The following is a 133,858-nucleotide window of genomic DNA, read 5'->3' as shown; positions in this document are numbered from 1 at the left end:
GGGGGAGTTGGTTGGCCTGAAGATGGCCACACCAATGATTGTAGTTTCTGATGTCTCTGTCCTGACTGGATCCAGATGAAAAACCAAGATATCAGGAGTTCAGGGAGGTCAGTTCATCGTGTCTCACGATGCAATTCACCAAGGCTGGATATTCTGTAATATATAAATCTCAAAACAAAATTTTAGTATCATCAAGATAACCTGCTGCAGATAGCCCTGGGGCTAATTGTATTTGATGTTAATTCTGTTCTCCTGTACTTCTTCTCACCTTTTTTTTTTTGGTTTTTCGAGACAGGGTTTCTCTGTGTAGCCCTGGCTGTCCTGGCACTCACTTGTAGACCAGGCTGGCCTCGAACTCAGAAATCCGCCTGCCTCTGCCTCCCGAGTGCTGGGATTAAAGGCATGCGCCACCACGCCCGGCTTCTCACCTTTTTTATAAATAAAGGCTAGAGCCAGTGATTGGGCGGAGAAAGAAGGGAAGGTGAAGCTGAAGGTGTTGGGAGAGAGAGAGAGAGAGAGAGAGAGAGAGAGAGGACAATGGATGAGGAGGAAGAAGGAAAGTAGAGCAGAAGCTCCTGTCTTGGAGAAGTTATAAGGTTCACAAAATTAAGCACACCATAAGTAAAAGCTTTCTAAGCATGATATTGAAATTTACAGGAGAGGAATGAAAGAGAGTGAGTGTACACTGTTTACCCAGCTACTCATTTTTCAGGGTTGGATTTTTTATGTATATTTTACCAACCAAAGTCTTCCCCATCTACTGATTGTCTTTTGCTGCTGTTGATGCATTTTTCTTTTTACTTTGAAAGAACACCCTGTGCATTCTCTGCATTTATGAGATGTTGTATGGTAAAGTTAAATTCTGCCTTATTTTAGGAATTTAGGAGTCTGTTCCATTTTAGATCCTGTTACTAACTTACCACACTGAACAAAAAGCTAATTTATCTGCATGGTTGCTGTCTCAGAAAGCAAACCAGGATTAAGGCTTTCTGGGAATCAGAAGGTTGGTAGATTCTACATAAACAACACTCTTTAGAATGGAGCTCTAGGACATGGAGTCATGGAAGAGTCTCAGCTTGGAGCAAGAAAAATTGACTCAGGTCCATGTAAGTTTGAAACAAAGAGAAGCCAAAGGCTACACAGTAAGCAATGGCAGCTCTCAGCTCCTCCATTTCTTCCCCTGTGAATGGCCTGGATCCCCGACACCTATCTGGGAAAGACCCCATCCAATTGCTGAGAAACTATTTTCATCAGTACTGAAACTTAATGCCCTGATCATTACCTCTAGTATTTCCCAAGCACTAATTACATTCTATGAATCTTGAGAAATGTGAGAGTTTTGTCTAAAAGTTTATTTTTCACTCTATTATCTTTCATGTTGCTGAAATGAATTGCATGATTGATCAACTCATGCTTTGAATCATTTCTCTCACTAGATACTTTTGAAGCAGATAAGACAAGAAGTTCAATTCTTTACAAGGGATTTCTTCAAAGGAAAAATGAGCAAAACAAAGAACACATTCAAAACAAAACTGAAGCTTAGAGCAAGATGAAATTTGGGAGACACAGCTTATAGACAGTTATCTAGCATCTACTTCACTTTGCAGAGAAAATACAATTGGCACCAGAGACCCAGGGAAAATTGGTTAATGCTCTGAAGCTTAGTATCTTTACAAGTAAACTTTAAAAATGCAAAACCATTTTTGTCAGTTGGATATGTGGTGTACAGAAATGCACACCTTGCTATCACCACCTAGCAATGTCCATGGGGTAATTCCCCAAATCTATGCACATGAAGATCACATGGCAAAGTACAGTTAAAAGCTAGACATGGGGCTGGATTGACTCAGCAGCAGACTTTATGAAAGTAGATGATCCTGGGTTGTCCAGGCAGGTCTAATCACAAGAATCTTTAAAACTAGATTGGGGCAGAAGAGAAAGTCAGAATGATATAAAGTAAGGACGGTGAAAGTTGGAGAAAAGTATCATAAGCCTTAAGAAGCTACACAGAAAAGGCATAAATAATAAATAAATAAATAAAATTCCCCTCCTAGAGCCCCTAAAAGTAACACAGCCCTAAACAGTGACACCCATTGCACAAGATTTCTGACCTAAAGAGCATGATAAGTTTATATTATTTCTACCACTAAGTGTATGAAATTTTCTACAGAACTGTAGAAAATATATGAGTACATAGTCAATGCATAAAATTCATAATTATTCAAGCATTTTCAAAATAATACTAAATTCAGATATTATCTTCTGATAATAAATATATGAAACTATAAAATGTGGTCGTTACGTTTGATTATTGTGTTCATTATTATATGTGATTGTTATTTTCTATTTATCCATTATTAAATAAATAACTATATATCATTTTCAGACAACAAATAGGAGTTTATCCTATTCTAAACTACAATAATAAGATATAAGTGATTTACTAATGCAAAGACTAAGATCATTGACCCTTATAAAATAAACATATTTCATCATACAGAGATCAGATATTAGGCAATTAATGGACTTTGCCTAGCACAGAGCTTTTCTTCCCAGCATGCAAACTAGTCACTCAGAGGACCTTCCTTGTAAAAGCACAAGTGGTTTAGGAAAGTATTTAAGGCATCATTCACTAAAGTAGCTAAAATATAAATTGTTTAGTCAGTCCTTTAAGAAAATAGAAATTGAGGAGCATGGAAACTCTCATCATGTGGCAGCCTCGAGGGTTTTGTGGTTTGTTTATTTGCTTGTTTGTTTGTTGTACTTGGCACATTGCATTTTCCTGAAAAGTTATTAATAGTTATTATTTTTTATCATAGACAAGCTAATGATGAATGGGACATTCCCAGAAACATTTGCATCTCTGTTTTAAGAAAGATGTCATTAGAAAGTTATATTGCCCAAATATTTAAAAATTAAAATACAGAAGAAACCACTACACTGGGTAATGGGTACTATTCTTGGCAGCCACACAAAGAATGTTGATGTGGTTTTTTTTTTATTATGTAACATGTATAAACTATACATTGCTCATAGCTCCTTCAACACTACTGAGTTCTGTGGATAGGAAAATAAATAACGCTTGGACCATGACAAGCTGGGACCAGCCCTCAATAGCTCATTAGAACAGACTGTTAATTTTTTTTTCTTTTACCATACTGGCAGCTTGAAATCTGCCAACACTGTAAGTCATGTTTGACTAGTTTGCTTTTCTCAGATAATCAGCCACTCAGTATTTGATAGTCCACACTGACCCTGACCAAAAGCCACTCACAGCTCAGAAATTGAAACCAGTGTCATCTTTACAAGCTAATCTTCATTGTTAGATTGACTAGATTTGGGACCATCTAGAGAACACACCTCTAGGTGCATTTATAAAAGTATATGACTGAGGCGAGAAGCTCATTGAATATGGGTGACATGGTCTCATGGCTGCGAGTCCCAGAGTGGGTGAAAAGGAAACAGGAGAAAGTGAGCTGAATCTACACCTTGTCTATTTCCTGATGTGAAACGTAGCATGGTTGGCTTCCTCATACTCCTGCTACTGTGAGTCTTTCCCTCCAAGCTGGGCTGCACCCTAACCTGACCCAAAGGAAACCCTCTGGTAAGTTTCTTCCTGTCAGTATTTGGTCAGTTCAACAGCAAGGAAAGCAACTAACTCCATTTGAGTCATGCATAGTGTGGAAGTTTTATGTATTTGTAACTTTTCATAGAGATAGCTAAAATTTTCCTGTTGTACCAGAATCAACCCAGCAATGTTCCCAAAGATAAAAGTAAAATTGTATTCCTTTTGCTTCACACAATACAGCGTGTGAAGTAATAACATGAAGACATAAACTTTAGTAAGAGTTACAGATCAAGTTTGTGTCCCTTCTTCCATTGGCACCATGAGGCTAGATAATAATAAAAAGTTAAACCTTTAGGAATTATGTCTCAGGTAAAAAAGATTTCATGACTGGGAAGTGCCCTTATTAAAGAGAACCAGAAATAACCCTGCCACCATTGCCCTTCTAGTAGGAGAATAGCTAACTGTTAAACTGGTGATAGAATCTGGCAATACCTGCAACCTGCTGGTCTTGCCACTTTGGACTCTCCAGATTGAGAAAACCCTGTTGTTCATTTCCAACAATCCAGATTAAGGGAGTAGCAGCCTGTACTGATGTACCATGAGAATAACTAGAATCAGACATTGTATTTAGCAACAACAAAGGCAGTAATGTTCAATAAGGAAGAAATTATCTTTACTTGTGCATGCTTACAAAAGCTTAGGAAGATGCTCCACTGGGGTAGGTTTTAATACTGGACATATTTCTCCAAGAGAAATGGTAGAATGGGAATCTCAAGAAAAGAGCACACCATGAGAGAGCATGGGTAGTCAGAAAAGTTTTTCAAAGACAAATGGTTTTATGTCAAACTAACCTGAGGGAAATCATTTCTCAAGGATGTTAGAAACCAAAAGTGAGGGCTGGGAATTCCAAACTAAAGCTGTCATTTTGGAAGCTCATTTGACATTTTTTTCTTTTTCTTTTTTAATTTTAATTTATTTTTTATTTATTTTTACACTCGATATTCCATTCCCCGACCCCCCTACTTCCACCCTCCAACTGTTCCACATCCCATATTTCCTCCCCACCCCACCCTGTCTCTACGTGGATGGCCCCACCCCCACCCCACCTGACTTCTAAACTCCCTGGGGCCCCCAGTCTCTTGAGGGTTAGGTACATCATCTCTGAATGAACACAGACCCGGAAGTCCTCTACTGTATGTGTGTTGGGGGTCTCATATCAGCTGGTGTATGCTGTCTGTTTGGTGGTCCAATGTTTGAGAGATCTCAGGGGTCCAGATTAATTGAGACTGTTAGTCCTTCAATAGGATTTCCCTTCTCCTCAGCTTCTTTTAGCTTTCCCTAATTCAACAACAGGGGTCAGCTGCTTCTGTCCATTGGTTGGGTGCAAATATCTGCATCTGAGTTTTTCAGCTGCTTGTTGGGTCTTTCAGAGGGCAGTCATGATAGATCTCTTTTTGTGAGTGCTCCATAGCCTCAGTCAGGCCTTGGGACCTCTCCTTGAGCTGGATCCCCTTTGGGCCTGTCGCTGGACCTTCTTTTCCTCAGGGATAATTTGACATTGAAGCATAGTTTTCTGTCCTAATCAGAAGATGTGGCCCATGAACTTGGAGATCCAGTAAATAGCCAGGAAACAGACATTCTTGTGTACTGTTATCCTTATCATTGTGCATTCCCAACTTGTTACAGCACCTAGAAAATTGTAACTTTTTTTCTGCTTGAAATTGGTAGGTAAGTTTATGTCATTGTCTTTAATCTTATCCGAAAACACACCTGTTAAAATATTTCATTACATGCCAACTAAACCTACTCTAAACCATTTCTTGATCATTGTATGAAATGTTTTTGCATTCTTTCCTATTCCTATGATATCTTGTCAGAATAAAATGAAAAGAAAAACTAATGATGAGCAAAAAAATTAATTAGAAAATAAAATTCATTTTTTTTGTCTTAACAAAAGGCAAGAACAAGGAAGAGTTTGCAAGGAATGTGGTTTTTATTCTGTCCTAGAATCTTGAGTCCAAAGCAGCAAGGGGTATTCATGGAAAGCCCAAGGCTGTGCAAAAGAAGATATGGTCCTGAATGAATTGAAGAACCTTATCTGCAATGAGTAGGCACTACACTAGAACCCTTTCTTCTGGGGGTCACAGAAAATCAGTGACAGTGTAATGATGGTGCCACATGAAGGGTGACTGGCTCGGACCTCTATCAAATAAGGCCAAATGAGTTCAACAGAATAGACTTTAAACATCGGATAGGAGAGATACCGGTAATAGTAAAGAAAGTATTGCAGAAAACAGTATCAAACAGTTACTATCTTATCAAGACTTACAGAGAAACAAGTTCCAAAGCCTCCCAACTTCCACCAGGTATGTCTGAGTCCTAGGGACCACACACTAGGTCTATATCAAAGCAAATCTGAGAATCTTGGCTACTGAAGCATTCCTTCTGTGTGCCTTGTTTTCTGCAGATTTTCCTGATTAATGCCCATTTCTGGTGCAGTGGTTATACTCCAATGCTCCTAAAGGTGTTGCTGCTGTTCTTGACAGTGATAGTCACTGGACCTTAGTGACTCAATTCTAAGTTCTGCTGCAAGAAATTGAGGTCACTTTCATCTGACCCCCAGGTGCCATATTTTGTTACTGCCAAACAAAGATTTCAACATAGATACTATTATATCAACTGTGATAATGTTGAAATACTGTGTTTCCACATTCCAAGGAAATTTCTCTAGGGGTAATAATTACATCCCTATTAACCGAATAACGTGCATTATGTTTGTTTTCTCTCTGGAGATTCCCTTCTACTTCGAGTCTGCTTTTATCTTGTGGCACTGTTCTGAGTGATAGGAATGAAATGAGCTCACAATCTTCCTTCTCCCAGTCCAGACTTTTAAATCCCATGAGATATCTCACTTCACACTAAAACTTCTATTGGTTATGCCTTGTATTTTAAATAGTTATGAAACCTAACTAGAAGGTGCTCATGTGCATGTGCTGTGTGTTTCCAGGTGATTTACTGTCTGGTTGAGTGATTTCAGCTACCTTCTAGTCTCCATTCCATCTGGTTCATAGGATAAACATAAGATGGGAAGTAGAGACACAGAGGAAGAAACAAGAGAGATCCTGATTCAACAAAGTGAATGGTAACCACTCAGTCATTATCAGAGAAGCTTCCTCTTGCCCTAGGTGGAAACTAACACAGAGATCCACAAATGGACAGAGACTGAGAGATTTTAGAACACTCAGTCCCAAATGGCATGTCTTCATACAATCTCTCCCTTCAGGCTCCAGGAAGTTAAGAGGAAGAGGAGGCAGAAAGACTGTAAGAGCTTGGGGGTGGGTGTAGATATATGACTGCAAGAAAACAGTGTTTTCAAGAAACAATAGATGAATCCACATATGAACTCACAGAGACTGTGGCATCAAACAAAACATCCTGAATAGGTGCAAGCCAGACAGGGTTTCAATTCTGAGGGGAGAAGTAGACATGGTTTCTCATCCCTAACTAAGAAGCTATCTGCAATTGACATCCAATTGCAAGGGAAAACTTAATTGTCTCCAATGGAGAGTCACTAGGTATATTTCAGAGCAAGCTCCATGCCTAGCAGTAGATGCCAACACAAAATGAACTCAAGGGTGAGTCATAGGCTTTTTGTTTCCTATTCCTTTGTTCAGACAAACAAAGTCTTACTGCTCTTTTACTTAGATACTATGGTTTTTATGGGGCCCCTATATGTGTGTGTTTCTTGTTTTTCTTCACTTTTATTCCTTTTTTGGGGGGGTGGAAATTATTAAGAGAGAAAATGAGGGAGAGAGAAAACACATGGAGTTGGGCAGATGGAGTGATGGATAAGATCTGAGAGGAGATAACAGAAGAAGAACTATGATCAAAAGATATTTTATGAAAATAATTTCAATTTAAAAATAGAAATGGCAAAACCAAACCCCTAACAGTTATCTTCTGAATTCAATATGCATTGTATACATATGCCCTATAGTCTCACATACATAAACAAACTAAATAAAAATAGCTCAGCAAAAAGCATTTTTATGCCTTAGTTCTTAATAAGGACAAAATCATGACAATGCTTATCTGTCATAAAGATGTTTACATTCCTTGGGGGTATGGACACTGGTAGGGTACTCATGCTCCACTGTATGTCCTCACAGCCATGCACATATGAGCAGCAACAAATGGACTTAGTATATAATAGTTTTAAGAATGAGACATAAATGTAGTAAGTGAGTGTGTGGGTGGGGAGAGCTAGGAGAAGTTAAAGAGGTTAAACAGGTCTGAATATAATCATAGTTCGTAATCTACACAAACAAAATACACCAGTTTTGAAAACATGTTTCCTGATTTTTGAGGATATTTCAATGGTTCTTATTTGCATGTAAGTATACTGAAGTTTATTATACATAATATGACAAAACTGACCTTCTAAGTCATTGGAGCATGGACCAAAGATCTCGTGATGGTTAATATTAGTTATCAACCTGACCAGTCTATAATCACCTATGACACACGCTTCTGTAGATGTATGTGACGAATAATTTAGATTTGAGGAGTTGAAGTGGGGAGCTATACCCTCCCTATATGTGAGTAATGTCACTTCTAGGGCTGGATAGAGTCTTAATCTGAATACAAAAGGAGAGAGAAAAGAAAGCTGAGGACCAGGATTCCTCATCCCTGCTTCCTGACTATAGACATATTCTAAAGGGCTGCTGCAAGTTCCTGCCACCATGCCCTCCTCACGATGATGGATGGACCATGTCCTTGAAAGGTAAGAGTAGAAAAACTCTTCCTTAAGTTACTCTGGCCAATTATTTGTTATAGCAACTGGGAAATTACCTAGTAGAGGACCCAACATGTTTCATCTGGAAGCTGCTAAGCTTGTCTTATTATTCATTCTTCTCATCCTCTGTTACTGAACTCCAAAGTTTTGTTTCAGCACATAGTCACCAGGCTAGGGGCTACAGTTTTTCTTTGGGAATGAACATGTGATTATATTACAGCCAGCATATATGAAAAGTATTTACATCTTCAACTGTGTATCGCATATTTAGAAACTAGAATGTTTCTGCTCCAAGGAGAAAACTAGCAGAACTTCCAGATATGGTGCTAATGAGCAGGCTTCAAGCTGAGATGGTAAAGCAAAAGCATAAAACGAATCAGGACCCTGGTTAACCTCACTCCAGGCTGTTATGTAAGAAATAAACAAACTGCATACATATATAATATGTATACACACAAACAAACATACACATACATGCCAAGTATCTGCCATATCTAGTATCCAATGGCTCTCTAATTTAAAATTTTATATCATTAATGTTTATATTCCTAGAAATCAGGGCATCTAAAGAGCTTTTTTAGATCTCACTTATTCTTACATTTAGATGGCCTACCCTACTTCTTATTAAATATATTGATATGCCATCATATTTTGGAATATAAGTTATGTGTAGGAGCATAGAAGTTCTTATATTTTATAGTTATTTTTAATTTACAACATATTTTACTCCAAAACGCTGATATACTTGTCCTCCAATAAAGCAATCTCTAGATTGTCCCAAAGTGGATTTCACTATGGCATAAGTATCATACTATGAAATAGATAGTATATTAAAATACTTAATTCACAGACAGTATGACCACACAGGTCCCAGCATTCATTTGCCCTGTATCTCCTTGAGCTCTGTGGGCCCAAGTTTGATAGCTTTTAGGCAATCTACAAATGTGACTATAGGAGAAAATAGGCACATTTAAGGCTACAAATATTTTTTAAAAGCATTTAGCTTTTATAAGAAAAATATTTACAGTAGATGAGCTATTATAAAATGCCAAGTAAAAAATAAAGATAAATAAGGGTTATTAGACTAAGTGGTCTCTTAGGAGTAGAAGTTCACTATGTTGAGCCCTTCCTATTAAAAGTTAGCCTGCTTATTCAATCTTGGCTCCAAATGACCCATCCAAAGAAAACGGTCCATGAAATATGCATCTGTCACACTACTCTCAGGGGTGTCCAGGTAGAGGCAATACTGAAGCACTTGTGAAAGGCATAGTGCTTCTAAATATGATCCCAAGTGTCTCCTGACCCTAAGCAAAGAGCAAGGAAGTCATAACTAACAAATTCGACTCAGCACACAGCCAAGCAAGTACGCACTGCACTGCTCATATCTTTAGCTTCCAATACTTCTTTTATAATCCATCATGAGACTGCTGCTGACGACATGAAATGGTTAAGACTGTGGCACCCCAGAAATGTTTGTTAGTGAGCTTACTGATATACTATGTAACAGTAAAAATTAATCACCATTCATGGCAGTGTAAGCTTCCAAGATGGCTGTCACTCTGGTTGACCTGGTAACTAAGAAGCACATTCGTCATTGGGTTTTCAGAGGGAAAAGAGAGGCTTCTTCCTTTCTTACACAAATAAAACTCTGTATTTATATGATAAATGTCTATAAGAAAGCAGCTATTTCAAGAAATACAAAACTAATAATCGCTGTGTTCGCATGCCTGTGACTCATGAACGATATAAAACAAACAGAATCACTTTACATTCCCACCCTTGAACACTATGATATAACTCATCTTCAATCCAAGGTTATAAATAAAGTCATTATCTAAGGCCTGCTTTAAAAATCTGTGAAAATTATTTTTAAAAACCATGGCTCATTCTAAAATCAACTGGGTTTGGCAAACAGCTTACTAATTACAAACCTATTCTGTAATTTGGAATTAAGCCAAGCCATTAAGATAGTCTACACAAAACAGTCCAGGCTAATAAAGAAGAAACAAAAAAATTAGGATGAACCCAAGATGAGGAGACCAGATGCTTAACACCTGGCAGTTAATGAAGACCAAAATCAAATGGTAAAAATAGCTAGAGAAATGATTGGGGCACACAGTAATAAACTCCATGAAGATTATTTACAGAAAAAGAAAGCCTGCAAGAAGAACGAACCCAAACTTCTCAAACTAATAAATTCCAATTCAGACAACTAAATTCTAAGTCTCAAAGAATCTCAATTAAAACATTAAGTTTGCATTAGAAGGAAATAGGAGAAAGAGCAAAAAATTCACATCTCATAAGTATGTAGAGAGAGAGAAACTGGCAATTAAAAAGTTCAGTGGTCTTCTTGCTGTTTCTTAACAAATGCCCAAGGAAAGACACTAAGAGCAGATGGAAGTGTACCTGCCCTGAACAATACTGTGTCCTTGAGGCAGTCAGTCCATCTCAGTGTGCTTTGATTTCCCAGAGTGACTTGGACCAGGTCGGGTCTAAAACTGGACCCAGCTCTGGGTGGTAGTTCAGAGAAACCTGTTCAAAATCTCAGAGCAAACTGGGGAAATGGTAGGTTACTATGAGCAGTAAGAACAAAAACCAAGAGAGGTTTTGTTTGTCATTTTGGATTAGCCTGTGGTACCTAAATATAAGCTTCTAATTTCCTCATTAGGATATTATTCCATGGGCCTAGAGGACAATGTGATTCTCTGCATGACATGGTGCAAAGCTGCTTGTAGTTTTTCACTATTTTGAGGTAGATTTTTGTTAGTATAGACATAGCAAAAATAGCCCTACTCTATCAGTGATGGTCACCGATTCATCTTTTCTCCATCAGGACCAGTCCCATAGTAAGGAAAGTTAGTCCTTGAGCCTGATACTCTGTACTCATGGCATCAATAACATTTTTCTTTATTATCTTTGCTCTAGCTTCACACAAGCATATATACAGGAATGTCTATGAGATATGTCATCATGAACACAGTAGAGGCTTCCCTGGGAGGAAGAAGCAGTTTTCAAGGGCAGACACCTTTCTCTGTTCACACCTAGAATAAGAACTTTAAATACATTAGGTTAGTGACATAAGGCAAAGAGCTAATGAAATTCACTAAGTCATATGCCCATAGGACCCTCTTGAGACATCCAATGAATAATAGTGTTAAGCCCAAGAGTCATTAAAAGTTTACATTGATGATCTTCTAGATCAAAGAAATGTATTTACTAAGACCAAGTGCTTTAAGTCTAAATTCTAGAACTCAGAATAGAAGACAGAGAGGACCTCAGAGTCCTTCTATTTTCACAGTACACAGATAGCCACCTTCTTCTTCTTCTTCTTCTTCTTCTTCTTCTTCTTCTTCTTCTTCTTCTTCTTCTTCTTCTTCTTCTTCTTCTTCTTCTTCTTCTTCTTCTTCTTCCCTTCAATTGTGTATCCTCAAACACTTTAATATAACACTACATAGTTTTCATTTGCTTATGGTCACTAGTATGGGTAATTTAAAACTTAAGAGATAAAAGAACAGCATGGGAACTGGAGGGAAGGGCATTTCTATTTTTGAGTTCTGTTAAATTACAGGTGCAGTTCCCGGCATATTGTGTAGAGTGTCTCATTGGAGCTACAAGCTGTCAGATTTTCCATTTACAGACAAGGAAAACAAGCTTTGCAGATGTCAGATTGCTCAAACGTAGTTACTCAGTTGGAAAAACAGGAGGACCAGCATTAAAATCTAGTTTCAATTCATCTCTTTCCAAAAAAATTTCATGGGTCAGAGAGATGAGTTAGTGGTAAGAGCAATTGCTGTACAAACATCAGGACCTGGGTTCAAATTCCCAGAACACATGGAAAAGCTGGGAGTAATGACCTGTGCCTATAATCCCAGCATGAGGTGGATACAGACAGATCCTAAGAGCTCACCAGCCAGTTAGCCCAGCCAAAGTGACAAGATTCAAGTTCACTTTGATACCATCATCTCAAGGGACTAAGGCAGAGAATGACTGATAATGATAGAGTAGGTACCTGACATTGTCTTATTTTAATTACCTGCATGCATGTGCTTTTACCTCAGACAGATAGACAGACACACAGACACACACATACGTACACACCCCTTTTAAAAGAATATTTGTAGTTGAATAAAGTGTTATGTGAATTTAAAAGAATCCCGCTGTCTAACTTCCATAGCTTGTGAACTGTTCTGTTTCTTCCAGTAGACCCTGTCCTCTGACCCTTCAGAATCCAACTCAAAACCCCAAGACTATTTAGCAACACCCCACCATTTCTTCACAATAGTGTACCACTGTTACTGCATTTTATCTCCCACAAAAGCTGTTGAAGTCCTAACCCCAGCATCTGCAAATGTAATCTTATTTGAAAGTAAAACCTTCACTTACACTCAAGTTAAGATGAGGTCTAAGGGGCAGCGCCTAATTTGATACAATTGATGTCCTTATAAGAAACACATGAGGACACTTATGTACAGAAATGTGTCTGATGTAGCTCAGTCTGGCCTGAAACTCCTGATCTCCTTGTGCAGAAATTGGCTAGCACATCAGGCTCTTTGCTGGTGCTGTTACTGATGATGCTGAGATGACGATGGTGATACTGTAGTCTCGAAACAGTGGCCCTATGTTCCAGATTAGCTTCAAATTCACTGTGTATCAAAGCTCACACTGAACTCCTGATTGTCCTGTCTATACCTTCCAGAAGTGGAAATTTCTGGTTTCTTTGGAGACCCAGTTGTATCATGTGATGTTTTTCTTGAAACTGTCTTATGAAAGGATTTTTTTTCTGAAACAGACACATGGAAGGATGTTTTGCTAAGAATAGTGTTTTTCTGGAGGAAGCCTGGAAAAGGGGCAGCTGATGTTTTGCTATAGCAGATGCTTGAGAGAACACATCACGTTTGGGAAGGATATAAATATAGCCCAATTGACAGTGGACAGCACTGTATGGTATTGGTATGCCTTGCTTTTCTTTACTGGTCATCATTGAACTTTGCTGATGCTGCTCTTTGTTGATGAAGATGGTCCTTGCTGATGATGCTGGATGATACTGGTACACCTTATCATTCTTTGTTAGTCATTGTTCATCATGACTTCATAGAGAGAAATGCACAAAACCTTCTGGTGGCTTCTTACCACTTCAGTGTGAGTCTGATTGGCAGAGCCTCATGGTTTCTTCTGGATTGATCTGCCTACCATTCCTGATTCATGAATGTTGTTTGTGAGATCTGCCAGTTGCTGATTTGTGAATGGTGTTTGTAAGTGGATGGTCCATATTCTCCTTTGCTCTATTAACCTTTCCTTTCCACGACCTCTGGGTGGTAGAATAGAAGGAACATTAAAACATTTAAGAACCCTTATTAAAAGTAGGTCCTGAAAAATCTAAGCCTACACTTCCAAATGCTGATGTTAAAGGTGTGTAACACCTTCCTCAGCAAGTTTTACTTTTAAGTAGACTTTATGTTTTAGATCAATACCACAAGAGAATGAAGGCAGATGGGAAATGGTGTGTCTATAAGCAGAAGAACTCCAGAATGTGAGGCAGGGTGGAAGGAGGCATAAAGAGGATGCTACCTCACAGGCCTCACACCCTGATCGTGTACTTCTAGGCTCCAGCACTCTGAGCCAATACTTTTCTGTTGTTCAAGCCACTATGTTTGTGGTGTCTTATTACAACAGCTCTGGGAAACCATGAGAGTTGCCATTCAGTATACTGTTAACCCACAGGCAAGGAAAAAAAAACCACGCAAATTATACAACACAAAAGTCCTCGGAAAAGTCAAATAAAAACTCAGAAGGGAAATGTAATCCAATATTTGATTAATACACATTGCTTCTAAGATATTCAAAAAATGAAGGCCACGAAAAAACAGACAAGAGTTTTAGGTCTATTAACTTCTCATGATGTAAAAGGTTTTGCTGTGAGAAGTGATTTTAATAACATCTAAACATGTATCAATTCTCCAAGAATCATGTATGGGATATTGTAATTTTTATTTTCAGTTCACAGAGGAAATTGATAATACTCAGAAATGGAAAGAACCTTAGCTCATGAAACTCAGTCATCAATCAGCTCAGTGTAGACAGGTTGCCACACAGTGAAGACAGTAATGATACAGGCAATTGACAGGGACAGACAAGAGCAAGCCTCAGAGGTAACTTTATGGTATAGGAATAGCTTCCAGTAAGCCCAGCCAGTCCATGCATAGACTGATTGCTTACATGAACAAGAACATAGTTCAAAGAGCTCTAAAAAAATATCCCATTTTAGGAACTGGAGATATGACTTAGGGGGTGACAGAGATTGCGGTGGAAGCTATGGAAACAACCAAACACCCAACCAAACAACCAAACAACCAAATAAAAAAAAATGAGAACTAATCCCTAACACAGACATAAAAACCAAACATGGCTGTGCATGCATTAGAGATAGACAAGAGGATCTTAGGATTCCACTGGCTTGTCAGACTCACAGAAAGAAAGAGATGCAGATTAACTGAGAGCACACAGAAGCTATACATAGACATACAAGCAGACACACACAGACAAACTTTTAAAAATCAGAAAAGATTTCACTTTAGTCACAGTTAGGTTTTCTGATAAGTATTGAAATTCATTAGCAGATTAGTTTAAAATTCACTAGAATTAGTATTAGGATAGCCACATTTCCATGGTCTATCCCAAGAAAATAAAAGAACCCATAATAATTGGATACAAATTTAAATGAACTGCCCTAGTCTGTAATTTCCTGTGTCTGTCTCTCAGTAGCTATCAATCAAAACATTTCTTTTATCACCAGCTCATTGGAATGTATTATTCAAGATACTATTTAAAAATTTACTAAGTACCTATTAATTTTTTATTTGTTCAACAAATAATTTCCTTTGCTTTCAGTGTGGTCCAGACACCGTCCTAGTACATAGTGGTAAACAGAACAGGTGTAATTTCTGCCCTCATCAAAATGACCTTGAGATCACACCCACAGTTGTTTTGTAGCAGAGATTGTTTAGAAGTAAAATATCCCCATATACTGTTTATGGCTATGGCAATGGTACACCTACACACAATCTTGTGATCATAATGTAAGATTCAACACAGACTTCAGAGTCAACTGTGATCTGACAATCAGGTCTGAGTGAAGTAAAGAATACTGCAGTCTGTCACAGATGCCCATGGTCTTCTTACCCAGAAATCCTTCTTCTGAAGAGTTCCCAGTTTTCATGGTATACCCACGACTACAGACTAGAGAGCTATGCTTCACAGTAATCCGGTCCATATATTACATCCAAAACTACAGACTAGGCAGCTATACTTCACAGTGAGCCAGTCCCCCAAAACAATGACAGGCTATCTAACATTTAAAAGCTAACATGGATTGTCACTACTATCATTGCAGTGAAAGCCAGAGAGCAACTAGATTTATAGTCCATTAAACCCTAGAAAAGGTGGACATAAATTCCTCCCCCCACCTTTTTTTCTTTTTCTTTTTTTTTTTTTTTGACTTTTTTTTCCATTTTTTATTAGGTATTTAGCTCATTTACATTTCCAATGCTATACCACAAGTCTCCCATACCCACCCCCCCCACTCCCCTACCCACCCACTCCCCCTTTTTGGCCCTGGCATTCCCCTGTACTGGGGCATATAAAGTTTGCAAGTCCAATGGGCCTCTCTTTCAAGTGATGGCCTATTAGGCCATCTTTTGATACATATGCAGCTAGAGACAAGAGCTCCGGGGTACTGGTTAGTTCATAATGTAGTTCCACCTATAGGGTTGCAGTTCCCTTTAGTTCCTTGGGTACTTTCTCTAGCTCCTCCATTGGGGGCCCTGTGATCCATTCAATAGCTGACTGTGAGCATCCACTTCTGTGTTTGCTAGGCCCCGGCATAGTCTCACAAGAGACAGCTATATCTGGGTCCTTTCAGCAAAATCTTGCTAGTGTATGCAATGGTGTCAGCGTTTGGAAGCTGATGATGGGATGGATCCCTGGATATGGCAATCACTAGATGGTCCATCCTTTCGTCACAGCTCCAAATTTTGTCTCTGTAACTCCTTCCATGGGCCTTTTTTCATATTGTGACTCAGGGCCACCTTCAGCTTCAACTTTCTGATCTGTGATATTGGTATTTCTCTTTCTGTTTTATTGGGGGCTTTGAGGGGGAGGCTTGTGGGGAGAGGTTATGGATGCATCTGTGGGTATCAGTATATGTGTGTAGGCTGGTGTGTACATATGTAGAGATATAAGTGTGCATGTATGCTGGGTCATGTACATGTAGAGGGATCTACATATACGTATGTACATGTGTATATGTGTATTTGCATATATGTGGGTTTATGCCAAAAGTCAAACTCAGGTATTACATTTTCAGGTGGCATCTGCCTTTTGTTTTTGAGACAGTACTTGCCACTAGAATCTGGGCCTTAGAGATTGAGCTACACTCATTGGCTTTCTAGCCCCAAGAGTTTCCCTGCCTGCTGCTTCTCAACATAGGCATTGCAAATACTCATCATCAGACTTGACATGAGTTCTGGGGAGCAGAACTCTTTCCCCAGACCTCCTGTGTGTTGTTGAGCACTCCATTTCTTTTCCACCATTTTCAATCCAAATATGCACCTCAAAAATAAATGAAACAATACCTTCATGAACCTCTTAAATACCAGGCACACTCATGGAAAGTTTCAGCAATAAGTGCTGATGTATACCATGATGGTATACACATACACACCTGAAGTTGACTATCAGTACCCCTTTTCTGGTTCTGTCTTAGCTTTACTATGTTACCCAACTCTCTCTGCAAGCTCCTCTCTATTCATTGCTCTTGAAAATTCCCTCCCGTTCATTTTTAAGGCAAAGCAACTGACCCATTTTTCTTGTTACCAGAACTTTTGCCAGCCTACTTCCTGTTTAGGAGACTATCAAGATCTTTTCCTAAATAAAAGCAATTTCTTCCCAAAGAAGATTTTGGTTACTCGTTAATGAGATTCCACACCCCCACACACACACTCATAAGACTATTAGTCAAGTTGTTTGGAAGAACATAAAAAGGATCTAATCATATTGAGAAGATTTAAGTGGGCCGGCAACATTTGGTATGATTTTAAAGGATTAGTAAATATCCTCAGGCTCATTTCAATAATGACATGAGTATATCCTGAGCAGAGGAGAGGACATAAGAAAGAGTGGAAAATGTAAGAAGACAGAACAAAACAGTCCAAGGATCCCCTGATTACAGTCCCAGGTCAGGTTTATAGAGTCTTGGTTGTAAATGGAGCAAAGCTTTGAGATGGTTATTCCAAAGTATTGTTCTTTATTTTACAGTCTATATTTTCAAATGTTAGTTCTAAAGTAGGCTTTATAGCACATGCCTACAATCTCAACAGTCAGGAGGCTTAAACAGAATGGTAATGAATTAATGAATTTAAGGGCAGTCTTGGATATATATATATATATATATATATATATATATATATATATATATATATGTATAATCAGCTCTAGAAATTTTAACCAATTCAACATACACTAAGAGCTGAGTATGACAGGCACACTCATACATATTGGTGTTCAATAAGTGTTGAAAACACTAATAGCAGAACCTAGAGCAGGGTTTCCTACCTAGAGTTTGAAAGGAAACACACCACGTGCAGATGATTTTGCCTGAGAACAGTCAGTCTTTGCGGAAATGAGGAGAGGCTGGTTAGCTGGAACCTTTGCCTCTATCAACAGCAGACTTTGTCATTGACATCAGTGTGCAATAACAAGTGTTGTGTGCCATGGACACTATGTTGGGAAGTTCTCTCCGAGGACTGTGACATTGCACAAGTCCAGATGAGCCGTATGAGCACAGCTGTGGCAATAGCAAAGAGCACATGGACTTGGGAGCTATCTTTGAGGTAGAAAGAACAGATGTTAGTACTGTTCAGAGAAGTGAGAATGAAAAGGGGACAAATGGCTTCGTCACAAGAGGGGGTTAGAGAGTAAAATCTTGTGCCATGAACCATGTATCATGGAGTAGAGACAAGTGTGGAGAACTGAGACTGATTGAACCTGGTCCTGGGGGAAAGATTTTGCAGCCAATTCTGAGTTCTGATTTGAAAGTTATTTGCTGTTCTGTCTCTATAGCACAGAACTTTCCCTTCTTGTTCCCCCACTGAACATGAACTCAACAGTGTCAGCACTCTCAAAAGGGGAAGGGAATGAGATAACATAGAGTTTGCAGTTCTGACATCAAGTAGCCCAAAGATGTCTTGCATGGTATAGGGCTGGAATTCAGCAGTTTGTGACATCATCGTTAAGAATTCATGGGCCCAATAAAACAAGACCCCTTAAACAAGTCTTGATACACAAACTATTTAAAAAGCAAGTGGTTTGCCGGGAGTGGTGGCGCACGCCTTTAATCCCAGCACTTGGGAGGCAGAGGCAGGTGGACTTCTGAGTTCAAGGCCAGCCTGGTCTACAAAGTGAGTTACAGGACAGCCAGGGCTATAGAGAGAAACCCTGTCTCAAAAAACAAAAAAACAAACAAACAAACAAACAAACAAACAAAGCAAGTGGTTTTCCAGGAGAGCAGACCTTGTCTCCAATTAATGGAAGTGTGGGAATTCTCTAAAACAAAGGGCAAAGTTGTTAGTTTTCAATATTTCTCCCGAAAGCAAAGATTTTCTAGAGTGAACAAAAATATCAACTTGGCTTATCTATACTCCGTAGTTATAGATTATCTCAACTGTCACTTTCAATTTGGTAAAATCTGTTAGACTTTTCTAAAATATATCTGGTACATATATTGACTAAAATGAAACTGATATATCAAAATCTAGAGCCTCCTCATCTAACCCTTAAGGCAGTTGTGAAGAAACACATCTGTCTCTGCCCCACATCTGACAGGCACAGATATTTTTGCACTAGGGTAATTAATAGAAACAGTAAATGCTTTGGAAATGCCATTTTGCATTGCGGACAGCAGGGGATTAAAGTGAGGCGTGATAGATTTAACAAGCTCTAAGTTCCCTCAAGAAAATTTGCCTAGCTTGTATCATCAAAAAGCTCCGTGTGGGGCTTCTAATTTTCATATTCCACAAAGGGAATTTCAGGTATTTCCCACTTTCCTCAGACCTCCCACCTCACCTCCACTCACTGCTCTAGAGCCCACTTCAATAATTAAAAAGAGGTGGAATAGTCATGGACTTAAGTCTCTTTATTGATAGTCTTCTCCTCTATGGGATTCAGAGAGAAACGTACTCCCTACCTTCTCTGACAATTATTCACTATCTCCTGGTCTATAAAGGATCCTCAGTCTCCTGTCTTCTCAACGTTGTGGAGATCCTTTCTTTTTATGCACCTCTGCCTTCTGATTTATCTGGGGCCTATTTGGTTACTTCTTTGAAGTTCTTCTGCACCCAAGAGATAATCTTATTTCTTTTTTCTTTCTTTTTTTTCTTTTTGTTTGTTTTTTTTTAATTAGATATTTTCTCCATCTACATTTCAAATGCTATCCCCAAAGGCCCCTATACCCCCCCACCCCACCCCCTCTGCCCCCTGCTCCCCAACCTACCCACTCCTGCTTCCTGGCCCTGGCATTCCCCTGTACTAGAGAATATGATCTTTACAAGACCAAGGGCCTCTCTTCCCATTGATGGCCAACTAGGCCATCCTCTGCTACATATGCAGCTAGAGGCACAGCTCTGGGGATACTGGTTAGTTCATATTGCTGTTCCTCCTATAGGGCAGAGAATCTTGTTTCTTAAGTGTTGAACCTCTCCTATGTTTCACTAGAACACTCTTTTTCTTCTTATTTTCTACGACTCCTTTTCATAATACTTTCTGGATGTGTGGCTTTAAATATTATCTAGTACTCTTGATTTTATGTGAACCTGTACAGCTCTCTCTGGAGATCTAATTTTATGTATTCAGCATACATCGACACCTCGTCAGCTAATTTTATATGAATAGCAATGTGTTTAAAATAAACCTAAAGGCTCTTCCTTTGGGACCTTTTCTTGCTTGTGTCATTTCTCTCAGTGCTTAATGTCTTCCTCACTACTCCATTGCTCTCAACTGCCATTGTCACTAAATCATCACTCTTTAATTCCTCGGACTTTACCTTCTAATATGCCTTGTATCATTTCTCTTCCTTTTCCCTTATCAAAGCTCATTTTGCTTATGTTGCTAGAATATCTTTTCATTATCCAGCCTTGTTCCTCCTAACCTGTTGAGTACATACCAACCCTGAAAATGACTCATGGGGTAGCTCAGGAAAGTGCACAGTACACAGAGTATATTATTTTATTTACCCCTTCTGAATAATATCTTTTCGGCCACATCTTTATTTAACCTTTTTATGTGTATCAGTCCTCCACGACAGCACCTAACTCTGCTTCACTATCATTGCATTCCCCCAAGTAAAACGAAATGGGAAGTGAACCTGTGTCTCATGCAAACAGTCAGGTCAGCAACAAGATAAAGGAAAAAATAGTAAAAAATCAAAACCCAGGATTCTGCAGTTCCTTAAATGACCCGAGTCTCCTGAAGGGAAATTGTGGGCAGGTTTTATTGTTCAAGGAATTCACAGCTTGTTCATCTTATCCCATCTTCCACACTGATACCTCAACTAAAATTTATTTTCTAGATCTGGTTCATCTTTCAGAAATCCATGTTTAAATCACTCTCCTACCCTCTCTCTATCTTTACATTTATGAAGCTCAGTTTGTGCTAAAATGTTGATGTAAGCAGTCAAATGCTCTGAATAAAATACTTAAACTTTCAAGCTTTTATTTTTCCCATTACACATCAACACCCCACCATGGAAGAAGACAATTGGCTATATGCCACTGAGGCCCACCATTGTACAAGAAAATTGTATATATATTTCTATCATCTGTGGTTGTGGAAAACACTGGACAGACCCAATTTCTCTCTCTCTCTCTCTCTCTCTCTCTCTCTCTCTCTCTCTCTCTCTCTCTCTCTCTCTCTCTCTCTCTCTCTCTCTCCTTCTTCTCCTTCTCCTTCTTCTTCTTCTTCTTCTTCTCCTCCTTCTTCTTCTTCTTTTTCCTCCTTCTCGTCCTCTTTCTCCTCCTCCTCCTCTTCTTCCTCCTGTCTGTGGAACAGGATGTAAAACTCTCAGCTACTGCTCCAGTGCCATGACTGTCTTCTTCCTACCATGATGGTCATGAATTGATCCTCTAAACCTGTAAACAAGCCCACAGTTGAATTTCTTTTTTTTTTTTATTTATATTAGAGTTGCCTTGACTATGGTGTCAGCTAAAACTCAGAGCAGTTCACAGCAATAGAGCAGTAAATTAGACACTGTCTACTAAAGAGAAATGGATATTTACATACCAATGAGATGACTGCTTATTCATTAATACATAAAGAGTTAAGTATTAGCTTAATATTAGTTACAAGACTTCAAGCATCATAATTTTCCAGAACTTAATCATCAATTCTGAGAATTCTGCTTTGCATAAATACAAAGTGACAGAATCAGGATTGGAGTCATTAAAAAAATATTTGAAATTTTGTCCTAATCCCAAGTCAAAATTTATTTAACAGTAGTTTATGAAACTCAAGTCAGCAACTGAAACAGCAATTTTACAAATCAATTATAACACAATATAATGTAAAGACATAATAATTTGACACTTTCATGCTAAGGAACAATAGTATGAAAATATTAGGTCACTGTTTCCATATAAAAAGATTATGTTTCCATAAGAACAGAAACTTTTGCAGGTACAGTACAGTAAAGCACTGCAGTTCCTAACATATAATACTCTTGGCACTTGCTTTTGTTTTCTAGCCCTCATCCCCATGGCATGGTGTGGTGATGCACACAGCTAAAAATGAGAAAGTTATATTTATCAGCAAGCCAGCAGGGAAGTCACCAAGTATAACAAGGGTATGCCAAAACACCCTGATTCATTTTGGATTTGATTTTGAAAAAAAATTTTAGTCATCATGTATTCCAAACCATTTATTGCTACTAAAATTTTCACAACCCCGGCACTCATTCTATGACACCATGTAGACCCTGATCCACACTTTTAAGAAGCCAGAGTCTAAAACCCTATGCTAGTCTTATGGCTTTTATATCTGCTTCATTAATTCAAATTCTCTAGGTTGTTTTCCAACAAGTTTCATCTGACAGGAGTGGCACCCCATTCTCAGGGTAGAATACTTTACCAAGTCTCTTCTGCTACCATGGAGACTCCCTGTCTCCCCAGAATACACCCTGAGTACAGCTAAAAATAACCTGGAAGCATAGAAAACTTCTGTGGTCCCAGCATCATCCCAGACCATTTAATTCAAATATATTGTCATGTTCCTGTATTCATGGGCAGCTGTGAGTGAGTCATTGTCTGCCCAAGCTCTTTTGGTTTGCTTCTGTGTTGGTGACTATCGTCCCCAGAAGCTTCAAGGATAGCTGTCCTTTCTGTTAGTCTTAGAACTTTCCAAGTTACCAAGTTCAAACAGAATTCTTTTCTCTCTCTCCAAAATGTGAAGGCATTCCGCCATTGTGGTTTAGCTGAACACTGCTGTAGAGATGCATGAAGCCATTCTGTTCTGTGTTTTATTGCTATGAACTGCTTTTCTCAAAAGGTGTCCATAGGATCTTCCATTTGTTTCTATATTCTGAGACCTTTTCATAATTGCTCTGGCCTCAAACTATCTTCATTCATTTTTTTTTCATGCATTTACAGCCTCGTCTAGTCTTTTGAACCGAATCTTTTATTTCAGAGAAACTTTCTTAAACACTCCCACTCATGACTTCCTTCATTTGTGCTTGTTCTTTTCTTCTTAAACTCACACATTTTGAAGAGCAGATGCTCATACCTTTGGTTTTTTTTCTAGTCTACTTTCAAATATTTTGGATCATAGGACATGCTGGATAGCTAGCCTTGCTCTAATTTAAATGTTGGAACCCCGATCCTGGTTGCCTCAGGATAGGACTAGGGTCTTTACAAAGATAAGAAGTGAAATAGGTCATTAAGGGTGCACACCAGCCCAATAAGTTTAATATTTTGATAAAAAATTGATTTGGGCACAGGAACACATAGAGGAAGACAGAGTGTGACCAGGGAGATGGCCACCCACAGACCTCAGAATATCCTAGTCACATTGGTTCCTAAAGCACAGACTTCCAGAGTCCAGGCTTGTGAGAAATTTGTGTTCCTTGGGCCACCCAGACTGTGATATTTTATTCTGGCTCCCTGGTGAGAGAACACAGTCTGCTTTATAGGAGATCTTCTCAATTCTATTTTCCAACAACTATCAAGGAATTTTTGAAATAAATATTTGCTATCACATTTTATGTTTTTAAGACTCTAAATGATCCATTTGTTCATGCTTCAAGGACACAGTATCTTTTCCTCTTCCCCTGAGGACATGGTAGTTTTCGTTTCCAGGTTTACATGTTTATGCAGTTTACCTACTGTATGGGTGTCTTTATCTTTCAGACTGGGGGTTCTCTTAGTTATCTGTTTGCTCATATTTATGAGCAAGGCAATAAAAGGGTAGATTTGAAGTTTGTGGGTGCTCAATGGAGTTTGTTGACTGATCTCATGCCCTTTGATCCTTAACTCAAAGGTTCAAAACTGTGCTTATAGACTGAGTCTGACATGAATGTGTCTGTATTTTGTTTTGTTTTTCATTTGGATCCGTGATGCCTTTAAACTGGTATGTTGTTTTTTAATTACCCACAAACCTCGCTTCTCCTGTTTGATTTGAGCGGCTTGTAAGTTTGAAATTCCTACCTACCTCTTCATTGAAACCAGGGAATTTCTTGAACATAAGTTTGAAGACACTGCCTCTGGGATAAGTTCCATAACACTCACAGCTGGAGTCCAACTCTGCCTCCTTGGATATCAAGTTTCACTCCCCTCTCAGTGCCTCTGCCTGATTTCCTGTGGTAGCAGACTTTTGATGTTTATGTGGAAATCCCCACGAAAATGCTCACTCAGTGGAGACAGGGATTGGGGCAGATTAGTAAGAAAATACATATTGAAAACCTCAACATTTAAAGGGACAGGAGTTCAAACAAGGACGGAGATTATAATTTGATCTTCATCAATCTAGAATGTTGAGTATTTGATGGTCAAAAATCATTAACCGTAGTTCTTCCTCTCAAAGTAAATGCCATGTCATGCAATGTGGCTTTAATCGACTTCCAGATGATTACAGAGACTATCATTTGTTTCTTGATGGAACATTTTTCAAGCAGAGACAAAAAGGAAATAAAATAGAAACCAAGACATATTTAAGTGAAAGAGGAAGTATCCGTGCACATACATTAATTTGAATCACATGACCTTTTAGAAGTCAGCCTGCTAAAGCATTCATTTGGGCATATCTGCCAAGGTGTCCGTGAGCAATAAGTCATTTATAGCAAAAGTTGTCAGAGCAGTTTTCAAAAGTCTGAGTCCTTGGGATGTTTGCTGCATTTGGTCCACTATGGTTGTTATTGCAAAGTACCCCCCATGATCAACAGCGCCTGGATTTCTATCTCTCATTTCTGGGAACACAAGCTCTGGGAGCACAATCTAACATGCTACCCTTGTAGCATCACATCTATGAGGGAACTATTTCCTTTCTCCTCCTTATTCAGCTACACATGCTGGCCCTATTAAACACGATTAGCTAACTCTTTGTTCCTATTAATCTTTCACTCCCACGATGATTTGAGCACTGTGGGTTTTTAATTATTAAGAGAGCCCTGGGAGTTGCCAAATATAGACTCATTCATGTGAACAGTAAACAAACTATGTTTGGATTCTCACAAATTTATGAGGCTTGAAAGACCTTGGAAAACCAGATGGATTTCAAGAGCTCTGTCTTCAACTATTCCAAATTGACACTAAGAATGAGGGGCAGTCAGTGGAGTAGACAGCCATCAGGCAACTGTTCCATACAAACTGGAGCCCTAGGGGATATTTATCTTTGCTATAAAAGCCCCATCTGTGAAATGGGCAAAATAATTGCATCTACTTCGGAACGCTTTTGTGAAGGCCAGTTGAGATAATTCATTTGGCACACCTTAACAGGAACAGCAAGGTTAAAGCCTGGCATCATATGAACTCATGAAAGAACAATTGTTCATTATTTAAGAAACTAGTTAGACCTTCCCAGCTGCCAACTATGATGCTGAAATAAACGAGTTGAATTATACTAGAAGTACTCAGAATGTGTATCAGTATAAAGGATTTTAATATGACACTTGAGAACAACTATAAAAATTTAAGCTTACAGATTCTGATTTTTATTACTGTAGAAACAACTTTAAAAGTAAAGTAATGAAATCCTGGATTCAAACCAGTTTTTCCAGAATTTTTAGGGGTAGGAAAGATGGCCTAGTGGGCAGACCCTCTTGCTGCCACTCCTAATAAGCCGAGTTTGATCTTTGGAACCCACATAGTTGGAAGGAGAGAACTGATTCCTTTAAATTGACAGGTGACCTCCACATGCATGTTGTGGTACATGTGCACCCACCTACATACGTGTATGTACAATATAATTACATAAAATGTAATTTTAAAAATTCTTTAGGTTGAATGTAAAACTTTAATTTGATGGGTTCTGAATTAAGTACTGTATCCTTATCAACCATGTGTGTCAAGGCTGTATGCAGCAGAATCCACACTCTGCTAGCAAAGACAAAGGCCATGAAAGAAAGACACAAACTATATAAAACAAATAATCCAAAGGAGATTTGCATCACCACTTCTATTTTTATTTTCTGGGTCAAAATAAACAAAGTGTTTTTTGGACAGGAACTTTTTATAAAACCCTTGTTGTTTTACTTTCCACAAGGTCATTTTCTTTGGTCCAAATCAGTGGTGAGTTGATATAGTCAACATATCAGTTATTGCTGTTTTTCCTAAGTCATTGCATAAACTGTCTGATTTAAAAATCTATGGTTGGAAAGATGGCTCATGGGTAAAGGTTCTTGCCAGCAAGCCTGTTAATCCAAGGGCCAGCTCCAGGACTGAAGGAGAAAACTGATTCCTGAAAGTTGTCCCCTGGCCTCCTGCCCCAGATACATGTGTGCATACACACACACACACACACACACACACACACACACACACATACTAGATAAATGAATTATTCTATTTTTCTATTATCTATCTATCTATCTATCTATCTATCTATCTATCTATCTATCTATCTATCTATCTATCTATCTTGAGAGATTAGCCCAGGAGAGACGATTGAGTAATAAAAAGAGTTAAGAGCATAAGTTGCTCTTCCAGAAGATCCAGGCTCAATTTCCAACACCCATATGGCAGCATCATCATCTGTAACATCTGTAACTCCAGTTCCAGATGATCCAGTGTTCTCTTCTAGTCTTTGTGGACACTGCACACATATGGTGCACAGATATATTCAGGCAAAAATAATCACACACATAAAATAAAAACAACTTCTTAAAAATAAATCTACATTAACCTTTCTCTAATCATCATCTATAGATCACTTATTCTGGATATTAATTAATATATCACAAGAAACTTAAACAACAAAATAAATTTGAAGCATGGGGCTCATTTTATTATATATATTATATTGAATAGATATTCAATATATATATTTGAATGAACACTAGAATATAAAAACTCTATGCCATCCTATAATACAATGAAGAAAGTTATTTTAATTTTCTAAACTCAGACATTTCCACAATCACTTGAGCTTGGAATCCATATTCACAGCACATTTTTTTTTTCAAGCAGGGTTTCTCTGTGTAGCCCTGGCTGTCCTGGAACTCACTCTGTAGACCAGGCTGGCCTCAAACTCAGAAATCTGCCTGCCTCTGCCTCCCAAGTGCTGGGATTAAAGGTGTGCACTACCACCACCCAGCTCACAGAACAATTTTACTACCTTTAAAAAGTGCAGTGAATGGAATTGCTGTCTGGAGACACATGATTTACATGTGGTTCGGGTCCGTCTGACATGTTAAAACAAAGTTAGTACTACCAGGGCATGTAAACCAATGGAACAGAGTGATGACTCAAAAGTAATCCTGTAAGATTCTACAAGATACAGGCAGAGACAATACTTCCTGCACAGAACTAATCCTAGGAACTGACAAATGGGATTAGATAAAACTAAAAGGCGTGTGAGAAGCAAAGAAAACAATCACTTGAATGAAAGCTAGCCCAGATCAGGAAAATGATATCTTTATTAATGATAGATCAGAGCATCAATATCTAGGACCAATGAAGAGCTACAAAAGTTAAACAGCCCTATAACATTGTCCTTTTTGCTTGCAATCAAAAGATAAAATCAAAGACTACATTTACTTTGGAGTTCTTAGCCTTTTGATATAGTGTTACACTGAATAGATTTTTTTTTTTTTTTGCTCTTGAGGCTTTAAATTTTATAGATGATAGATAGGTAGGTAGATAAATAGATAGATAGATAGATAGATAGATAGATAGATAGATAGATAGATAGATAGATATTTTTAATGACATTGCTTGAAGACACCACATGAAGGAGTGTGGTTTGCACTGGTCCACACTCTGAAAAAAATGTATCTAAAGGTCCTTCAATCCATCTATCAGAATCTTTTGGGAACAAAAGATTGCCCTAGTACTTTTTGTATTTTGATGGTAATTCTGCTTCCTCAAGAGGGAATGCTCTGACTAGTCACGATGTACTTAGGTGATTCCATGTGAACCTTCTCCCCATTTTAACTGGTCAATAAAGACAACAGAAGCCAATCACTGGGTGAAGGATATGTGGGATTTCTGGGGCCCAGGAGGAAGAGGAGGAGAAAGAGAGGGAGATTGGGCCAGGCTTCTGGTTTTGTGTCAACTTGATACAAGCTGGGGTTATAACAGAGAAAGGAACTTCAGGAAATGCATCCCTAAGATCCAGCTGTAAGGCATTTTCTCGATTAGTGATCAAAGAGGGGGTGCCCATTGTGAGCGGTGCCATCCCTGGGCTGGTAGTCCTGGGTTCTATAAGAAAACAAGCTGAGCAAGCCAGGGGAAGCAAGCCTATAAGTAACATGCGTCCATAGCCACTATATCAGCTCCTGCTTCCTGGCCTGCTTGAGTTCCAGTCCTAACTTCCTTTGGTGATGAACAGCAATGTGGAAGTGTAAGCTGAATAAACCCTTTCCTCCCCAACTTGTTTCTTGGTCATGATGCTTGTGCAGGAATAGGAACCCTGACTAGGAAGCAGATAGGAAGCAACAGACATAGTTTGTAGAGGCTGTGGGGAATAAGGGGGATGGGGCAGGATATTCTTCATCCAGCAGTTGTGTTTTCTGGATGGTTTAAAAGTATTAAGACTGTCTGACGTTTTCAATCAGCAGCAACTAGGTGGACAAGAAAAAGGACACAACGTCAGGCAATCAATAGAGGTTTGGCAAAGCTAGCTGTGGGCACTGGGTGAGATGACTTTTGTGACACTGGGCAAAGAACAGAGACCAGACTGAAGTGTCTTGGCAAAGCTAGCCGTGGGGGCTGGGTGAGACCACTGTTGTCACCACTAGGCAAGGAGCAATTGTGCACTTGAAAATTACATGCAACACCATTTGTGTGTGCTGTGTGATGGTCTACAGCACTTTTTAAATTTGTTTCACCAAAACATTACTTTGCTTTTATGTGCTATTCAGCTGATGTCTCTTTTTTCCAGAGGCTTTATAATTTTAAAATACATATATTTATATTTAAAATAAAAATATAGCTCTGCACTGTTCCTACCAGTGAAGAGCTTGTCTCCAGGGAGGGCTCTGACCCTGAGTATTCAGGTGAAATCTCCATTTTCTCTCAAGTGACTGTCTAAGGTGGGACTAGCCAGGAGCACAGAAGCAGCAGAGCTACTGAGCAGGGTCCTTCCTGCTTCCATCTGTACCCAGGAGGTGGGGCTGTTCCACAGCCCTCTGTGCACTGTTTCTGCAAGAGGATGGCTCATCTCCAGGAAATGCTATGACCCCAGGACTCAGGAGAGAGCTGGTCTCGAAGGAGTGCTGACACAGGCTTACAGACACACAGGAGGAACAAGCTCCAGTCAGAAACAGCAAGAACATCTAACATCAGAAATTACCAGATGGTGTAAGAAAAACACAAGTATCTTACCAACAGAAATCAAGACTACTTGGCATCATCAGAACCCAGTACTCCCACTATAGCAAGTCCTGGATACCCCAACACATCAGAAAAGTAAGATTCCAATTTAAAATCATATCTCATACTGATGATAGAGGATTTTAAATAGGACATAAAAATTTTCCTTAAAGAAATACAGGAGAACACGGGTAAAAAGGTAGAAGCCCTTAAAGAGGAAACACAAAAATCTCCTAAAGAATTACCAGGAAACAAAACCAAACAGGTAAAGGAATTAAACAAAACCATCCAGGATCTAAAAATGGAAGTAGAAACAATAAAGAAATCACAAAGGGAGACAACTCTGGAGATAGAAAACCTAGGAAAGAGATCAAGAGTCATAGATGCAAGCATCACCAACAGAATACAAGAGACAGAAGAGTGAATCTCAGGTGCAGAAGATACCATAGAAAACATTGACACTACAGTCAAAGAAAATGCAAAATGCAAAAAGATCCTAACTCAAAACATCCAGGAAATCCAGAACACAATGAGAAGACTAAACCTAAGGATAATAGGGATAGAAGAGTATGAAGATTTCCAACGTAAAGGGCCAGTAAACATCTTCATCAAATTATAAAAGAAAACTTCCCTAACCTAAAGAAAGAGATGCCCATGAACATACAAGACGCCTACAGAACTCCAAACAGTTTAGACCAGAAAAGAAATTCCTCCCATTATATAATAATGAAAATACCAAGTGCACAAAACAAAGAAAAAATATTAAAAGCAGTAAGGGGAAAAGGTCAAGTAATATATAAAGGCAGACCTATCAGAATTACACCTGACTTCTCACCAAAGGCTATAAAAGCCAGAAGATTCTTGGCAGATGTCATACAGACCCTAAGAGAACATAAATGCAAGCCCAGGCTACTATACCCAGCAAAACTCTCAATTACCATAAATGGAGAAACCCAGGTATTTCATGACAAAACCAAATTTACAAAAATGTCTTTCCACAAATCCAGCCCTTCAAAGGATAATAAATGGAATACTTCAACACAAGGAGGGAAACTAGAAAAAGCAAGAAAGTAATCTTTCAACAAACCTAAAATAAGATAGCCACTTGAACAGAATTCCAACTCTAACAACAAAAATAACAGGAAGCAACAATTTATTTTCCTTAACATTTCTTAATACCAATGGACTCAATTCCCCAATAAAAAGACATAGACTAACAGACTGGTTATGTAAACAGGACCCAACATTTTGCTGCATACAGGAAACCCACCTCAGGGACAAAGACAGACACTACCTCAGAGTAAAAGGCTGGAAAACAATTTTCCAAGCAAATGCTCCCAAGAAACAAGCTGAAGTAGCTGTTCTAATATTGAATAAAATGGACTTTCAACCTAAAGTTATCAAAAAAGATAAAGAAGGACACTTCATACTCATCAAAGTTAAAATCTACCAATATGAACTCTCAATTGTGAACATCTATGCTCCAAATGCAAGGGCATCCACATTCATGAAAGAAACTTTACTACAGCTCAAAGCACACATTGTACCACACACAATAATAGTGAGACACTTAAACACCCCACTCTCATTAACAGACAGATCATGGAAACAGAAACTAAACAGAATCACAGTGAAACTAATAGAAGTTATGAAACTTTGTGTTTCAGTGATCTAGCCCAGTATAAATTTTCAACTACAGTCCAGTGTGTGAACTGCAGCTACGCTGAGAAGGGACCTACTCTGCCAGAGACTCTTACAGCTTCACCATGTTTGGCCCACAGATCACTTCCCTCTGCCAGTTTTCTTTCTGAAATACAAATCTAATAATATCACTTTCTTTGTTATTCTTACTGTGACTTCCTTGTTACATTAGGCATAAAATCCAAGCTAGTTAATTGGCATGGAAGAAGTGCATTGTTATGAACTTTTCTCTGTCTCATATACAATCTGGACCCAAGCATTACAGAGGTGCTTAAGTACATCTGTGTTTCAACTTTTTTTCATCATAATATAATGTTTTTTTTTTTTTCTGCATCGCCTTCTTTTTGATGTCCAGTAGTCACTACAATGTCCATCTGGCAGAAGCCAACTCAATGTCACTCTGAACTTCACGGGTGGCTTCTTCAGAGCAAACATCTGCGGATGACTGACTTGTCTTTATTTTCCCATAACAGCTCTCATTTGACATGATATCATTCCACAATATTTATATTTTCTTTTTTTTAACCTGAAGCAAGCTTTACAATTACAAATTAGACAAGAAAAATGTTTAAAACAATTCTCAGCAGTGTATATTTGAGGACTATGTTAAAGTTAACATGTGTTATAAATTTTATATTATAAAATATTTCACAGAAAATATATAAAATTAATAGAAATATATATTCTTGTTGATATATATCAAGAATTAATGAAAAAGGAAACTATGAATTTGAGAAGACTGAGGAGAGGTATATGGGTAGGCTTGAAGTTATTATAGTTTCAAAATACAAAAGAAATTATTTAAAAATATATATATATAAGTAATTCAATTGCAGGTACTTCCCCACCTTGTAAGCCCAAGCATTCCAATCTACTGTCAGGTCTTCTCACTTCTAATAAAGCCACAGGATGTTTGGAAATAAAAGACAAGCATCCCATGCCCACCCCTGCTGAACCAATGCGCATCTCTTATTTTTCTAGTTCTTTATTTTAGGCTTTTAATTCAAATGTAAGAGAATAGTGAACTGTCTTCCTCTCCCCTCCTTGCACAGCAATTATCCTACATATTCTGCTCTGCTCCTTACTTTCCTTGTGTAACCATATATCTTTCCATAGCTACGCATGGTGTCCATATGTTTATAGTGGTGACGTGTTTCATCATTTAAGTATGCAGGCACTATTTCTTCAGTCCTCCCTTGGCACTGGTTGGACTGGTAACCAGAAAGCATCACAGTGAAAAATATCTTCATGCTGTATCATCTTGCAAAGGGGATAGAGAAATACTCAGTGGTGGGCTTGCTTTGCCAGCAGGTAAATGCAGCTGTAATTTTGACTGTTAATACCAAATTTCTTTATATAGGGCATAGACCAATTTCTATTTCAACTGGTACATTCTTTTTGTCCCTCTCATTTGTAATATGAGCTGGAGATCCTTTACCTTCTTGTTGTTAAAAAAATCCTGCCTAATGGGATATTTGTGCCATACAGGCATTTTTGGATTTTACTTAGCTTTACTTCATATTTGAATATTTGAGCTATAGAAAGATTTACCTATGTGTTTTTAAATTATTTGTCATTTCATAATTTTATATATGACCATTTGATACATCGGGGATCTGTATTGATTGTTGCTATGATAAAATATGTCATTAACTAGGGGCTCCCAGGCCTGCTTTTAGCTACTTAGTGCCAGCAACCATGTCATCACTAGCCACCAATTGTGACACTCCGTACACTTTAAAATGTTCCCACCATCCCAGCCCTCTCTCATGCTCAATCACTTTTAGTTTCTCTGTCTCTCTCTTGTCTCCAGTCCAGGATGCCTTTTGTTGCCCCTCCCAATAAATCTCTTATATGAGATCTGATGTGTGATCTTTGGAGCACTCTTCGGTCCTGAGCAATCCACCAAGGTACTTCGCTGCAAAACCCTAACATTGCTGCCAAGACTCAGTAGGATATCTTGGTGCCTGCCTACTCCCCAACTTTGGGGGTCTAAGCCACATTGAGATCTAATCCCTCATCTGCAGTCCACTTGCAACAGACTCACATACCAGCTAATCCACTGCTGAGTAACCCATGCATTAGCAGAAATTGGTAAGTTTTTCCTTCAGTCGGCATAAATACTTCCCTGAATTCAAGAAAGTGATGGAAGAAGACACCGTTCTATCCTTCCTGAAGGGGGAGGTACCCAGAGCCACAGTCTTTAAAGCTACAGTTGACTCTCTTCACTGACTTCACCTCCAACCCTTTCCCTTAGATGAGACTTTGTTTTTGAGTTTAATAAAACCACCTTTTGTCTTCATTTGGAATTCCTAATTCCAGGAACCCTGTCTTCTCAGGCTCTTTACCTCTGGTCCCTGTCCAGTGAGGTAACAACCCACTGTACAGCTTATGCCTTCCTTATTCAGTTCTAGTGGGTCCTGGGGACACCTTGGACTTCAGGCTGTGGAGAGGACCCCTCCCTCCACCTATCCCCCACCATCTCCCCACCCACACCTACACCCACATCCACACCCACCTCATGCTTCCTCACCTATGGAAGCTGTGTTATCCATACCTCTTACCTTGCCTTTGGAATGCCTCTTGGAAAACCTATGACACTGCTTAGTGAGGACTGCTAGGTCCCCACTTAAGAACCTCTAAACTCATCCATCTTATAGTCTAATCTGTTCTCAATACCCCTTTAATAATCAGTCAAAATGGCTGCCCAGCAGCACCCTGGATCCCAAAATTATTGGGGACTTGTATAACTACTGCCAGTGGTCAAGGAAATGTAAGGGAAATCCCCATGGCCTCCCCATTTCTTTGTTCCAAGCTCTGCTCTTTGGGGGGGTCTGGTCCCCCAACACACACATGCTGTGTAAATGTCGTGTCTTTAATTTATGGTTGATGGGTCTGTAAGTTTGTTGCAAAGTGGGAATAGAAGCCCAAGTCTGTCCTAGCAAGAGGGACCAAGGTTGGGGGGCTTGGAAAAAGGAAGGGGTGGCCAGCAGGCCAGCCAAAAGGCTGCAGCATGCACACACCCAACATATACCTGTTCTCCTCTGCAGCATCTGCTTCTAACCAAGTCTCCTAAGGTATATACAGATCCTTTGTGAATGTGATTCCAAATTCTAGAGTCCAACTCTTCAGCTGCTGCTTCTCTCTACAGAGGCACCTATGTGCTTCCCGGGTCCTGGTTGTTTCTCCCTGTCCTTTAACCATTGCTGTTCTTGCTCAATGCCATAAGTGTCTCACTGGCTCCTCGAGCCAGATGCTGAGCCCTTGGGGCACCCACTACACGGACAAGCTTTCTCCCTCGACTATATCCATGGTTCTCCCTACTAAAGACACTTACTTGGCTCCCTTTTCCCCTGCATTCTCTTGGCTAATTTTGGCTCCAGCCTGCAACACCACAGCTTCAGTTCTCAGCTCCCTCCTGGATGTTATAGGACTACTCCCAATGGTGTTGCAATTTACTTCCCCCTCTCTCTCATCCTCCAGATACTTAGATTTTATTACTCCAGCTTTGTCTCAGTACAAATCAATGGAAAAAAAAAAGGCCCTTGATTTCCAAATCCTTGCAGATGGTAACACTTCTGTAACTACACAAACAAATGAACCCAAATCTCTTATCTCTAATGTTCTACTTTCCACTCCTAAAAATATTTCGCTCTTCCGGTCAGAAAAGCACCTGAGCAGCTGGGGCGCAGGGTCTGCTGACACTCGCCAACTGCCCACAACACCCGCCACAGGATCTTAAGACTTCTGGTGAGTGGAGCACAGCTTCTGCTCCAATCCAATTGCGCGGGACCTGAGACTGCATTAGTTAGGGAAGCAGAAAAACGGCCTGAGTAGGACCACAGGCCTCTTCCGGCTGGACCAGCACCGGGGTACCGTCAGCTACCCACGACCCCCGCCGCAGGATTTAGAGACTGCTGGTGAGTGGAACACAGCTTCTGCTCCAATCTTTAAATAGTGACAACGATAACAACTAACCCCAGAGATTACCAGATGGCGAAAGGTAAACGTAATAATCTTACTAACAGAAACCAAGACCACTCACCATCATCAGAACCCAGCACCCCCACTTCACCCAGTCCAGGGCACCCCAACACACCGGAAAAGCTAGACACGGATTTAAAAGCATATCTCCTGATGATGATAGAGGACTTCAAGAAGGACGTTAATAACACACTTAAAGAAATGCAGGAGAACACTGCTAAAAAGGAAGAAGACAATAAAGAGGAAGCACAAAAATCCCTTAAAGAATTGCAGGAGAACACTGCTAAAGAGTTACAAATCCTTAAAGAAAAACATGATAACATAATCAAACAGGTAGAAGTCCTTACAGAAAAACAGGAAAACACATCCAAACAGATGATGGAAATGAACAAAACCATACTAGACCTAAAAAGGGAAGTAGACACAATAAAGAAAACCCAAAATGAGGCAACACTGGAGATAGAAACCCTAGGAAAGAAATCTGGAACCATAGATACGAGCATCAGCAACAGAATACAAGAGATGGAAGAGAGAATCTCAGGTGCAGAAGATTCCATAGAGAACATCGGCACAACAATCAAGGAAAATGGAAAATGCAAAAAGATCCTAACTCAAAACATCCAAGAAATACAGGACATAATGAGAAGACCAAACCTACGGATAATAGGAGTGGATGAGAATGAAGATTTTCGACTCAAAGGACCAGCAAACATCTTCAACAAAATTATAGAAGAAAACTTCCCAAATCTAAAGAAAGAGATGCCCATGAACATACAAGAAGCCTACAGAACTCCAAATAGACTGGATCAGAAAAGAAATACCTCCCGACACATAATAATCAGAGCAACAAATGCTCTAAATAAAGATAGAATACTAAAAGCAGTAAGAGAAAAAGGCCAAGTAACATATAAAGGCAAGCCTATCAGAATTACACCAGATTTTTCACCAGAGACTATGAAAGCCAGAAGATCCTGGACAGATGTTATACAGACACTAAAAGAACACAAATTCCAGCCCAGGCTACTATACCCAGCCAAACTCTCAATTAACATAGATGGAGAAACCAAAGTATTCCATGACAAAACCAAATTCACACATTATCTCTCCACGAATCCAGCCCTTCAAAGGATAATAACAGAAAAAAACCAATACAAGGACAGGAACCACGCCCTAGAAACAACAAGAAGGTAATCCCTCAACAAACCTAAAAGAAGACAGCCACAAGAACAAAATGCCAACTTTAACATCAAAAATAACAGGAAACACCAATTTCTTTTCCTTAATATCTCTTAATATCAATGGACTCAACTCCCCGATAAAAAGACATAGACTAACAAACTGGCTACACAAACAAGACCCAACATTTTGCTGCTTACAGGAAACTCATCTCAGAGAAAAGGATAGACACTACCTCAGAATGAAAGGCTGGAAAACAATTCTCCAAGCAAATGGCATGAAGAAACAAGCTGGAGTAGCCATTCTAATATCTGATAAGATTGACTTCCAACCCAAAGTCATTAAAAAAGACAGGGAGGGACACTTCATACTCATCAAAGGTAAAATCCTCCAAGAGGAACTATCAATCCTGAATATCTATGCTCCAAATACAAAGGCAGCCACATTCATTAAAGAAACTTTAGTAAATCTCAAAACACACATTGCACCTCATACAATAATAGTGGGAGACTTCAACACACCACTTTCACCAATGGACAGATCATGGAAACAGAAACTAAACAGAGACACAGTGAAACTAAGAGAAATTATGAATCAAATGGATCTGGCAGATATCTACAGAACATTCTATCCTAAAACAAAAGGATATACCTTCTTCTCAGCACATCATGGTACCTTCTCCAAAATTGACCACATAATTGGTCACAAAACAGGCCTCAACAGATATAAAAATATTGAAATTGTCCCATGCATCCTATCAGATCACCATGGACTAAGGCTGATCTTCAGTAACAAAATAAATAATAGAAAGCCAACCTTCACGTGGAAACTGAACAACACTCTTCTCAATGATACCTTGGTCAAGGAAGGAATAAAGAAAGAAATTAAGGACTTTTTAGAGTTCAATGAAAATGAAGCCACAACATACCCAAACTTATGGGACGCAATGAAAGCATTTTTAAGAGGAAAACTCATAGCTCTGAGTGCCTCCAAAAGGAAACTAGAGAGAGCACACATTAGCAGCTTGACAACACACCTAAAAGCACTAGAACAAAAGGAAGCAAATTCACCCAAGAGGAGTAGACGGCAGGAAATAATCAAACTCAGGGGTGAAATCAACCAAGTGGAAACAAGAAAAACTATTCAAAGAATCAACCAATCAAGGAGCTGGTTCTTTGAGAAAATCAACAAGATAGATAAACCCTTAGCCAGACTCACTAGAGGGCACAGGGAAAGCATCCTAATTAACAAAATCAGAAATGAAAAAGGAGACATAACAACAGATCCTGAAGACATCCAAAACACCATCAGATCCTTCTACCAAAGGCTATACTCAACAAAACTGGAGAACCTGGATGAAATGGACAAGTTCCTAGACAGATACCAGGTACCAAAGTTGAATCAAGATCAGGTTAATGATCTAAACAGCCCTATATCCCCCAAAGAAATAGAAGCAGTCATTAATAGTCTCCCAACTAAAAAAAGCCCAGGAACAGATGGGTTTAGTGCAGAGTTCTATCAGACCTTCAAAGAAGATCTAATCCCAGTTCTTCACAAACTATTCCACAAAATAGAAACAGAAGGTACTCTACCCAACTCATTCTATGAAGCCACAATTACTCTGATACCTAAACCACAAAAAGACCCAACAAAGATAGAAAACTTCAGACCGATATCCCTTATGAATATTGATGCAAAAATCCTCAATAAAGTTCTTGCTAACCGAATCCAAGAACACATCAAAACAATCATCCATCCTGACCAAGTAGGTTTCATCCCAGGGATGCAGGGATGGTTCAATATACGGAAATCCATCAACGTAATCCAGTATATAAACAAACTCAAAGACAAAAACCACATGGTCATCTCCTTAGATGCGGAAAAAGCATTTGACAAGATCCAACACCCATTCATGATAAAAGTCTTGGAAAGATCAGGAATTCAAGGCCCATACCTAAACATGATAAAAGCAATCTACAGCAAACCAGTAGCCAACATCAAAGTAAATGGTGAGAAGCTTGAAGCAATCCCTCTAAAATCAGGGACTAGACAAGGCTGTCCACTTTCTCCATACCTATTCAACATTGTACTTGAAGTCCTAGCCAGAGCAATTCGACAACAAAAGGAGATCAAAGGGATACAAATTGGAAAAGATGAAGTCAAAATATCACTTTTTGCAGATGATATGATAGTATATATAAGTGACCCTAAAAATTCCACCAGAGAACTCCTAAGCTTGATAAACAGCTTCGGTGAAGTAGCTGGATATAAAATTAACTCAAACAAATCAATGGCCTTTCTCTACACAAAGAATAAACAGGCTGAGAAAGAAATTAGGGAAACAACACCCTTCTCAATAGTCACAAATAATATAAAATATCTTGGCGTGACTCTAACTAAGGAAGTGAAAGATCTGTATAATAAAAACTTCAAGTCTCTGAAGAAAGAAATTGAGGAAGATCTCAGAAGATGGAAAGATCTCCCATGCTCATGGATTGGCAGGATCAACATTGTAAAAATGGCTATCTTGCCAAAAGCAATCTACAGATTCAATGCAATCCCCATCAAAATTCCAACTCAATTCTTCAACGAATTAGAAAGTGCAATCTGCAAATTCATCTGGAATAACAAAAAACCTAGGATAGCAAAAACTCTTCTCAAGGATAAAAGAACCTCTGGTGGAATCACCATGCCGGACCTAAAGCTCTACTACAGAGCAATTGTGATAAAAACTGCATGGTACTGGTATAGTGACAGACAAATAGACTAATGGAACAGAATTGAAGACCCAGAAATGAACCCACACACCTATGGTCACTTGATCTTCGACAAGGGAGCTAAAAACATCCAGTGGTAGAAAGACAGCATTTTCAACAAATGGTGCTGGCACAACTGGTTGTTAACATGTAGAAGAATGCGAATCGATCCATTCCTATCTCCTTGTACTAAGGTCAAGTCTAAGTGGATCAAGGAACTTCACATAAAACCAGAGACACTGAAACTTATAGAGGAGAAAGTGGGGAAAAGCCTTGAAGATATGGGCACAGGGGAAAAATTCCTGAATAGAACAGTAATGGCTTGTGCTGTAAGATCGAGAATTGACAAGTGGGACCTCATGAAACTACAAAGCTTCTGCAAGGCTAAAGACACCATCAATAAGACAAAAAAACCACCAACAGATTGGGAAAGGATCTTCACCTATCCTAAATCAGATAAGGGACTAATATCCAATATATATAAAGAACTCAAGAAGGTGGACTCCAGAAAGTCAAATAACCCCATTAAAAAATGGGGCTCAGAACTGAACAAAGAATTCTCACCTGAGGAATACCGAATGGCAGAGAAGCACCTGAAAAAATGTTCAACATCCTTAATCATCAGGGAAATGCAAATCAAAACAACCCTGAGATTCCACCTCACACCAGTCAGAATGGCTAAGATCAAAAATTCAGGTGACAGCAGATGCTGGCGAGGATGTGGAGAAAGAGGAACACTCCTCCATTGTTGGTGGGATTGCAAGCTTGTACAACCACTCTGGAAATCAGTCTGGCGGTTCCTCAGAAAATTGGACATAGTACTACCGGAGGATCCAGCAATACCTCTCCTGGGCATATATCCAGAAGATGTCCCAACCGGTAAAAAGGACACATGCTCCACTATGTTCATAGCAGCCCTATTTATAATAGCCAGAAGCTGGAAAGAACCCAGATGTCCCTCAACAGAGGAATGGATACAGAAATTATGGTACATTTACACAATGGAGTACTACTCAGCTATTAAAAAGAATGAATTTATGAAATTCCTAGCCAAATGGATGGACCTGGAGGGCATCATCTTGAGTGAAGTAACACAATCACAAAAGAACTCACACAATATGTATTCACTGATAAGTGGATATTAGCCCAAAACTTAGGATACCCAAGATATAAGATACAATTTGCTAAACGCATGAAACTCAAGAAGAATGAAGACCAAAGTGTGGACACTGTGCACCTTCTTAGAATTGGGAACTAAACACCCAGGGAAGGAGTTACAGAGACAAAGTTCGTAGCTGTGATGAAAGGATGGACCATTTAGAGACTGCCATATCCAGGGATCCATCACATAAGCAGCTTCTAAACGCTGACACCATTGCATACACTAGCAAGATTTTGCTGAAAGGACCCAAATATAGCTGTCTCTTGTGAGACGATGCCGGGGCCTAGCAAACACAGGAGTGGATGTTCACAGTCAGCTATTGGATGTATCACAGGGCTCCCAATGGAGAAGCTAGAGAAAGTACCCAAGGAGCTAAAGGGATCTGCAACCCTATTGTTGGAACAACATGATGTACTAACCAGAACCCCGGAGCTCTTGTCTCTAGCTGCATATGTATCGAAAGATGGCCTAGTCGGCCATCAATGGAAAGAGAGGCCCATTGGACTTGCAAACTTTATATGCCCCAATACTGGGGAATGCCAGGGCCAAAAGAATGGGAATGGGTGGGTAGGGAAGTGGAGGGAGGGGGTGGGGGACTTTTGGGATAGCATTGGAAATGTAAATGAGGAAAATATGTAATAAAAATATTAAAAATTAAAAAAATAAATAAATAAAAATATTTCATCTCCACCATTTCTCTGTGCTCTGCTTTCAAAGAAATCTCTCAAGACTATGTTGTACACTCTTATCTTGGGATTTGTAAGTTGCTTGTTAGGTATGGTTTTAAATTTATAAAATGTGCAAAAAAAAATTTGTCCTTAAACTTGTAACAAATAACTTATAATTAAAATATATACATGAGTGAGAGAGAGGGTGTGTGTGTGTGTGTGTGTGTGTGTGTGACTTGATTCAATTCTGTGTGTTGGTATGTAACTTGGATTCAACTTCTTGTATATGTGTGTATATAACTTGGATTAAACCCTCATATTTAAAAATAGATCTACTTGAAAACAGATGCTTTTAAATAACAACATGTGACTCTCCTCTGTCTTGGCTTATAATATGATCAATATGTAACCAGCCACATGACTGGCAGCCATCTTTACTAAAGTTAAAGAGAATATGCCATGTGACATCTATCTGAAGATGACTATATGCTATAAAGCAATAATTATAAAATTCCTAAGTCATAATTAGACCTCTGTTTATCATTGCATCTCCTGTTTAGACCTAGAAAGCAACAACAACTCTCAGATATTTTGATTGGTTTGGGTAAAAATTTAAGATTATATTTGCTACAGGATACTAGATACATGATTTACCACTGGTTTACAATTTTGAGTGTATGTCTAACTACTTACATCTTTGTTAATTGTGCGACACCAGGCTGCTAGACAATTTATTTAAATAACAACATATGTTTAATAGATAAGGTATATTACATCTGATAGAGGGCTAGTATCCAAAATATACACAGAACTTAAGAACACCAGAGAACCAAATAACCCTATTTAAAAGTAGAGTACAGGGCTAAATAGATTATTCTCAACCGAGGAATCACAAATGGCTGAGAAACACTTAAAGAAATGTTCAACATGCTTAGTCACCAGGAAAATGCAAATCAAAAGGATGCTGAGATTCCATCTCACACCAGTCAGAATGGCTAAGACCATCTAAACAGTTCCATAACCCCTAAAGAAATAGAAGCAGTCATTAAAAGTCTCCCAACCAAAAAAAGCACAGCACCAGATGGGTTTAGTGCAATATTCTATCAGACCTTCAAAGAAGACCTAATACCTATACTCTTCATAATATTTCACAAAATTGAAACAGAAGGAACACTACCCAATTCACTCTATGAAGCCACAGTTACACTGTGTATTCTCTCCTTGAGATGGAATGGTTTCTGTCTAATCAGGAACTTGTCACAATTTTCTTTCATAGAGGACTTCATAAGAGTTTTTTTTCTATTTCTATCATGTTTGATGTTCCAAATGGACTTTAAAAACTGGTTAAGTGCATATTACCTTTAGCCCCAGAAAATATCATGTATATTTAAGTCATTTAACTATTATAAATTATTTTGATAACTTAAAAATGTTAATACTGAGTTGTATATATTTAAATAACTTTTATTAGTTTAATAACAAAAAGAGTGAACATAAAGAAAGGAGGAGAATGTGTTAAGGTGCCTGGTGCCTAAAGGGTGAGAGGAAGGAACTATGGGTGAATATAATCAAGACACATTGCTTTCCTTTGTAAAATTGTTAAGGAATAAACAGATGTACTTTAAAACACACACACACACACACACACACACACACACACACACACACACACACGTGACAGCAGATGTTGGTGAGGATGTGGAGAAAGAAGAACACTCCTCCATTGCCGGTAGGACTGCAAGCTAGTAAAATCACTTTGGAAATAAGTCTGGTTGTTCCTGAGAAAATTGGAAATAGTTCTACCTGAAGACCCAGCTATAACTCTCTTAGGCATATGCCAAAAGATGCTCCATCATACAACAAGGGCATATGCTCCACTATGTTCATAACAGCCTTATTTATAATAGCCAGAAGCTTGAAACAACTCAGATGTCCCTCAACAGAAGAATGGATACAGAAAATGTGGTACATATACACAATGGAGTACTATGCAACCATTAAAAACAATGACTTCATGAATTCTTAGGCAAATAGATGGAACTAGAAAATATCATCCTGAATGAGGTAACCCAGACAAAAAAGAACACACATGGTGCATACTAACTAGTAAGTGGATACTAACCCAAAAGTTCTCAATGCCTATGATACAACCTACAGATCACAGGGGGTGGATGTTTCAGTCCTACATTGGGGGTGGGGGTGTGATTAGGACGATTGTGGGAGATGGAAGGAGATGGGGACAAGGGAGGGAGAAAGGAGGAGGAGGAAGTAAGGGTGGCAGTATCAGAATCTGGAGGAGATGTGAAAGAGGTACAGAGGGTCAGTAAATCAAATAAAAATAGGTAGCAGTGAGGATGAGGAACTGGGAATAGCCACTGGAGGGTCCCAGACACCAGAGAAATGTGAGGCTCTCAGGACCCAGTAGGATTGACTTTAGCCATAGGGGGAAGACAGAACCTGTGGAGACCACCTCCAGTAGACAGACACACCCCCTGGTCGAGAGATGGGGCCACCCACCCATCTCAAAGTTTTTACCCAGAAATGTTTCTGTTGAAAGAAATAACAGGGTCAAAAAATGGAACAGAGACTGAAGGAAGGTCCAACTGGGGAATGGCCCCACCTGGGAATACAACATGTCTGCAGACACCAAGCCCTGTTGCCATGATCAAGAAGTACTTGCAGACAAGAACCAAGTATGGCAGTTTCTGGGGAAGTCTGGCCAGCAACCGACCAATGCAGAGGTGGATGCTTAGAGCCAAACATCAGACTGAACTCAGGGAACCTGGTGGGGGAGCTGGCAGAAGGACTGGAGAACCAGAGGTGGATTGCAACAACATTGGAAGAACAAAATAGTCTGGTCTGACAACCCTGTTGTCCCAGAGACTAGACCACCAAAAAAGGAGTGTGCCTCGAGGAATCCATGGCTCCAGATACATATGTAGCAGAGGATGGCCTTGCCTGACAGCAACAGTAGGGGTGGCCCTTGGTCCTGGGGGATTTTGATGTTCCAGAGTAGGAGAATGCAGGAGAGGTGGGGCAGGAGAGCAGATGAGTAGGGGAGCACTCTCATACAGGCAATAGGAAGTGGGGAGGGCAGATGTGGGATGGGAAGTTGTGAAGGGGTTACCAGGAAGAGGGATATCATGGAATGGGGGCTGGTGGAGAGGGTAACCTGGAACTGGGATATGTTTTGAGATGTAAACAAGTGGAATGATCATTAATAATAAAAAAATAAATACACGAGGTCTATTTGGTAATCAATATTAATAAATTCCTAAGGTCTACTTAACTTCACACTGATATTTGTCTAACTTCTTTGTCTTTAAGGTTCACTTCAAACTTTAGCCATTTGGATAAACTATGTCATACAAAAAACTGCAATATTCCAAAATGGCACACCATAGAAGAATTAGTAAAGTCCCAGTTAATGTATGAACTATATCTATAATTCAAATTTTTATTTTCATAAAGAACCTCAATTCAATGTTATTTTTATTGCTCAAATTTAACAGGGATAAAGCCATAAAATCTTAATATTATAAAAGCTACCAACTAATTATAAACTGTTAAAGACAAAAAAGAAATGCAAGTTAATGATCAATAAGATATAAATGTTCAAATATTTTAATGTCTTCAGAGCTACACTTGTAGTCATGCTAAGTATCAATGGAATTAATTACAGGAATATGTTTTATTTAGCCTCCTGTATGTGTTTTCAGAGTTAAGGCAAAAGCAAGTTCAAGAAACAAGCAAGGTTTGTTTAATTTAAATATATTTAATAGATAGATGATCCTCAACTCTTTTTTTTTAATTAGGTATTTTCCTCATTTACATTTCCAATGCTATCCCCAAAGTCTCCCATACGCTCCCCCCACCCCCCTCCCCTCCCACTCCCACTTTTTGGCCCTGGCTTTCCCCTGTACTGGGGCATATAAAGTTTGCAAGTCCAATGGGCCTCTCTTTCCAGTGATGGTCGACTAGGCCATCTTTTCATACATATGCAGCTAGAGTCAAGAGCTCCGGGGTACTGGTTAGTTCATAATGTAGTTCCACCTATATGGTTGCAGATCCCTTTAGCTCCTTGGGTATTTTCTCTAGCTCCTCCACTGGGGGCCCTGTGATCCATCCAATAGCTGACTGTGAGCATCCACTTATGTGTTTGCTAGGCCCCGGCGTAGTCTCACTAGAGACAGCTATATCAGGGTCCTATCAGCACAATCTTGCTAGTCTATGCAATGGTGTCAGCGTGTGGAGGCTGATTATGGGATGGATCCCTGGATATGGCAGTCTCTAGATGGTCCATCATTTTGTCTCAGCTCCAAACTTTGTCTCTGTAACTCCTTCCATGGGTGTTTTGTTCCCAATTCTAAGAAGGGGCAAAGTGTCCACACTTTGGTCTTCGTTCTTCTTGAGTTTCATGTGTTTTGCAAATTGTAACTTATATCTTGGGTATTCTAAGTTTCTGGGCTTATATCCATTTATCAGTGAGTACATATAATTTGAGTTCTTTTGTGATTGGGTTACCTCACTCAGGATAATGCCCTCCAGGTCCAACCATTTGCCTAGGAATTTCATAAATTCATTCTTTTTAATAGCTGAGTAGTACTCCATTGTGTAAATGTACCACATTTTTTGTATCCATTCCTCTGTTAAGGGGCACCTGGGTCCTTTCCAGATTCTGGCTATTATAAATAAGGCTGATATGAACATAGTGGAGCATGTTTCTTTCTTACTAGTTGGAACATCTTCTGGATATATGCCCAGGAGAGGTATTGCGGGATCCTCTGGTAATGGGACCTCATGAAACTGCAAAGCTTCTGTAAGGCAAAAGACACCGTCAATAAGACAAACAGGTCACCAACAGATTGGGAAAGGATCTTTATCTATCCTAAATCAGATAGAGGACTAATATCCAATATATATAAAGAAGTCAAGAAGGTGGACTCCAGAAAATCAAATAACCCCATTAAAAAATGGGGCTCAGAGCTAAGCAAAGAATTCTCACCTGAGGAATACCGAATGGCTGAGAAACACCTGAAAAAATGTTCAGCATCCTTAATCATCAGGGAAATGCAAATCAAAACAACCCTGAGATTCCATCTCACACCAGTCAGAATGGCTAAGATCAAAAATTCATGGGACAGCAGATGCTGACTAGGATGTGGAGAAAGAGGAACTCTCCTCCACTGTTGGTGGAATTGCAAGCTTGTACAACCACTCTGGAAATCAGTCTGGTGGTTTCTCAACTCTTTATAGATCTTCTGAATATGACATTAAATATTCAATAAAAAGCTTCCCACAATAGAAGTGCTAGCTTCTGGCACTGCCCTTGGATGTCCTTGAGGTAAGATGGTGGGCAGCACAGAACTCCATCTGTAGCCTGCTTTAAATTTGGTAAAGCTGGATACTGGATAAAAAACTGCCCTTACCTCACCTACCATCAGAACCCTGTCCAAACTGTGGACAAGCAGGACTCTGGGGAGTTGATTGCCTTGCTTTGCCTACACAAAGTATGCTGGTCCCCACAAGTTCCTACTCCACAGGAAAGTGTTGGATCATCTGAGCCTGGCAGCCAAAGACTGATGCCACCTCAGAACCTATGCCCCGAATGACCCCAAATGAACCTAGAGTGAGTGTTCAAGTAGCAGGTAAGACTCTGTCATTTTTAATTGGTTGGAAGCTTCTTTAGTCTGTACTTTCTACTTGCTTAGGTAAAATACATTCTTCTCAGGTTTCTGGCATTGATGACTAGGTTAGTGATAGCTTTGTAAGTTCAACAGCAGCAACCAAGTCTTCAGCTGCCCTCTCAGCTCGATTTATATAACAATCAGACCTTAGGCCTTACTTTCATAGAGCTATTACTATTTCTAGACACAGTTTATCTTGCTACCACAAAACAGATTTCAATGTAACGTTTTACTATTTCGTGACTTAAAGCAACTTGGTTCATAATGACTGCTCTCAGTAATCTATCACCTGTGTCTTATGGTGAATGATTGGAAGAAAAAAAGGTTTAAAGTTTTATGTTTGGGATGTGTAAAAGTTATAGTGGTCTGAGGACATGAGAACATGGATTGTACGGGTATGCGAATGTGCTTTGAGGTATATGGATGTAATTTGTGAGGGAATAAGAAATAGCTTAAAGCGTATGAAAAATCTTTCAGATTTCTTTCTCTCTGTGTCCTGTTGTTATATTAAGATTCAAAAGTTCAGAGTGTCAGCATTAATCAATAGAGTTCTGCTAAGCTATTAATCTAACTCTGGTAAAACACTTCAACTATTTTATAGTCCCAAGCTCATTTGGTTGTTCTAAGTACAGACTTAAAATTGGCTCTCATTGTTATAAAAACATAGTTTATATACACCCATTCTTCTGGATAGAGGAAAGAATGTTCATACTTTTAACTGAGAATCATTTTTGGGTCTCCAAGTTTTTATTATGACTCAAAGGTGTAAGTCTGTTCTGCAATGTGGATTTCAGTAAAGTTTAGAAACAGTGGTAATACTAACATATCTAGAACTTACCACTTTTGTAAACTTAAAACTATTCTTATATCAACTTGAATCCAAATATCACAGGTCAAACAGATTCCAGATAAGTATTTTCAATCAATACTGTGTTTCGCACACCTGCCTGTTCCTGAGGTTGGGATTCTTACCCACCTCCCACTTTCACTGGTCTCCAGACTTCCCTCTCCCAACTACCAGGACCATGGGACTAAAAGTTTCAAATGTACACCTAAGAAAAAAATTGCTCCCTAAATTCCTTAACCTTTTCTTCTGCCCCTGTGTGTGTGTGTGTGTGTGTGTGTGGTATGTATGTGTGTGTGTGTATACCTGTTCCAGTAACCTGCCAGTTTTAGGTTTTCTGTGAAAATTTAAATCCCAATCAACTTCAAAATGGCTAGCCACAAGTGGTCCATCGCACAGATTTCTCCAGCTGTGTCCATAGCTGTTGGACAGCTAATGAAATAGCTTGATCTTCGAGGACATGACCAGTATCCCAGGTTTCCTGGGTCCCAGTTTATACCCAAAGACAGCAGGAAGCAGTCTAAAGAGCATTGTGCTCCCATTCCTTACTTGTTACCACCCCTTCCTATTTCTTCACCTTTTACAGTAAACAAAAGGGAGGGATGTTAGAAAACCAGGTGCTCCACCCAGCCTGCCTTTAGCAACTCAGCACAGCAGACACTTCATTACCAAGAGACAAATGCAATAAGCATACTCTTTAAAAGGTCCCTACACTGCCCACATTCTCACTCTGTCTGTTACTCTCATTCTCTCTGTCTCTGTCTGTCTTCCTCTGCCTCTCTTCCACCTTTCTCTCTGAGTCTGTTTCTCTTTCTGACTCTCCCTTCCTTCCCCCTTGCCCCCCTCTTCTCTCTCTCTCTCTCTCTCTCTCTCTCTCTCTCTCTCTCTCTCTCTCTCTCTCTCTCTCTCTCTCTCTCTCTCTCTCTCCTTCCCCCTTATCCCCATTCAGAAGCACCTTTTCACTGCCCCCACTCACATTTCCTGTGCAGTCTGTTTCATGGTATGATCTATCAGGGTCCAAGAATTGGAGAAAGAAACCCCCAGACTCAAATCATAAGCAAAAGCAAAAAGCTTTTATTCTGCAGAAACAACCAATATGCAGGGGTCAGCCACTCATACAAAATGGTGACCTGGGCAAAGCTTGCAGACGCCTTTTAAGTGCAATTAGGGGAATTTCAGTAATGGTTAGGTCATTTTAAACATGGTTGACTAGATAAGCAGCAATTATATTAGTACATTTCTAATTGGTTGCTGTATTAGCTTTACCATTTTTCATCAGGTCTTAGATAAATTCCAGGAACTGTCTCAGTCCTTGGGCTGGCTATCTCTCTCAGCTAGATGCCAGAGCCATTGCTGACTGATGGCTCATTGTCTGTGATTTTTTTTTTTTAAGAAGCCTTGCCTGCTTCCTTGGGAAACTAGAACTTAGGCCTAGTTACAAAATGGAATAAGTTTCAGTCTGACCTCTCAGTCTTTGTGGCATTCCTCAGCCTTGACCAATCCACCAAGGTACTCTGCCATAAAACCCTAACAAAATATCCTGATCAAAACTACATAAGGAAGAAAAGGGTTTTTTGGCTTGCATTTTCAGAGAGATACACTCCATCATGGTGGGGAAGACATGTCTGCAGACAGGGAAGATATGCAGGCAAGATCAGAAAAGCCAGTGGATCACATTGAACATATTTGCACTCTCAGAGCAGAGAGAGAATTCTAAGTGTGGTCATGTGATAAGACCCCAAGGCTCACCTCCAATGACGTACTTCCTCCAGAAAGGCCCCACCTCCTAACAGTTCTATAATCTTCACAAACAGCACTACCAGCTAGGAACAAGTGTTCAAATCCATGAGCCTCTGTGGGACATGTCATATTTAAACAATAGCATTTGAAAATAAAAGCACAAAATTCAAGTTAGTTTTATAGATTCTGACTTGAAATAAGTAGTCTATAGATTAGAATGGATATAGAAAGTTAGGTAAGAGCAATACTAAAATATGTTATAGACACATGACCTATTTTTTTCACTTCTTTCCATTTATAATTATAAAGCAAATATAAAAAAGTAAAAATTGCACACGAGGCTCAAAAGAAAACAACTTGTTTTTACCATGAATGAATGAAGCATCTTCAGTGGAATTTACTACAGTTCTAACTCACTAATATTTCTCAGCCTCATTTAAGAAATCAGAATATGTAGAATGAGAGCAGGCAATCTGTTTTATAACATGTTATCTGATTATTGAAATTTAGCCCTGCCATGAAAGTCAATGAACTCATAGCTAGGAGTCTCTGGTTTCTAGCTTAAAAAACAAAAGAGGAGTAGCCAAGTGCAGAACGTCACAGCTGTGAGTGGGTCCAACTTATTGTTTTTATTAATTAAAGGATATATGGACGTTAAAGTCATCCACAGATGTCAGCAATAGCTGAGTTTAAAGCCATTGCCTTAACAATTAGAATTGGTTTTCCACAGTGGGTTTAGATCCATCCTTTTGTTAACTGTTACCCCCAAGAAAAGAGAAAACTATAGTTCTTGAATGTTGAAAATCATGTCAGGAACTTTATCTGTCATAATCTTTTTTTCCTGTGGGTTTACTTTTATCATTTGTTTTGAGGTGGGTTCAAACTATGTAGCCCAAGCTGGCCTTGAAGTCCTCCTACCTCAGTTTTTTGAGAGATGGATTACAGGTGTAGAGAACAACCGGTTACTGTGATTGCTGAGCAAAGTCTGCCCACGGGCCATGGAAACTGGATATCACACTCTCATCTTGACAGAGAAACTGAAGAGTAGAGAAATTGTAGAATGAGTCCAAAGACATTCAGTATGTAAGTGTTGGAAAAGCACTCAGAGTTCATTAAGTGAAATCTTTCTATAGAGAAGAAAAAGATGTATCAGCTTCCTTTCTGTGGTCCTTAGTAAAAGCCCATGATTGCTTAAAGACTATATTATCAAACAACTCGAGTCTGCCTACTTTTAATTTACATTGTATGAAATATTATTTTAGACATGTGTGAGGAGCCTATCTTTCTAAGCACAGCTTCTTATCTTTTTATCTCCTTATATCTACTCTGGAATTTAATCCACAAGTTTTATCTCCCTCATGGTGCCTGTCTCTACCAAGAGAGTAAAAGATACCTGTCTTGTTCTCTATCATATCACCAAAGCTTGCAAAATTAAAGTGTGCAGCCAGTGTTTGCTGAATGAATAACCGAATTAGTGATTTCTTCATTCTTACTGACCAGTTTCCTTCACAACTTCCTCAGGTTGACATTTTCTTCTTATTTCAGATTCTAGATATATTTGGTATAATTGCTAGTTGAGCATAGCTCTGTAATACAATAACTCAGGGGCTAGAGAGATGGGTCTGTGGTTTAGAGCATTTGCTCTTGTAGAGGATCCTGGTTCAGTTCCCACACTCACCTGGTAGCTCATTACCATCTATAATCCTAGAAATCTAAAGCCCTCTTCTCACCTCTACTAGTACAAGGCACACAGGCAGTATCATAAATTCATGCATATATATAAACCTTAAAGATATACAGGACAGCCAGGGCTGTCCGGAGAAGCCCTGTAACAAAAAATAAAAAATAAATCCTTTAAAACTTTAAATATCTTCTTGGGATGTGGTGTTTAGCTCATAAGTGGAGTGATTGTCTAGTAAACATGAGACTCTGTGTTTACCTTCCAGCATTACAAACAACCAGACAGATAAACAAACAAATACGATAATATTCTCTTGCTCTGCTCCTTGTAAGAGAAAGGTCTGCCAAAAGCAGAGCTTTGCAAATCATTATCACAGTTTCTGCCTTATCTTTACTGGTGTCCTTCTGCTTCTACTATTTTCCTTTCTATGTGATTCTCCTTCATTCCCATTTCACATGATTGAAAACACTGTGGTTTTAGCAGGGCGTATAAATTATAGTTTATAAACTACCTATAAAAATCATGCCCCAAACCTCTGAGGTGGTTTTATCTCTGTTCTTTGACATAAGAATACTGAGATGTGAAGAAATTGTCACCTATGGGAGAAAAGGCTGCAATTCAAACTCATATTTATGTCCATTAAAGCAGAAGCTGTCTCTGCATGTTTCCAATATGGAACTGACAGCTGCTTGCCTGTAATAGTCCTGTGGGCACTTGTGCTGCTATTTGCCAAAGTCCTGCTCCTAAATGCCTTGCCTTAAAGTGCATGTGCATAGAAAGCCAAAGCATGCACTTTCTTTACTAAATCACATTAAACATGGCTCTCTTAATTACTGTTCTAATGTTGTGGGGGAAAAAAATCACCATGGCCAGGGCAACTTAATTAATAAAGCATTTAACTGGGGACCTGATTACAGTTTCAGAGGGTTCATCCATTATCACTGTGGAAAGGAGCATGATGGTAGGCAGGCAGCCATAGTGCTAGAGAAGTGGCTGAGAATTCCTGTCTGATCTACAAGGCAGGCAAAGAGAGGGAGATTGGAGCTGGTGTGGGTTTTTAAAACCTCAAAGCCCATGCCTTGTGGCACACTTCCTCCAACAAGGCCATCCTCCTCATTCTTTCTAAACAGTTACACCAACCAGGAACAAGCATTCAAATCTAAGAGCCTAAATGGAGGCCATGCGTATTCAAATCACCAAAATGGCCCATTCCACAATTCATTAAGGTCTGTGAGAGGCACCATTTCAGTTAGTTATTTTGTGAATATTTGAATTTGTTAGGAAATGCCTCCAGTTTTGTGTAACCGGGGCTTAAAATGGTTTAAGAAATTAAAACTTATCTCAACAAATGAAAGAAGTCTGAAACAGAGGCATCCTGGATTGCAGCTCCTCAAAGCCATCAAGTTTCCAGGACACTTCCAACTTTTATTTATTCAGCTGCAAGTGTCTGTGTGTATCTCGGTGTGTATATATTTGTGTATGTCTGTGTGTATATAGCTATGTGTCTATGTATCTGTGTATGTATATATATATATATATATATATATACACATATATATAAGTTTGTTTGTGTATCTACATGTATGTGTAGCTGTGTATATATATATATATATATATATATATATATATATATATATATATATATATATATGTGTGTGTGTGTGTGTGTGTGTGTGTGTGTGTGTATCTCTTTCTCTCTGTCTGTGTGTGTGTGTGTTTGTGTGTATGTGAGTGTATGTATGTATGTGCCTTTCATCCACAAAATTATCCCATGTTCCTTTATGACTTCTGTAGCTACACTTATAATTTATCAATTCCAGACAGGCAGGAAGGATGATTAATAAATGGACATGCCTGATTAAGGAGATTTTCCAAAGTCTAACTCATTTAATTTCTCCAGACCCATGTCAAATGCGGCCATGGAAATCTTTTTTCACAGCCCACACTGTCATTTCCTCAATGCTCAGCCACCGGACAAGCTTGCAACACTCTCTAACATGACGAACTCACATTTCTAAGATGGAAGTGTGTTTGACCAACTTACAACAAGATGCAGTTCTTAGTCATTATGAGATCAACTTCCAGTTCTTTATTCCCAATCCCCAAAAGTCTGTTTCACTTATCTTCTACTAAATTACATTAAACTTAATAACCTAAGAACCAATCAGTTATTCTTCAATTAAGCAGACCATGGTGGCAAAGGCCCTGTGTTCCAAAAGATATCCACAGGAAATCCTCACTCAGCAGATCTGCATTTGGAGTGTGACTGAGGTTAGAAAATACAACCAGGTCTATTTCCCCAAGAACTCATTTGTATGTGATAACTTGCCACTCAGCTGTCCAGCCCAATAGCCACAGAGTCTGGGTATTAAGAGGTGTGTTCCAGAAAGGAGTAAAGGGAACATGGTAGTCTGCTAAAGAGCTAGCACAGATTATAACTTCCACTATATTCTGCTGGTGAACACAAGCCCTAAAACTAGCCTAGATGTAAGAAGAGAAGTAAGCACCCCCTCTGCAAAGATTCTACAACTGTAATCTACTAAATGATTATATAACCCTTCTGAGGTCCGGCACTCTCCTTTTTAAATCCTACACTCCATATCATGCATCATTTCAGAACAATCTCATAATAATTTCATGATAGTCTAAGTTTACAATGATGCCCAGATCTCAAAGATTAGAAGTTGTGAACACAATCCACTTACCTCTTTTTAAGCACAGAAGCCTAGAATTATGGATGTAGACTTCTTTTTAAATAATATTTTAGTTTTTTTTTTTTTTGAGCCACAGGAATCTCATTTATTGTTGGTAGGAATGCAACACAGGCATTGCTACTTTGGGAAAAGATAGTTTCCTACAAAACTAAACTTTTACGATGTGATGTGGCAATTGTGCTTACTGGTGTTCATCCAGAAAAGCTGAAATTTTAAGATGGTGACAGTGGTACATGCCTAAAATCCCAATACTTGAAAGGCAAGAGGTGTTCTTTTTTTTTTTTTTAATTTATTTTTTATTAGGTATTTTCCTCATTTACATTTTCAATGCTATCCCAAAAGTCCCCCATACCCACCCCCCAATCCCCTACCCACCCACTCCCCCTTTTTGGCCCTGGGGTTCCCCTGTACTGGGGCATATAAAGTTTGCAAGTCCAATGGGCCTCTCTTTCCAGTGATGGCCAACTAGGCCATCTTTTGATACATATGCAGCTAGAGACAAGAGCTCCGGGGGGTACTGGTTAGTTCATATTGTTGTTCCACCTATAGGGCTGCAGTTCCCTTTAGCTCCTTGGGTAATTTCTCTAGCTCCTCCATTGGGGGCCGTGTGATCCATCCAATAGCTGATTGTGAGCATCCACTTCTGTGTTTGCTAGGCCCTGGCATAGTCTCACTAGAGACAGCTATATCTGGGTCCTTTCAGCAAAATCTTGCTAGTATATGCAATGGTGTCAGCTTTTGGAAGCTGATTATGGGATGGATCCCTGCATATGGCAATCACTAGATGGTCCATCCTTTCGTCACAGTTCCAAATTTTGTCTCTGTAACTCCTTCCATGGGTGTTTTGTTCCCATTTCTAAGAAGAGACAAAGTGTCCACACTTTGGTCTTCGTTCTTCTTGAATTTCATGCGTTTAACAAATTGTATCTTATATCTTGGGTATCCTAAGTTTCTGGGCTAATATCCACTTATCACTGAGTACATATTGTGTGAGTTCCTTTGTGATTGGGTTGCCTCACTCAGGATGATGCCCTCCAGGTCCATCCATTTGCCTAGGAATTTCATAAATTCATTTTTTTAATAGCTGAGTAGTACTCCATTGTGTAAATGTACCACATTTTCTGTATCCATTCCTCTGTTGAGGGGCATCTGGGTTCTTTCCAGCTTCTGGCTATTATAAATAAGGCTGCTATGAACATAGTGGAGCATGTGTCCTTCTTACTGGTTGGGACATCTTCTGGATATATGCCCAGGAGAGGTATTGCGGGATCCTCCGGTAGTACTATGTCCAATTTGCTGAGGAACCGCCAGACTGATTTCCAGAGTGGTTGTACAAGCTTGCAATCCCACCAACAATGGAGGAGTGTTCCTCTTTCTCCACATCCTCACCAGCATCTGCTGTCACCTGAATTTTTGATCTTAGCCATTCTGACTGGAGTGAAGTGGAATCTCAGGGTTGTTTTGATTTGCATTTCCCTGATGATTAACTATGTTGAGCATTTTTTCAGGTGCTTCTCAGCCATTCGGTATTCCTGAGGTGAGAATTCTTTGTTCAGCTCTGAGCCCCATTTTTAATGGGGTTATTTGATTTTCTGGAGTCCACTTTCTTGAGTTCTTTATATATATTGGATATTAGTCCCCTATCCGATTTGGGATAGGTAAAGATCCTTTCCCAATCTGTTGGTGGCCTTTTTGTCTTATTGACGGTGTCTTTTGCTTTGCAATTTTATGAGGTCCCATTTATCGATTCTCGATCTTACAGCACAAGCCATTGCTGTTCTATTCAGGAATTTTTCCCCTGTACCCATATCTTCGAGGCTTTTCCCTACTTTCTCCTCTATAAGTTTCAGTGTCTCTGGTTTTATGTGGAGTTCCTTAATTCACTTAGATTTGACCTTAGTACAAGGAGATAGAAATGGATCAATTCGCATTTTTCTACATGATAACCGCCAGTTGTGCCAGCACCATTTGTTGAAAATGCTGTCTTTTTTCCACTGGATGGTTTTAGCTCCCTTGTCAAAGATCAAGTGACCATAGGTGTGTGGGTTCATCTCTGGGTCTTCAATTCTGTTCCATTGGTCTACTTGTCTGTCACTATACCAGTACCATGCAGTTTTTATCACAATTGCTCTGTAGTACAGCTTTAGGTCCAGCATGGTGATTCCACCTGAGGTTCTTTTATCCTTGAGAAGAGTTTTTGCTATCATAGGTTTTTTGTTATTCCAGATGAATTTTCAGACAGCTTCTGTGACCTGCCAAAGCAACACAGCATCTGGGAAAGGTCCTGTTTTGGGCATTCTTCTTCGGCCAGGAGGAGGTCCAAACACCAGATATCTGTGCACCTTCAATATAAGAGGAGAGCTTGCCAGCAGAGAGTGCTCTAACCACTGAAACTCAGAGGAGAGAGCCTGTCTCCCAGGTCTGCTGATAGATGTTAATCAGAATCACCAGAAGAACAATCCCTAAACAGAGACAACTATAACAACTAACTCCAGAGATTACCAGATGGCGAAAGGTAAACGTAAGAATCTTACTAACAGAAACCAGGACCACTCACTATCATCAGAACCCAGCACTCCCACTTCGCCCAGTCCAGGGCACCCCAACACACCTGAAACTCTAGATCTGGATTTAAAAGCATATCTCATGATGATAGTAGAGGACATCAAGAAGGACTTAAATAACTCACTTAAAGAAATACAGGAGAACACTGCTAAACAAGTAGAAGACATTAAAGAGGAAACACAAAAATCCCTTAAAGAATTGCAGGAAAACATAACCAAACAGGTGATGGAATTGAATAAAACCATCCAAGACCTAAAAAGGGAAGTAGACACAATAAAGAAAACCCAAAGTGAGGCAACACTGGAGATAGAAACCCTAGGAAAGAAATCTGGAACCATAGATGCGAGCATCAGCAACAGAATACAAGAGATGGAAGAGAGAATCTCAGGTGCAGAAGATTCCATAGAGAACATCGGCACGAGAATCAAAGAAAATGTAAAATGCAAAAAGATCCTAACTCAAAACATCCAGGAAATCCAGGACACAATGAGAAGACCAAACCTATGGATAATAGGAGTGGATGAGAATGAAGATTTTCAACTCAAAGGACCAGCAAACATCTTCAACAAAATTATTGAAGAAAACTTCCCAAATCTAAAGAAAGAGATGCCCATGAACACACGAGAAGCCTACAGAACTCCAAATAGACTGGACCAGAAAAGATATTCAGATTCTTTGGAACTTGAATTATAAATGGCTATTAATCATATCTGAGGGCTTAAAATTGAACCAAGGTCCTCTGCAGGAGTAGCAAGTGTGCTAAACCATGAAGTCACCTCTTCATTCTCCTCTATAAAAGATTTATTTAATTATTTGTTATATGTGTATCTGTGTGTTTGCATGGGTTTATATGTACCACATGGATGCAAAAGCCTGTAGAAAACAGAAGAGGACCTCAGAACCCCTGAAACTGGAGTTACACACAGTTCTGAAGCTTCCTGTGTATGCTGGGAACCAAACCCAGGTCCTCTGGATGTTTCATAACTTTTGAGCCAATGCTAGACATTCTTTTCCTATAGGAAACTAAGTGCGAAACTTCAGGAAAGAACTGAAGGAACGAAAGAAAGAAGGAAGGGAGAAAGAAAGAGGAGAGGAAGAAAGAAAAGAAAGAAAGAAAGAAAGAAAGGAAGGAAGGAAGGAAGGAAGGAAGGAAGGAAGAAAGAAAGAAAGAAAGAAAGAAAGAAAGAAAGAAAGAAAGAAAGAAAGAAAGAAGAAGGAAGAAGGAAAGGATGGAGGGAAGAAGGAAAGAAGGGAGGGAGGGAGGGAGGAAGGAAGGAAGGAAGGAAGGAAGGAAGGAAGGAAGAAAGAAAGAAAGAAAGAAAGAAAGAAAGAAAGAAAGAAAGAAAGAAGGAAGGAAGGAAGGAAGGAAGAAGGAAAGGATGGAGAGAGGAAGGAAAGAATGGAGGGAGGGAGGGAGGAAGGAAGGAAGGAAGGAAGGAAGGAAGGAAGGAAGGAAGGAAGGAAGGAAGGAAAAAAGAAAGAAGGAAATGCTCCTTTGTTTCTTTTTGGAAATGATAAAACTTTAGCAAAAAGAGAAGCGATCCATTATCTCAAATTTTTCTCCAGTTAGTTCACCTTCTATTTTTAATATAGTTAACTTCTAGTTATTAGTTGCAATTTGTAATGTGTTTATGTATCTTGGTGGGGGCAAGTCTATGAAAAGCATGGACATAGGAAAATAAAACCTAATGATGTTCATAACGTTTTGACAACTTCAAACTCAATCATGTGCAAACACAGAGGTCTTAAAAGTAGCAGAAAATGGTTGAGCTGTCTTTCTTCTTTCCCCTCTCTTAATAAGTCATGCACAGTCACTGGGAACTCAGCTCACAATAGCTCAAGCAAAAAGGTGTTTTTGGCTAGTGAGACTAGGTGTTCAAATATTGGTGATTCAATCCTTTACTTCCATTCTGTGGTTAATTCCCAGGTATTTGGCTTCATTTCTTCCCGATGGAAATGAGCTTACTCTTGTCAAAGTGAAAGGGACAGTTGTTAGTATCCTGCCAAAATGTCTGTATATGATCTCTGTAATGGAGACAGTTGGAGAACCACCACAAAAGTATAGAGAGCAAACGTATAGGTCCTTAGCTTAAAAGGTGGATGGTGTTAGAAGAATGGCCATGTTTCTTTTTCTTCCTTCTTGAGCTGCAGCAGATTAAGCACTTGAAGTCCTTCTGGGAAGATGAGGACTGTGAGCTTACCCCACCAAACCAAAATCCATTCCATTCCTGTGTTCAAAAAACAGCTTGCTTTCCTACTATAATCAATGGTGAATTTCTTTTTGTTTGAGAGCCCAAACCTTAATCAAAGCCTTGAATGTCTTCCATACATTTGGCTTTTCACGATTTCTGTTGTCTTCATGTCAAATGCCCCATAACAAATGACACTTTACAGGTGTGATTCAATTAAGGACCTGGAGATAGAAAGATAATCTCAGATTATCCAAGCAGGACAGTGTCTTAACAATGTTTGTTGTAAGAAGCTGGGAGAAGTCAGACGGAGACGTAATAAAGGAAAGCAAAGTGATGTCCTTTCAAGAGGGAAGAAGGAACTCCAAGCCAAGGAATACAGATGGTTTATAGAAACCAGAAAAGCCAAGGAAACAGATTCTCTCTTCCTGCTCCAGAGCAGCCAGCAGCTCTGCTGACATCTAGACTTGAGCCCAATGAAACTGATTTTGACTCTGGCATCTAGAACTGTGAAAGTACAAATTTTATTACTTTAGCCACTAAGTCAAACTTATGAAGCAGAGCAGCTCATCTCTTAATTTGGCTGAGTTTAGTTGAAGCTTTGATCTGTAGCTGAGGATCAATCATAGTAAGATGTGGCCTAAAAGAGTGAGAAGGGACTGCATGGCTTTCCCAAGACCACAAAAAACCAAGCCACATAACATTTCCCCAAAGTGAAATCATTTTTTTTTGTAAGAAGCAACTAGAAAAGATGATTTAATGATAAAATATAAATTATTATAGTCTAGCATTACTCAAAAAAACTGAGAGTTAAAAGGAAGAAAAGAAGAAATCAAGGAAAGAACTCTGGGACTTATAACTGCTCTCACCAAGTCGAGACTTACAATAACAAGAAATCAATCATTGCTGTATCAACTCCAAAGTAGCATCATGAGGAAGGGACAGGTATATTATAATCAGTGAGACTTACCCTCAGTTCAAAACTATAACAAACATTTAATAGTTTGAATTTAATTGTGAAGGAAAAGAATTGCAAAAGGATTCATAAACCCTTCCAAGCACTCCCATGACACAGAAAATGAAAATACATACACTGAGACTCTTAAAGGATCCAATGGGAGGAAATATTTATTATTTTATTATTTAAAGTTCAATGGGCATCAGTGTTCTTCAGGAATTTGTCCCAGGGTATGTTGCTCATGCTCTGATGGATATAGCCCTACACTCAGCAGCATCTACTGGACTCTGTTCTTTGTTTTTTAAGACAGAGAGTATGAAGTTGAGAAGAAGTCATAGAGGGCATCTAGGAGGAGTTGGAAGGACTTGAGGGTGAGTTTGATCAAAACTCAATGTGTACATATATAAAATTGTCAAATTCAAAAAGATGTGAAACACATGTGTGCATAGTGTGTGTGAGACTGGTCATGAGAATGATATTTTAAAAACCTTAAAATTTTTCAAATTATTTGCATTAATCTAAAAGCAAAATTTAAAAAGTTACTCAAGAGATATTATTATCTCTTCTCAACTACTTGAGTTAATGCTCTGGGACTTTATTTAGTTATCTATCTATCTATCTATCTATCTATCTATCTATTTATTTATTTATTTATTTATTTATTTTTCTCTGGCTTCAGCTACTCTGTGATTTTCATAATTTATGGGGCATGTGAACCTCAGCAGTGGAACTACACTCAGGTCCCTTCATGACCTCCAGTTCTAGTGTTACCACTTGACTCTGGAGCTATACAAAAGCAATGTCAATTACATGAGTTTAATTGTTATGAAAAAGTAACTCTTTCCTCCAAAAGATATTTAGGTATTAAAAAGGATTGTGCTTTCAAAACAGACTCCCTAACTACTCTTCTCTTCAAGAAGTAGAGCTTATATCCCATGCACTTGAAATATAGCAGGGCTTCCCATGAAACTATAGAATTCCTATATAAAAAAGACTATGTAGTTTCCACGCAGATTTCGTCCTCCTGGGCTGTGATCATAATCCTTAGCTGTTACTGGAGGAAGGGCCATGGTGAGAAGCACAAATGTGGTGTAGGAAACTGTCTCCACTAAGAGCCCTGGTACTTAATGACCAGCAGCGAGGAAGTATTCAAGGTGACTCCAGTCAAGTCATGGAGGAAACCCTTGAGATGGCCTCTGTCGCTGTCTAATTGCAACATAGCGAGAGACACTGAACAAGAATCATCAAGCTTAGTCTAATCAACATATAGAACAATGAGGGGCAATAATAAATTATGATTGCTTTGTACTAGTAGGTTTTTTGCAGCTGTAGAGATTTGAAACAAGGCATATATTCATAGAATTGAATCCTGGGTGAGGAAAAGGATGTAATACATAGCCCAAAGAGCATAACTTTATGTGTCCAGCCACTGGATTCTACCATGACACCTTCAACTTCACTTCCTGTTGGATTATAATGTTATTACTTCACCAACCCAGTCTGGAAGACATGGTAGGTGTTTCATAAAAGTGTACAGGAAAACAATGAAAGAAAAGTGGAGGCTGGGAGATGACTCCAAATGATAAGTATGACAATTGCAGGACTCCACTGAAATCTTTCATAGGATGTATATGATGAATGGCTCCATTGGTTCCTGGTGATGTTGCCAATTCCACCACCTTAGAATAACCACTTTACTTCACAACCTAGCACTGTTTATATTTTCTCACTCTGAGATACATAAAAAGAGTCAGGGGGTCATATATTCTGATTGTAGCCGTTATACTTTAATAATTCAGATTTATAATTATTCATTGAAATTCTATTATATTCAAGACACAAAGGTAAGAAATCCAAAATAAAATTAAATATTTAAGTAAACCTAAGTGTCTTCTTAGGGAAAAGATCGTAAAATTAGAAGCGTAAGGGGTAAGAAGACATTAAACAGTATTCACTTTGACAGTGGTATTATACTATACTCTCAGAACCTTGCAGACAGATGTTCACACTTCCCAGCTGTTGGTTGTCAGGAGTGTCAGAACTGCTACTAAAGCAAATGTAGATCTTGCATGCAGGTGTAAAGTATAGGTACAGACTTCACAACCATATAACCTGCACATATCTTACCTGAGCAGCATGGTTTGTTTATAGATAATATATTAATATAATTAATGTGTAACAGGTAACATTATTCTGTAAGGATCTCACTTCCTAAGCTGGATTTCTAAGTTTTATTTTAAAAACCTACTGGAGGAACTAATAGTGTCAGATTCACATTCTCGTGTGGCAACAGCCAACAAGTGCCTGCGTTCAGCTCCATTCTTTGACTGGATAAGACATGGTCCCAGCAGCATGGTATTGTTTCTACACTTGTGTGAACAATCCAGAGAGTAGGGCCTGTTGTTCCCATCTGACTCCAAGAAGTACTGGGATTTGCAACCCTGACCCAAATCAAGAGGTATGTGAGCCGCTTTACAATATTTAACACTTTATTTACAAACCTTTAACATTTTTAAATGTTACTTGACAGTAAGATCCTGAAATTGAGTCTCTTATAAGAACTGGAATGACCCCACTTTTCTGGTCATGCCAGTGGGTTTTGAAGGAGGTTAAACAATCACAGGTAATTACATTCAAGGAAGGACCAAAACATCTTCCTTAAATACAGAATCCTAGGAAAATCTGGCCCAGAAGACAGGAAATGAGCTTAAAGCAGATATTTTAGAGAAAACAAATTTCTTATAGGGTAATTCTTTCCCCACAGTTCCAAATGAATTTGAATTCTACCAAGAATGAGTTCCAGGACACAGACATCTGGGTTATGTAGCCTGTTTTCCAGCACCCAGTTTATGTGTGGTTATCCCTGTCTCCACCTTAGGGACAGTGAGTGATAACTGAGTCATATGTTGTTTGCTGGCCTCAGTTGCCTGTGGTCTGGCAGTAACAGATCTGGGATTTTGCAACAGCTGCTCATGCCACCTGGGAAAGGAACTGGGCATGCAATTGGATAATTTTTATCATCTTATGACACAGGCTTTGCCTGGCCTAAGGCCATGTTTCTCTACTAGAAAAAAAGCATGTAGATTGGAACAAATGTAGAGTCTATTTTAGATAGGGTCTCATGTAGCCCAAACTGGTTCCAGACTCACTGTGTAGCTGGAAATGGGATTGATCTCCCATTCTTCCTACATACACCTCCTGCATGCTGGGATTAGACATACCTGACCAGTGTGGCATCTTTGCTGCATAAGATAACAGGGTCTCGACCCTTAGTTTTTGCTGTAGTCTTAAGCTGTCTTTATATTTTGCTTCAAAAGCAAAACGTTCCTCGGTGATAGGGAACAGCTATAGTGTCTTACATGTTTCTATCATGTGCAAAGAATCACCAGCAAGTAGTATGAAAATGGAAGCTCAATTTGTTCTCCTCAGTTTACTTTTAGGATATTTTATTGTTTTTAGAACACAGCATTGCATCTTCTCGTTTAGGCAAGTGTTATAGTCACCTTCTGCCCTTGTCATCCAAGATCTCACTTTTAGACCACCTTCTAGACGTCTCCCTAGTCATTTGGTCTTACATTTGCCTTTCCCAGGACCCTGTCCAGCCTCTCCTTGGAAAGAGGCAGTGTCCTCTGGATCCCAGCCATGGGAGAAACACTGATTATGTGATGACTACAGGCACTCCCTGTTCTCTGCAAACAGCACAGAGCAGTGAGAAGCAAATGTTGTGGGGGAATGCTCACTCCCCTTGCTGTGGAAACCCATGTTATAGCATGTATGGATGATAAGACCAGGCACGTTTAGTGGTAAATATAACAACTTAACCAAACATATTTAGCTGCTAGCATCTGAGCCATCCTTAAGTTCTAGATGACAGCTAGGGGTCATAGAATTCAAAATAGCACTAACTAGGAACTCATAAAAGCTTTTCCATGTAAATGCCTTCAAAATGGTATGTGTATTTTGAAGTTATGCAGATGGTGACAAAGGGAAATGACAAGGCAAATAACAGAAAGTCATTTACATGTATGTAATATGGGAAAATAATAGATTTAAAATTTTATTATGACCTTGACTACTGAAATGTTCTGTTTGCTATTTCCATATCCCAAACACAGCAAAGACAGAACATTTTAGATTAAATTTATTGCAGTAAGTTGTGTGATTGCCACTTAGATATGCAACAAGCAATCTACTTTTAATGGTACTTCTTGTTCTTTTCAAAGCCAGAGGCATTACCTGTTATCACAAGTTAATGACCCTAGTATTAATAATTCTTCTACTGTAACCTTTATTCCTTGATTATGTAGAGTTCTGAAGCCTTTTGGTCTTGTCTTGATTAAATCCAAATGCTAAGATTTTCCCCTGTCTTGTTATCAATGGGTATCCAGGAGGGAAGGAATAAATAAAACCTCAGGGATGGAAGACTGATTAAAAGCAGAGCATAAAATGGAGGTTTAAGAAAGACAGTGAAGGGCTGGAGTGATGGCTCAGTGGTTAAGAGCACTGACTGCTCTTCCAGAGGTTCCGAGTTCAATTCCCAGCAACCACTTGGTGGATCACAACCACCTGTAATGTGATCCAATGCCCTCTTCTGATGAGTCTGAAGACAGACAGCTACAGTGTGCTCATATACATAAAAATAAATAAATCTTAAAAAAAAAAGAAAGACAGTGAAGAATCAAAGAGAGAAAGCAAGGAATGATCTCCCCTTTCTCTGTTTGCGGTGTGTGTGTGTGTGTGTGTGTGTGTGTGTGTGTGTGGTGTAAAGTTGAATAATCTAGCTGGAAGCAATTCTAGAAAATGGCTTTAAAAACTATCTTTTCCATCACTTGGAATTGACATACCTACTGTCTTAATTAGAGTTTGCTGCTGTGAACAGATACCATGACCAAGTTAACTCTTATAAGGACAGCATTAAAATGAGGCTTGGTTACAGGTTCAGAGGTTCAGTCCATTATCATCATGGTGGGAGCATGGCAGTGTCCAGGCAGGCATGGTACAGGAAGAGCTGAGTGTTCTACATCTTCATCTGAAATTACCCAGGAGCAGACTGTCCTCACACAGCTCTAGGAGGAGGGTCTCAAAACCTGCCACAGTGACATACTTTCTTCAATAAGGCCACACATCTTAATAGTGCCAATCTCTGGGCCAAGTATACTCAAACCACCATACCTACTTATCTTACTCTATCATATTCAACCTGTAAACAAGTAAAGTCCAAATGTATTGCTCAGTGCTTCAGTCAGAGGATAGGGAGAAGAGAAAGAAGAAAATTGTAAGTAACTGACAGTTATCCAATTTTAAATTATGAATGAAAAATGACATAGAACCCAGAAAACAGCTGCATCTTTCAGATAGGATATAAGATATCATTCTCATAATACTCTTGATATCATGACCTGCAGGAAGAGAATCATTGCACACAATCACATGAGAAGCCAACATGTTTCTGTTAAAAGATGGCATTCTATCAGACTAAATATTGTTCCAAGGGAAGACATACAAGGATTATTCTGAAAATTGTAGAAAGACATGACAATCCCACAGACTGGACCAGACAATTGCATCAGGATGTGGCTAATGTAGAAGAAGAACATTTGATTCATATAATTTTCTTCTCTGTTCAACACAACTGATCCTTCTTTTCTAATTACCATGAATTTATCCAACAAAGGGCAGAAGAAATGTTTGCTTTTGATGACACATTGCTGTATTTAGAAAAAGCAACTAAAGGGATTGAATACTCAGAGAAGAAAACAGGAGACATATACCAGATCCTATTTTTGGCTCCTACTTGGAAGGACTAAGATGTCTGGAGCAATACCACAGGCATCCATCCACTAAATACCCATGCTTGTTAGTCTACTGCCATGTTTCTATACAAATCATATATAAGTACATGATGCTTCAAAATGGAAGACCAATGGTATTTATTGTTAAATTCCTGACAATCTCCTTTAAAATGCAATATTGTAGAGAACATCCTTCAACTTTTGCCCAGTCTTTCTTTTTAAAAATATTTATTTATTTATTCTATTTTCTATTTTTTTTTAATTTATTGCTCTCAATATATCCCAACTGCAGTATCCCCTCCCTCCATTCCTCCCAGTCCCCTCCCATCCACCCCCTTGTCACACTCTTCAAATCTTTCTTCTTTGAAAAAAAAATTGCAATTCCTGTGTGAAATTCTTCTTACTTTACTTTTAAGGTAGTTTCATTCTGCCCATGAAATAAAATGTCATTTTGTTTTATAGATAATTTTGTACAGCCCAATATCTCACATATTTCAGAAAGATAGTGGGTAAGAAAATACCTATTTCATCTTAAGTGTTTATTTCCTATAAATATAAAGAATGAAGTTGTTAGAAGAAAAATGTTCTAAGAGATGGTTAGGACAAAGTATAAAGGAATATCACTTATGTTTGAGCCCTTGGAATGTCAACAAACAGATTAATATGCAAGAAGATAATACTGGAGTGTCCAAACAGATACCCCATACAACTGAAATATTGTTTTGCACTGAGAGAACTACATTGTACATCTGCAGGAATCCAGATGCCATCTTGACCTTAGACCCCCAAAAGGAGTGATACTGTTTGTGCTCTACCCAGAACAAGATGCCCCAAGGAAAACAAATAGTTTGGAGAGAACTAGCAAGAATTCTCATTCCCAGTGACAAAGTGTCTCTGGCTTAGAAACTGAACAGTAGAAGGAGATGAACGGAAATGAGTTTAAGAGAACGAGAAGTCCCAAGAAACCTGTGGTTGTTTGAGTGAAAACAGTCCCCATAGGCTCATAAAGAGTAGCACTATTAGGATGTGTGGCCTTGTTGGAGTATGTATTGCCTCTGTGAAGAAAGTATACCACTAGGGGGTGGGCTTTGAGGATTCAGAAACTCAAGCCAGACCCAGTGGCTCATGATCCCTTCCTGCTATATATGGATCTAGATGTAGACCACAGCTATATCTTCAACACTATGTCTGCCTGTGTGACACCATGACTCTTACCATGGTTTTCTTAGTTAGGGTTTTACTGCTATGAACAGACACCTCAACCAAGGCAACTTTCATAAAGACAACATTTAATTGGGGCTGGCTTACAGGTTCAGAAGTTCAGTACATTATCATCAAGAATGGAACATGGCAGCATCCAGGCAGGCATGGTGCAGGAGGAGCTAAGAGTTCTACATCTTCATTTGAAGGCTGCTAGCAGAATCCTCACTTCCAAGCATCTAGGATGAGAGTCTTAAAGCCAACACCCACAGTGCCATGACTACTCCAAAAAGGCCATACCTACTAGAACAGAGCCATACCTTCTAATAGTGCCACTCCCTGGGCAGAGCATATACTAACCATCACAATGATGATAATAAACTAAACCACAGAAGTGTAAGCCAGTTCCAACTAAATGTTTTTGTTTATAAGAGTTGCCATGGTCATGTTGTCTCTTCACAATAATAGAAACCCTAACTAAAATAGAACCTCAAGAATTTTAGTGTAGAAAAAAAAATGCTTTATGGTTGTAACCAATAACATAGTGACACTTATCTAACCCAGTTCCTGAAATATAAAACAAAACAAAAACTTAGAAAATATTAAGTATACAATTCTTTGAGCCAAATAGTAGACTAAAATCAGCATTTGTTATTTTAAAATATTGAGTGGCAGTTTAGGGAATAGTTGAGATAAATTAATGGTTTTCATATCCATAATGTATCAGAAAGAAATTCTGGTGATATTCAATATATGTTTGAATATATATGACTACCATGAAGCTCCTATATTCTTGTGGGCCATTCCTGTGGTATGTATAACTCATTTTTTATGTATCTTTTTTATATTTTTCTCTGGACAATTTTGAGCAATAAAGATTTTGGTACCAAAGAAAGTTATAAAGGAACAGTAGTATTAAGAGTTTGGAAGCTGGGCAGTGGTGGCGCACGCCTTTAATGCCAGCACTTGGGAGACAGAAGCAGGTGGATTTCTGAGTTCGAGGCCAGCCTGGTCTACAGAGTGAATTCCAGGATAGCCAGGGCTACACAGAGAAACCCTGTCTTGAAAAACCAAATAAGGAAAAAAAAAAGTGTTTGGAATGACTCTGTTTTAGTTAGGGTTTCTATTGCTAGAGACAACATGACCAAGGCAACTCTTATAAAGGACAACATTTAATTGGGGCTGGCTTTTCTAAAGTTCAGTCCATTCTTATTATAGTAGGATGCATAGCAGCAGCCAGGCAGACATATCACTGGAGGATCTGAGAGTTCTACATCTTGTTTCTAGAGCAAACAGAAGACTGGCATCTTCAGGAAGCTAGGAAGAAGCTCTCAAAGCCCACCCCTACAGTGACACACTTCCTCCAAAAGTCACATCAATTGAACAAGGCCACACCTCTTCATAGTGCCACTCCCTGAGCAAAGCATATTCAAACACATTAGTCTATGGAGGCCAAACCTATTCAAACCACTATAGGCTCTAATCTGATCATATTGTAAAAAATGATAATGACTTGATTTTTTTCAATGGAAAAAAAAGTACAGTTAGCCCATGACATGAGATCATTAGATAAACACAAAAAATATCAACATGGGATATACCTAAGCAATCACTTACAAGAAAGCGGGGAACTAATTAAATCCTATGGCACTTATCCACATTTTCAAATGTCTGTGGAATATGCATCATACCTTATTATCTTGGTTGTCAGTTTATAGTATTACTGAGAAAAGTAATAGACGGATGATCTCAGGGACTAAAATTCCAAGCTAAATACTGTGTAAAGACTCAACGAGAAAGCCTATTTTCATGAAGCAGAGCGAAATTACTGAAAACTAAATGCAGCTATTATTCTGTAACTAACTGACCAAATGGTAATTCAAGTTAAACACCCATATTCACAGAGGACATTAATACTGTTGCCCAGAGGGCATTAATATACAAAAAAAAATGAAATTCTGCAAAATGGAATGGTCTCAGGACCCTTGGTCACTAAAGATACTGAGAGCTATATTATAATGAACATTCTTTCCAAGGTCTCACCAAGCATAAAATCAGCCTTTCCTCCCACAGATGAAGAGGATTCCATAATGCTGATAGCAGCCTTCTGACCTCTGTCTAATAGGATTAATCTAAAACTAGTTATGAAAATGATAATGGCTTCCTTTGGGGCAGCTGACAATCAAGGCTGTCTCTTCAAGCCCACCCAATACCAACTTTTTGTTTCTAGACTTCAAGACACAGTGATACCTAATGTTGATAGTCCCTCATTGAGACTGTTCTCCCAGGTGATTCTAAGTTGTTTCAAGTTGATAATAAAAACTATCCATCACAGCAAGGAAACCTTTTAGTCTCTTCTGCCATATAAAGACACAGTGTCCTTCTCTGATTGACTTCTATCCTGTCAGAATGCTTAGAAGATACAATCTGGGACTTAGGTATCACCAAAAGAGTATAAAAGGCAGATAAATACTGGGACTCTAAACTGTTTCCCATTAAAAGCATGCTTTAAGTCTGTTGTGATTTCTTACTGGGTAGTGCTTGCATGCAAACATAAGGACCTGAGTTCAAAATCCCATTACCTTTGTAAAAATCATATGTCAAGCGTACCTTAACCTCAACATAATGTTTGATCTACTATAACTTGTAATTGTGAGCTTAAATAAAACTTCTTTTCTAAAAAAGGATAATAAAAACAAGATAGTGTAATACCATACAATTGACATGCAACTAATGATTTAAGAATATGTTTGTGGACAAGTCCCTTCCGGTCGGTGACAGCACTGGGTCACCTTGGGCACGGAGTCAGCAGACACCCTCGAGGTCCCAAGAGGACTCTCCACGTGATCTTAGGACCACCGGTGAGTGGAACACAACTTCTGTTCCATTCCAATTGACCAGGACCAGCATTAGGGAATCTGAAAACCCGGCCTGACCAGGGTCACAAGACCCTTCCAGTGGGCGCCAGCACCGGGTCACCTTGGACACAGAGTCAGCAGTCAGCAGACACCCCCCCCCAAAGTCCCTAGAGGACTCTCCACGCGATCTTAGGACGACCAGTGAGTGCAACACAACTTCTGTTCCATTCCAATCTTGAGGGACCTGAGACAGCATTAGGGAAGTACCTTGGGCACAGAGTCAACGGACACCTCCTCCCAAGGTTCCCAGAGGACTCTCTACACGATCTTAGGACCAACGGTGACTGGAACACAACTTCTGTTCCATTCCAATCATATTCAACCAGCATTAGGGAAGCAGAAAACCAGGCCTGACCAGGGTCACAAGTCCCTTCGGTCAGCGCCAGCACCGAATCACCTGGATAAGGAGTCAGAGGACACCGCCAAAGACCCTAGAGGACAGCTTCTGAGGCAGACTGCATTTCAGGCTCCAGACATCCAGGCACCTTCCCTGCCAGAACAGGTGTCCTCCCCGCCCTGGAGGGCTTAGCCAGAGCACATGAGGAAGCCATCTTGGTTCCCAGATTGACAATAGTCTGCACAGGTGAGAGTGTGGATTACAGAAGCTAACAACTTCTGGGACAGGCCCTGGTTCAGGCCTTCATCTTCTGCCAGGAGGCAGGTCAGAATGCCAGATATTTGTGCACCTTCCCTGCAAGAGAAGAGCTTGCCCACAGAGAGTGCTAAGACCACTGAAACTCAGTAGAGAGCTAGTCTCCCATGTCTGCTGACAGTGGCTAACAGAATCACGGGAGGAACAAGCTCTAAAAAAAGACAACTATAACAACTAACTCCACAGATTACCAAATGGCAAAGGCAAACATAAGAATTTTACTAACAGAAACCAAGACCACTCACCATCATCAGAACTCAACACTCCCACCTCACCCAGTCCTGGGCACCTCAACATACCAGAAAAGCTACACCAGGATTTAAGAGCATATCTCATGATGATGGTAAAGGACATCAAGAAGGACTTTAATAACTCACTTAATGAAATACAGGAGAACACTGCTAAAGAGTTACAAGTCCTTAAAGAAAAAGAGGAAAACACAACCAAACAGGTAGAAGTCCTTAAAGAAAAAGAGGAAAGCACATCCAAACAGGTGATGGAAATGAACAAAACCATACTAGACCTAAAAAAGGGAAGTAGACACAATATAGAAGACCCAAAGTGAGTCAACGCTGGAGATAGAAACCCTAGGAAAGAAATCTGGAACCATAGATGCGAACATCAGCAACACAATACAAGAGATGGAAGAGGTAATCTCAGGTGCAGAAGATTCCACAGAGAACATCTAGACAACAATCAAAGAAAATGCAAAATGCAAAAAGATCCTAACTTAAAACATCCATAAAATCCAGGACACAATGAGAAGACCAAACCTAAGAATAATAGGAGTAGATGAGAATGAAGATTTTCAACTTAAAGGGCCAGCAAATATCTTCAACAAAATTATAGAATAAAACATCCCAAACCTAAAGAATGACATGCCCATGAACATACAAGAAGCCTACAGAACTCCAAATAGACTGGACCAGAAAAGAAATTCCTCCCGACACATAATAATCAGAACAACAAATGCACTAAATAAAGATAGAATATTAAAAGCAGTAAGGGAAAAAGGTCAAGAAACATATAAAGGCAGGCCTATCAGAATTATACCAGATTTTCACCAGAGACTATGAAAGCAAGAAGATCCTGGACAGATGTTATACAGACACTAAGAGAACACAAATGTCAGCCCAGGACACTATACACAGAAAAACTTTCAACTATCATAGATGGAGAAAGCAAAGTATTCCAGGACAAAACCAAATTCACACGTTATCTTTCCATGAATCCAGGCCTTCAAAGGATAATAACAGAAAAAACCCAATACCAGGACAGAAACCACACCCTAGAAAAAGTAAGAAAGTATCCTTCAACAATCCTAAAAGAAGACAGCCACAAGAACAGAATGCCAACCCTAACAACAAAAATAATAGGAAGCAACAATTACTTTTCCTTAATATCTCTTAATATCAATGGACTCAACTCCCCAATAAAAAGATGTAGACTAACAGACTGGCTACACAAACAGGACCCAACATTCTGCTGCTTACAGGAAACCCATCTCAGGGCAAAAGAAAGAAACTACCTCAAAATGAAAGGCAGGAAAACAATTTTCCAAGCAAATGGTCTGAAGAAACAAGATGGAGTAGCCACACTATTAACTAATAAAATCGACTTCCATCCCGAAGTCATCAAAAAAGACAAGGAGGGGCACTTCATACTCATCAAAGGTAAATCTTCCAAGAAGAACTCTGAATTCTGAATATCAATGCTCCAAATACAAAGGCAGCCTCATTCAGTAAAGAAACTTTAGTAAAGCTAAAGCACACATTGCACCTCACACAATAATAGTGGGAGACTTCAACACACCACATTCATCAATGGACAGATCATGGAAACATAAACTAAACAGGGACACAGTGAAACTAACAGAAGTTATGTAACAAATGGATCTAACAGATATCTACAGAACACTTTATCCTAAAACAAAAAGATACATCTTCTTCTCAGCACTTCATGGTACCTTCTTCAAAATTGACCATATAATTGGTCACAAAACAGACGTCAACAAATACAAAAATATTGAAATTACCCCATGCAGCCTATCAGATCACCATGGACTAAAGTTGATCTTCAATAACAACATAAATAATAGAAAGCCAACATTCACATGGAAACTGAACAACACTCTTCTCAATGACACCTTGGTCAAGGAAGGAATAAAGAAAGAAATTAAGGACTTTTTAGAGTTTAATTAAAATGAAGCCATAACATACCCAAACTTCTGGGACACAATGAAAGCATTTCTAAGACATAAACTCATAGCTCTGAGTGCCTCCAAAAAGAAACTAGAGAGAGCACACACTAGCAGCTTGACAACACACCTAAAAGCTCTAGAACAAAAGGGAGAAAATTCACCCAAAAGGAGTAGATAATCAAACTCAAGGGCAAAATCAACCAAGTGGAAACAAGGAATCAAACAAACAAGGAGCTGGTTCTTTGAGAAAATCAACAAGATAGATAAACCCTTAGCCAGACTCACTAGAGGGCACAGGGACAGCATCCTAATTAACAAAATCAGAAATGAAAAGGGAGACATAACAACAGATCCTGAAAAAATCCAAAACACCATCAGATCCTTTTACAAAAGGCTATACTAAAAAAAAACCGGAAAATCTGGATGAAATGGACAAATTTCTAGACAGATACCAGGTAACAAAGTTAAATCAAGATGAGGTTAATGATCTAAACAGTCCTATATCTCCTAAAGAAATAGAAGCAGTCATTAATAGTCTCCCAACCAAAAAAAGCCCAGGATCAGATGGGTTTAGTGCAGAGTTCTATCAGACCTTCAAAGAAGATCTAATTCCAGTTCTTCACAAACTATTCCACAAAATAGAAGTAGAAGGTACTGTACCCAATTCATTCTATGAGCCACAATTACTATGATACCTAAACCACAAAAAGACCCAACAAAGATAGAGAACTTCAGAACTATTTCCCTTATGAATATCTATGCAAAAATACTCAATATAATTCTCGCTAACCAAATCCAAGAACACATCAATACAATCATCCATCCTGACCAAGTAGGTTTCATTCCAGGGATGCAGGGATGGTTTAATATATAGAAATCCATTGATGTAATCCAGTATATAAACAAACTCAAAGACAAAAAACACATGATCATCTCGTTAGAAGCGGAGAAAGCATTTGACAAAATCCAACACCCATTCATGATAAAAGTCTTGGAAAGATCAGGAATCCAAGGCTATACCTAAACATGATAAAAGCAATCTACAGCAAACCAGTAGCCAACATCAAAGTAAATGGTGAGAAGCTGGAAGCAGTCCCACTAAAATCAGGGACTAGACAAGGCTGCCCACATTCTCCCTACCTACTTAACTTTGTAGTTGAAGTCCTAGCCAGATCCATTCGACAACAAAAGGATATCAAGAGGATATAAATTGGAAAGGAAGAAGTCAAAATATCACTTTTTGCAGATGATATGATTGTGTATATATAAGTGGCCCTAAAAATTCTACCAGAGAACTCCTAAACCCGATAAACAGCTTCAATGAAGTAGCTGGATATAAAGTTAACTCAAACAAGTCAATGGCCTTTCTCTACACAAAGAATAAACAGGCTGAGAAAGAAATTAGGGAAACAACACCCTTCTCAATAGTCACAAATAATATAAAATACCTTGGCGTGACTCTAACTAAGGAAGTGAAAGATCTGTATGATAAGAACTTCTAGTCTCTGAAGAAAGAAATTAAAGAAGATCTCAGAAGATGGAAAGATCTCCCATGCTCATGGATTGGCAGGATCAATATAGTAAATATTGCTATCTTGCCAAAAGCAATCTACAGATTCAATGCAATGCCCTTCAAAATTCCAACTCAATTCTTCAACGAATTAGAAAGGGCAATCTGCAAATTAATCTGGAATAACAAAATTCCTAGGATAGCAAAAACTCTTCTCAAGGATAAAAGAACCTCTGGTGGAATCACCATGCCTGACCTAAAGCTGTACTACAAAGCAATTATGATAAAAACTGCATGGTATTGGTACAGCGACAGTCAAGTAGACCAATGGAATAGAATTGAAGACCCAGAAATGAACCCACACACCTATGGTCACTTGATCTTTGATAAGGGAGCTAAAACCATCAAGTGGAAAAAGACAGCATTTTCAACAAATGGTGCTGGTACAACTGGCGGTTAACATGTAGAAGAATGTGAATTGATCCATTCCTATCTCCTTGTACTAAGGTCAAATCTAAGTGGATCAAGGAACTCCACATAAAATCAGAGACACTGAAACTTATAGAGGATAAAGCAGGGAAAAGCCTTGAAGATATGGGTACAGGGCGAAAGTTCCTGAATAGAACAGCAGTGGCTTGTGCTGTAAGATCACGAATCGATAAATGGGACCTCATGAAATTGCAAAGCTTCTCTAAGGCGAAAGACACTGTCAATAAGACCAAAAGGCCACCAACTGATCTTTACCTATCCTAAACAGACAGTGGACTAATATCCAATATATATATATATAAAGAACTCAAGAAGGTGGACTCCAAAAAATCAAATAACCGTGCAGAGCTAAACAAAGAATTCGCACCTGAGGAATACCGAATGGATGAGAAGCACCTGAAAATATGTTCAGCATCATTAATCATCAGGGAAATGTAAATCAAAACAACCCTGAGATTCCATCTCCCACCAGTCAGAATGGCTAAAGTAAAAAAAAACTCAGGTGACAGCAGATGCTGTCGAGGATGTGGAGAAAGAGAAACACTCCTCCATTTTTTGTGGGATTGCAAGCTTGTACAATCACTCTGGAAATCAGTCTGGCGGTTCCTCAGAAAAGTAGACTTAGTACTACCAGAGATTGCTGCAATACCTCTCCTGGGTATATATCCAGAAGATGTTCCAACTGGTGATAAGGACACATGCTCCAATAAGTTCATAGCAGCCTTATTTATAATAGCCAGAAGCTGGAAAGAACCCAGATGCCCCTCAACAGAGGAATGGATACAGAAAATGTGGTACATTTACACAATGGAGTACTACTCAGCTATTAAAAAGAATGAATTTATGAAATTCCTAAGCAAATGGATGGACCTGAAGGGCATCATCCTGAGTGAGGTAACCCAATCACAAAAGAACTCACACGATATGTACTCACTGATAAGTGTATAAGCCCAGAAACTTAGAATACCCAAGATATAAGATACAATTTGCGAAACACATGAAACTGAAAAAGAACGAAGACCAAAGTGTGGACACTTTGCCCCTTCTTAGAATTGGGAACAAACACCTATGGAAGGAGTTACAGAGACACAGTTTGGTGCTGAGACAAAAGGATGGACCATCTAGAGACTGCCATATCCGTGGTTCCACCCCATAATCACCTTCCAAACGCTGACACCATTGCATACACTAGCAAGAATTTACTGAAAGGACCCAGATATAGCTGACTCTTGTGAGACTATGCTGGGGCCTAGCAAACACAGAAGTGGATGCTCACAGTCAGCTATTGGATGGATCACAGGGCCCCCAATGGAGGAGCTAGAGAAAATACCCAAGGAACTAAAGGGATCTGCAACCCTATAGGTGGAACAACAATATGAACTAACCAGTAGCCCCCGTAGCTTGTGTCTCTAGCTGCATATGTATCAGAATATGGCCTAGTAGGCTATCAGTGGAGAGGACCATTGGTCGTGGAAACTTTATCTGCCTCAGTACAGGGGAACGCCAGTGCCAAGAAGTGTGAGTGGGTGGGTAGGGGAATGGGGGGTAATGTATGGGGGACTTTGGGGATAGCATTGGAAATGTAAATGTAGAAAATACCTAATTTAAAAAAAATAAAAATAAAATAACATCACCATAATTCTGAAAGAAAAAACAATATGTTTTTGAACTTCAAAAAACTATTTATGTTATATAATTTATACAAGCCAAAATTCTGACAATATGAATTGCAAAGTATACTAACAGTGGAAAATAATGGTAGAAAGACCATAAAACTGGATGAGATTTAACGTATTATTCACAGTAAGAAAAAGATCTGCGTTTAATGTTACATCATAAGAAAGGGAGCTAAAATTCTTTTGGGTTGTTGGTTAAAACGTGGATTAAAGACAGTCCATCTATGAGAAAATCAAAAATGTTCAATCAGCCTTGGTTTACCATAAAGCAGTAAATTCAGAGAATTAATGATTGGAGCATCAGGGCACATTTTCATTTAACATTTACTCACTTCCATGGAGAAAGATGTATAGCTTACCATTACTTTAATGCATATATTTGGAGGTGATTCAAGTGTAGAGAGAATCTCTTGTACTGTATAGAAGCATCACCTGTCAATAAAAAGCCTATGGCCAATGAGTTGAGGCAGGATTAGAAGACAGGACATCTGGTGTGTGTTGGGGGTCGGATTTTGGGATAGAGTTGGGGCACAGGAATTTGCCCTGGAACAATGAGGAAGATAGTTACATGGGACTGAGGACCAGGTAACGAACAATCTGGCATTCATAGAATAAAGTATATGGGTTATCAAGTCATGAGTTAGTCAGGGAATAATCCAAAACTTTGGCTGAGGCATTTATTCATAATAACTCAGTCATTATAATAAAAAGGCATTATTTTAGGGACTTCGGTGTGAATGGAAAGCCCACGGTTATATCCAAGCTCTGTAGTTATTTTCTATAGGCCTATCTGAACATTGGAAACTACAGTCACTCTACTGAAAAAAATCTAAATAAAATGGAAACAAATGGACCCCAAGGTGACAGAATCTATGTGGTAGCACTCAAGTCTGACAGTTCAGGTGGCATCAGTTATTGTAAGAACATCAAGGCACCAAAAAGAATGGTCTAACTTCCCCAGATGTGGTGTTGGTCAGTGAATTACAGTGTTTATAGGTATAAAATAGACAACATGTCTACTAAATATCTATAAAAGCAGAAAACTAAAAAAATACTATTTAAAAGTCATAACCCCTCAATCAATACCTAGACTTGTGTCATTTTATAGATCCCCAATTTCTTAAATGCTAAGTCCCCTAAAGGAAGGATACTTCCACAGTACCAAAATCATATATTGCTAATACTCAATTTTCCTCCAGTAAGAATTGTGGCTTTTAGTATGACAACTTCATGTCAAAGAGGAAAAAAGCACTCAAACCATTTAGAAACACTGGGCTTGAGCTCTAGGCTGTACTGACTCCAGGAAACATAAAATGCCATTCAGGTCAGAGTAGGTGTTTAGAGAAGTTGTAAGCTATTAATAGAATTTGGCATGGAATTTTAATCCAACAATATGGCTGCTCTGGCAAGAGATCACATCCAAAGTCCTAAGTCTCTGAGATCTAGCTGGAATGCAAACATGACACACACGTTTAAAACCTTTGGCTGAAATACAGACATACCACCCTTAGTACACACCTTTAATCCCTAGTGGAGGAGTGCAGTTCAGTGACTGAAGTTGAATTGAGTTCAGGCAATGCAGTGGAGTTCAGTGGAGTTGACTTGGGTGAATTTGGAGGTATATGTAAAAAAAATGTCACTTACACATGATAACATTTGGACTTCATTTCTAATTTGAATGTCTTTTATTTCCTTCTCTTGACTGGCCTTCCAGCACTGTGTAGAATGGCAGGGCTGTAAGCAGGCATCTTTGTCCATAGTATGGTATATAACTTATGGGTATCAAACAACAACAATATGCACCGTTCAATGATGGTCTTTTCTAGTGTTAATATTAACATGCTTCCAGTCACACATAAATAGTCTTATTATGTGAGTTGATATTATGATCACTTGCATTTGGAGTTTAAATACTATTTAAAGAATGTTTATGAATGACAAACCCTAATGTATTTGTGCTGATGAACTTCAGTATAAATATGATTTGACTAAAGCCCCTGTGCCTGGTAAAACAATATTTCTTGGTATATCTATGACAATGTAGGTATGTTCCTAAAAGAGGTGAGCATTTGAGCCAGCAGATAGATAAAAGATATCTATCCTTACTACTATAATAGCATCATGGGGTTGTTAAAGGCCTAGAGAGAATTAAAAGGTGAAGAAAACATGTAAATTTTCATTTTCCTTGAGCTAAGACATCTTATCTAAGTGATCATAGGTCCTGGTTCTTACAGCTTCAGACCTTGGAACTTACAGCAAAGTTTCTCTCGGGCCTTCAATATAGAGTGGGGTTTACATCATCAGCTACCATGACGTATGGCCCACAGGTAAGTTACCCCACTACATTTGTCCCTTATTCATGTTACAGATGAAGGCCTTCCCAACTTCCATCATCTTGTAAGCCAGAACCTAAAAGATTTATTTAAAAAAAAATCTTTGTCAGAGATAGAGATAGTGATAGAGATAAATGATAGATGATAGATAGTTAGATAGATAGATAGATAGATAGATAGATAGATAGATAGATAAAGTTGACTATAGATACAGATCTATACATACTACTTCTGTTTCTCTGAGGAAAATGTACTTGGAAATTACTAGCTTTGTTAGTGATTCTTGTGATTCTTAAAAGTCAATGAAGGCAATATTCTACCCAGACTTCATCCATTAGCAATTTGTATTCGTGCAAATTCTCTATAGATTACTGCTCCTGAGATAGTTTCAAGTTTAAATAGAATATCGTTAGATATCATAGGCTAATACTGCTAAATTTCAACCCATGGGATAATTTAAAAGAAAATTAAATTTAGATTTCCAATCAATGGACTGAAGTTATGGCTCATTTTATAATCAGCAGTTCTTTTTGCCTTTCTTACATAGACCTTTAAATGCATATTTTTAGTATAACGTACAAAGGATTATTTGTTCCAATTTTTTTCTGAATACGGTTTTATGTATTTCTCACAAACATAGTTTAACGTTGATAGAATTAGAAAATAAGGAATAATTTCTTCACTGCTCCATAGAAAATGTTATGAATCTCAAAGAATTTGCATAACCTGAAGCAATTCCCCTCTATGAATGGTTACTCTACAACTAGCTCCCACATAGAATAGTTTATATCAACCTTGATTAGATTTTTGGTAAATTGAGGAACTTCCGTCATTTATCTTAATTTTAAGACCACTTACAATTTAAAAAAAAAATGTCTAAACAATTAAGCAAAAAGATGGTGAATGCTGCTAAGACCAGGTCAAAGGGAAATTCTTGAGCAAGAATTTATTCACATGAACTAACAGAGGAAAATAAATCACAGGAGGACCACTGAACTCTGTGAATGAGTAATGAGAAGTTTTATTTGTGTTTCCATTCAATGATTTTCACTAAGAGTCAACTATTGAAGTACTCATTTCTATGGACACCGAGGAAGATATTTTATTTGCTAATTTTGAGATGATGTCCCTAACCTTCTAAATTCCCAGCATTAATAACTCACATATCCAAGTTTAAAATATGGTCTTATTAACTCAGAGCTAGTGTTTTACCTCAATAGCAAAGCAGTTCAAATTCACCCACTTCAACTTAATCATTACTTCTTAACTCCTGGCCCCAGATTCTTGAAATGTTAAATAATATCAAGGTGAAGTCTTTGGGTTTCTTTTATGTCTAAACTCACCCTGTTGTCTCTTATAAAATCATCAAACACCATACACACCCTGATTGCTCATACATTTGTACCTCCAGATAAAAACCTTACTTGGAAATTCCTATCTTTTATATTCAAACTCCTAATCAATGGTTTTATTTGTATAAAAAAATTAAACAAACAAAACAACCTGACCACTTCTAAAACTAAATGGTCACAAAACTAGTCTGTACTTAGGCCTCCTCTCCATAGTCACATCAGCTTTCGGTCTTATTTGCTTGTCTCAAAACTTTACGTTATCCTATACTCTCCACTTTGTCACATTCAGTCTAACTGGAAGTTCAGTTTGTTCTATTATCAAAACAAATCTAGATCTTATTGTAAACTCAGTTATTTTATTTTATACAAGTAAATATAATAGGATTTAGAATCCCCAGGAGAAACACATTCTGGATATTCCTGTGATGGCATTTCCAGAGCCTTGGTAATTGATGTGAGAAGACCCAACCTGAATAACGAGGAGGAGGAAGGAGGAAGAGGAGGAGGAGAAAAAGGAGAAGAAGAAGGAGGAAGAGGAGGAGGAGTCTGTCATAAGATGAGGCACATCTCAATAAGATGCAGATAATACAACACCAGCCCAGTTTACTGTGTAATAGTCATGCACTATGTGACATTAATAAACATAGTCACACTCTATAATCAATGCATGTTCTGAAGCCATGAGAGAAAAGAAAAAAGATTAATTTATTATTAGTTCAGAAGATATAAACTCAGAACACTATGCCAGCAGACTAAACTCTATTGATCCTTTATAATTAATAGCTAATATTTTAAGTACATACATAGTTTTGCACATATATAGAGAATATTTCAAAAGTTGGAAGGTTGGGTCAAGTTTATGGTTCCCAAAAATCTGTGACAATTAAGGGGCTTTCTGCTTGGAATGATGGCATACTATATAGTCAAATTTTTACCAGGTAGCTTTGCTCTTTAGGCTGTACCTGGAGATACTTGAGTATGTGACCAAAGAAGGAATAAGTGCTTTGGGAAAAAAGTGGCCAAGGTTAAGCTCTAATGTTGATCAATTGCATATATAAACTTCAAATTTTTGATGTACATTATGTTTGAAAATGCTAGTTTATAGATAATTTTAATGACTGAATATAAAGGCATGAATTTAAAGCTATATATGAGAATCTTGGTTGGCAAACAACAACAACCAAAAAATCCTTAGCCCTTAAAATTCCATGCCTCTGTCCCAGTCTCTAACTGCAACAGGCACTTCCTGGGAATCACAGCAAACAGATGATCTTCAGGCCTTCCCTCTCCCTCCTCTCCTCCAAATCCAATCCCTCAGTCTCATTCACAGCTCTGTATAGACCACATACTGTAGCTCTCTGTATTCTCTCCACCACTCTGCCCATCGGCAGCACATCATGAGAACTCATTGACACAGGTGAAGACTTTTTGAATATGAGCATGATTAGCACAGGCACTCATGTCAACAATTAAATGTGACCTCATAAAACTGCAAAAACTTCTATAGAACAAAGTATACCATCATTAAGACAAAGTAGCAGAATTGAATGTTTTTTACCAATACACATCCAATAGAGTGAAAATATACATATAAATAATTCAAAAAACTGTATATGAACAAATCAAATAACCCAATTTTTAAAATGAGTTGCAGATATAAACACAAAATTCTCAAAACAAGAAATTCAGAAACATTTAAAGAAATGTTCAACATCCTTAGTAATCAGGGATGTGAAAATCAAAGCTACTTTGAGATTTTATCTTATACCAATCAAAATGGCTATAATCAACGCAACAAAGCACAGCTCATGCTGGCAAGAATGTGGAATAAGGGGAACGCTCATCCATTGCTATTGGGAGTACAAACCTGTAGAATCACTATAAAAATCAATGTGACTATAGCATGGGAAAATGGGAATAGATCTGCTTCAAGCTCCAGCTATACAATTATTAGGCATATACACGAAAGACATTTCATCCCACTCCAGAGACATCTGCTCAATCATCTTCTTTCCTAATAGCCAGAAATTGGAAACAACCTAGATGTTCATCAAAAAATGAATGGATAAAAAAATATGAGACATTTACACATTGTAATATTACTTAACATTTAAAAAATAAACTCACAGTAAAGGGATGAACTAGAAAAAAAATCATCATTAGTGAGATAACTCAGACACAAAAAGATAAATATAGTACATACTCACTAATATATAGATATTAGCTATTAAGTCATTGATAAGTAAACTATGGTCTGTATAACCACAGAGGTTAGGTAGCTAGTAAGGGACTATTGGGATGAATGCATCTCCCTAGGAATTGGACATATAATTGATATTTATGGATAGATATGGGAGGACAGACTGGAATGGGCAGATCAAATTGGGTGGGGGAAAAAGGAGAGGCAAGAGAAGAAATAAGGAAGAAACAGCTAAAATTAAGGTCCATTTGGGGGTTCATATGAAAACTTAATATATTAGAAACTTTCATATATATGAACTTTAATATATACATACGTGTGTGTGTGTGTGTGTGTGTGTGTATGAAGGTTATATAAATGAAATCACCAAATAAGGAGGGAGACAGACCTCCAACTGGATATCTCTCATCATCAAATAAAGCTTCCAGAGCAGACATCTTGGTTCCAGGACTCTGCCGAGAGTTTTCTGCACAGGTGAGAGTGTGGAATACAGAAACTAACAGTTTCTGGGACAGGGCGAAGCAACTCAGCTTCGGGGACAGGCCCTGTTTTGGGCCTTCATCTTCAGCCAGGAGGGAGGTCCGAACACCAGATATCTGTGCACCTTCCCTGTAAGAGGAGAGCTTGCCTGCAGAGAGTGCTCTGACCACTGAAACTCAGAGGAGAGAGCTGGTCTCCCAGGTCTGCTGATAGAGGCTAACAGAATCACCTGAGGAACAAGCTCAAACCAGAGACAACTAAATCAACTAACTCCAGAGATTACCAGATGGCAAAAGGTAAACTTAAGAATTTTACTAACAGAAACCAAGACCACTCACTATCACCAGAACCCAACACTCCCACCTCGCCCAGTCCAGGGCACCCCAACACACCCGAAAAGCTAGACGTGGATTTAAAAGCATATCTCATGATGATGGTAGAGGACATCAAGAAGGACTTTAAACTCACTGAAAGAAATACAGGAGAACACTAATAAACAGGTAGAAGATCTTAAAGAAGAAGCACAAAAATCCCTTAAAGAATTGCAGGGAAACACGACCCATGGAAGGAGTTACAGAGACAAAATTTGGAACTGTGACGAAAGGATGGACCATCTACTGATTGCCATATGCAGGGATCCATCCGATAATCAGCTTCCAAACGCTGACACCATAGCAAACACTAACAAGATTTCGCTGAAAGGACCCAGATATAGCTGTCTCTTGTGAGACTATACCGGGGCCTAGCAAACACAGAAGTGGATGATCACAGTCAGCTATTGGATGGACTCCCAATGGAGGAGCTAGAGAAAGTACCCAAGGAGTTAAAGGGATCTGCAACCCTATAGGTGGAACAACAATATGAACTAACCAGTACCCCGGAGCTCTTGTCTCTAGCTGCATATGTATCAAAAGATGGCCTAGTCGGCCATCACTGGAAAGAGAGGCCCATTGGACTTGCAAACTTTATATGCCCCAGTACAGGGGAACCCCAGGGCCAAAAAAGGGGGAGTGGGTGGGTAGGGGATTGGGAGGGTGGGTATGGGGGACTTTTGGGATAGCATTGAAAATGTAAGTGAGGAAAATACCTAATAAAAAAAATAAATTATAAAAAAAAAAAAAAGAATTGCAGGGAAACACGACCAAACAGTTGATGGAATTGAATAAAACCATCCAAGACCCAAAAAGGGAAGTAGACACAATAAAGAAAACCCAAAGGGAGGCAACTCTGGAGATAGAAACCCTAGGAAAGAAATCTGGAACCATAGATTGGAGCATCAGCAACAGAATACAAGAAATGGAAGAGAGAAGTTGCAGAAGATTCCATAGAAAACATTGGCACAACAATCAAAGACAATACAAAATGCAAAAATATGCTAACTCAAAACATCCAGGAAATCCAGGAAACAATGAAAAGACCAAACCTACGGATGATAGGAGTAGATGAGAATGAAGATTTTCAACTCAAAGGAATGGAAAATATCTTCAACAAAATTATAGAAGAAAACTTCCCAAATCTAAAGAAAGAGATGCCCATGAACATACAAGAAGCCAACAGAACTCCAAATAGACTGGACCAGAAAAGAAATTCCTCCCAACACATAATAGTCAGAACAACAAATGCATAAATAAAGATAGAATATTACAAGAAGTAAGAAAAAAGGGTCAAGTAACATATAAAGGCAGCCTATCAGAATTACACCAGATTTTTCACCAGAGACTATGAAAGCAAGAAGAGCTTGGACAGATGTTATACAGACACTAAGAGAATTCAAATGCCAACCCAGGATATTATACCCAGCCAAACTTTCAATTACCTTATATGAAGAAACAAAAGTATCCCACTACAGAAGAAAATTCACACATTACCTTTCCACAAATCCAGCCCTTCAAAGGATAATAACAGAAAAAAAAAATACAAGGACAGAAACCATGTCCTAGTAAAAGCAAGAAGGTAATCCCTCAACAAACCTAAAAGAAGACAGCCACAAGAACAGAATTCCAACTTTAACAACAAAAATAATAGGAAGCAACAATTACTTTTCCTTAATATCTCTTAATATCAATGGACTCAACTCCCCAATAAAGACATAGACTAACAGACTGGGTACACAAACAGGACCCAAAATTTAGCTGCTTACAGGAAACCCATCTCAGGGAAAAAGACAGACACTACCTCAGAATGAAAGGCTGGAAAACAATTTTCCATGCAAATGGTATGAAGAAACAAGCTGGAGAAGCCATTCTAATATCTAATAAAATAGATTTCCAACCCAAGGTCATCAAAAAAGACAAGGAGGGGCAGTTCATACTCATCAAAGGTAAAATCTTCCAAGAGGAACTCTCAATTCCTAATACTATGCCCCAAATAAAAGGGCAGCCACATTCATTAGAGAAACATGGGTAAAGCTCACAGATTGCACTTCACACAATAATAGTGGGGGACTTCAACACACCACTTTTACCAATGCACAAATCCTGGAAACAGAAACTAAACAGGGACACAGTGAAACTAACAGAAGTTATTAAACAAATGGATCTAACAGTTATCTACAAAACATTTTATCCTTAAAAAAAAAAAAAAAAAAGATATGCCTTCTTCTCAGCACTTCATGATACCTTCTCCAAAATTGAGCACATGATTGGACACAAAACAAGCCTCAACAGATACAAAAATATTGAAATTGTCCCATGCATCCTATCAGATCACCATGGACTAAGGCTGATCTTCGAAAAAAAAAATAATAGAAAGCCAACATTCATGTTGAAACTGAACAACACTCTCCTCAACGATGCCTTGGTCAAGGAAAGAATAAAAAAAGAAATTAAGGACTTTTTGGAGTTTAATGAAAATAAAGTCACAACATACCCAAACTTAAGGGACACAATGAAAGCATTTCTAAGACATAAACTCATAGCTCTGAGTGCCTCCAAAAAGAAACTAGAGAGAGCACACATTAGCAGCTTGAAAACACACCTAAAAGCTCTAGAACAAAAGGAAGCAAATTCACCCAAGAGGAGTAGACAGCAGCAAATAATCAAACTCAGGGACGAAATGAACCAAGTGGAAACAAGAAGAACTATTCAAAGAATCAACCAAATGAAGAGCTGGTTCTTTGAGAAAATCAACAAGATAGATAAACCCTTAGCCAGACTCACTAGAGGACACATGGGCAGCATCCTAATTAACAAAATCAGAAATGAAAACGAGGATATAAAAACAGATCCTGAAGAAATCCAAAACACCATCAGATCCTTCTACAAAAGGCTATACTCAATAAAACTGGAGAACCTGGATGAAATGGACAAGTTTCTGGACAGATACCAGGTACCAAAGTTAAATCAAGATCAGGTTAATGATCTAAACAGTCCTATATCCCCTAAAGAAATAGAAGCAGTCATCAATAATCTCTGAACCAAAAAAGCCCAGGACCAGAAGGGTTTAGTGCAGAGTTCTATCAGACCTTCAAAGAAGATCTAATCCCAGTTCTTCACAAACTATTCCACAAAATAGAGGCAGAAGTTACTCTTCCCAACTCATTCAATGAAGTCACAATTATTCTGATATCTAAACCACAAAAAGACCCAACTATAATAGAGAACTTCAGACCAATTTCCCTTATGAGTATTGATGCAAAAATCCTCAATAAAGTTCTCGCTAACCGAATCCAAGAACACATCAAAACAATCATCCATCCTGACCAAGTAGGTTTCATCCCAGAGATACAGGGATGGTTCATTATACGGAAATCCATCAATGTAATCCATTATATAAGCAAACTCAAAGGCAAAAACCACATGATCATCTCGTTACATGCAGAGAAAGCATTTGTCAAAATCCTACACCCATTCATGATGAAAGTCTTGGAAAGATCAGGATTTAAGGCCCATATCTATACATGATAAAAGCAATCTACAGCAAACCATTAGCCAACATCAAAGTAAATGGTGAGAAGCTGGAAGCAATCCCACTAAAATCAGGGACTAGACAAGGCTGCCCACTTTCCCCTTACCTATTCAACATTGTAGTTGAAGTCCTAGCCAGAGCCATTCAACAACAAAAGGAGATCAAGGGGATACAAATTGGAAAGGAAGAAGTCAAAATATCACTTTTTGCAGATGATATGATAGTATATATAAGTGACCCTAAAAATTCTACCAGAGAACTCCTAAACCCGATAAACAGCTTCAATGAAGTAGCTGGATATAAAATTAAATCAAACAAGTCAATGGCCTTCCTGTACCAAAAGGTTAAACAGGCTGAGGAAGAAATTAGGGAAACAACACCCTTCTAAATAGTCACAAACAATATAAAATATCTTGGTGTGACTCTAACTATGGAAGTAAAAGATCTGTACGATAAGAACTTCAAGTCTCTGAAGAAAGAAATTAAAGAAGATCTCAGAAGATGGAAAGATCTCCCATGCTCATGGATTGGCAGGATCTATATAGTAAAATTGGTTATCTTGCCAAAAGCAATCTACAGATTCAATGCAATCTCCATCAAAATTCCAACTCAATTCTTCAACGAATTAGAAAGGGCAATCTGAAAATTCATCTGGAATAACAAAATACCTAGGATAGCAAAAACTCTTCTCAAGGATAAAAGAACCTCTGGTGGAATCACCATGCCTGACCTAAAGCTTTACTATAGAGCAATTGTGATAAAAACTGCATGGTACTGGTATAGTGACAGACAAGTAGACCAATGGAATAGAATTGAAGACCCAGAAATGAACCCACACACCTATGGTCACTTGATCTTCACAAGGGAGCTAAAACCATCCAGTTGAAAAAAAGACAGCATTTTCAACAAATGGTGCTGGCACAACTAGTGGTTATGATGTAGAAGAATGCGAGTTGATCCATTCCTATCTCCTTGTACTAAGGTCCAATCTAAGTGGATCAAGGAACTCCACATAAAACCAGAGACACTGAAACTTATAGAGGAGAAAGTAGGGGAAAGCCTCAAAGATATGGGCACAGGGGAAAAATTCCTGAATAGAACAGCAACAGTTTGTGCTTTAAGATCAAGAATGGGTAAATGGGACCTCTTGAAACTGCAAAGCTTCTGTAAGGTAAAAGACACCATCAATAAGACAAAAAGTCCACCAGCAGATAGGGAAAGGATCTTTACCTATCCTAAATCAGATAGGGGACTAATATCCAATATATATAAAGAACTCAAGAAAGTGGACTCCAGAAAATGAAATAATCCCATTAAAAAATGGGGGTCAGAGCTAAACAAAGAATTCTCAGCTGCGGAATATCGAATGGCTGAGAAGCATCTGAAAAAATGTTCAGCATCCTTAATCATCAGAGAAATGCAAATCAAAACAACCCTGAGATTCCATGGCACACCTGTCAGAATGGCTAAGATCAAAAATTCAGGTGACAGCAGATGCTGGCAGGGATGTAGAGAAAGAGGAACACTCCTCCATTGATGGTGGGATTGCAAGCTGGTACAACCACTCTGGAAATCAGTCTGGCGGTTCCTCAGAAAACTGGACATAGTAGTACCATTAGATACCACAATACCTCTCCTAGGCATATACCCAGAAGATGTTCCAACCGGTGAGAAGGACACATGCTCCACTATGTTCATAGCAGCCTTATTTATAATAGCCAGAAGCTGGAAAGAACCCAGATGCCCTTTAAGAGAGGAATGGATACAGAAAATGTGGTACAGTTACACAATGGAGTACTACTCAGCTATAAAAAAGAATGAATTTATGAAATTCTTAGGCAAATGGATGGACCTGGAGGGCATCATCCTGAGTAAGGTAACCCAATCATAAAAGAACTCGCACAATATGTACTCACTGATAAGTGGATATTAGCCCAGAAATTTAGAATACCCAAGAGATAAGATACAATGTGCTAAATGCATGAAACTCAAGAAGAACGAAGACCAAAGTGTGTACACTGTGCCCCTTCTAGAATTGCTAACAAAACACCCATGGAAGGAGTTACAGAGACAAAGTTTGGAGCTGATAGAAAGGATGGACCATCTAGAGACTGCCATATCTGGAGATCCATCCCATAATCAGCTTCCAAATGCTGACACCATTGCATACAGTACCAAGATTTTGCTAAAAGGACCCAGATATGGCTGTCTCTTGTGATACAATGCTGGGGCCTGGCAAACACAGAAGTGGATGCTCACAGTCAGCTATTGAAAGGATCACAGGGCCCCTAATGGAGGAGCTAGGGAAAGTACTCCAGGAGCTGAAGGTATCTGCAATCCTATAGGTGGAACAACAATATGAACTGAACAATAATCCCCTCCCCCGTAGTTCGTGTCTCTAGCTGCATATGAATCAGAAGATGGCCTAGTCAGCCATCAGTGGAAAGATAGGCCCATTGGTCATGCAAACTTTATATGCCTCAGTATAAGGGAATGCCAAGGCCAAGAAGTAGGAGTGGGTGGGTAGGGGAGTGGATGGGGCAGCATGTGGGGGACTTTTGGGATAGCATTGGAAATGTAATTGAAATAAATACCCAATTAAAAAAAATATTAAAAGCAGTAAGAGAAAAAGGTCAAGTAACATATAAAGGCAAGCCTATCAGAATTACACTGGATTTTTCACCAGAGACCATGAAAGCCAGACGATCTTGGACAGACGTTATACAAACACTATGAGAACACAAATGCCAGCCCAGGCTACTATACCCAGCCAAACTTTCAATTACCATAGATGGAGAAACCAAAGTATTCCACGACCGAACCAAATTCACACATTATCTTTCCACGAATCCAGCCCTTCAAAGGATAATAACACACAAAAGCCCATACAAGGATGGAAACCACGACCTAGAAAAAGCAAGAAAATAATCCTTCAACAAACCTAAAACAAGACAGCCACAAGAACAGAAAGCCACCATTAACAACAAAAATAATAGGAAGCAACAGTTATTTTTCCTTAATATCTCTTAATATCAATGGACTCAAATCCCCAATAAAAAGACATACACTAACAGATTGGCTACAGAAACAGGACCCAACATTTTGGTGCTTACAGAAACCCATCTCATGGAAAAAGACAGATACTACCTCAGAATAAAAGGCTGGAAAACTATTTTCAAAGCAAATAGTCTGAAGAAACAAGCTGGAGTAGCCACACTAATATCTAATAAAATCGACTTCTAACCCAAAGTCATCAAAACAACAACAAAAACAACAACAACAAAAAAAAGCAAGGAGGGGAACTTCATACTCATCAAAGGTAAAATCTTCCAAGAGGAACTCTCAATTCTGAATATCTATGCATCAAATACAAGGGGAGCCACATTCATTAAAGAAACTTTATTAAAGCTCAAAGCACACATTGCACCTCACAAAATAATAGTGGGAGACTTCAGCACACCACTTACAGCAAGGGACAGATTGTGGAAACAGAAACTAAACAGGGACACAGTGAAACTAACAGAAGTTATGAAACAAATGGATCTAACAGTTATATACAGAACATTTCATCCTAAAATAAAAGGATATACCTTCTTCTCAGCACCTCATGGTACCTTCTCCAAAATTGAGCACATAATTGGTCACAAAACAAGCCTCAGCAGATACAAAAATATTGAAATTGTCCCATGCATCCTATCAGATCACCATGGATTAAGACTGATCTTCAATAACAAAATAAATAATAGAAAGCCAATATGCACGTGTAACTGAATAACACTCTTCTCAATGATACCTTGGTCACAGAAAGAATAAAAAAAGAAATTAGAAGTAACACAATCACAAAAGAACTCACACAATATGTATTCACTGATAAGTGGATATTAGCCCAAAACTTAGGATACCCAAGATATGAGATACAATTTGCTAAACGCATGAAACTCAAGAAGAATGAAGACCAAAGTGTGGACACTGTGCCCCTTCTTAGAATTGGGAACAAAACACCCAGGGAAGGAGTTACAGAGACAAAGTTCGTAGCTGTGATGAAAGGATGGACCATTTAGAGACTGCCATATCCAGGGATCCATCCCATAAGCAGCTTCTAAACGCTGACACCATTGCATACACTAGCAAGATTTTGCTGAAAGGACCCAAATATAGCTGTCTCTTGTGAGACGATGCCGGGGCCTAGCAAACACAGGAGTGGATGTTCACAGTCAGCTATTGGATGTATCACAGGGCTCCCAATGGAGAAGCTAGAGAAAGTACCCAAGGAGCTAAAGGGATCTGCAACCCTATTGTTGGAACAAAATGATGTACTAACCAGAACCCCGGAGCTCTTGTCTCTAGCTGCATATGTATCGAAAGATGGTCTAGTCGGCCATCAATGGAAAGAGAGGCCCATTGGACTTGCAAACTTTATATGCCCCAATATAGGGGAATGCCAGGGCCAAAAGAATGGGAATGGGTGGGTAGGGAAGTGGGGGGCGCTATGGGGGACTTTTGGGATAACATTGGAAATGTAATTGAGGAAAATATGTAATAAAAAATATTAAAAATTGAGCCAGAGGACAGTGACCTGCCCTGCAGGGAGTGCCATCTTGGCTCTGGGACTCCGCCGAACTTAGTCTGTACAGGTTAGAGTGAGGACCACAGAGGCAGACAGCTTCTGGGACAGGCGGGAGCCACAGAGCCGCTGAGGCAGCACCCTTTTGGGGCCACAGACTTCCGGCACCCTCCCAGTCGGAGGACAGTGACCTGCCCTGCAGGGAGCGCCATCTTGGCTCCGGGACTCTGCCGAACTTAGTCTGTACAGGTTAGAGTGAGGACCACAGAGGCAGACAGCTTCTGGGACAGGCGGGAGCCACAGAGCCGCTGAGGCAGCACCCTTTTGGGGCCACAGACATCCGGCACCCTCCTAGCTGGAAGACAGTGGTCTGCCCTGCACAGGAGCCCTCTGCCTCAGGAGCAGGGAGCACATCTTGGATCCAGGACTCCACTGAACTTAGGAACTTAGTCTGCACAGCTGAGAGTGTGCACCACAGAAGCCTACAGCTTCTGTGACCTGCCAAAGCAACACAGCATCTGGGAAAGGTCCTGTTTTCCACCTTCTTCTTCGGCCAGGAGGAGGTCCAAAAGCCAGATATCTGTACACCTTCCCTTTAAGAGGAAAGCTTGTCAGCAGGGAGTGCTCTAACCACTGAAACTCAGAGGAGAGAGCCTGTCTCCCAGGTCTGCTGACAGAGGATACTCAGAATCACCAGAAGAACAACCTCTGAACAGAGACAACTATAACAACTCCAGAGATTACCAGATGGCGAGAGGTAAAGGTAAGAATCTTACTAACAGAAACCAAGACCACTCACCATCATCAGGACCCAGCACTCCCACTTCGCCCAGTCCAGGGCACCCCAACACACCTGAAAAACTAGACCTGGATTTAAAAGCATATCTCATGATGATGGTAGAGGACATCAAGAAGGACTTTAAAGAACTACAGGAGAACATGGCTAAAGAGTTACAAGTCCTTAAAGAAAAACAGGAAAACACAACCAAACTGGTAGAAGTCCTTAAAGAGAAACAGGAAAACACATCCAATCAGATGATGGAAATAAACAAAACCATACTAGACCTAAAAAGGGAAGTAGACACAATAAAGAAAACCCAAAATGAGGCAACACTGGAGATAGAAACCCTAGGAAAGAAATCTGGAACCATAGATGCAAGCATCAGCAACAGAATACAAGAGATGGAAGAGAGAATCTCAGGTGCAGAAGATTCCATAGAGAACATCGGCACAACAATCAAGGAAAATGGAAAATGCAAAAAGATCCTAACTCAAAACATCCAAGAAATACAGGACACAATGAGAAGACCAAACCTACGGATAATAGGAGTGGATGAAAATGAAGATTTTCAACTCAAAGGACCAGCAAACATCTTCAACAAAATTATAGAAGAAAACTTCCCAAATCTAAAGAAAGAGATGCCCATGAACATACAAGAAGCCTACAGAACTCCAAATAGGCTGGACCAGAAAAGAAATACCTCCCGACACAAAATAATCAGAACAACAAATGCACTAAATAAAGATAGAATACTAAAAGCAGTAAGAGAAAAAGGCCAAGTAACATATAAAGGCAAGCCTATCAGAATTACACCAGATTTTTCACCAGAGACTATGAAAGCCAGAAGATCCTGGACAGATGTTATACAGACATTAAAAGAACACAAATTCCAGCCCAGGCTACTATACCCAGCCAAACTCTCAATTAACATAGATGGAGAAACCAAAGTATTCCACGACAAAACCAAATTCACACATTATCTCTCCACGAATCCAGCCCTTCAAAGGATAATAACAGAAATAAACCAATACAAGGACAGGAACCACGCCCTAGAAACAACAAGAAGGTAATCCCTCAACAAACCGAAAAGAAGACAGCCACAAGAACAGAATGCCAACTTTAACAACAAAAATAACAGGAAACAACAATTACTTTTCCTTAATATCTCTTAATATCAATGGACTCAACTCCCCAATAAAAAGACATAGACTAACAAACTGGCTACACAATCAAGACCCAACATTTTGCTGCTTACAAGAAACTCATCTCAGAGAAAAAGATAGACACTACCTCAGAAAGAAAGGCTGGAAAACAATTTTCCAAGCAAATGGTCTGAAGAAACAAGCTGGAGTAGCCATTCTAATATCAGATAAGATTGACTTCCAACCCAAAGTCATCAAAAAAGACAGGGAGGGGCACTTCATACTCATCAAAGGTAAAATCCTCCAAGAGGAACTATCAATCCTGAATATCTATGCTCCAAATACAAAGGCAGCCTCATTCATTAAAGAAACTTTAGTAAATCTCAAAGCACACATTGCACCTCATACAATAATAGTGGGAGACTTCAACACACCACTTTCACCAATGGACAGATCATGGAAACAGAAACTAAACAGGGACACAGTGAAACTAACAGAAGTTATGGATCAAATGGATCTGGCAGATATCTACAGAACATTTTACCCTAAAACAAAAGGATACACCTTCTTCTCAGCACCTCATGGTACCTTCTCCAAAATTGACCACGTAATTGGGCACAAAACAGGACTCAACAGATACAAAAACATTGAAATTGTCCCATGCATCCTATCAGATCACCATGGACTAAGGCTGATCATCAATAACAAAATAAATAACAGAAAGCCAACATTCACGTGGAAACTGAACAACACTCTTCTCAATGATACCTTGGTCAAGGAAGGAATAAAGAAAGAAATCAAGGACTTTTTAGAGTTCAATGAAAATGAAGCCACAACATACCCAAACTTATGGGACGCAATGAAAGCATTTCTAAGAGGAAAACTCATAGCTCTGAGTGCCTCCAAAAAGAAACTAGAAAGAGCACACATTAGCAGCTTGACAACACACCTAAAAGCACTAGAACAAAAGGAAGCAAATTCACCCAAGAGGAGTAGACGGCAGGAAATAATCAAACTCAGGGGCGAAATCAATCAAGTGGAAACAAGAAGAACTATTCAAAGAATCAACCAATCAAGGAGTTGGTTTTTTGAGAAAATCAACAAGATAGATAAACCCTTAGCCAGACTAACTAGAGGGCACAGGGAAAGTATTCTAATTAACAAAATCAGAAATGAAAAAGGAGACATAACAACAGATCCTGAAGACATCCAAAACACCATCAGATCCTTCTACCAAAGGCTATACTCAACAAAACTGGAGAACCTGGATGAAATGGAGAAGTTCCTAGACAGATACCAGGTACCAAAGTTGAACCAAGATCAGGTTAATGATCTAAACAACCCTATATCCCCCAAAGAAATAGAAGCAGTCATTAATAGTCTCCCAACCAAAAAAAGCCCAGGACCAGATGGGTTTAGTGCAGAGTTCTATCAGACCTTCAAAGAAGATCTAATCCCAGTTCTTCACAAACTATTCCACAAAATAGAAACAGAAGGTACTCTACCCAACTCCTTCTATGAAGCCACAATTACTCTGATACCTAAACCACAAAAAGACCCAACAAAGATAGAAAACTTCAGACCAATATCCCTTATGAATATTGATGCAAAAATCCTCAATAAAGTTCTTGCTAACCGAATCCAAGAACACATCAAAACAATCATCCATCCTGACCAAGTAGGTTTCATCCCAGGTATGCAGGGATGGTTCAATATACGGAAATCCATCAACCTAATCCACTATATAAACAAACTCAAAGACAAAAACCACATGGTCATCTCGTTAGATGCGGAAAAAGCATTTGACAAGATCCAACACCCATTCATGATAAAAGTCTTGGAAAGATCAGGAATTCAAGGCCCATACCTAAACATGATAAAAGCAATCTACAGCAAACCAGTAGCCAACATCAAAGTAAATGGTGAGAAGCTTGAAGCAATCCCTCTAAAATCAGGGACTAGACAAGGCTGTCCACTTTCTCCATACCTATTCAACATTGTACTTGAAGTCCTAGCCAGAGCAATTCGACAACAAAAGGAGATCAAAGGGATACAAATTGGAAAAGATGAAGTCAAAATATCACTCTTTGCAGATGATATGATAGTATATATAAGTGACCCTAAAAATTCCACCAGAGAACTCCTAAGCCTGATAAACAGCTTCGGTGAAGTAGCTGGATATAAAATTAACTCAAACAAATCAATGGCCTTTCTCTACACAAAGAATAAACAGGCTGAGAAAGAAATTAGGGAAACAACACCCTTCTCAATAGTCACAAATAATATAAAATATCTTGGCGTGACTCTAACTAAGGAAGTGAAAGATCTGTATAATAAAAACTTCAAGTCTCTGAAGAAAGAAATTATAGAAAATCTCAGAAGATGGAAAGATCTCCCATGCTCATGGATTGGCAGGATCAACATTGTAAAAATGGCTATCTTGCCAAAAGCAATCTACAGATTCAATGCAATCCCCATCAAAATTCCAAATCAATTCTTCAACGAATTAGAAAGTGCAATCTGCAAATTCATCTGGAATAACAAAAAACCTAGGATAGCAAAAACTCTTCTCAAGGTTAAAAGAACCTCTGGTGGAATCACCATGCTGGACCTAAAGCTCTACTACAGAGCAATTGTGATAAAAACTGCATGGTACTGGTATAGTGACAGACAAATAGACCAATGGAATAGAATTGAAGACCCAGAAATGAACCCACATACCTATGGTCACTTGATCTGCGACAAGGGAGCTAAAAACATCCAGTGGAAGAAAGACAGCATTTTCAACAAATGGTGCTGGCACAACTGGTTGTTAACATGTAGAAGAATGCGAATCGATCCATTCCTATCTCCTTGTACTAAGGTCAAGTCTAAGTGGATCAAGGAACTTCACATAAAACCAGAGACACTGAAACTTATAGAGGATAAAGTGGGGAAAAGCCTTGAAGATATGGGCACAGGGGAAAAATTCCTGAATAGAACAGTAATGGCTTGTGCTGTAAGATCGAGAATTAACAAATGGGACCTCATGAAACTACAAAGCTTCTGCAAGGCTAAAGACACCATCAATAAGACAAAAAAACCACCAACAGATTGGGAAAGGATCTTCACCTATCCTAAATCAGACAAGGGACTAATATCCAATATATATAAAGAACTCAAGAAGGTGGACTCCAGAAAGTCAAATAACCCCATTAAAAAATGGGGCTCAGAACTGAACAAAGAATTCTCACCTGAGGAATACCGAATGGCAGAGAAGCACCTGAAAAAATGTTCAACATCCTTAATCATCAGGGAAATGCAAATCAAAACAACCCTGAGATTCCACCTCACACCAGTCAGAATGGCTAAGATCAAAAATTCAGGTGACAGCAGATGCTGGCGAGGATGTGGAGAAAGAGGAACACTTCTCCATTGTTGGTGGGATTGCAAGCTTGTACAACCACTCTGGAAATCAGTCTGGCGGTTCCTCAGAAAATTGGACATAGTACTACTGGAGGATCCAGCAATACCTCTTCTGGGCATATATCCAGAAGATGTCCCAACCGGTAAGAAGGACACATGCTCCACTATGTTCATAGCAGCCCTATTTATAATAGCCAGAAGCTGGAAAGAACCCAGATGTCCCTCAACAGAAGAATGGATACAGAAATTATGGTACATTTACACAATGGAGTACTACTCAGCAATTAAAAAGAATGAATTTATGAAATTCCTAGCCAAATGGATGGACCTGGAGGGCATCATCTTGAGTGAGGTAACACAATCACAAAGGAACTCACACAATATGTATTCACTGATAAGTGGATATTAGCCCAAAACTTAGGATACCCAAGATATAAGATACAATTTGTTAAACGCATGAAACTCAAGAAGAATGAAGACCAAAATGTGGACACTGTGCCCCTTCTTAGAATTGGGAACAAAACACCCAGGGAAGGAGTTACAGAGACAAAGTTCGTAGCTGTGATGAAAGGATGGACCATCTAGAGACTGCCGTATCCAGGGATCCATCCCATAATCAGCTTCTAAACGCTGACACCATTGCATACACTAGCAAGATTTTGCTGAAAGGACCCAAAGATAGCTGTCTCTTGTGAGACTATGCAGGGGCCTAGCAAACACAGGAGTGGATGCTCACAGTCAGCTATTGGATGGATCACAGGGCTCCCAATGGAGAAGCTAGAGAAAGTACCCAAGGAGCTAAAGGGATCTGCAACCCTATAGTTGGAACAACATGATGAACTAACCAGTACCCCGGAGCTCTTGTCTCTAGCTGCATATGTATCGAAAGATGGCCTAGTCGGCCATCACTGGAAAGAGAGGCCCATTGGACTTGCAAACTTTATATGCACCAATATAGGGGAATGCCAGGGCCAAAAGAATGGGAATGGGAGGGTAGGGAAGTGGGGGGTGGTATGGGGGACTTTTGGGATAGCATTGGAAATGTAATTGAGGAAAATATGTAATAAAAAAAAACAGTGAAAAAAAATATTAAAAATTAAAAAAAAAATTAAGGAATTTTTAGAGTTTAATTAAAATGAAGCCACAACATACCCAAACTTATGGGACACAATGAAAGCATTTCTAAGAGGAAACTCATAGCTCTGAGTGCCTCCAAAAAGAAACTAAAGAGAGCACACACTATCAGCTTGACAACACACCTAAAAGCTCTAGAACAAAAGGAAGCAAATTTACCCAAGAGGAGTAGACAACAGGAAATAATCAAACTCAGGGGTGAAATCAACCAAGTGGAAACAAGAACTATTCAAAGAATCAACCAAACAAAGAGCTGGTTCTTTGAGAAAATCAACAAGATAGAAAAACCCTTACCCAGAATCACTAGAGGGCACAGGGAAAGCATACTAATTAACAAAACCAGAAATGAAAAGGGAGACATAACAACAGATCCTGAATAAATCCAAAACACCATCAGATCCTTCTACAAAAGGCTATACTCAACAAAACTGGAGAACCTGGATGAAATGGAGAAGTTTCTAGACAGATACCAGGTACCAAAGTTGAATCAAGATCAGGTTAATGATCTAAACAGCCCTATATCCCCTAAAGAAATAGAAGCAGTCATCAATAGTCTCCCAACCAAAAAAAGGCCAGGACCAGATGGGTTTAGTGCAGAGTTCTATCATACCTTCAATGAAGATCTAATCCTATTTCTTCACAAACTATTCCACAAAATAGAGACAGAAGGTACTCTACCCAACTCATTCTATGAAGCCACAATTACTCTGATACCTAAACCACAAAAAGACCTAACAAAGAAGAAGCACTTCAGACCAATTTCCCTTATGAATATTGATGCAAAAAAATCCTCAATAAAGTTCTAGCTAATCAAATCCAAGAACACATCAAAACAATCATCCATCCTGACCAAGTAGGTTTCATCCCAGGGATGCAGGAATGGTTCAATATATGGAAACCCATCAACTTAATCCATTATATAAACAAACTCAAAGACAAAAACCACATGATCATCTCGTTAGATGCAGAGAAAACATTTGACAAAATCCAACACCCATTCATGATAAAAGTCTTGGAAAGATCAGGAATTCAAGGCCCATACCTAAACATGATAAAAACAATCTACAGCAAACCAGTAGCCAACATCAAAGTAAATGGTGAGAAGCTTGAAGCAATCTTACTAAAATCAGGGACTAGACAAGGCTGCCCACTTTCTCCCTACCTATGCAATATTGTACTTGAAGTCCTAGCCAGAACAATTTGACAACAAAAGGAGATCAAGGGGATACAAATTGGAAAGGAAGAAGTCAAAATATCACTTTTTTTTGCAGATGATATGATAGTGTATATATATAAGTGACCCTAAAAATTCCACCAGAGAACTCCTAAGCCTGAAAAAAAGCTTCAATGAAGTAGCTGGATATAAAATTAACTCAAACAAGCCAATAGCCCTTTTCTACACAAAGGATAAACAGGCTGAGAAAGAAATTAGGGAAACAACACCCTTCTCAATAGTCACATTATAAAATACCTTGGCATGACTCTATCTAAGGAAGTAAAAGATCTGTACAATAAGAACTTCAAGTCTTGAAGAAAGAAATTAAAGAAGATCTCAGAAGATGGAAAGATCTCCCATGCTCATGGATTGGCAGGATCTATATAGTAAAATTGGCTATCTTGCCAAAAGCAATCTACAGATTCAATGCAATCTCCATCAAAATTCCAACTCAATTCTTCAACAAATTAGAAAGGGCAATCTGAAAATTCATCTGGAATAACAAATTACCTAGGATAGCAAAAACTCTTCTCAAGGATAAAAGAACCTCTGGTGGAATCACCATGCATGACCTAAAGCTGTACTGCAGCGCAATTGTGATTAAAACCTGCATGGTACTGGTATAGCGACAGACAAGTAGACCAATGGAATAGAATTGAAGAACCAGAAAAGAACTCATACACCTATGGTCACTTGATCTTTGACAAGGGAGCTAAAACCATCCAGTTGAAAAAAGACAGCATTTTCAACAAATGGTGCTGGCACAACTGGTGGTTATCATGTAGAAGAATGCGAGTTGATCCATTCCTATCTCCTTGTACTAAGGTCAAATCTAAGTGGATTAAGGAACTCCACATAAAACAAGAGATACTGAAACTTAAAGAGGAGAAAGTAGGGAAAAGCCTCAAAGATATGGGCACAGGGGAAAAATTCCTGAATAGAACAGTAATGGCTTGTGCTGTAAGATCGAGCATTGACAAATCGACCTCATAAAATTGCAAAATTTCTGGAAGGCAAAAGACACCATCAATAAGACAAAACGTTCACCAACAGATTGGGAAAGGATCTTTACCTATCCTAAATCAGATAGGGGACTAATATCCAATATATATAAAGAACTCAAGAAGGTGGACTCCAGAAAATCAAATAATCCCATTAAAAAATGGGGTGCAGAGCTAAACAAAGAATTCTCACCTGAGGAATATCGAATGGCTGTGAAACACTTGAAAAAATGTTCTACATCCTTAATCATCAGGGAAATGCAAATCAAAACAACCCTAAGATTCCACCTCACACTAGTCAGAATGGCTAAGATAAAAAATTCAGGTGACAGAAGATGCTGGCGAGGATGTGGAGAAAGAGGAACACTCCTCCATTGTTGGTGGGATTGCAAGCTTGTACAACCACTCTGGAAATCAGTCTGGCGGTTTCTAAGAAAAGCAGACTTACTACTACTGGAGATTCCCACAATACCTCTCCTAGGCATATACCCAGAAGATGTTCCAACTGGTGAGAAGGACACATGCTCATATGTTCATATGTTCATAGCAGCCTTATTTATAATAGCCAGAAGCTGGAAAGAACCCAGATGCCCTTTAAGAGAGGAATGGATACAGAAAATGTGGTACATTTACACAATGGAGTACTACTCAGCTATTAAAAAGAATGATTTAATGAAATTCCTAGGCAAATGGATGGACCTGCAGGGCATCATCCTGAGTGAGTTAACCCACTCACAAAAGAACTCCCACAATATGTACTCACTGATAAGTGGATATTAGCCTAGAAACTTAGAATGCCCAAGATATAAGATACAGTTTGAGAAACACATGAAACTCAAGAAAAAGGAAGAGCAACGTGTGGACACTTTGCCCCTTCTTAGAATTGGGATCAAAATACCCATGGCAGGAGTTACAAAAACACAGTTTGGAGCTGTGACGAAAGGATGGACCATCTAGAGACTGCCATATCTGGGGAGCCATCCTATAATCAGCTTCCAAATGCTGACACCATTGCATACACTAGCAAGATTTTGCTGAAAGGACCCAGATATAGTTGTCTCTTTTGAGACTATGCTGGGGCCTAGCAAACACAGAAGTGGATGCTCACAGTCAGCTATTGGATGGATCAAGGGCCCCCAATGGAGGAGCTAGAGAAAGTAACCAAGCAGCTAAAGGGATCTGCAACCCTATAGGTGGAAAACAATATGAACTACCTAGTACCTCACAGAGCTCGTGTCTCTAGCTGCTAGAGAAGATGGCCTAGTTGACCATCAGTGGAAAGAGAGGCCCATTGGTCTGCAAACTTTATCTGCCTCAGTACAGGGGAATGGCAGGGCCAAGAAGTGGGAGTGGGGGGGGGAGTGGGGGGGGGGGAGTGTCGGGGGGACTTTTGGGATAACATTTGAAATGTAAATGAAATAAATACCTAATAAAAAAATAAAACAAAAAAAGACAGAGATTTCATTTCTTTTCCTGAGCTTTGATATGATGGCAGAAACCAGTCACACTAGTTTCACTAACATTAACATCTTTATATATATATATATATATATATATATATATATATATATATATATATATAATGTTAGCAACATGTGTCAAATTTAATCATGCTTTCATTAATTTAATTATTTATTCACTTTATAGTCTTATTGAAGTCCCCCTCTATCCTCTCCTCCAAGTCCCACCCTCATATCCCCTTCCCTGCTTCTCCTCAGAAAAGAGCAGACACCACCCCACCTCCCATGGATACCAACACCCCCTGGCACATCAGAACTAAGCACACCCTCTCCCACTGAGGCCAGAAACGGCAGCCCAGCTATGAGAAAGGGATCCAAAGACAGTAAACAGTCAGAGACAACATCCACTCCAATTGTTAGGGGACCCACATAAAGGACAAGGTGTACATCTGCTACTTACGTGTAGGGGACGGACGTATATCCAGCCATCAATGCTCTTTGGTTAATGGTTCATTCTCTGTGAGCCCACATGGGCCCAAACTAATTTACTCTGTAGTCTTCTTGTTGTGTCCTTGATCCCTCCAGCTCCCTCAACTCCCCAACCCCAACACTCTTCCATAAGACTCCCTCTTGCAGGATATTTGATCACACCATGTATCCTGAAATTGAGTTGTTTACTGAAAAAAAAATATTTCTAGTTGTATTGTGGCTCATCCTTAGTACACACTTTAATCCCAAACAATGAAGATAAAAGTAATTTGTAGAAGGAAGCACCCATCTTTGAAAGTGATATTTAATTGAGTGGCAGACAACATGACTAATCAGAAAATGATCTGACAGAATAAGATATACCCCACTCTCTTGAGACGAGAGAAGAAAAGGAAGTACTTAAGAGAGAGCAGGGAAGAGAGAGAAAAGGCAGTTTTACTGGGAAAGTTTTACAGAGACAGGTTGAAGAGAGAACAAGCTAGACATAGGTAAAGACAGAATGAGCCAGAGGATGAGAAGGAGCCAGAAGATTAGAATATATTACCAAAGTTTGTATGAGACCAAGAAGGGCAATTCAGGAGAGGCTAAGAAAGAGAAGCCAGATAGAATCAGTCAGCTTAGAGAGGTATTAAGAGTCAAAAGAGCTGAGCTGAATCCAACAGCCAGAGATCAGAAAGAGCTAGAAAGGGTGAGTTTATTCAGCAATAAGTCTCAGAGGCTGAAAACATTGTAAGCCTAGATAAGATGTTACAGAGGCTAGAAACCTCCAGGGCTAGGCCTAGGCTAACAATTGGAGGCAGTGAGCCCCCAAGGTGACAATTACATCAGGTGAATAAAAGATACTTTCACAACTCCTGAAGCTTTGCCTGTTGTTTAGTTGTGGTCTCTTTATCTGTTTCCATCAGGTGCTGGATGAAGCCTCTCAGAAGACAGTTATGCAAGGCTTCTGTCAGCAAGCATAGGAATCTATGGGGATGACCCTAGTGGAAGCTCTTAAAAGTGGGAGATAGGGTTCCTGAAGTAACCACCCACTATAGCCAGGTGGGACTTCCAGTGGAGAAAGGAAGATACCAACCCACCCACAAAACTTTTGACCCAAAATTTGACCTGTCTACAGGAGTGCAGGGATAAAGATGGAGCAGAGATTCAGGAAATGGCCCACAAAGAGTGGTCAAATTTGAGATCCACCCCATGGGAAAGAGCCAACCACTAACACTATTACTGACACTCTGCTATGCTTACATTAATATCTTATCAAGTCCAAGATGCCCTGCATACCACTGACCTCATATCGCACAGTGTGTCTGCTTTCTGTGCTCTGCTTGCTTCAATGCCTTTTCAAGGGGCAGCTGCCTTGAATTTGTTCTCATGTATTTCTTAATGTTGAATAAAGTCACTTGAGGAAATAAAGCCTCACTCTTATGAAATGATCTCAGAGCCCACTCTGAGTCTTTAAACCTTCTCATAGGCTCTGGTTTGATTTTCCTGCATCCTAGCTGAAAACAAAGAATCTTATCATACTCTACATTTGTATTTTCTCTTAAGACTTATTTATTTGTTTAGCTTGGCTTTTTATTGCTTGTGTGTGTGTGTGTGTTACATGCATGACTTTGTATATGTGTGGGCACATGTGTGTTGATACACTAGCTTGTGGAGGCTGGAAACTGATGTAAGGAACCATCTTCTATGATCCTTTCACCTTATTCACTGAAGCAGGGTCTCTAAGGAAAAAAACTAGAGTTTGACGAGATGTGGCTAAAGTTCCAAGTCAGTTTACTCTAGTGCCCTGTCTCTGACTTCTGAAGCAGAAATCATAAGCAAGCTGCCACCCCCCCACCTGGCATTTATCTGGGGATCTGAACTCTGATCCTCATACTTGCATTCCCTTATCCATTTCCACAGGCCCAGAAGAACTACTGTCAAAAGCATCCCATTACTCCCCACAGGACTGAAACTAGCAAAGTGTTGGTTACATATAACACACAAAAAAGAAACATAACAATAATTTTTTTTACAAAGAGAGCAGAAAGAAAGAGGACAGCAAAAGTGAATGAAGCTGGCTTCACCTTCGAAGAGGCAATGTACTCTGCCTCCCATGGAACCCATTACTGTTATTGTCAGCAAGTTCAAACAAAGAGCTTACCTTTATAAAGACGAATGATGAATATACACAATATCTGTAGCATTCTCATGAGACTACCATGGTTTATGAGTCTACGGTACTGTGTTTTCTAAGACAAAGTGTCTCTTATGCTGAGCACATTTCAAATAATAGAGATAAGGAAAAATGCACAACATACCAATTTCTGATATTTGGAGGACACTGGATGCAGAACACTAAAAAGCTATTTGCATTTATTCTCTACTTCTGAACCAATTTTGCAGAGCAAGTAACCTACTGCTCAGAATGGTTTCTCAATGACCCTGTTTCAGCAGCACTGGGATTGCAATCAATATCCTATCTCCTCTCACATTCATGACATAAGCTCCAAAAATGAGCCTTTCCAATGCATACCTGTGTGGTTTGGAATTTTGAGTATGTACAGGACTATCCTCCCGGACAAAGAAAATGACTGAAAGTGGACTTAAATCCAGAATAATCAAAGCCCCTAAGTCCAGGAATAGCTCTACCCTTCAGTGGAAACCACGGGTCTACACCTATTCATGATTTGCTGGAGGGTTTGTTAGGAAATCACACACCCAAAGCAAGAATCATTTCCAAACGCGAGTGACTTAAAACTAAGACCTGCATCTGCCTCATTTACTGATGAATTAACAATTTAAAATGTTACTTATCTGCTTTAGGTGCTCTTTCCTCTAGGAAATCACAGGCTAATGCACATTTATGTTGTAAGTAGAAATTCCCAGCCCAAATACAAAAAGGAGGAAAATGTGAGAGAAGAGAGTGCTTGAGAAAGTGCACCATATAAGAATAAGGCTGTGGAGTACATAAATAGAACAAAATAACCTTTAAAAATGAGAAAAATTTAAATTATTTTATATCAACATTTATAGGCAGATATCACTTGATGGTGCCCTTTGTGTTTATGAGCAAAGATCTCTCTTCCAGGATTCTGTCCTCTAGAGTAATTTTTCAGCTCTATAAGGCCTGGCAGTTCATGAAGAGTTTCACTAAACACTTCAAAATTCATTGGAATTTATCTCTCTCCCCAGGCACAGAAAAGAAGGAAAAGATTTCAAGTAGCTTTTCTATTTTGTATAATATTTCAGGGAATAAGGAAAGCAATCATTTGCAGTTCTGGTACCCAGTGTATATTTGGGAGGAGTGTGGAGAACTGGAGAGTTGAAGTGCTGTAGCCATGTAAGGGCCTGAATATGATTTTAAAAGTTAAAAAGTGGCTAACTCATTATAATCATTTTTTCAGCTGTTAGTATCTGCATTCTGAGAATGTAAGATAAAGTTTGTAAAAAAATCAAAACCAGAAGATTGTGTGTGCAATGGCACCTACAGGTAATCATTATCTGAAGCTATCTTTAGAAAATCAGTAATTGCTTCTTTGAGAATTCTAATCCAGCTACATTGCTCTAGTGCTTTTTTGGGGGGTGGGGTACTTAAACATAGAACATTAACACTGCATATCCAAGAATGTTGGCAGGAGAGAATAAATTAATCTGGTACTTATGGCTTACTTGCTTATTACGGATAACATTTTGAGTCAAGAAAATAAAACATGGGCTCACCCAAAGAATCAGTGAATAAAACAATATTTTGTAGCATGATTATACCTCATGCAATGATAAAATGCAACGCAATACTGCAAGTCACAATAAATTATTAATACTTTATAGTGACAAAGAAATAATTGCAACATGATATAAACAAACATGACTTGGTGTCTATAGTTAAAAGGAAGTGATGCCAACAAATATATGCACACACATACATACATACAGACATACACACACATACACACATGCTCACACAGACACACACTAATACACATATACTCTCACACAGAGAGAGACACACACTCACAACATACTTTCACACACCGCATACTTCTGTGACAATGATAATAAAACCACCTGAGAACTTGATTGTTTAAAAAGTCTTCTTCAGAAATCTCTAAGAAAAGATCTTGCCAGTTGTATTTTAATATATGATTCTGACGATTTGAGGTTGTCAGGTTAAACAACTCTGCAGTCCTCACAATAATCACACAATATATAGTGAATAATCAAATGATTTCAAAGATTCCCAAGTTTGGATTAAAGAATCTTGTTCAAATTTCTCCCAAGTTTGGAGTTGTCTTCACCAAGAAAACTACAGGCTAGTTTGTTTTTTTTTTAATAATCCTATCTATTCTTTGGTAGTTTCACATATGACTAAAGTGTATTTGTGATTATATTAACCCTTCCTATCTCCCTATCAAGTCTGTCTTCCGACATTTAAATAGTGCTCTGTGGTTACATGCTGGGGGCCCGGTCATTGACAGGATGGCCTGAGAGGAAGAGTCAGTAAAGGAGGAGTCAGGTGCAGTGATCAGAGGAATCTTGCGGCTCTGGTTGACTAGCAATTATGTTGCTTTTTTAGTTATACAGTCTTCAAAGAACAAAGACAGACTAACGGTTACCTAAGAAGTACCGGTTATATCATTCTGTCTCTGGACATGTGTTTGATTTTTTTCATCACATGTCTAGGGTTACAAGCTCAGTCACAATTAAAAAGTACAATAGAACAGATTTTATTTTTATTATTAGAACTATAACTGCAATTCAAAGAATATAAAGAATGTGCCAAAGCAAATATATTTATTATGTGACAGCCTGCTTTTAGGTTGGCAGTATCACCTCAAACAACCAGAAAATATCTGAACCAGTCTTTTATGAATAGTAAATACTAATCGTCTACACTATTAAATAGGAAAAGGCTATTTTAGTTGATATATATTATTTACTGAGTTCTATTCCTCCAGGGGTATGCCCTGTATAATCCCCTATCTTTAAACTGCATTTTCAGAGAACTCTAAGTATACTGTAAAAAGAGGCCTTGAATCAGTTACCAATTCTACTGGCCAGTCAGAGTTGTCAGTTACCTCTGTTTGCCCTGTTGCAATTATATTGTTTGAGTTTGCTTAGGGTCAGATACCCCCAAGAAGATTCCTAGAGTAATAGCCTCATGAATAAATTCCTAGTATTTTAGTGCTTATCATAATCTCCAGGGCATAAAGAAGACTTCAGATAGAGCCAGATAAAGGCATTCCCCTAAAGACAGAAGGGAAAGTAAGTTTAGAAGATTCCTAAAAAGATTCAAGCATAATTTCCTCTGGATAAGACAAGAAATGAATCATAATCCAGAAGACTGCAGCATGCAGATACCAAAACCTAAAAGTGAGAGACAGAATGACAGGGATCTCAGCATTCCGCTCAACTTTGCTGGAACTGTGTCAAACAGCTGTGTGGGCTTCATGACGTTTGCAAATTTTCCAATTGAAATAGATGTGTCAGTTACTGTTATCCACCACCATCTCAGAATCCCCAACCCTTCACAAGCTCACTCTTCCCTGTATCTTTCTCCTATTCGCATCTTTTTATTTGTCTTGTGCCTTTTGGAGGTTAACCAGGAATGTCTGTGTGTTCATGAGATTTGAACTGTCCATTTGAAGTTTGTGGGACTGAAGACAATGACTGCTCCTATCTCAGATTCTACCTATAACGGATAATTCAACATGGAGTCTTGGGTCTGGAGAACCCATCCCTGATTCCTGATTGCTGGTTGACAGGTCCAGTCTTCTATAGATCAAGAGCAGGCAACTATAACTGCTATGATATCATGATGGATTCACTATGTTATGCTCAGTAGAAAGCACTTCATGGCCAATTTTCTATATTCCAGCTTTACATTCTTTCTACTGTCTACTCTACAATGCTGTTTTGTCCTTTGAGGAGGTAATATTTGTTTAAGGATAAGTACTCAACCGTCACTTATTCTCTGAACCTTAAGAAGCCATGGCTCCCTCTATTCATAGTCATTCCTTGCAAAGAGAAGCTTCCCTGGTTAAGGCTGAGATTAGCATTTGCTGTAGGTATGAACATATGTAGGTAGCTTTGCATCATTACAGTTTATTTAAACAACAGTAGTAAGTTCCCTACCAGGGCCTAAGACATCCTTAGGCTATTGATTTCTGGCTATGTTTACAGTAAAAGGCACAAATTCCTTCCTATAGGTCAGGGCTTATACCAAATAGTGTATCATCACCCACATAACAGTTGTACTACTATTATACCAAAGAGCTTATGTTGCCTGATAGGTAGGTGTACCTGATGTAGAGTGAAGAGCCAAGTAAGACTATTGATACTTTTTTTTTCTTTTTACCACCCTGCATAGCACCTTTCAACACAATGAGAGCTAGCCAGAAGGGAGAAAGCCTCCACATTAGTTGCAACTTGGTGTCTCTGTCATTTTCAACTAAGGTGTATAGTGTCTTCACCAAAAAGTTTTTATCAACTAGCTCTGATGAGCATCCAAGAGCTTAGGTTTGTTTTGATTTGGGGGGCCTCTCTGACTGATAGCTAATAAGGATGTATCCCTCATGTGGCACTGGAAGTTTTAATAACATGGCTTTTAGAAGCAACATTACCTAACCATGCAAAATATCTTCATTCTCTGCCTCTGCCTATCGCTATGTATCTCTCTGTTTCCCTTTTCTTTTCTTTCCTTCTTCCCTCCCTTTCTCCCTTGCTCCCTCGTTCCCTCCATCTCTCCCTCTCTCTTTTTCTTTTCTTTCTCTTTTCTTACTTTGCAGTAAGTTTTTCATATACCAGTTATTTAGGGTAGACATCCATTACCCCCACCCTCAACTCCTCTAAGCCTACCACCTTTTCCCTGATTATACTTCCCCCCTGTACTGTTTTGCTGCTCTACATTCATAGTGAATATGCACTGCTATCCATCTCCTTTAAGGCATGCCAATGGCCGTTTTTTACTTTCCTGGATTCTATAGGTGCTCCACGCTAAACACACAAATCTAAAGATTTAATGTTAGGACACTAATATGAGAGAGAACACAAGCAGTTTGTCTTTCTGGACCTGGTTACCTCATTCAGTGTAAATTATTTCCAGTTCCATCCCTTTGTTGTCAAATGTTACAGTTTCACATTTCTTTGCAGATTGATAAATTTCCCTTGTTTATTTATCCCATGTTTTCATTATCCATTCATCAGTTGATAGATATCTAGGTTGATTCCCTCTCCTAGTTATTATGAATAGAGCATCAATGAACATAGACAAGTATATATCTGTGTAGTACGACACTGGAGGCAATGCTTAGGAATTATATAGCTCAATGAACAGGTGTTTCTATTTCTAGCTTTTTAAAGAAACTTCATAATTATTTCTATAGTGGCTACATAAGTTTTTAATCCACCAAGAGTGAATAAGCAAAGTCTATTTATAGCATGACTATAGCTAGCAACAAGATATTATGTAGTTGAAATTGCTGAGAACAAATCTTAAATATTTAAGTATATGAAATAATAGAAATATTAATTGATTTTAATGTATTATTTTTAAGAATTATTCACCCACCCAGATGCTCTGAAATGCACAAGATCACAGGTGAGGCCACATCTGTCTCAACACCCAGAGTAACTGGGACCCCAGGGATCCAGGGACACAGAATTCCACACCAGGCCAGTGGCAAGGGGAAAATCCTTCAGGTCTGAACTTGGACCCTGAACAGACCTTGAGTGCTGGCTCTACACCCAGTCCCACAACACTTAGAGGAAGCCTGACTCCCAGGTGCTGTGAAATGCCCAGAATCACAGTTTGAACCTGCAGCTGGAGCAGACCTGGGGCACTGGCTCTTCACCCACTCCTACAACACCTGAGGAGCCCAACGCCCAGGTGTTCTGAAACACCCAGGATCACAGGTGAGGCCACAACATCTGCCCCAACTGGGACCACCAGGATCCAGGGGTGCAGGGACCCCTGCCCAGCAAGTGGCATGGGTTCCTTCTGGTTTGAACCTGCACCCAGAACAGACCTAGGGGACTGACACTTCACCCACTCTTTTTTTGGTGGTAAATACTGTTTATTTCATTCATATTTAATTAAGCAAAACCACCCCAAGTTACTATATTTACAAAGGCATCATTTCTCAATCGAGCAGGCTGTTCAGCCATACAGTTAGCAAGAACCACTGTTGCCCTTTGAAGTTTATCTGTTTTTCTCTTTGCTTCTTATTTGATTAAGATACTTGGGATGGGCTTATTGGCTAAAATACTTATAAGTCAAATATTTATAATTGCATCATCCTTCACGGTAGAAAAGGGAATTTTACTCAATGAACAGTCTGTGAACAAAAGGTCAGAGCAAATCAAGAAGAGAGAATTCTTCCATGTTGGTTTATAGTGTGTGTTTGTGTGTGTGTGTTTGTGCATCTGTCCAGACACCAATCCATCTGTCACTTCACCCACTCTTACAACACCCAGAGGAAGCCTGACTCTCAGGTACTCTGAAACTCCCAGGATCACAGGATCGCACGTGTTCTGACACACCCAGGATCACAGAGGAAGCTAGACTCACAGGAGATCATACACATCCAGGACCATTGGAGTTCTGACACACTCAAGATCACAGTTGAGGCTACAACATCTTTCTGAACATCCAGCTTAACTGTTAGCCCCACAGGAACCAGGGAAACACAAACCCCGCTGCCCAACCAGAGGCATGGGTTCCTTCCAGCTTGCACCTATGCTCAAAGCAAACCCAAGGCTCTGACTCCTCACCCCACACCTCCAACACCTAGAATAACTTGACTCCCAGGAACTCTGACACAACAGGATCTCTGGAGCTTGGTCACACCAGGATTTCAGGATCCCAGAGGCAGCTTGACTCCTAGGAGCTCTGACACACTCAGGATCTCAGGATCACAGAATCACATGATAACAGAGACAGCTCGACTCTGGGGAGTTCTGACACAACCAGGATCATAGGAAGGACGTGCTCTGGTCAGAAACATTGAGAGCAGGTAACAGTAGAGATAATCATATGGTGGGAGGCAAGTCCAAGATCATAAGCAACAGAAACCAAGGCTACTTGGCATCATCAGAACCCAGTTCTCCCACTACAGCAAATCCTGGATACCTCATCACACCAGAAAAGCAAGAATCAGATTTAAAATCACATCTCCTAATGATGACAGAGGACTTTAAGAAGGACTTTAAAGAAATACAGGAGAACACAGGTCAACAGCTAGAAGCCCTTATAGAGGAAACACAAAAATCCTTTAAAGAATTACAGGAAAACACAACCAAACAGGTGAAGGAAATAAACAAGACCATCCAGGATCTAAAAATGGAACTAGAAAAAAAAAATAAAGAAATCACAAAAGGAGACAACCCTGGAGATAGAAAACCTAGGAAAGAGATCAAGAGTCATAGATGCAAGTATCACAAACAGAATACAAGAATAGAAGAGAGACTCTTGGCTGCAGAAGATACCATAGTAAACATTGGCACAACAGTCAAAGAAAATGCAAAATGCAAAAAGGTCCTAACCCAAAACATCCAGGAAATCTAGAACACACGGTATTGGAACAGAGACAGGCAGGTAGATAAATAAAATAGAACTGAAGACCAAAAAATGAACCCACACACGTATGGCCATTTGGTCTTTGACAAAGGAACTGAAACCATCCAGTGGAAAAAAGACAGCATTTTCAACAAATGGTGCTGGTTCAACTTGTGGTTGGCATGTAGAAGAAGGCAAATTAATCCATCCCTTTTAAAAAATCATCTTAAATATTTATTGTAAATTGATCCATTCTTATCTCCTTATTTAAAGCTCAAGTCCAAGTGGATCAAGGACCTCCACATAAAACTAGATACACTGAATTTAATAGAAGAGAAAGTGGGGGAAATCCACAAACACAGGCACAAGGGAAACTTTCCTGAACACAGCATCAATGGCTTATGCTCTAAGATCAACAATCAACAAATGGGACCTCATAAAATTGAAATACTTCTATAAGGCAAAGGACACTGTCAATAGGACCAAATGTCCACCCACAGATTGGGAAAAGATCTTTACGAATCCTACATCTGATAGAAGAATAGTATCTAACATAAACAAAGAATTCAAGAAGTTAGACTCCAGAGAACCAAATAACCCTATTTAAAAATGGGGTACAGAGCTAAACAAAGAATTCTCAGCTGAGGAATACAGAATGGCTGAGAAGCACCTAAAGAAATGTTCAACATACTTAGTCATCAGGGAAATACAAATCAAAATAACCCTGAGATTCTACCTCACACCAGTAAGAATGGTAAGAAAAAAACTCAGATGACAGCAGATGCTGACAAGGATGTGAACAAAGAGGAACACTCCTCCATGGCTGGGGAGATTGCAAGCTAGTACAACCACTCTGGAAATCAGTCTGGAGGTTCCTCAGAAAACTGGACATAGTACTACTTGAGAACCCAGCTATACCACTCCTGGGCATATACCCAGAAGATGCTCCAACATGTAATAAGGATAAATGCCCCATAAATGCTATGTTCCTAGCAGCCTTATTTATAATAGCCAGGAGCTGGAAAGAATCCTCAACAGAGGAATGGATACAGGAAATATGGTACATTTACACACTGGAGTACTACTCAGCTATTAAAAACAATGAGTTCATGGAATTCACAGGCAAATGGATGGAACATGAAAAAAATCATCCTGAGTGAGGTAACTCTCAGTCACAAAAGTGACAAAAGTACACACATGGTACTTTGTGGTACTCATTGGTAAGTGGATATTAGCCCAGAAGCTCAGAATACCCAAGATACAACTCACAGACCATATGAAGCTCAAGAAGAAGGAAGACCAAAGTGTGGATGATTCACTCCTTCATAGAAGGGGGAACAAAATACCCAGGGGAGGAGACACGGAGACAAAATGAAGAGCAGAGACTGAAGGAAAGGCCATCCAGAGACTTCCTCACATCGGGATCCATCCAATTTACAGACATGAAACCCAGACACTATTGCAGATGCCAAGAAGTGCTTGCTGACAGGATCCTGATATATCTGTCTCCCAGGAGGCTCTGCCACAGCCTGACAAACACAGAAGTGGATGATCTCAGCCAACCATTAGACTGAGCACAGGGTCCTCATTAGAGGAGTGAGAGAAAGGACTGAAGAAGCTGAAGGGGTTTGTAACCTCATAGGAAGAACAGCAATATCAACCAACCAGACCCCTCAGAGTTCCCAGGGACTAAACCACCAGCCAAAGAGTAGACATCAAGGGACCCATGGCTCCAGCCACATATGTAGCAAAGGATGGCCTTGTAGGTCATCAATGCGAGGAGAGGCCCTTAGTCCTGTGAAGGCTCAATGCTCTAGAGCAGGGAAATTCGAGGGCAGGGAGGAGGGAGTGTGTGGGTGGATGGGGGGGCACCCTCATAGAAGCAAGGGGAGGGGGATGAAATAGGGGGTTTTGGTGGTGGTGGGGACTAGGATAGGGGATTACATTTGAAATGTAAATAAATAAAATATCCAATAAAATAAAATAAAATGAAAGGATTATTCACCCAATAAGTAGATATATATTTTTCCAATAAAGTGACTTGTTAGAGTCTGGAGAAATGGCTCAGCAGTTAATATCATGTTCTGCTCCTGTAAAGGATCCAAGTTTGACACCCAGAATCCATATTGAATGCAGGACCATGAGAGGCAGCTCAGTTTCTGGTTGAGCTAGGTTTAAAACCCCCGGTGATCCAGCAGGTGACCGGAGCCTGCAAGGAAAAGTAGGCATTTTAATGTGCTCCTAGATACCAGGGTCCTGACACAAGGCCACAGCTCTCCACTCCGTATGTCTGAGGTCATCAGTCATGTAAAGTCAATGCCCAACCCTCCACCCCCACCCCAGGTAGAGGACATGACCACAGATCACATAGCCTCAAGACAGATCTCCATTTCAATGAGGTACATAAAGGTCTGAAAGGTTAGCCAATTAAGCTCTCCTTCCCAGACACTCCTCCTGCAAAGGTTATTTAACCTCAAGCCTGCCCTGAAAAAGTTGGGTATGGTTTTATTCATCACAACTCTCCGCCATGACAATAAATGTCTTAAAACCATGGACTGTCTCTTCTCATTGGGACCCACTGTGAGGGACAGGCCTTCCTCCAATCTCTCACAGGCTTCTCTGTGCCCCCAGCTAGGGACTCCACCAAGTCAAGCTGCCTGCTGAACAAGCTAAGCACTCTCTCATCCCCATGGGACCCAGCTGGAGCTCTCCTCCTGCCCTTTTCCCTTTGATCCCAGGCTAGAGCCAGCCCGCAGGTCCCCACTCTGTTCTCAGCTCTTCCATAGCATCCAACAGTGTCTGTGTTGTCCAAGAGTCTGAGAACCTGACGTCTCCGGCCTCCATGCATGCCCGGGGACTCTGGCAGGTCAGTAGGGACCTCAGACTGTGCTTCACATAGCTGGATGCAAGCAGTCAAAACTCCCTGCATCCCACCTCACCAAGAGGCCCAAGCGTAGAGCAGAGGAGGGACCTCACTTTTAAACCACAATTGAAGGGCTCACAATTGCCTAGAACTCCAATTCCCTGGAAACTGACATTGATAGGGGTCCAGACTCACATGTACATACCCATACACAGACACATACACACATTTATAATATAAAATATTAATAATAAAAATAAATGTTTAAATAATATTTTAATTTATTATTTTATGTGTCTGGCTGTTTTTTCTTGCATATATTTCTGGGTATCACATGCTTATCTGGTACCTACAGAAGCCAGAAGAATCTATAGGCTGTCCTGGAACTAGAGTTACATTTTGAGCTTTCATAGATTTCTTTTTTTTTTTTTTTCTTTAATGCCTGTCCACACAGGAGCTAGAGATGTAGCTCAGTTGGTAGAGAGCTCAACTGGCCTGGGCTGGATTTGAAATACTGCATAACTCAGGCATGGTGATGGACACCTAAATCCTAGCACCAAGAATGGAAGAAGACTGATTAGAAGTTCAAGGACAAAGTAAGTTTGAAGCCAACCTGGATTTTGTGACCTTGTCTCAAAAATTGTAAAAGCTCTGTGACATTTTAAAAAAAAAGTTCAAGAAAATGGACAACTATCATTTTAATTAACTCAATAGATTGTTAAGAAAACCAGTGTCATCTTGAAGCCCTGGCATGCCTAAATATGCACTAGGCAAGTCAAACTGATACAAGTCATGGTGAGCTGGTAAATGTTTAATACACTCTTAGCAACAAACAAGATCCAGTACAAGCTCACAGTCAGCTATTGGATGGATCACAGGGCCCCCAATGGAGGAGCTAGAGAAAGTACCCAAGGAGCTAAAGGGAACTGCAACCCCATAGGTGGAACATTATCATGAACTAACCAGTACCCCAGAGCTCTTGACTCTAGCTGCATTTGTATCAAAAGATAGCCTAGTCGGCCATCACTGGAAAGAGAAGCCCATTGGACTTGCAAACTTTATATGCCCCAGTACAGGGGAATGCCAGGGCCAAGGAGTGGGGGTGGGTGGGTGGGGGACTGGGGGGGGGGGAGTGTATTGGGGACTTTTTGGATAGCATTGGAAATGTAATTGAGGAAAATACCTAATAAAAAGAAAAAAAAAAGATCCAGTACAAGGCAGTTGTCTCCTGATGGACATAGACCACAGTGACAACATTTCGGCTCGCAATGAGATACCAACTAACTTAACAGTGAGCAATCAACTCTCCCAAGTCCAGAAGAGGTAGTCCCAGCAAACCTTAGGTCAAGCCATTTAAGAAAACAGTTGAGTCTGATTTGGCATGAATTTTCTGTATAGATTTTTAATTAACTAGACTTTCAGTGGGATATTATTTGGATAACATATTGAAGTATTTAATCAAGTTGGAAAGACAAAACTCAGAATGCAAAAGTGGTCTCTAAAATTTTGATAAGAAAAAGTGGTGTCCGTGGAAAAGGTAATTGAATGCAGGAGAGTTTTGAAGCCATGAGAAAGAAACCAGGCTTGCTCTCAGCAGTGGCTCTGACCCAGCCCAATAGCTTCCTATTAGCTAAACATTTTTAGAAACTCAGTTCTCAGAGCCCCACCCAGCTCTTCGACAACAGAACCACTGAGAATATGATCCTACCCTCCCTATTTTAAAGTCCTCCTGGGACCATGGACAGTGAGGAGCCCTGAGGTCTGAGGACCATTTCTCTAATCCAAGTTCTCTCTCTCTCTCTCTCTCTCTCTCTCTCTCTTTCTTTTTTTTTTGGGGGGGGGGGCGTTTGTTATTTTTTTCTCTTGGATATTTTCTTTAGTTACACTGAAAATGTTTTCCCCTTTCCAGGTCTCCCCTTCGGGAACTCCCTATCATATCCCCCCTCCTCCTGCCTCTATGAGGGTGCTCCCCCACCCACCCACTCCCATCCTCCCACCCTGGCATTCCCCTACTCTGGGGCATCGAACACCCTCAGGCCCAAGGGTCTCTCCGCTCACTGATGGCCAACAAGACCATACTCTGCTACATATGTGGCCAGCGCCACTGGAGGTTCCATGTGTATTCTTTGGTTGGTGGTCCAGTCCCCGGGAGCACCGGGGGAGGGGGGGGTCTGGCCAGATGACACCGTTGCTCCCTCTGGAGCTGCAAATCCCCTCAGCTCCTTCAGTCCCTTCTTCAACTCCTCCATCGGGGACCCCAGAGCTCACCCCAGTGGTTGGCTGTGATCTTCTAAACTAAGTTTTCAAATATTAACCTGTTCACGCATCTGTGGAGCAATTTTTTTTTAATGTACAATTCTGGCCCAGTTATATAATTGCCTATCCAGAATCTTTAGATGATTTCAGGAATACAGCTATGTTTAACTTTATATTATTCTATTCTAATTTATCTGCATAAACTGTAGCTCATAAGAATAACACTAAGAGGAAAAAAGAAACAAGCACAAACATGTATTAAAGTACAAAAGATTAGGTTAAATTGTATAATAAATCTTCAAGAACTTATCATGTGGCTTCAACACATGTCAATATTTTTCGTGTCTTACAAACTCCATTTTATTCTTCAGTGAATCTTCTGTGGGAATAAATTCAGGTAACCTCTATCACTACCCCTGCAGGTAGTTCATATTAATCTCCATTGGCATTCCTGTGGCCAGCTGCTATTATAGTGAACAAATTTACTAATAATTACCTAATGTCTCTACAACAGAAATATAAAATGTGTGTAAAATTGGTCCTTCCCCAGCATTCACCCGACAGCCTTTCATTCTCAAATCATTTCTTATTCCCCCTCTCCTTTTCTCTTCCTTTTGTTATTTGAGGGGTAGTGGTAATCTGAGCTCTCTTACATCATATCCATCCCCAGTCCTTCCCTCGTCCCATCCTCCCTCCAGCTGCGGCTTCCTCCACTCAATTATCCTTTTCTACTTTCATGTCTTTTCTTTATTTTTTTTTGAAAGGTTCTATGTATTTTAATGTAAATAAACCCATTAGCTCATGTGAAACATGTAACAAATCAGACCCCCAGTTTAAACATGACCACGTCTCCATAGGTTAAAAATGCTGAGCTCTATCTGGTAGAATTGAGGACCATGATTCAGCATAAAGCCTGGCTAGACACAGTATGTAAGACCTACAGACTACAAAGAAGTCTTCATTTTCCACCGGTGAGTTCGATTGGAATTGTATCTGACTTTGTTACCAGTTTTCATCAAAATTCACTGAAGACTAGGGTAATTTTGCTTTTGTTTCTTGGTCAGGAATTTCTTCATCCCAAAAGTCTTGTGAGAAGACATGTGAGAAGCCTAGTCGGTATTGTGGTGCACCAGAGCAGAAGGAAGAAAGATTTTGAATGACTTGGAGGCCATAGAAACTGTTGAGTTCTTTCTTTCCATCAGAAGAATCTCAGGGATCAAACACATCATCAGGCTTGCTAGCAAGTGCATTTACCGGCTGAACCATTTCACTGGTTCTGTGTCTTTTATTTTTAAATCCATATTTAGATTCCATACACGACACAAACCATGTGACATTTCTCTTCTTAATCTGGCTTATGTCAGTTACATGATCTCCAGTTCTATCTATTTCCTTCCAAATGACATAAGTATGATCCTCCTATGGCTGAATAATGCTGGTGGTGGTGGTGTGGGGGGGGGGGGGGAGGTGCATGTGCATGCGTATGATCCATGTGTATATGGATACACATACAGGCTGATCCCATGACTTGGCTGCCATAAACAGAGCTTCAGCACTGGTTACTTGCCAGAAAAGCAGGCTTGTGTGTTCTGTATGGTTCTTCATGTTCAGCCGTGCCGATCCTTTCAGTTTCCTTTTGAATATTTGTAGTTGTAGCAGGACTTTGCTTAATGTTTGGCAAAAAATATGTCATGGATATCCTTGTGGATTTTCACTCTACCCAGTAAGGTGGTGCACATTTTGTTGGAACACTTGCAGTGCTGCTAAACTGATCTATGGATGCTGATATCCTCAGACAAGTCACTTTTTATATTTCCTACCCCAAACTAGGCCAGGAGTTCCTGGATCCTTTGTATGTAGCCACTTCATTCACAGACACTATGAAGTGAGGGCATTCTCCCCAGTAGAATTTTCAGAGAGCAGAGATAAGGTAGTCACTTTTCAGAAGAAAAACAAACAGTGTATTCATGCTAATATTTGAAATGCAATTTTAATAAGACCAAGTACATTTATTTGATATTTATAGTGATGGTCTGGCTTTCAAACCAACAATATAGGCAAATATTTGTTTTTCATTTTGTTTTGTTCAGGTTTTATTTTGGATTAAGTTTGTTTGGTGGGTTGCAGTTTTGTTATGTTTTGTTGAGACTGGGTCTCACTGTTTATCCCTGGCTGGTCTAGAACTCACAGAAATATGCATAACTTTGCCTCTTCAATGCTTTGATTAAAGATGTTTGTATGTCACCCAATTGGTATGGTTTTAAGTTATATAGCCCAGAGGATATGTATAGTAAAAACATATACTGTGCTTTAAATTATTTGTATAATAAAATATTTATATTATGTAAATAAACCTTTTAAAAGATTTATTTTCCTTTTTAGGTTATATTACTGTGGTTATTTGAATAATAATAGCTTTCATAGTCCCATAAATTTGAATGCTTGGTTACCTTGGAGTGGCACTATATAAAAAGATTAGAGGTTGTGACCTTGTTGGAGGAAATGTTTTTCTGGAGGTAGGCTTTGAGGCTTTCAAAAGTCCAAGCCAGGCCCAGTGTCTTTTTCTTCCTGCTCCATGTGGCTCAGCCACTTCTTCATCACTATGCCTGCCTTCATGTTGCCATTCTCCCTGCCATGATGAGAATAGACTAAACCTCTAAAACTGTAAACCAGTCCCTGATTAAATGCTTTCTTTTATGAGAATTGCCTTAGACATAAAGGATAATCATGCTACAATTCACAGGGCCATAGAGGCTAAATAACAAAGAAGGCTCAAGAGGGAAATGTATGGATCTCCCTTGGTAGGGGAAATAGAATAGGCATTGCTGGTGAACTGGGGACAGGTGCGGACAGGAACAGGAGGGATCTGTTTCAGAGAGGATGGATGGAAAGAGTACTGGGAGAAACCATTTGAATTGGGGGACAATTTGGGGGCAAAGTAGAAACCTAGTGTAATAGAAACATCAGGAATCTATTATAGTGACCCTAGCTAAAACTCTCAGTAATGGCATAAACAGAGCTTGAACTGTACATCTCTTATAACCAGGTAAGACTTCCAGTGGAGGTTTTGGGACACCAACCCAGTCACTAAATCTTGGACCTACAGTTTATCCTTCAAGCGTGATGCTTTGGGGTAAAGGCAGAACAAAAATTGTGAGAATGGCTGACCAATGACTAGTCCATTTTGTCACCCTTGCCATAAAAGCAAGCCCATTCCTGACACTGCCTGGAGAACCAGAAACTAGATGGCCCAGACACCTGTGATAGAATCAAACACAACTGGGAAAAAATGTCATTGCTATGGTGCCTAGTGATATTCTGCCTTATGGTATACTCATAGGTTGCTGCCTAACCCAATTGTAATCAGAGAGGTTTCATCCAGCAGTTGGTGGGAAAAGAGGAAGGAATTCAAAGTCAAACATTAGTCAGAGTTCAGGGAATCCCACTGAAGCTGGGGAGGAAGGATTTTAGGAGACAAAGATGTTAAGGACACTACAAGAAAACCCATAGAATCAACAAACTTGGACTCATAAGAGCTTACTAAGACTGAATTGACAATCAGGAAGCCTGCATGAGTCTTTCGTATATATGTTATAGTTGTATAGCTTGCTGGTTTTGTGGAACTCCTAGCAGAGGGAGTGGGGGCTGCTTCTGAGAATTTTGCCTGCTTTTATAACTCTTGTCCATCTACAAGGTTGCCTTGTTCAGACTTAATAAGAGGAGAGTTGTCTAATCTTATTGAATTTTGATATGCTATGTTTGGTTGATATTTCTGGAAGGGAAATGGATGGGAAAGGGAATAGGGAAAGAAGGGAGGGGGATGGAAGAATAGAGTGAAAACTGCTGCCCAGATGTAATATATAAGAGGGTAAATAAATAAATAAATTCATAAGAAAAATAAAAGCAGTCCAGAATAAAACATAAAAGAGTTACTTTGGTCATGGTGTCTCCATCTTCACAGCAGTAGAACACTAAGACAATTATCAAATTGATATGTTACTGTATTACTTTTAGTTTGTCTTCAATTTGAGAGGTAATTGATTTTTCTTTTTCAGTTATAAAATATTCATATTATCCTAAAAATGAAAGACCGTAATACAAGGGACATACAAAAATATTTAGCTTCCACTGTCTGGCTGTGTGATAAATGTTTAATTGCTTGCATATTGGTTAAACTCTTCCTTTTTATAACTGATATCTTAAATGTTCTATTATTATTATTTTATTTTACCTGTATGTGCATTCTGTTTGCATATATGTCTTTGCATCACTTGCTTGCCTGGTGTTCAAGGATGCTGGAAGAATGTGTTGGATTGCTTGGAAGTAGAGTAACAGACATTGTGAGCTGCCACATGGGTCCTGGGAATTGAACCCAAGTCCTCTATAAAGCAGCCAGTGCTCTAAACTGCTGACCCATCTCTTCAGCTTATATGATTTTCTTCAATATTTTTAATCTGTAATTTTAAGCAAATTCTTAATGTGTTCTTATGTAAAAAATTCTAGTTTCCAACAGATAGGAAATACTACAGCTATTTAATACAAGACACCTTTAATAATCAGTTATATTCCTGTTTTTTTATTCATCTAAATGGTGTCAGATTGAAGTCTTCTTCCCTAAATGACAAAACATTTCATTAGTAAAACAGTGAAAGATCAATTCGAGGACAATTATGTTGTAAACAAACATCCATTATTAAGACACTTACTTTTCTAGAAGAAGACAATGTAAATAACGATGATGCAGCCTACAATCCATCCAACCAGGAGAAGAATGGGAACCATGAGGTGTGGTGATGTTGACTCTGCTTAGAAGCAATGAAAACAGATTCACTAGATCCTTTTGACATTGAACTTTACAAAGCAAAATAATAAATGACCTCTGGTGGAGCTAAGGAAAAGCATGCAATGATTGGACTCATACATAAGTGTTTTTGTCTTATTTTCTTAAGAAGGCAGCCTGCAAATGAATTATAAGCCCTGGATATTTGAAACAGATATTTGGGTTCAAACCAGGGTCACCCTTTTATGTTCCATGACCTCGTGCAATTTTGAACTTGAAGCTTCCAGCTGGGTGGTAGACCTTGTAGTTTCTCTGTCCTGGTTGCTTCCACAGTCAAATGATACAGGGTGTGCAAAGCTTTGTAAACTTGAACCACGGTGCCTATGTTTAGTGTATACAGAACATACTCATGAGGTTGTTCAGTGATGGTCCTAGCAGCTGTTTACACAGCAACAATCCAATATAACTGTGAGGTAGTTCCTACTAACCTCAATTACTTATAACATACAAGATTAGATTGTTTTGGAAATTATTCTTGATCTCAATAACTGACTTTAATCTTGAACTTAACAGGAAAAGGAAAACATCGTTCCTTACATAATCACCATCAGAAAAAAAAAAAAGGATTTCTTTAAAGTTAATTATTCTCACCACCAGCACTGATCTTGGCTGTATGGGCAATAATAACCCAACACAGAGGAAAGACACATGTGTAATGATTCTTGTACCTCCTGCTTGTATCTGGTCTGTAAATTTATATTCATAGGTTACTATAATACAATAAACATGCATGCATATACCCCACCCAATAGTTTGAAAAACATCACAGAAAGACCTCTTATAGAATTAATGTCTCCGTGTTACAGACTAAAACATACTCTCAAATGAAGAGCACAATGAGTTCCTGTGCCATTAGCTAAGAAAGGGTGTTCTTAACAAGTGCAGTCCCATTACAATTTCTATCACTTCAAATGTGAAGGGTTGTTAATGCTATTAAAATAAAGTCACCGGGACATGTGTTACTTCTAAAATTAGAAGATACTTTCATAATAGCCAACTTTCTGAAGTTTAAATGAATTTTAATAGATTCAATGTTTTTCATAAAATGGTGAAGTCTCTCTTATCTGAAAAAATGGGATTCCCTTGCTTCTCCGAATTGTGCACAATCCACTAACGGGAGAGACCTCCTCCTCCCTACCTGACTGTGCTGTTGCTTTAAGGATACAGCAAACATTATGAGACATACTTTAGTCTCATTTGGGAGAAAGAATATTTTTGTGAATTAAGATACCATTAGAGTGAAAGTACATGACAGTATTCTTTTTAATTATTCATGTAAGTGATATAGTACTTCTGTCAATTTCAAAGAACTTGAAAATGCATAAACTTTCCAATTAAGTATAAATGTTTAATGTATGTGTATTTTAATAAAATTTTATAACACATGTTTTAATAAAATTTGCATGTCATTGAGTTCTAAAAGTAAATATCCCTTTATTTGTTATGCATTTTAAGACATTGTAACAGTCTGTGCATTTTAACCAAGTACAACTGCTTTGGTCATCTTTTTAGCACCAATATTGTTTTTTCTACCATAAATTAAAACATCATTTGGAAATGGTAATACATGAAACTCAATGTACTTCCCAGGTTGCTTATATCAATGGCATAAATATCAATAAAACTTCTCTTTAAATGCAAGAGCTTTTTCAAAATGCTTTACTATTTGTCCAGTTCCAAGCTTACTAAACTGGCTACCACTGGAATTTATTTCTCTTAGGATCACTTCATTGTGGAGGAATACGTGGACACATACTAATCCTCACAATCTCCATTTCCTTAGCTAGAAAATGGAGGTGGTAATATATGTAAGTCTCACAAGATTGTTGTCAGGATTGAAAGTTAAGATTTCCATGTATGTATTTTAAAACTGATTCTCAGACAAAGATATATTCAGTCTGTCGATTTTGTCATATTGGAATCAGTTATTTTATATAAGCATATAAATATGAAATAATGTTTAATAATTAGAAAAATTAATTCAGATATGAGCATATCAGAGATGGTTAAGCTCAATATTCTTATTTGACAGTCATAATATTGACTCAGAGCAGTGAGAAAGCCTCTCCAAACTCACACGGCCATCCTGCAGACCTGACAGAACATTCAACTGTTCTTGCTTCTGGTCCAACAATTCCCAAGATCTCAGAGCTAGTTCAATACTGAGAAATAATAGTTCACAATTCACTTTTCCAAAAAGCATGTATGAAATTATTATGTTTCATTGATCATTTCGAAATTATTCATCTTACAAACATGATCCAAAACTGCATATTTAATGCTTTTTGCAGCCACATCAGAATATGTAGCTAATAGTTCTTTAACATTGATCCTACATTTCTCAGGGTCAAAATGCTAAAAAATAAAATTGACTAATCTGAAAGCTGTTTTTGCCAAGAAACCTCTATACTTTTCAGCTTACCTTTCTCAGCCATTATTTCTATTGTTGGGTGACTTAGTCAGGGCCACGAGTCTTTCTTCCTTATTGTTATCCTGCACCTCTTTGAACTTTAAATAGAGAGATATCTGAAGAGTGTGGCAGCTGCTGCTCTCCTGCTGCCAATTGTCTACAGGGTGACAGGAGTCATTGGAAAGCACAACTCCTCTTTCTCCCATTTAACCTTTATTGTGGAGAAACAAGAGACTGTGTATGTATATGACCTAAGCAAGTGAGCAAGCTGAGTTTTCCCAATGCACAGATACCCAGATTTTTATTTGCATAACATTTCATACAAGAGCAGAATGTTCAATGAAAGGATATGCAAATTAAAAATGAAATTGATAGTTTTCACCCTCCTAAGAGTGAGGGTGAAATATCAGTTAGATTTGCAGTTGGAGAGACTTGGGTTCAAATTACAACTTGCAGCTTCTGTTTAATGAAGTCCAAGCTCCCTAGCCAGGGTACCAACTTGATTTCAATAGCAACAACATTATTTACTCTAATGGCTATTCTTGGTTGTCACACAAGCACATTACATGAAGAAGCTGCCCAAATGCCTATGGTTTCAACTCTTGTTATAATGTTGTCTGCTACCAAGTATATACCTATAGACTCATGGGGTATTCCTTATTTTTGATTGACAAAGAAGGGAAGACTAGAATCTGGTTTACTGATGGTTCTGTTGTTATGCAGATACCACCCTAAGTGGACAAATGAAACATTAAACCCCTTTCTGTGGCCACCCTAAAAGAAACCCACGAAGGGAAATCTTCACAGTGGACAGAACTTTGGGTAGTCTACATGGTCATACATTTTGTTTGTTAGGAGAAACAGACAGATGTGCAATTGTTCACTGATTTGTGGAATTTAGCAAATGGATTGGCTAGAGGGTCAGGGAATTGGAAAGAGAATGATTGAAAACTTGGTGAGAACCACATCTGTGGAAGAAGAATGTGAATTCTTCTTTCCAAATGGGAAAAGGATGTGAACATGCTACTGCACCATGTAAGTGCTCATTAAAAGGTGACTTCAGAAGAGGAGAAATTCAATAATAAAGTATATAGAATGAACTTATGCTATTGACAGTCAACCTCTTTTCTCAGCTATTCCTGGCATTGGCCAATGGACCCATGAGAAAAATGGCCATAGTAGCAGAGATGTAGATAATAATACATAGGCTTCTAATCACCAAGCCTGACCTGAGTGCCAGATCTACCAACAGCAGAGACAAAAAATAAGTCTCTGCCAACTTTATATGCCCCAGTACAGGGGAATGCCAGGGCCAAGGGGTGGGGGTGGGTGGGTGGGGGACTGGGGGGGGGGAGTGTATTGGGGACTTTTTGGATAGCATTGGAAATGTAATTGAGGAAAATACCTAATTAAAAAAAAATTAAAACTGAGAGACACTTTCACTACTATGAAAGCTGTCAAAAAAAAAAAAAAAAAGTCTCAAATACAGTACCACTGACCAGGATGACCAACCAGTGACCTGTTAAGAGGTTGACTATATTCAACCACTTCCTGCCTGGAAAGTATAACTTTGTCCCTGATGTAGTAAATACTTATTCAGGTTATGGATTGCCTTTCCTGAATGTAACGCTTCTGCCAAGACTACCATCTATGGACTTACAAAAGGCCTTGTCCAACATTGTAGCTTTCTACACAGTATTGGTTCTGAGCAAGAAACTCACTTCATGAGTATGGAATCCACTGGTCTGACCTTGTTCCTCTCTATTCTGAAACAGCTGTGCAGGTAGAAGTATGAAAAAGGCATTTTGAAAACACAATTATGGCATCAATTAGGTGTCAGCATCCTAGAGGGCTGGGCTGTGGTTCTCCAGAAGGCAGCATATGCTTTGAGTCAGCTTCCAATATATGGTATAGTTTCTCCCATAGCCAAGATCCACGGGTCAAGGAATCAAGGAGTAGAAAAGGAAATAGTTCCACTCACTATTCCCCCTAGTGACTAGGGAAACATTTGCTTCCTGTTCCCACTACCTTAATTTCTGCTGGCCTATAACTTTTGGTTCCTAGGGGGCCACTCCTGCCAGGAGTGACAGCAAACATTCCATTGAACCAGGAACTCGGACATCCCCCTGACCACTTTGGGTTTCTTTTGTTTGCTTGTTTTTGCTTTGTTTAGGTTTGGGTTTTTGTTGTTGTTTTGTTTTTTATTGAATATTTTCTTTATTTACATTTCAAATGTTATCCCCTTTCCCAGTTTCCCTCCCTCCTGGAAACTCCCTATCCCATCCTCCCTCTCCCTGCTTCTATGAGGGTGTTCCTCTACCAACCCAGTCAGTCCCACCTCCCTGTCCTCAATTCCCCTACACCAGGGCATCTATAGAACCTTCATAGGACCAAGGCCCTCTCCCCTTATTGATGCAGGACAAGGCCATCCTCTGCTACATATGCAGCTGGAGCCATGTGTGCTCCTTTGTTGATGGCTTAGTCCCTGGGAGTTCTGGGGGAGTCTGGTTGGTTGATATTGTTGTTCTTCCCAGGGGTTCCAAACCCCTTCAACTCCTTCAGTCCTTTCTCTAACTCCTCTATTGGGGATCCTGAGCTCAATCCAATGGTTGGCTGCAAATATCCACCTCTGTATTTGTAAGGCTCTGGCAGGGCCTCTCAGAAGACAGCCATATCAGGCTCCTTTCAGCATGCACTACTTGGCATCCACAATATAGTGTCTGGGTTTGGTAACTGAATGGGGTGTCTAATGCTTTAAGCCAACAGACTGAGAAAAGAATAATAGTGATAGGAAGAGTGGCTGATCCTGATTACTTTGGGGAAATTAGGTTGATTGTGGAGACAATGGAAGTAAGAAAGATTATATCTGGTGTGCAGGAGATCTTTTAGGGCATTTCTTGGTGCTTCTATGTCCTGATATTAAAGTCAATGGGAAACCACAAATACCTAATCCAGACAGGATGGCAAAGGGCACAGACACTTCAGAAATGAGGGTATGGGTAACTCCTCCAGGCAGAGTCAAGACCTGTTGAGTTTCTTGATGAGGGAGGGGGAAAAATGGAATAGGCTGTAGAAGATAGTTTTAAATACCAGCTGAGGTCTCATAACCAGTTAGAGTAATGAGCATTATAGTTGATATGGGTGTTTATGTCATATTTTGTTAAGAATACAGTTGTACAGATATTTGTGTTTTCTTTCCTCAATTTCTTTGGATACAAAATCAACTAAGGGAATATCAGTGGTTATCATGTTTAACTTTGAGATATTAAGAGAATGTCTGTCAAGTAGCATTGCCACCTATTCTAAATTTATAATTTGTAATTTATTTGTATGGTGGTATTTGTGATTATATGTGCGATAGTTATATCATGTTTAGACATTAAGACCTGGCTATTGTTTTCATATGGAAATTAATCATTATGCAAGGAGATATGATTGTGTGTTGAGTTGACAAGGGTTAGACTTGTGATAAATATTCTTATTTGTAAATTTTACTATATCTGGAATTAACTAAAGCCAAAATTGGAAAGCACATTTATAAGGGAGGGATTATTGATGAATTTGAAGTAGGAAGATCCACTTCTAATCCAGAACTTTGAGGTAGGAAGACACAACACTTGAGATCTCGAGTTGGGAAGACAAAACTCCAGATCACATGTACTGGGAAAACTCCCTTCTAATTTTGCTGGAAGCTAATATGGAAGAAGGAAGATTTTGTCCTTTTGCCTGCTTGCTTTCTCAATGTTAGCAAGTGTATTCTTCATTGGCATTAGAGCATACTTCCTCATGGTTCTAGCATATACTTAAGACCAGATAAGACATCCAACACTGTGGACTGAGCATGACAGCAAGCACCATTCTTCCATGACTTCTGCATCATTTCCTGTCTTCGGTATTCTTCCCTGTTTGAGTTCCTCTCCTGACTTCCTTCAGTGATGAACAGTGATATTGAAGTGTAAATCAAATAAACCCTTTCCTCCACAACTTGCTTTTTGGTCATGGTGTCTCATTGCACCAATAGTAACCCTGGGACACTTACCAAGGGAAATTGCTAAAAGTGAAATAAGAATACTAGGAAATGTAAATCATCATTATTACTGACGCAAAAGAATAAATCAAATGACTCCCTTTTCTTTGATCACCTCTAAAACCAGAAAATTTTCATCTAAATAAACTAGAATCTATAACACTGTGATATTGCCTAGAATTTTCAGAGAACAGTCACAAGACTGATTTTGTTAATGATATATAAAATGGGGCATTTCACTTTCTGAAAGCCAACCTAGTTTATGTAATACTCGCCAGACGATCCTTGAGATTCTCATCAGAATGGCTTTAATTTTGAAGTCCAGATGGAAAGTTTTTGAAATGTAACCCTGTGGTTAATTTCTTCAAATTAGGAAAGTTTTCCAGTAAGAGACAGGTCTTGCCTGACCAAATCCATTTCCACGAATCCTTTGCGAATCCTGTTTCCTTAGAAACGACTGTTGAGGGCCCCCAATGGAGGAGCTAGAGAAAAGACTCAAGGAGCTAAAGGGGTCTGAAACCCTATAGGTGGAACAACAATATGAACTAACCAGTACCCCCAGAGCTCGTGTCTCTAGCTGCATATGTAGCAGAAGATGGCCTAGTCGGCCATCATTGGGAAGAGAGGCCCCTTGGTATTGCAAACTTTATATGCCCCAGTACAGGGGAATGCCAGGGCCAAGAAGTGGGAGTGGGTGGGTAGGGGAGTGGGTGGGGGAGGTTATGGGGGACTTTGGGGATAGCATTTGAAATGTAAATGAAGAAAATACCTAATAAAAATTTAAAAAAAGAAATGACTGTTGAAAACATTGCTGGAAGTGTATCAATGGTTCTCCACTTGTTAGAGAAGATGGCCTTGAATTCGCTGTGTACACACCAGAGATGGCTGATCCCTCTGTTCTCAGATTTCCTGTGGGGCCTCTGTCATATTTCACTCCTTGATGTTATATGAATCCAGACTTCTCCCACTCTGCCAAAAGTCCTGGCTACTCCAGAAGTTCAGATAGAAAAAGTATTAGCACAAGGTATACCTGGGCTGCACAGCAACACCTCACTTCAAAATAAAAGTATCAAAAATCTGGGGATGTTAATCGGTGGTAAAGCAATTTCCTAACATAGACAAGGCCCTCAAAAGAAATAACCATGTAACCTTAACCCAAAGAATACAGATAAACACCTGTGCAAGGAAAAAGTTGCATTTGTCTAAGCTAGATAACAGGGCATTGTGAATGTGTCTACCTTTTAAACACTGATTTACATTTTAATTATCATAGGCCTTTTTTTTGGGTATAAGATAGGCCGTTATTATGCTCACTTTGGTAGCATATCTACTAAAATTAGAGAAACACATTGAAGACTAGCAAGGATGCTGTTCAAGGGTGATGCATACATTTCAGAAACAGATCATGAAATTACCTGAACTTAATGTATTGAAAATCTATTCAACAAAACTATAGCAGAAAAGTCCTCAAAACTAGAGAAAGAAAAAGGCATGAGAACACAAGAGGCATTTAGACTCCAAAAGGTTGACCACGGAAGGGCCTCTTTATTGTATACTGTAATCAAGATGGCAAAAATACAAAGAAAATAAATACTATAAAAGCTATGAGGTAAAAGCACCTTCATAGCTATAAAGACAAACACATAAAAATAATATAAGGTTTCTTGTCAGTAGCCCTAAACTCCAGGAAGTTATGAAAGGTAAATAGCAAACCTTTCAAGCAAATGCTTTTATAATTCAGATTGCTATGTCAAGAACATCAGTCTTTTAAAATTGATAGGGAAGTGCTGGAGAGGTTGCTTAGTTACACAGAGCTCTTTCAGAGAACCAGAGTTTGGTTCTCAGCACCCACATTGTGTAGCTCACAACTACAACTGCTTGTAATTCCACCTCTGAGAGGATCACCTCTATCTCCTTCAAGAAACTGAACAACACACACACTTTAAAAATAATAAAAATAAATCTTTTTAAATAGACAGAAAATAAACAAATTTCAAGATAAGTACAAACTGAGGGAGTCCAGGACTCCCAACCCAGACAGCCTGACAGAAGATTCTCTCAGGAGCACGTGTATGGGGGAGAGGGGTAGGATTTCAATATTTCAGTCACTCCTGCACAGGAAATAACACATATTATGAGAGAAATAAGTAGAAAAAAATGAGAGATAAAAGGAGTATGCCATGTTTACAACATAATAAACCAGTAAGTCCATGATAGAAATTGGGACGAAAGTAAAGATCAAACAATAACCCAAACAACCAGAAAAAAAGTTCTCCAAACTAAAAAGAATGTGTCTTTATCTCTCAATAGTAACTTCAACTGTAAATGACCTGAATTCACCAAGCATCTCCATCTTTTCAAATGCAGCAACTAACTGGACTGAAAAACAAGATCTAGATTTTTGAAGTCTTCAAGAAGCACACCTCACTGGCAAAAAAATAGAGACAAAAATAAAAATAAAATAAAAAAGTCAAAAGAGATATATAATGCCACTACATATTAATAAGGGAAGAAACTATCAAGATGATATAATAATTATAAACATATATGTAGTGAACATTGGAACACTACAAAATATAAAACCACCCTAAATTATCCAATCAGTAAATGGCCTAATGAACTCAATGGACAGTTCTCCAAAGAGAACATACAAGTCACCAGAAAGTTGCCAAAAATGTATTATTGTGCATTCTTCCTTAGCCATCAGCAAAATGTAGATTAAAAACTGCTATGGAATTTCATTTCACATGTCAGAATGGCTATGACCAAGAAAACAAATGACAGCTAATCATAGCAAGGATGAGAGGAAAGAGGAATCTGTATATATTATTGGTGGGCATGTTAACTGGTTTGGCCGTTTTAGAATTTTGTGTGGAGGTTCCTCAAAAAAACAAAAATAGAGCTACCACATGCCCCAGCTATTCCATTCCTGGCTATATATTCAAAGTTCTCTATTACCCTACTATAGAAATACATACACATCCATATTTATTGCTGTAATGTTCATAATAGCTAAGAAAAGGGACCCAACTTGAGTTGTGCCTGCTATCAAGTAGAAAAATGTATTTTTATACATGATGAAAATTTTCAGCTGTCAGGAAAAATTAAATAAGACATTGTTAGGAAAAGGATGAAACTGGAGAGCTCTATGTTAATTGAAATAAGCTATATTTTCTCTTCATGAAAGAGAGAGAAAAAACTCTGTGTGTGTGTGTGTGTGTGTGTGTGTGTGTGTGTGTGTGTGTGTGTATGTTTATATCTGTGAGCTTGAATGTATATGTGATAATCTGAGAAAGGAGGCATGCAATGGGAAGAAAAAAATTTTAAAAAGGGAGAGGAGAAGGAAAAGAAGCAACTGAATACCTATGACATGAAAACACAAATTAAGGGACTGGAGAGATGGCTCAGTGGTTAAGAAAACTGACTGCTCTTCCGGAGTTCCTGAGTTCAATTCCCAGCAACCACATGGTGGTCACAACCATCTGTAATAGGATCTGACTCCCTTTTCTGGTATATCATTGACAGCATGCTCATATACATAAAATAAATAAACAAATCTTTAAAAGATGTTCAGAACTCAAAGTGAAATGGGGAGAGGAAAATTGGAGAGTCCAGTAGAAAGACAAGCCATCAAGTGAAGGGACAGTCAAAACTGACCCAGAATTGTTCCTGTCTAAAACAAACTGCAGGGACAAAAATGGAGAAAAGACTAAGGGAAAGGAGGCCCAGTGACTGGCCCAGATTAGGACCCATCTCAAGAGGAGTCTCTAAGGCCTAACACTGTTACTATGGTGTGCTTACTATGTTACTATGTTACTATGGTGTGCTTAAAGACAGGAGCCTAGCATGGCTGCCCTCTGAAAGTCTCAGCAAGCAGCTGAAGGAGTCAAATACAAACACAAACACCAAATCAACAGACAGAAGCCAGGGACCCCTGTGGTTGAATTAGGGAAAAACCGGAAAAAGCTGAGGAGGAGGGTGACCCCATAGAAAGATTAGCAGTCTCACCTAATCTGGATCCCCAAGATCTCTCAGACACTGAGCCACCAACCAGGCAGCATACACCAGTTGATATGAGGCCCCTGACACATATGCAACAAAGGACAGTCTGGTCTGGCCTCAGTGAGAGAAGCACCCAACCCTTAAGAGACTTGAGGCCACAGGAAGTAGGGAAGTTCTGGTGGGATGGGGTGGAGGATTGGGGACATCCTCTAGGAGAAGAGAGAGGAGGAATGGGATGAAGAACAGGAGGGTGGACCAGGAGAGAGATAATGACTGGACTTTTAAAATATATATATATAGTAATAATAATAATTTAGAAAATTAAAATAAAAAAAGAAGTTGGGTGCTACCTGAGGGAAATAAGAGGACCCTCAAGTAGGGACAGAGCAATAGGGATGAGCCTTGGGGAGAGAAGTAAATCAGGACAAAGTAGCATGACATAAATGTATAAAAATGTTATCCTGGTACCTATTTTCTTGTATTCTGACTTTAAAATTAACAAAAATGTGCTGTTATTAGCATCATTGCTACTGCTTTGGAGTTTGGGAGGAATTATTTTATAATTTATCATTTCCTTACTTTGCTAGATGACAAAGCATGGTAGTGTGAAAATACAATAAACATAAATCTCACAGTCTTCAAAAACGTGTTCATTCTAGAATCTCATTTCCTTGGAATCTCATATTTATATCTTTTTTATACCTAGAAAAATATTTTATTCATCCATAGACTGGTTTCATTCTGACTTTATAAGCTAAAGAGCTTATATTTGATCATTTTCCAATCTTTCTCTTCGGATATGCTATTTCAAAACATTTACTGTTTCCGTTTTACATACTCTATTAAATTTTTAACTGCTAATACTTTTATTCTCAAGGTGACATTAGATTTTTCTAAGATTTATAAGCTAAAAAAAACTTAAGGCATTTCATTTTTTATTCAAGATAAATCATAACTCATTACTTTTGGATATTTTAACTACCAATGTCTTGAATTTTGTTAACTAAATCTGGATGTAGCGTATGCCAAATTATCTGAATTTGGTGACTGGCTAACTGGCTGGTGGGGGAGGGGTGCATGGATGCATGGGTAAATAGATGCATGGGTGCATGGGTGGAAAATCAAAAACAGAATAAGGTAGCTTATCATATTCTCCATTGAAAGATTTACTTATGACAATACCTCAGGAAATAAGTCAATCTTAGTTGTTTGATAGCCAAATAAAATAAGTTCATATAGATGGTTCTTTGCTGCCTACATAATCACTGATACTATTAGACTACCTCAAGATGTGATCGAAAGAATGTGTAAAATCAATATAGTATGGTTTTCCAAAGCCTCTCTTCTCTATAAAGACAACCAGAAACTTATGAAAATTTACATGTCAAGGTTTAGTAGAATTCTAGAAACTGAAGAATATTTTACTGCAATTAGGAAGAATATTTCTTTAAAAACCTGTCTAAATGTCCATAAGAATAGCAAGCATTAATAGTCATTCCATTCTGCCTAGTCCCATCTCCCCATCCCCAGCTTTGCAAACAAACTTAAAACTGAAAACCAACATTCCACAGTACTGTGAAGTCAGCAGTCTGTCAGTCACCATAGGGAACAATGTGGGCCCCTTCTAAATCTCTTTTCCAGAAACCTGCTATGGTTTAACTGTGCAATAAAAAGACCCACTTGAAAACTGTCATCATTTGACCAGGCTCAGAGTTTACCCAATAATAAGCTTACGTATGCACAGTGCATTTGATAAAAACAGTAGAGTCTGAAAAGTAAAATTCCCAGAAGGCTGAACCTAAAAGACTGCGGGCTGATGGGAACTTCAGGAACTGTAGAGAAATTTTGGTGCAGACCCAGTCCAAGGTTCTCAGACGCCGTTAGCCCCCTTCATAGCCATTCACTGCTCACCTCGGTGTCTGTCCTAACATCCTCGTGAGTATTGAATGAAAGATTTCAAGATATATTAACTAAAGAGACCATTAACTTCCACCAGCCTCCGAGCTAAGAGATCATTAGATCACGCATGACATTTGTAGCTAAGATTTCTCCAAGTTGATAATATCTCCCCTCTCCATGGTATTGATGCAACCACCAATGTATTTTAAAATGGGTTTTACTTATGATTCACTTTGTTCTATTACTGTTAAACCGTTATAACACTAATTCCATGTTAGACCATGGAATTTGGAGTAACTTAAATCCATGTTCACAGACTATAGTTACTCAGAATCAGCTTAAAAGTGAAAAAACTCACATCCCCTTTGAGGTAAGAACTGTGTATTCCAAGGAGTCTTTTATTTTTATTTGGTGTGTGTGTGTGTGTGTGTGTGTGTGATACTTTTATTGTTGATATTTAAACTGTCAAAGCAAATATTTGACATCACAGCAAACAACAGGCTAGCAAAAAAGAACAAACAAAAAAAGAATCTGGGAAATATAATATCTATTAAGCCTTTGAAAAGCTTCATATATCCCTGGTAATCTGGGGACGGATGGGGGAGGGGTGGCAGTTCTTGAATACTTTTCATAACCTTCGCTTTCAGTGTGCAGAGGAAATACCTGCAGGAAACTAGAAGATCTGCTCTAGAGCCAACTTCGAAGTTCAAAGCAGGAGAATGACATAGCTGAATTAAAGAATAACACATTCACAGAGTCCAGTCTACTGTGAGAATCTAGGTCTAACTGGTTCCAGGCGTTTAACCTCTGTTCAATCATTAGCTGGCAATTAAAGCAAGTGAGCAGAAACTTCTGAGACCACATACAACAGAT

General features: G+C 39.1%; 1 protein-coding gene and 1 non-coding gene across 7 annotated transcripts; one reads left to right on the top strand and one right to left on the bottom strand.

The window, feature by feature from the left end:
* Window positions 1–21,124: 21,124 nt before the first annotated feature.
* On the bottom strand, window positions 21,125–123,199 carry Strit1 (small transmembrane regulator of ion transport 1). Of its 6 annotated transcripts, none has more exons than XM_085835342.1 (3): window positions 123,070–123,199; window positions 120,514–120,612; window positions 21,125–21,450 (listed from the first exon to the last, which is right to left on the bottom strand). In XM_085835342.1, the coding sequence occupies exons 1-2, from the start codon at window positions 123,080–123,082 to the stop codon at window positions 120,518–120,520; spliced, it is 108 nt and encodes a 35-aa protein (XP_085691468.1). In that variant the 5' UTR covers window positions 123,083–123,199; the 3' UTR covers window positions 21,125–21,450; window positions 120,514–120,517. The 6 variants fall into 6 exon arrangements, with proteins under 6 accessions (XP_085691468.1, XP_085691466.1, XP_085691467.1 ...); XM_085835340.1 differs by lacking the exon at window positions 21,125–21,450 and adding an exon at window positions 21,455–21,541 and having other exon boundaries at window positions 123,070–123,195; XM_085835341.1 differs by lacking the exon at window positions 21,125–21,450 and adding an exon at window positions 57,673–58,519.
* Window positions 123,200–128,390: 5,191 nt separating this feature from the next.
* On the top strand, window positions 128,391–128,497 carry LOC115030698 (U6 spliceosomal RNA). The gene has a single exon (XR_003836298.1). It is a non-coding gene; the product is annotated as a U6 spliceosomal RNA (small nuclear RNA).
* Window positions 128,498–133,858: the final 5,361 nt, after the last annotated feature.

This window comes from Mus caroli, unplaced genomic scaffold, assembly GCF_978045245.1.
Source record: "Mus caroli unplaced genomic scaffold, Mus_caroli_1 scaffold_3, whole genome shotgun sequence".
Classification (NCBI taxonomy): domain Eukaryota; kingdom Metazoa; phylum Chordata; class Mammalia; order Rodentia; family Muridae; genus Mus; species Mus caroli.
The sequence above is the reverse complement of the archived record's forward strand: the minus strand, read 5'-3'. Positions and strand labels throughout refer to the sequence as shown.